At 48.3% G+C, this 111899-nt stretch overlaps 1 protein-coding gene across 1 annotated transcript; it reads right to left on the bottom strand.

Moving 5' to 3' along the window:
• Positions 1 to 5150: 5150 nt before the first annotated feature.
• LOC144933327 (tektin-like protein 1) lies at positions 5151 to 89778 on the bottom strand. Its single transcript, XM_078858011.1, has 9 exons — positions 89755 to 89778; positions 86771 to 86890; positions 83833 to 84048; positions 80822 to 80926; positions 68001 to 68151; positions 25611 to 25777; positions 24638 to 24732; positions 5550 to 5734; positions 5151 to 5254 (listed from the first exon to the last, which is right to left on the bottom strand). The coding sequence occupies exons 1-9, from the start codon at positions 89776 to 89778 to the stop codon at positions 5151 to 5153; spliced, it is 1167 nt and encodes a 388-aa protein (XP_078714137.1).
• Positions 89779 to 111899: the final 22121 nt, after the last annotated feature.

Raw genomic sequence — 111899 nt, 5'->3', positions numbered from 1 at the left:
TGGCAAGACTAAAGGCTTATGAAAAATAGGGGGTGAGGTTCCGGGGTCGCGGTTAACACTAATAGAAGCCTAACTACGCATCTTATGCATTCAGTAAACATGAGAAATATGTACAGTACTCTAAAACATGAACAAAAATTACTTAAATATTAATAGTGAACAAAAATACTTGGAATTGCCGTTAATATTGATACCTCCTTTGGAAATATAGCTGCCAATGGGGTCCAGCTCCTGCTGGGTTCCGGGTCTTGAGGACCCGGGGCGCTTCGGACCGACGTTTCTTCCTCCAAGGGAGCTCCTCTGGGGGTCTTTCCGGATACCTTAGAGCGTAGACTGTATCCCACCACTGCCACCAGTGTAAAGAAACTCCTTTGAGACATCCATTTTCGTAGATGTAGCGCTTTATTTCCCTTAATGTATTTACAGTTCTGAGTGTAACAACTGCCACATTCGTAATTGCTATGGTTATCTTCAGTCCCCATGGTTTCCACTAAGTTGGTTCTCAAACAATCAGCCCCAAAGTCCACCTTGGTCATCGATTCGTCCCCAAGCAAACGCCCCGATCCCGGGCCTTGCTCCCCCCTATATCCTCTCTCGGCCCCACCCCTATCAGACGTTGCCCCCCCCCCAACTTTACGATAACGTGTCCTTTATTTAATATTGATTACAGCTACCTGTTTCCAATTATCTCAACGTGTGCCTTCTAGCACTTTCTCTGTACAGTCCCCTACATCAGTATTACTACAAAATTACTACACATTATATTAAAATTCAGTGAGTACATGTGTAATAAAGGACTCCTTCACACTCCGTTGTTCTCCGTGTCCTTTATTGGGTTCTTCCACGCACCCGCTGTTCCTCGCTCCAGCCTCGCCTTCCGCGCGTCCGTGCGCCCTGCGCACCCTCCCCTGTGGCTCTCGCCCACGCCGTCACCTGGCTCCCTTCCGTGTGCTCTCCCTCACCCGGCCCGGCCACACCGCCCTTCGGGTACTCCGCACACGCTCCCTTCTGTGTCTCTCTCCGTGCGATTCCGCACGCTCCCCTGTCTGGCTGCCCCCACGCTCGCTGCCTTCCTGTGGGCGCCTATCCCTTCTCGAGCACGTGGCAATGGCGCCACGGCTCCTTCCACCCTCCTGCGTGGATCCCTCTTTGGTTCTGTCTCTCCTCCCCCCTTCTCCTTCCGGCCCTCCTCTTATATTCACCTCTCCCACGTGACCCAACTCCACCTTCCATCCTGCCTCCGCCCCCCCGTTCACCCCGCTCCCATTGGAGCGAGGTGAGCAGTGGCCCCTCCCACACGCTCTCACTACACCGGCGCGTGTGAGCGGCGCGGAGGCCGGCAACCACCCTGTCCTTGCTCGCATTACACATGTGTAGTGTGAGTTTTCACGAGGGTGGAGACGAACGTTTGGAGGCAACACGTTTATTAACAATGGCGACGATACAGTGCGTAGCGAACCCTTACAACTTGAAGGGGTTACGGCCCCTTCACCCGCTGCCTAAGGAGGTACCGCCTCCGGACTGACGTGCCCTACTACTGGGGCTACGGTCTCTGGGCCCTCTGGCGAGGGGTGACCTAGAGGGGAGGCTGTTCTGACCTGACCCAGCCAAGGTACGGGTCCCGACCACTGGCCTGCATGGTCCCAGCCCTTACAAGGAAGGATGTCGGGTCAGGTGAGTTCGAGAGTCCTAGCTAGCTGAGCTTGTCTTCAACTGGCTAGCTGGTCTTGAGTCTTCCACTCGCTCCCGAGCCTTCCAGAGGTCCGGCTTTTATACAGCTCTGGAGACGTGCCCGCCCTCGGCCACGCCTTCCAGAGAGTTCTAAGGGAGGTCCCGGGGGATCCCAGCACATCCCACAGCCCCCCTTTGTCTCAGAGCTGGGGAATCTAGCGGCCCCTATGGCGGTCCACTCGCTCACTCACTCAACCATTTGCTCACACACTAACCACTCACTCAACCACTCACTCAGCCACTCACGCAACCTCTCACTCTCTCAACCACTAACTCACTCAACCACTCACTCAGGCATTTAGTCACTCAGCCACTCATTCAACCACTCACTCCACCACTCACTCTGCCACTCACTCACTCAGCCACTCACTCAGCCACTCACTTAGCCACTCACTCATGCAACCTCTCACTCTCTCAATCACTTACTCAACCACTCACTCAGCCACTCATTCACTCAGCTACTCACTCAGCCACTCACTCAACTACTCACTCAATCAGTCACTCTTCCACTCACTCAGCCCCTCAAGCACTCACTCATTCAGCCACTCAATCACTTACTCAGCCACTCAATCAGCCACTCACTTAGCCACTAAATCAGCCATTCACTTGCTCAACTACTTATTCAGCCATTTAGTCACTCAGCCACTTACTCACTCAGCCACTCACTCAACCACTCACAAAATCAGCCACTCAGCCACTCAACCACTCACTCACTCGACCACTCACTCAGCCACTTAACCACTCAGCCACTCACTCAACCACTCACAAAATAAGCCACTCACTCAACCACTAGCTCACTCACTCAACGACTCGCTTACTCACTCAGCCAGTCATTCACTCAGCTGCTCACTCACTCAGCTACTCATTCAACCACTCACTCAACCACTCACTCACTCAACCACTCACAAAATCAGCCACTCACCCAACTACTCACTCAATCAGTCACTCACTCAGCCCCTCAAGCACTCATTCAGCCACTCACTTACTCAGCCACTCAATCAGCCACTCACTTAGCCACTAAATCAGCCATTCACTCAGCTACTCACTCAGCCATTTAGTCACTCAGCCACTCACTCGACCGTTCACTCACTCCACTCACTCAACGACTCGCTCGCTCACTCACTCAGCCACTCATTCACTCAGCTACTCACTCATTCAGCAACTCACTCAACCACTCACAAAATCAGCCACTCACTCAGCCACTCACTCAACTACTCAATCAGTCACTCACTCTGCCACTCACTCAGCCACTCAAGCACTCACTCATTCAGCCACTCACTCACTTACTCAGCCACTCAATCAGCCACTCACTCAGCCACTAAATCAGCCATTCTCTCACTCAACCATTCTCTCAGCCACTTACTCAGCCATTTAGTCACTTAGCCACTCACTCACTCAACAACTCGCTCACTCAGCCACTCGCTCACTCAAGCAGCCTTTCACTCAACCACTCATTCACTCAGCCACTCACTCAGCTACTCATTCACTCAACCATTCATTCACTCAACCACCCACTCCGCCACTCATTCAGCCACTCAACCACTCAATCAGCCACTCACTCACTCGACCACTCATTAAGCCACTCATTCACTCAACCGCTCACTCAGCAACTGTGATGCCACAGCGGCAAAGCCGCTCTGCCGGCGCCCCACCCGCGATCCCACCACAACAAAGCAACTTGGCCGACTCTGCACCGCATCAGCGAGGCAGGGGTGCGCACCGCTCTGGAGAAGGTACGCGCCGTAGTGGATTGGCCACGGCCAAGGAACCTGACGGAGATCAGGTCATTCTTGGGGCTCGCCACCTATTATTGTCGATTTGTAAAGGGATTCAGCGAGATCGCATGCCCCCTCACCCAACTCACTTCCCATAAGAATCCCTATCAGTGGACGGAGGCCTGCCAGACGGCCTTCGCCACCCTCAAAGACCACCTCACCCACACCCCCACACTGGCTTTCCCCAATTTCTCCACTAATTTGATTTTGGACACCGACACCTGCAGCAGTGGGCTGGGCGCGGTGTTGTCACAGGTGCAGGATGGGACGGAGCGGGTCATCGCGTACGCCAGCCGGACCCTGAGCGGGGCCAAACTGAACTATTGCGTGACCCATCAGGAACTGTACGCCGTGATTTTCGCGTGCAAGCTGTTCCGGCCGTATTTGTACGGCAGGAAGTGTCGCATGCGCACTGACCATTATGCCCTGCAGTTCCTCCTCACGTTCAAGGAACCGCGGGGGCAGATGGCTCGGTGGCTGGCGCAGCTGCAGGAATATAACCAGCAAATCAAGTACCGGGCGGGACGGACGCACGCAAACGCGGACGCGCCTTGTCGAGGCGACCCGCGGTGTGCGCCGAGACGGGGGCGGAGAAGGCCTGCCCGTGCTTCATGGGGGGACGCTGCCACAGAGACCCCTGCAGAGGGAGCCAGGGACCCAGTGGACCGCCCGGCGATCGCGGAACCCACGGCTCGGGACCCGACGGACCACCCCACCCGGGCCGGGTGGATCCAAGAGGACGTCGGCTGCGTCTTCCCGGGCCTGGATGATGAGCAGCTGAGACAGACCCAGCAGCGGGATCCGGACCTGGCGGCGGTGGAAGCGGCCCTGCGGGAGAAAAAGGGTGCCCTACCGGGACCCTGGAGTGGTTTGTATGCCTGGTTGTGTGTGCAGAACGGGGTGGTACGGGAACTAACCAAAGCCGGCCAGCCGGGGTGCATCTGTGTTCCCGCCCAGGTGCGACCCCAGCTGCTACGGCTGGTGTACGACCACCCGCTCGGGGGCCATGACGGGAAATGGCGCACTCGGGAGACCCTGCGTCGCCAGTATCTCTGGCTCAAATTAGCGCAAGACGTGGCCGGCTGGGTACAGGGCTGCCACACGTGTCAGCAGTGCGGGCCAAAACCTGCGCGATACCAGGTACCCCTCAGGCCGTTCCGCATCAGTTGGACCAACCAGCTGGTTGGGATCGACCTAAAGGGGCCCTTTCCGCGATCCCACCGGGCCAACCGGTATATCCTCGTAGCGGTGGAATATTTCACCCGCTATCTCGTGGCGGTGGCCATCCCCAATAAGATGGCCCTCGTGGTGGCCCGGGCATTCGTGGAGCACTACGTACTTAAGCACGGGATCCCCGAACGAGTCATCACCGACCAAGGTAGTGAGTTCGAGGCAGAGTTGTTTCAGGCGCTGTGCCGAGAGTTCGGAATCCAGAAGGACCGAACCATGGCGTACCACCCCCAGGCGAACGGTATGGTGGAGCGTATGAACCAGACCTTAGCCGGAAAGCTCAAATGCAGGGTGGCCGCAATTCAGCAGGACTGGGACGAACACCTCCCCTATGCTCTGTTCGCCTACGCCACCACAGTACACACGTCGACGGGACAGACCCCGTTCCTAATGATGTTTGGCCGTGAGTCTCGTCTACCCGCAGATCTGCTGTTTGGCGTTCCCCCACCACAACCGGAGGAAGGGAGCCGCCCCGTGGAGCACCTGATGGAGACTCTGCGAGGGGCCCGGGGCCGGGCCTACCCGCAAGGGGAGGCCGCGCATCGGCGGCAAGAGCAAGGCGCCCGACCCCGTATGGAGCCCCCCTTCTACTCGGCATGCTCTAAGGCGTGGCTGACACCCCTCGCGTCGGGGCTGGACAGGTGGGGAAACTGACGACCTACTGGCGGGGACCCTGGACCGTGGTGCGGCAGATCTCCCCCTGGACGGTACTGATCCAGGGTGGGGAGATGGGCCGAGAGATGGTGGTCAACGTTCGCCGATTAAAACCATGGAAGGCAGCCCCGGCGATGGAGAACCCCACCGGTCGGGTACCTCGAAATCCCGGGGTCCCCGCACCCCCGATGCTCGGGGGCCTCGCACGGTATATGGGCCCCACGGGGCCCCGAGCCCCAAGAGGTCCCGGCCCGGCCGGGGGACGGCGGGGGCGACGGCCCCTAAACCCTTCTGCTTCTGAGTTCGTTTCCGAGCCCACAGGTGCCGAGGGACAAAAGGAGCCGCTGGAGTGGAGAAGGAGACCACCACAGGAACCCCCGAGGATGGAGCCACCACCCCCTAGGCTGGCCACGAGGGCCGGGCGAGTCCCGCGGACCCCGCGGCACTACCTCGTGGGGGCAGCCCAGGCGAGGTGCTCCAGTCAACCCGGGACGGGGACAGGCACCTCTGGGGGCTTATGTGATGCCACAGCGGCGAAGCCGCTCTGCCGGCGCCCCACCCGCGATCCCACCACAACAAAGCAACTTGGCCGACGCTGCTCTTCCCTCGCCACCCCCCACATGAACACACACACACACTCCCCCCACATAGGGCCTCGTGGGGAAGTCGCCTGGCCTACAGGATTTCACCCAGGAGCCCTCCTCGTGGGGAACATTCTCCACGGTTTTCTGGGGCCAGGGAATTGGCCAAGGCTTCCCCGAGGTTAAATGGCACTGCGGCGCCGTTAATTAACGTGAAATTACACGGTCACGACGAGGCTACTCAGACACCGCGGTTAGGGCACACAGCACAACGGGTTAGCAGGCAGGTAGGGGGCGGGACCACAAACGGCGGGATGAGGGCAGGCACTCTGATTAGTTGAGGGATTAGCGGCGAACCCTGTGATGTAGGAAGCGGGAAGCGGACGTTGCTGAGAGCACCGGTACGAATGTGGTGACGTCACAAGCCAGCAATCTGATTGGCCGGGAAGGCCGGCGGATCAACCGATGTAGAGAACAATAAAAGGCGAGGAAAAGTGGGGGGGGGGAGTTAGTTCGTGTCCTTCACAAGTCAGCGATCGATCAACTCTCCAGCCACTCGAACGTCCGTGTGACGAGTCGCAGTGCAGCGAGGATGGGCCCGCAGGAGCTCCGTACAAATCGAACCATGAGTACGAGAGAGAAAGAGAGATAGTTAACAGAGTGAGAATCCCTCGAGAGAGTAATTTTAAATAGGCGGGGCGGATTGAGGTTAGACTGTCGAGAGACAGAGCAGTCTCCTCATTCCAGCTCTGAGTCACGTGGTAGTTAATCCAAGTCACACCGGGAATAAATTGTTAGTGATCAATAACCGTTTCGTGTGGTTTCTGCGAGTGTGGGGAGAGTGCGTGGTGGCGCGGGTACTCTCGTCGTAACATGGAGATTGGCGCGTGTGTCACTATATCGGGGCGGTCGCTGTGCAAGCGTCCTACGCACGGATCAGGTCTTGTACCGCGACCATAGCATAACTATATCTTCCCAACCAGTGTGCCCGAGTGTGGTGCGCGAATCCTGTCACAAGTTATTCATCATTGCGCAGGAGCCGGATGACGATTAAAGCATTTCTTTCATTCCCCAGGGCACCATAACACTGATCCTAAAACCAATCCCAAATACCCGCCCCACAGCGCTTTAAATCATGATTTCTCTAAGACGAAGGTACTTTGCAAACCCACTGGCTATCAACAAAGATTCGTTCATGAAGCCATTCATATTTATATAGACACAGACACAATTTCAACCGAGAAGATGGGTACAAACTTAGCAATCATTGGAAGGACGTCATCAATCAGTTTAAGTCATAACTGGCTGTGATGTTCCCTTCCTGCCACCTTCTGATATACTTTTTTTATTTTTTTTCCCCGTGGCTTCAGCTCTCCGATTTCACATTAGCTGGTTGAATTTCGCGCGCCAACATGGCCACTTACGGACGCCGACCTCTGCGTCGCGGTGGCTCTGCGATCTTACATTAACATGCTAATTTATCACATTAACATCACTAGCCCTGCCCACTTCGTTTATGATCCTTGGACTACACCCTATAAAACAGTCTGCATTCATCAGCTTTCCTCCTCTTTCCTCCTGATGACGATCGCTTGTGTTGTGATCGAAAAGTCGTAGTTTTTTGTTATTTTCTTTGAACCATCTACGTGACTTTACCGAAAGACCCAAAGAATATGAATTCCTGCAGTCATGAAAGCTTTAAGTTAAGATCTAATGAAAAGGTAATGCCGCCCGACTGATTTGGAGTAAGACCTTTGCTGGCAAATCGGAGCTGGTCATAAGCAGACTGCCAAGGTATGGAAACATCTCCACTCTCTCCATAACTCTTGCGGAGTTGAGGGTGCAGTGTTTGATTACACAGAATACCCAGGCAGGTTCTTGGTTTTGGTGGAGCTGATGGTGAAGCCCCACCTCTTAATAGCATGCTCCAGGTTCAGCAGCAGAGCCTCAAACTCCTCTAAGTGAGAAGCAATCACTATATCATCAGAATACAATACATGGCTGACCAATAGGGAGCCAACCCTCGACCGCACCCAGGTATTGATCAGCCTCCCATTGTCTCTGTACCAAATGGAAATTCCTATGGGACAGCCATGGAAAGCGTCTGGAACTATGGTGTCCAAAAATATGTTAAATAATGCTATAGGACATTCCTGTCGCACCCCAAGGTGATCAGGCAAGGTCTGACTCCCGGCCATATCGCTTTAACCGGGTCTGCCCACCGTCATAAAGGTAGTGAATGAATGTGAGGGACCCCATCATAGTCTTTGACCAAGTCAATAAAGCAGAGATGTAGGTCCTGTTGGAATTCCCTATACCTCTGCTGTAGCAGACGATCAGAGAATATGGCATCTGTGCAGGACAACTCCGACCTGACATGACATTGGGGCTCCGCAAGTCTCTCCTCAGCGTTCCTGGCAAGGGGGCAACATTAAATAGCCCTTGGCAGGACCTTTCCTGGCATCCTGAGGTTGAGAGATGCCTGGTAGTTGATACAATCAGTATGGTCCCCTTTCTTAAAGAGGGGGGCCACCAGGGCATCCTTCCAATCCTGCAAAACCCATCCTATGGTCCAGTCAGTTGTAATGATGTCATATAGGGTAGCCTACACATAAACGCCACTCTCCCTCAGCAGTTCGCTTGGGAGATCACGTCTGGACGGCGCTCTTACTGGTCTCAGACTTTGTATCACCTTCCGTACTTCCTCAACAGATGGCACCTCCAGCAGCCATTCAATTTTTGAGGCACACTGTGATGGAACTCCACTAAGGTCCATCCAGTATTCAGCAAGAGACCGCTCAATATGTACATTTATACTGTAGGCCAGTTTTATTGATGATCTTGCTGAGATTTTTTTAATACGTGTCTTACTCACGTTCATACAGCCACGTATTATAATTGTATGAGAGTCACATCAAACTTCTTTTACATCAACCATGTGTGATGGGGGTTGCCGTGTATTGTCACCAAGCCCTCCCCCAACCAAATGTAATCGCCCAATCGGAATTGAGCTTGAGGAAACGTCCACTGCTGCACGTAATCCCGGTTCGAGCGCCCCTCTATTCCACCTCCCCCCTGACCTGACCCAGGATGGCACCAAATGAGACACGACGAGCATGTCATGTTGATAGCATTCACGAGTCATCTCCTCGGGACCCAAGCAAAATAACTCTGTGACTGAAAAAAAAATCACTGTGTGTGTGCGTGCAACACTCGGGCTCAAATGAGTACTTGGTGTGGTGTGTAAACATCACCACTGGGAAGACAAAGGCGGCCGGGCGTGGTGCTGGCCATCCACCCCCTCGTGTGCTGTGCTGACCTTCATAGGTGCTACTCAGCACTTGCCCCAACAGTCCGTTAGGGCTATACGGAGGATCTTTGTCTTTGTGTAGCCGCCCCCGGACTCGGCACCTGGATCTTGTGTTTAATCAGGATTTTGGAGATCTTTATTGTGACCCCAGCAATGTAGGGTAAGGTGATGGTTTTGAAAGGCTCCTCAACAGGATTCTTCTTGATGGTTGGAGTGATGGCTTTGCGGATTGTGTAGTCGGAGTAACCATTAGCCTTAAGAGCTTGGCGTACGTGTTTGAGTTCACTGGCAAAGTGTTCCTGGTCGGAGATCCAGGTCCGATTCAACACAGTACATAAAATCCGTGATCTGGTCCCGTCTGTAAAATACGTGGTTCCAGACATTCAGTACCCTGGCGTCTACAAACTAAGTTGCCTCTGTGGTAGCAGTTACATTGGAGAAACCAAACGACATGTCTCGGACCGCGTCCGTGAACATAAAGCAGACCTGAAACACGGTAGGACAAACACCTCAGCCGTGGCAGATCACTGTTACAATTCAGTGGGCTCACATGATATTGACTTCTCCAAGACAGAGGTTCTCTGCAAGCCATCTGGCTACCATGAGAGATTCGTTCATGAGGCGATCCACATATACAAACACAGAGACAATTTCAACCGAGAAGATGGATTCTGGCTCAGCAATCATTGGAAGGACGTAATAAACCATTTCGGATCTTAACTGATTGTGTTCACGTTTACGGTGACTTTCAGACCGCAGTCCACTCACTGGCATGACTATATATCTTGTATTCTCCGCAGGGAATGGATTCTTTGCTCCGCTGCAAGTCTCCTACTACCACTCTTCCATTGACATATTTCGTTGCTTCCTCTTAGTATCTATCACTCGATGGTCAATGGTATAGTGTATAGCAGATTGTATAATAATAAATAGTATAAAATTGTAATGTTTAATACAATGTATAAGGCAATATATAGTATCGTAATTGTATAGTGAATATACAGCAGTGTGATATACAGTAGGGTGGATAGAATAATACATAGTGTAATATTACACTATGTATTATTCTAAGGTATAGGGTGGTGTATAGTAATACAGTATGTAATTTAATGTTGGGTTTGTCTATGGAAGCATATAGTACGGGATAGACCCTTGTGATGTAAGGGAAAAAAGTTTAGCTGGAAGCATATTATATTTTTTGCGACATAGAATTGTCATTTATTACTTACTGTTAGTAGCTCAGCTTATTGGAGAGTATATTTAGTATACTGATGATACTATGTAGTTTATACTTTTAGTTGTTTACGTGGTTGTTTAGTTACTGCAGCTACATACTATTAACATTCCTTCCCTTTTTCGATTTTAAGCTTTCGTGACTGCAGGGATTCATCTTCTTGGTTCTTTCGGTAAAGTCACGTAGAAGGGAAGTAATAAAATAATAAAAATAAAACATAATAAAACAATTCTCACGACGTTTCGGCTACAACGCAAGCAGCCGTCTTCAGGTGAAGAATGAGACACTGCCAAGCTAGGAGCTTATATATAAGCTGAGTTGGAGGTAAAAGAAGAAGAGAGCCTTAACAAAAGAATGTGCATATCAAGAGGAATTTAGCATATTCATGGTAAATGCGTAGGAGGTGGGCGGGGGGGGGTTTCAAAGTCATATTATGCCCATGCATTATGCAGGATCAGCAGCACCAAAGGGAGCATTAACAAAGGGAGGGCATGTTAATCGTATGTAGAAGCAATGAAACATGTGAATGGGAAAACGGTGGCAGGAGATCCGCAGCGGAGCAAATAATGCATTCCCTGTGGAGAACACAAGATACACAGTTAATGCCAGTGAGTGGACTGTGGTCTGAAAGTCACCATAAACGTGAACAACAATCAGTTAAGATCTGAAGTGGTTTATTACGTCCTTCCAATGATTGCTGAGCCAGAATCCATCTTCTCGGTTGAAATTGTCTCTGTGTTTGTATATGTGGATCGCCTCATGAACGAATCTCTCATGGTAGCCAGATGGCTTGCAGAGAACCCCTGTCTTGGAGAAGTCAATGTCATTAATTCTAGATTTGAAGCTTTCGTGACTGCAAGGAATCATCTTCTTAGGTTTTTTCGGTAAAGTCACGTAGAAAGTAAAATAAAATAAAAACAAAAATCACGACGTTTCGGAGGCAACACAAGTCTCTGTCATCAGGTGGGACCGTCACAGCCAGATTAGCTGTATCAAGTGAGGCAATGATTCAAGATGTAATCCCTTAAAAGCGAGTTGAGGGGGGAGGGAGAGGGAGGGGGGAGCTCATCAGACTATGGTAGCCAATGAAAGGAACGTATCGGGAGGGAGGGGGGGCGAGGCCAAAAGGGTGGGCGATGGACGTGGAAGCGCTTGTGCGCAAGCGGCCAATTACTGCACACGCCAACACAATGGAGCGATTGTGCGCAAGCGACCAGCCACTGCACCCGCCAACACAATGGGCAGAGAGGAGGAGGGGAGGTCTAATACACATGATAGACAAAAGAACGAAAATGATGATGGGTACAAACTTAGGGGGAGCTCATCAGACTATGGTAACCAATGAATGGAACGTATCGGGAGGGAGGGGGGGGGCGGGGGGGGGGGCGAGGCCAAAAGGGTGGGGGACGGACGTGGAAGCGCTTGTGCGCAAGCGGCCAATTACTGCACACGCCAACACAATGGAGAGAGAGGGGGAGGGGGGGTCTGATACACATGATAGACAAAAGAACGAAAATGCCCATGTTTATACCAATGCTGGCTGAACAATGAAGAGAGTACTGTTAAAATAACTGGGGATGTTAACACTCGGTAAAGTACAGTAAAATAGTGCCTGTCAGATAAGATGGTCCAAAAAATTTGTGATTAAGTCTTTTTTGCGTGGTTGATAACATCTTTCCAATGATTACTAAGTTTGTACCCATCATCACGGTTGAAATTATGTCTGTGTTTGTATATTTGTATGGCTTCGTGTACAAACCTTTGATGGTAGCCGGGAGGTTTGCAGAGAACCTTGGTCTCGGAAAAGACAATTTCATGAGAGCCCACCGAGTTGTAGCAATGATCGGCCACGGCAGAAGAATCAGTTCTGCCGTGTTTCAGATCTGACTTGTGCTCGCGGACACGATCAGAAACATGACGTTTCGTTTCTCCAATGTAGCAATCACCACAAATGCAACTCAATTTGTAGACTCCAGGATACTGTAAGGCAGGAACGACATCCTTCACGGATGGAATCAGATCACGGATTTTATGCACTGTACTGAATCGGACTTGGATCTTATGTTTGTTTAGAATTTTGGAGATCTTTTTGGTCACGCCAGCTATGTATGGTAACGTGATGGTTTTGGTCGGAGTTTCATGTGGCTGTTTCTGTGTGGTGGGAGAGACAGCTTGGCGGATAGTACGGTCAGAGTATCCGTTCATCCTGAGGGCCCGATGTACATGTCTTAATTCACCGGTCAGGTGGTGTTTGTCAGAAATGCCATGTGCTCTGTGGTATAGCGTTTTGATGAGAGAGTTCTTTTGAGATGGGTGGTGGTGGGAATCCGGTTTCAAGTAGGAGTCTGTGTGGGTGGCTTTTCTGTAGACAGAATGTCCCAAGGAACCGTCAGGACTCCTCTCAAACAGAATATCCAAGAATGGTAGTTTACCGTCTTTCTCCACTTCTATGGTGAATCTGATGGATGGGTGTCTAGAATTGATGTGGTCCAAGAAGTGGTTCAATGCTGGGAGGCCATGTGGCCAGATGACGAAAGTGTCATCCACATATCTCTTCCACAGGGAAGGACGCAGGGTGGATGTCTGGATGGCGTCTGATTCAAACTTTTCCATGAATATGTTGGCTATAACTGGTGACAAAGGGGAGCCCATAGGGGTACCCTCATTCTGTTTGTAGAAGGTGCCATTCCAGGTAAAATAGGTGTTGGTGAGGCAATGCCTAACCAGCGCAGGTGCATCAGAATTCAATCCATGTTGGACTAAGTCCTCAATTATTGTTAGGGTGTCCGGTACTGGGACTTTGGTAAACAAAGATACTACATCAAAGCTGACGAGGATGTCATCAGGAGATAGTACCATGTCCTTAACCATAGAGACTAATTGGGTTGAGTTGAGTACTGCTGAAGAGGTCTTGCCTGTGAAAGGGAGCAGAGTATCTGATAGAAAACGGGCTAGTTTGTATGTAGGAGAGTTTATCGTCGACACAATGGGTCGTAGCGGGGTGCCTTCCTTATGGATTTTGGGAAGACCATAGAGTCTGGGAGGTCTTGCCGCCGATGGTTTTAGAGAGGGACGTTTGCTTGGTTCGATTAGGGAAGTCGAACTCGTGATGATACTGTTGGTTTTCCTCGTTAGGCTTTTAGTGGGATCGTTTTTAATTTTGGAGTAACTCCCATCATTAAGAAGGTCCAGGATTTTGTTGTTGTATGAATCTTTATCCATGATGACCGTGGCATTGCCCTTGTCTGCCGAGAGGATGACTATATCATCTCTCTTTTTTAGGTCCGCGAGTTCAGAGCGTTCGTTTTTGCTGATGTTACTAGTGGGTTTCTTAGCATTCTTAAGAATAGTAGCTATTTAAGCTCTTGCTACATCCGCACGGATGTGTCCTATGCCTCTGAGGGCTACATCAATCTGGGAAATCATATCCTCTACTGGTATATATTTAGGGGTGACGGCGAAATTTAGTCCTTTGGCCAGTACCGTTTTTAGAGTGTCAGAAATTGGGATGTTACTCTGATTAATCACGGTCTTGTTAACATCCAGCTTTGCGATGTGTTGCTCTGGTTTCTTCTTAGATAGGAGGTTGAATTTAGAAATCAGGTTAGCTTTGCATTTGGCTGACAGTGAGTCAGCAGAAGCAGAAGTCATGTTATCAACGTGGTTCCAATCAGAAGGTGACATTTTTTGTGTTAACATTAAATGTGTTTGTAAGAGAGTCTTGTCTAAATTATCGAGTTCAGATCGGAGTAACCTTATTCTCTCCGAGATTAGTGATAGGCTGGCTTTAAATAAGATCTGTTTGGAGTTCGGTGAGGACACAGCAGCGGATGTGAGTGTGAAAGCGATGGGTATTACCTTGTTATCTCGGCATCTCTTGAGGAAGGCCAGCGTCTCGAGAAGCTGTGACTTCTTGTCTCTTTGTCTGTTAAAAACTCTCCAAACAGATCTTATTTAAAGCCAGCCTATCACTAATCTCGGAGAGAATAAGGTTACTCCGATCTGAACTCGATAATTTAGACAAGACTCTCTTACAAAGACATTTAATGTTAACACAAAAAATGTCACCTTCTGATTGGAACCACGTTGATAACATGACTTCTGCTTCTGCTGACTCACTGTCAGCCAAATGCAAAGCTAACCTGATTTCTAAATTCAACCTCCTATCTAAGAAGAAACCAGAGCCACACATCGCAAAGCTGGATGTTAACAAGACCGTGATTAATCAGAGTAACATCCCAATTTCTGACACTCTAAAAACGGTACTGGCCAAAGGACTAAATTTCGCCGTCACCCCTAAATATATACCAGTAGAGGATATGATTTCCCAGATTGATGTAGCCCTCAGAGGCATAGGACACATCCATGCGGATGTAGCAAGAGCTGAAATAGCTACTATTCTTAAGAATGCTAAGAAACCCACTAGTAACATCAGCAAAAACGAACGCTCTGAACTCGCGGACCTAAAAAAGAGAGATGATATAGTCATCCTCTCGGCAGACAAGGGCAATGCCACGGTCATCATGGATAAAGATTCATACAACAACAAAATCCTGGACCTTCTTAATGATGGGAGTTACTCCAAAATTAAAAACGATCCCACTAAAAGCCTAACGAGGAAAACCAACAGTATCATCACGAGTTCGACTTCCCTAATCGAACCAAGCAAACGTCCCTCTCTAAAACCATCGGCGGCAAGACCTCCCAGACTCTATGGTCTTCCCAAAATCCATAAGGAAGGCACCCCGCTACGACCCATTGTGTCGACGATAAACTCTCCTACGTACAAACTAGCCCGTTTTCTATCAGATACTCTGCTCCCTTTCACAGGCAAGACCTCTTCAGCAGTACTCAACTCAACCCAATTAGTCTCTATGGTTAAGGACATGGTACTATCTCCTGATGACATCCTCGTCAGCTTTGATGTAGTATCTTTGTTTACCAAAGTCCCAGTACCGGACACCCTAACAATAATTGAGGACTTAGTCCAACATGGATTGAATTCTGATGCACCTGCGCTGGTTAGGCATTGCCTCACCAACACCTATTTTACCTGGAATGGCACCTTCTACAAACAGAATGAGGGTACCCCTATGGGCTCCCCTTTGTCACCAGTTATAGCCAACATATTCATGGAAAAGTTTGAATCAGACGCCATCCAGACATCCACCCAGAGATATGTGGATGACACTTTCGTCATCTGGCCACATAGCCTCCCAGCATTGAACCACTTCTTGGACCACATCAATTCTAGACACCCATCCATCAGATTCACCATGGAAGTGGAGAAAGACGGTAAACTACCATTCTTGGATATTCTGTTTGAGAGGAGTCCTGACGCTTCCTTGGGACATTCTGTCTACAGAAAAGCCACCCACACAGACTCCTACTTGAAACCGGATTCCCACCACCACCCATCTCAAAAGAACTCTCTCATCAAAACGCTATACCACAGAGCACATGGCATTTCTGACAAACACCACCTGACCGGTGAATTAAGACATGTACATCGGGCCCTCAGGATGAACGGATACTCTGACCGTACTATCCGCCAAGCTGTCTCTCCCACCACACAGAAACAGCCACATGAAACTCCGACCAAAACCATCACGTTACCATACATAGCTGGCGTGACCAAAAAGATCTCCAAAATTCTAAACAAACATAAGATCCAAGTCCGATTCAGTACAGTGCATAAAATCCGTGATCTGATTCCATCCGTGAAGGATGTCGTTCCTGACTTACAGTATCCTGGAGTCTACAAATTGAGTTGCATTTGTGGTGATTGCTACATTGGAGAAACGAAACGTCATGTTTCTGATCGTGTCCGCGAGCACAAGTCAGATCTGAAACACGGCAGAACTGATTCTTCTGCCGTGGCCGATCATTGCTACAACTCGGTGGGCTCTCATGAAATTGTCTTTTCCGAGACCAAGGTTCTCTGCAAACCTCCCGGCTACCATCAAAGGTTTGTACACGAAGCCATACAAATATACAAACACAGACATAATTTCAACCGTGATGATGGGTACAAACTTAGTAATCATTGGAAAGATGTTATCAACCACGCAAAAAAGACTTAATCACAAATTTTTTGGACCATCTTATCTGACAGGCACTATTTTACTGTACTTTACCGAGTGTTAACATCCCCAGTTATTTTAACAGTACTCTCTTCATTGTTCAGCCAGCATTGGTATAAACATGGGCATTTTCGTTCTTTTGTCTATCATGTGTATCAGACCCCCCCTCCCCCTCTCTCTCCATTGTGTTGGCGTGTGCAGTAATTGGCCGCTTGCGCACAAGCGCTTCCACGTCCGTCCCCCACCCTTTTGGCCTCGCCCCCCCCCGCCCCCCCCTCCCTCCCGATACGTTCCATTCATTGGTTACCATAGTCTGATGAGCTCCCCCCTCCCTCTCCCTCCCCCCTCAACTCGCTTTTAAGGGATTACATCTTGAATCATTGCCTCACTTGATACAGCTAATCTGGCTGTGACGGTCCCACCTGATGACAGAGACTTGTGTTGCCTCCGAAACGTCGTGATTTTTGTTTTTATTTTATTTTACTTTCTACGTGACTTTACCGAAAAAACCTAAGAAGGAGAAGTCAATGTCACGTGAACCCACTGAATTGTAACAATGATCTGCCACGGCTGAGGTGTTTGTCCTACCGTGTTTCAGGTCAGCTTTATGTTCACGGATGCGGTCCGAGACATGTCATTTGGTTTCTCCAATGTAACTGCTACCACAGAGGCAACTTAGTTTGTAGACGCCAGGGTACTGTATGTCTGGAACCACGTCTTTTACAGACGGAACCAGATCACGGATTTTATGTACTGTGTTGAATCGTACCTGAATCTTGTGTTTAATCAGGATTTTGGAGATCTTTTTTGTGACCCCAGCAATGTAGGGTAAGGTGATGGTTTTGAAAGGCTCCTCAGCAGGATCCTTCTTGACGGTTGGAGTGATGGCCTTGCGGATTGTGTAGTCGGAGTAACCATTAACCTTAAGAGCTTGGCGTACGTGTTTGAGTTCACTGGCAATGTGTTCCTGGTCGGAGATGCATTGGGCTCTATGGTATAGAGTCTTGATGAGGGAGTTCTTCTGGGAGGGATGGTGGTGGGAATCCGGTTTTAGGTAGGCATCCGTATGGGTGGCTTTCCTGTAGACAGAATGGCTCATTGAACCATCAGGTCTCCTTTTAATTAGGACATCCAAAAAGGGTAGCTTGCCATCTTTTTCGACTTCCATGGTGAATCTGATGGCTGGGTGTATGGAATTGATGTGGTCGAGAAATTGGTCTAGAGCAGGCCGGCCATGTGGCCAGATGACAAAAGTGTCATCTACGTACCTCTTCCATAAGGTCGGGTGTAGAGTGGCAGTCTGGATGGCGTCAGTCTCAAATTTCTCCATGAAAATGTTGGCTACAACCGGAGATAGGGGGGAGCCCATTGGGGTGCCCTCAGTTTGCTTGTAGAAGGTTCCATTCCAGGTGAAGTATGTATTGGTTAAGCAGTGTCTCACCAGGGGGGGTACCCCAGCATTCAGTCCTTGATGAACCAAGCGTGGTGGTGTTTCATTCAGACACTGTCTCCCCGACAGACCTGGTCTTCACCTGAGGACGGCTGCTTGCGTTGTGGCCGAAACGTCGTGAGAATTATTTTATTGTTTTATTTTTATTATTTTATTACTTCCCTTTTTCGTGACTTTACCGAAAGAACCAAGAAGATGACACTAGCATTATTTATGTAAATCATTGTTTTTTCAGACATAAAAAAAAATTTACTATTTAAGGGAGCCGATTTAACAAAAATGTAAAATTTTTATTCGACCAGGTAAGGCCAACTGAGCTACATAGCTCTTTTTTAGAAGTGACCTGGCCACAAATTATAGCCCAATGAAGTAGCTTATTGAGTGTAAATTTATACCAGACAAATACTTTAAATGCATGTTTTTAAATGTGGAGGGAAAAACCGGAGGACCAGCAGTAAAATCCATGCGACCACGGCGAGAGAGACATGCAAACTCCAATATACAGGCATCAGGGTCTGGATCGAACCCACAGCCTCTTGTATACTAGGCGAGGTATTTAACATCTTGTCACCATCTCGATTATTGTAACCATCATCATACTCTTTAGATCTTTCGGTAAAGTCACGTAGGTATAAAATATAATAAATCACGATGTTTCGGGCGCAACACAAGCGTCCGTCATCAGGTGGGAAAGCATGGTCTGCTGCTGAGGCAGACTGTTGTAAAAGGTTTGCAATGGGTGTAGCCAAAGGGTCATAAAGAAGTGGTCGGGGCTAGTGATGTTAATGTGAAAAATTAGCATGTAACTGTAAGATAGGAGAGCGGCCTCCTCGACGAGGGCACGAAATTGATTTTTCCAAGACGGAGGTACTCTGCAAACCTACCGGCTACCTTCAGAGATTTGTTTATGAAGCCATCCAGATATATAAACACAGACACACTTCAACCGAGAGGATGGGTACAAACTGAGCAATCATTGGAAGGACGTTATTAACCAGGTAAAGTATTAACTGACTGTGATGTTTCCATATCAGCTGTTATTTTCAGCCCCCTCATACCGCCCCTGCCCACCCCCCGCTCCCCCCACCATCGTGACCCCCCGCCCCCCCCTCGCGACCACCCTTGCCCCCCATAATCCCCCATGCCCCCCTACCCCCCCCCCCTCGTGGCCCCCCTGCCCCTCCCCCTCACAACCCCCCATGTCCGTTTCTCACGACTCCCTCCCCACACCCCCCCAGCCCCCCCTCGTTTCTCCCACCATGCCCCCCCTCGCGACCCCCCCATTCCCCCTCCTGCCCCCCTCGTGACCCCCCATGACCCCCGCGCGCCCCCTCGCAACCCCCCCATGCCCCTCCTCACGACCCCCCTCATGCCCCCCCTGCCCCTTCCCTTCCTGACCCCCCATGCCCCCCCACCCTCCCCCTCGCGGTCCCCCTCATGCCCCTCCTGCCACTCCTGCGCCCTCCCTCGTGACCCCCCATGCCGCCCCGCCACCCCCTCGCGAACCCCCTTGCCCCCCCATGCTCCCCCTCAACCCGCAATGCCCCCCTACCCTCCTCCACGCGACCCCCCCTGCCCCCTGCCCCTGCCCCATCACAACTCCAACCATGCCTCCCTATGCCCCTCCCTCACGACTCCCTCCCCATGCCCCCCAGCCCCCCCCCTCGTGACTCCCACCATGCCCCCCCTCGCGACCCCCCCATGCACCCCCTGCCCCTCCCCTTCGTGACCCCCCTTTGCCCCCTACCATCCCCCTCGCGACCCCCTTGCCCCACCCCCAGCCCCCCCTGGTGACTAACACCATGCCCAGCCTTGTGACCCACCCCATGCCCGCTCCTGCCCCCCTCGTGACCCCCCCATGCCCCCCACTCGCGACTCCCCCCATGCCCCCGCCCTCCCCACCATCGTGACCCCCCTTTTGCCCCCCATGCCCCCGCTGCTACTTCCGCTTAGGCCTTGGCCGAGTGGAGGTGCCGCGCGCTGTGGATTGTGGGTGGCGAGCGGCTGATTTGAATTCCCGCTCACGGCCACCGTCAGTGGCTCGCGAAAACTTCTGAAGCAGCGGCTCGCTGGGCCTCCTCTACGTTGATTCAGCCTGAAGGTGAGAACCTCGCGCGGTGTGTCCACATCAGCAGTGGCGGCGGCGGTGGGGGGAGACAGAGGAGGCGCCTGGCCCACAGCCGTCACGTTCTGCTGAGTTCACGGCGCTGCTTCAAGCAGAACTCGGCCCTGCTGCTGCTGCTGCTGAGAGGCACTCCCAGACGGCCGTGTGGCTGATGGGGATTATAGTTGTGGTTACATTATAGTTGTGGTTAAATTATAGTTGTGGTTATAGTTGTTGGTCGTGGTTATTGTTGTGATTATAATTGTGGTTGTTATTGTGGTGGTTGTGCAGGTGGTGGCACACGAGTTAACCCATTGCACCAGGGTCTAGCCCTCCTCTTGCAGTCAACCCTGAGTCTGGCCCATGACCTCCTCCTGCACTTAGCCTGGCACAGCCGTCAAACCATGGCATCTGAGTTATTGTGACGTCACCACCACGTAATGGTGAATGGCGACTGTTGATGTGTGTGGGCTTGTGTGTGAGTATGATGGTGAATGTGTGAGTATGATGGTATCATGGTAAGTGTATCATGGTTAGTGAGTAATATTGAGTGTGAGTTTGACTAATTCTCCCCCCTCTCGCTGTCTCTGCTTTCCCCCCTAACTTCCTCGCCTGGTATACAGGAGTTTGGGTTCGATCCTGACCTTGATGCCTGCTGTATATTTGGAGTTTGCGTGTCTCTGTCTCTCCCCGTGGTCGCGTGGATTTTTCTCCGGGTCCTCCGGGTCCTCTTCCCTCCACATTTAGAAACATTCGTTTAAAGTGTTGACTTGACTGCAGGAATTCATATTCTTGGTTCTTTTGGTAAAGTCACGTAAATAGAAAAAAATATATTTGTTTTAAATATATTTTTTAATAAAAATACAAAATAAGATATATTGAAAATAATAAAAGCAATATATTATATGTATTTTATTAATATATATTTTTATGTTTTGGTTTTCTATTTACTTGACTTTACCGAAAGAACCAAGAATATGAATATTCGTTTAAAGTATTTGGCTGCTGTAATTTACACGTGATGATGAACCACTTCGTTGAACTATCATTGGTGCCAAGTCGCTTCTGAATAAGTAATATTTAAAAGTACTTTTTTTAAAAACTCGCTTTAATGAAATGTACCGTACGAGTAATGGCAGAACTCCAAGACTCCAGGAAGTTGCCCCGAGGCTTGCCATAACGTAAGGGACCGTGGTGATTTACAGCCAACGTCAGTTGAGCGTGGACAATTAGACCCAAGCCGAATCATAACATATAAAAATGAATGTTTAAAAATACTTTTTTTATATAGAATGTAGTTTTGTCATCAGTATGACATAAGTATACCAAGTTTGCAGTCGATACCACATTGGGAAGTGGGTTAAAATTGAGTTACAAGATTTGAGGATACAACAGAGTCAGTTAAATAAAAGCGTGTAATAAAATGAGATGTTTCGCTCAGTGGACCTTACCTGGTAAAATGAAAATCGTTGAGATTTTAGTCTAGTTTTGTCTCTCCTTCCCGAGCACAACAACAAGCAGGAGCAGGGGGAGGAGCATTCTCCACTAAGTGGTGGTGACGACACCACGGCACTTGTGCCAGGATATGTGCACCACATATATCCATCACATAGAGACCCATAGAGTCATCACACATAGACCTATACACTCACCACGCACAGACCCTCAGACTTGCACAGAGAACCATAGACTCACCATAAAAACCCATATACTCATCAGACAGAGAACCACAGACTCAAACAGATCCACAGACTCGCACAGAGCCCTATAGACTTACCAAACAGAGACATAGACTCACCACAGAGAGACACATAGACTCACCAGACAGATACCCATAGACTCAATCGTACCCATACTCACATAGAGACCCACAGACTCGCCACACAGAGACCCATATAATCACCACACAGAGACCCATAGACTTACACAAAGGCGCATAGACTCATCACACAGAACCACAGACTCAAACACACCCACGGACTCGCAGAGTAAGACTCGCAGAGGTCTATGGGCTCATCACACAAACACATAGACTCACCACAGAGACCCGTAGACTCACCACATAGATTCTAGATTTGAAGCTTTCGTGACTGCAAGGATTCATATTCTTAGGTTTTTTTCGGTAAAGTCACGTAGGTAAAAAATTTAAATTAATAAAAGTTAAATAAAAATAGAAATCACGACGTTTCGGAGGCAACACAAGCTTCCGTCTTCACGTGGAACCGTCACAGCACGATAGCTGTATCAAGTGAGAGAAATTCCAAGAACACAGTATTTGTATATATACTGGTTGAGGGTGGGAGGAGCCAAGGTAGGCCCTGAATATTATTTTTGTGAGGTTCGGTGCGGCTGAAGCACGCTGTTAGGAATGGGCCTTTGTTGTGTAAACTAGGTGCGGATGATGTAAAGGTGCGTGTAAAAGGGAGTGAGCCTTTTTGTTATGTAGAGATGATGCGGCTGAAATCGCTGCCAGGAAATTAGTCTTTGTTGTGTAGAATGATTGACTGAGCCTATTATTATGTAGAGGTGGTGCGGCTTACATCGCTGTCAGGAAATGAGACTTTGTTGTGTAGAATGGCTGACTGAGCCTATTATTATGTACGGTGATGCGGCTTAACTCGCTGTCAGGAATAGAGTCTTTGTTGTGTAGAATGGTTGACAGCCTATTATTATGTAGAGGTGGTGCGGCTTAACTCGCTGCCAAGAAATGAGTCTTTGTTGTTTAGAATGGTTGACTGAGCCTATTATTATGTAGGGGTGGTGCAGCTGAAATCGCTGCCAGGAATGCTCCAGATATGGGAAGTTAAATATTTTTTGCATGATTAATAACATCTTTCCAATGATTACTAAGTTTGTACCCATCATCACGGTTGACATTATGTCTGTGTTTGTATATTTGGATGGCCTCGTGTACAAACCTTTGATGGTAGCCAGGAGGCTTGCAGAGCAGCTTAGTCTCGGAAAAGACAATTTCATGAGAGCCCACAGCATTGTAGCAATGACTCTATGGTCTTCCCAAGATCCATAAAGAAGGCACCCCGCTACGACCCATCGTGTCGACGATCAACTCTCCTACCTACAAACTGGCCCGGTTTCTATCAGATACTCTGCTTCCCTTCACAGGCAAGACCTCTTCGGCAGTACTCAATTCAACCCAATTAGTCTCTATGGTCAAGGACATGGTACTATCTCCTGATGATATCGTCAGTTTTGATGTAGTATCTCTGTTTACCAAGGTCCCAGTACCTGACACCCTAACAATAATTGAGGACTTGGTCCAACATGGATTGAATTCGGATGTACCTGCGCTGGTTAGGCATTGCCTCACCAACACTTATTTTACTTGGAATGGCACCTTCTACAAACAGAATGAGGGTACCCATATGGGCTCCCCCTTGTCACCAGTGATAGCCAACATGTTCATGGAAAAGTTTGAATCAGACGCCATCCAGACATCCACCCTGCGTCCTTCCCTGTGGAAAAGGTATGTGGATGACACTTTCGTCATTTGGCCACATGGCCTCCCAGCATTGAACCACTTCTTGGACCACATCAATTCCAGACACCCATCCATCAGATTCACCATGGAAGTGGAGAAAGATGGTAAACTACCATTCTTAGATATTCTGTTTGAGAGAAGACCTGACGAATCCTTGGGACATTCTGTCTACAGGAAAGCCACCCACACAGATTCCTACTTGAAACCCGATTCCCACCACCACCCATCTCAAAAGAATTCTCTCATCAAAACGCTATACCACAGAGCTCAGGGCATTTCTGACCAACACCACCTGGCCAGTGAATTAAGACATGTACATCGGGCCCTCAGGATGAACGGATACTCTGACCGCACCATCCGCCAAGCTGTTTCTCCCACCATACAGAAACAGCCACAAGAAACTCCGATCAAAACTATCACGTTACCATACATATAAGGCGTGACCAAAAACATCTCTAAATTTCTAAACAAACATAAGATTCAAGTCCGATTCAGTAGAGTACATAAAATCCGTGACCTAATTCCATCTGTGAAAGATGTAATTCCTGACTTACAATACCCTGGAGTCTACAAACTGAGTTGCAGTTGTGGTGATTGCTACATTGGATAAACGAAACGTCATATCTCTGATCGTGTCCGCGAGCACAAGTCAGATCTGAAACACGGCAAAACTGATTCTTCCGCCATTGCCGATCATTGCTACAACGCTGTGGGCTCTCATGAAATTGTCTTTTCCGAGACTAAGGTGCTCTGCAAGCCTCCTGGCTACCATCAAAGGTTTGTACACGAGGCCGTCCAAATATGCAAATACAGACATAATTTCAACCGTGATGATGGGTACAAACTTAGTAATCATTGGAAAGATGTTATTAATCATGCAAAAAATATTTAACTACACTTATTTGGAGCATTCCTGGAAGCGATTTCAGCCGCACCACACCCCTACATAATAATAGGCTCCGTCAACCATTCTACACAACAAAGACTCTATGTACCCCTGTGCTGTTGAGATCGCCGCATGCCACCTCTGTGCTTGGTGGATTGCCATGCGTGTGTGGCCTGCGCTCACTTGCAGCGCTCGCTGGAAAAAACAAGACATCCATCATTGTTTCATGATTTCTACTTTTTTGCAATGTTTTTAATGCACAACTGGATTCAAGCTACTAACAGAGTGTAAGTCACCATCCACTTGAGAGGTGTGCGTTCCGTGTGGTCAACGAATCCTGGTTATTTCTTTGGTGTGAATTATTCATACTATGCAGTTTGTTTCACAACGAACGTTAAAGATCTCATGACGTAATTTGAAAAGAGGCCATTGTGTGCCAGCGTCAAGGTCCGATTTTGTCCAATTCGAAAAATGATCCAAAAATTATTCAACTGGGATAAGGTATAGCAATATCACTCCCACTAGCGCAAGAATATCTTACAACAGGGCCAGATTCTGAGTCACCTTGTGCCTCAGGGACAGCTGCCACTGGGGGAGCTCTTTCAATATTTGAGACCAGATGAGATGCAATTTGCTTATTTTGTGTGTAAAGAACTATGAGATGCTAACACTAAACTATTTTTCTTTTACCAGGTAAGGCACACTGAGCTATATAGCTCTTTTCCAGAAGCGACCTGGCCACAAATTATAGCTTAACGAAGTGGCTTATCATGCAGAAATTAATAGCAGTGAAATACTCTAAACGCGTGATGTTAATTCTAAATGTGGAAGAAAAAACAGGAGGACTCAGAGAAAATCCATGCGACCACAGGGAGAGAGAACATGCAAACTCCAAATATACAGGCGGCAGGGTCGGGATCGAACCCACGACCTCCTGCATACCAGGCGAGGGAAATAACATCTCCGAGTCACTGTGGCAACCCCAAAAAGGGCAAAGACATATCATTGTCATTATGACTATCTGTGTGAGAGCTGTGCACGTTTCTGTGTGTGGTATGTGCTGCGCTGATTACCGCGAGGCAGTTAGTCTCCACTAGCTTCTGGCCCAAACCTTGTGTCACACGCTGGCGTGCTCTGCTCTGCAGGTGAGCCACCTTCTTGATCACGTGACTAATCTCAGAGCGGATTGCCATCACCTCCTTCTGACCTTGTGCAGCTTCTTCCAGCACGCGGGTGCACTCTGACATACGTGGGCACAGGGATTTTATCCACAGGTGCATTTCGGAGATTATGCAGAGAACATAATTTATATTGTGGTATTGTATTATTATTGTTTGCTTACCCAGCGTAGCCTCAGTCAGTCTCAAGATACTTTGTCTGGATGGTCCGACCAAGACTGTGGAGTCGGGGGTAATGTTGCTATGTATAATCCCAATTGACTAATTTTCAGGTAATAATTCAGCATTGGGATGTTTAGTTAACACCCCTTCTTACATTGCTTTGTTAGCTTATGGGATGAAACCAGATAACCTGGAGAAACCCCACACAGGACAGGGGTTGATCATAACTTCACACATAAAGGCATCAAAGTTGGAAATCAAACCCAGGTCCTTGCTGGATTTACACAGCATACCCATAGTGCCTTTGTGTATAATACAAAATGTCACAATAACCAAATGTACTAACAGGGAAACCTCACTAGTGCGACCCCGTAGAATGCTGATTCTTTATAGCACTCCTTGTCCTGGAGAAAATGTTTACGAAAAAATGTAAGATCAAAACATCTATACTGTAAAGCACCTACAAATTTTTGTGAGAATACGCAGCAGTGCTGGCCGAGGAAATGTACCCACCCCCATCATTCTCTGATGCATGGCTCTCAGCCAACCAGACCCCACCCCCAGAGATTCGATTGGCTGCTACAAAATTCCACGTGATAAGCCACTTTATTAGGCTACAATTTGTGGCTAGGTCGCTTCTGAAAAAGAGATATATAGCTCAGTGGGCCTTGCCTGGTAAAATAAAAAATAGTTGAGCTTAGTTTTATCACGATTTGTAGTCACAATTACATTTTTTAAAATCTATTTTTATTTTTTAAATGTCAATGTTAGTGAGATGAGAACTCACAAAAACAGGATAAAGTCTCTCAGGCTCCACCTAAAATAAACCTCACTGAGAATGACCGCGATTGGGAGTGCAGCAGCAGCTCCAACAACCTCGCCTCTCACCGCTGCCTTGTAGGGGTGCAGTAGAATGCAATCATGAGTACAGTACATCATACTTACTGATGTTATAATAAATTATTCTTATATTACTCATACAAAAGAAATAACGCTGTCGGGAACGCATCTGCATATATAGAATGGTATTATGACCCCATTTACCGCTTATTCGATGAGTGCTCACTTCTTCAGGAACGCATGTTCAGCGACAAGCGAGGTCTGCCTGTATGTATTTAATATGTACTAGCACTTTGTGCAGGATATTACTTAAGTGACTGCAAATTATATGGATTCCTTGATGACACTCACTAGTCAATTCTAAATCAACAACAATATCATAACAACATCAACAATGTTGTGACATTATCAACAGTAATAATGTTCATATCAACATCAACAACAATAATATATCAACATCAACAACATATTAAAACAAATATTGTTAATAGTAACAGTTGTACAACTATTTTACAACCACAAATAAAGCCACACTATAACTACAACCATCAACCACAACTACAGAGACATAACCACAATAGCTGCAATATAACCACAACTATATCCACAGCCTGCATCTTAAAAACTATAACCACATTGCAACCACAAGCATAACCACCACAGAATCACAACCACAGCAGCCAAAATATAACCACAACCACAATTTAAGCACAACCACACCAGGCACATTATAACCACAACACATTATAACCCCATTGAGACCACAACATAACCACAACTTTCTAAGCACAACCACATAACTTCAACATTACAACAACAGTTACATTACCAAAATCAAAATATAACCACCACATAAGTATAACTATAACTACCACATTACCACCAGAACTACAATATATCCAGAACAAAATATCCACAACATAACCACAACCCAAATAACCATAACCACAACCACATTATAACCACAACCATGATAACCTAACCAAAACCATAACCATATTCTAACAACAATAGGAGCATATAATCCCAACCAAAACTACATTTTAACCACAACCATAATAACCACATTATAATCACTAACAAATTATAAACACAACCATCACATTATAACCATCACCACGTTAAATAATCACAACCAGACACATGCTATACACAACCATAAGCTTATTCAAAACACAACCATAACTAAATTATAACCACAAACACATAACCAAAAACGTAAACATATTTTAAGCACAACCATAACCACAACTACCACATTATAACCACAATAATGAGCACATTATAATCACGACCATAACCATATTCTAACCACAACCATAACTATATTATAATCACAGCCATAACCAGAATCATGGCGTGTGTGGTGGAAGAAGCGCTGACGAATTTCCATGCCAAATCTGGACAATCCCAACTCAACCTAAGCGCAAATGGAGAGGACACAGGCATTGACTAATAAATGTTTTACCTGTTTCAGCACATTCGTTAACAATAATAAAGGAATGTCACATTCATTTATAATGCATCTTCACAGACCTTTTATACAATTTCCTGGGAATGTCCTCGGCAAGGGAAATTGTTTATATTTTATTGATTTTGTTCTCCCACACAGCGTTTGGGAGTTCAAGAGCATGATAGATAAATGAACGGATATACAAATGTAAATTATATATATGTAGAAGTAATTGGCCCTTATTCGTCATATTGTGCTGTATTATATGGCTCCGGTCTCGCTCAACTCTTTGGACTCACAGGACTGTGTACTCCCTTGAATTACTGTGCGATGTTGTAAGTACTCTTGACGTATGACATTATGACATGGCATGTGTATCCTGTAACATTATTACTCCCAATACATGGTACTGTACTATTTGGTAGTGACATGGCCCAGCAGGACGTTTGGTGCTTGTTGCAGAGGTTCATGGTTTGAACCTAGCAGGCCACCCTGGTTGATACTGCGGTGTGCCTTCATGGTATATTACCACACACCATCTGCTTAATTTACAGTGGACGTTAAAAATCCTCTAATGTAACTCGAAATGAGTAGTGTTGTATACTAACCCTTCTTCCAAAATTGATATATAATGAATGAAAACACACCAAAGCGCAGCAAACTGCAAAACACCAGGTGTTGTTAAGTAATGAACTGGAGGAGGGCTAGGATGGCAGAATTTGCAACCTTGCTTCAAGGAAAGATAAGGCCTGATAAACGGGCACATGTCACCCGTGCAGGCGGCAGAGACAGTGGGAGAGTCAGCCAGACATAGTTAAGGCAAAAAGCCCAACGATCCTGCATGGTTTTAAAGTAACGTCAAAATTCGAAATTCAACAACAGAGTAGGCTAAATTATCGATCCTCGCGCTCGCTCAAATTGGAGACCAGGCTGCGAGCTACATCAATGAACCATTGCCCATTTGCTAATCCAATACTGAATGTTAATATTACTGAAGTCAAAACAAATTCTATGACCTCAGCACATGGGCGAATAATAGGGCAGTGTCAACTCAAAGGCAATGGAAGGGAACAGAGGCGCCTTTGTCTAAATCACAACCACAGAAAGCCAGGAATCATCACTGATTGTGTGTTTAGGGATTCCGAGCTAGTTGGAACACGTGCACACAGGGAGGAGGTAGAAATACGCCTTATCCTCCTGCAGCTGAGGGAGCAAAGATAAACCGAAAAAGGCCAAGGAATTAAATTATTAAATCCAGGGTGAGTGGTCAAATGAAGTGGGTCAGCTCAAGGCTGTGTGCACAGGGGAGGGGGCTGATTTAAACAACCCTGCACGTCTGAACGTGAGGGGGCCTTTGACCTGAAATTAAGAATAACACTCCCAGAGCAGAAGGTTGGAGGGCCACAGTGAGACGAATAAGAGTGTTGTATATCTCAAGGATGCAGACTCAGCTGAACAACAAGGCTGCGGGGGTCACCAGAAGTTCGCGTTCGCCTAGTTAAGACAAAAAGCTCAATTATTCTGTATTGCTATTAAAGTAACGTTAAAGTCGGAATTTAACAACAGGGTAGGCTAAAGTTATTGATATTCACACCCACTCCAATTAAACCAGGCCACAAGTTACGCCTACTGAACCATCACCATCATTAAGTCAATATGAAATGTTATTTCCATCTATACAACTCGACCCGAAGCATATGACAATCAGAACCTTCCTAAGTCAAAATTGAATCGCACCCAGACAGGAGCGAATAGTCGATATAAGGTTGAAGAGGGAAGGAAATTAAGAGCACGGCGAACTGCAAACGTAAGCAAAAAGCCGGGAACGACACCAACCCAGCGACCCACCAGCCCAGCAACAGCGAGTCGGGCTTCGACAGGCCATAAAAGTAGAAATAATAACTCCCGGGGTCAGGGGACACAAGAAGAAGCAGGCAGACAAAAACCAGAACTGACTCCAAGGTTCAACCGCCCTCACCTACAAGGAGTGACGGAAATTAATGAGGCCTTGAGTTAACGGCGTCAGCTGGACAGCAACAACAACGGCGAGCAGAGATAGGGTGGGGCAAAGACTGCGGGGCTATGAAATGCAACTTCATGTCAGTAAAGCCCTGACAAACACGTTAAGTTAAAGACATCACAATACATAATATCGTACATAACATCAATGTTAACGCTATTCACCGTAAACTATATTCCGCTTATATAACCATGCAGACACCAAGGAATACGAATTCCTAGGATCAAGAAACTTACCCCTTAACCTAAGATATCGGAAATAAATTAATAATAATAAGCATATGCATGAAAAGACAAAAGTAAAACTTATGGAAAAGCCAGGATAACGGGATGAATCACCACCAGGTCGAATATAAAATACATAATAAAAGAGCGATGTTAAACCCAGGGTCGGAGAGAAAGGGAGATCCCGGCCGTCTTTGTATCCCCGCAGCGCGGGATAGGAGTGTGTATACGCTCGGGGAAACACCTCCACTTGAGTCAAGCACCACGATGGGAAACGACAGACCTTAGGTTACATACAGAATCATAACTGTGAAATGGTAAGGGACAAATGTTAACTTAAAACTTTTAACCATTTCTTTGTGCGTCGGTGAGGGTCGGAGGGAGTGTTGCCCCTCCCTCCAGGTCGTGCAACACGGACAAAGACGCCTATGAGACGATTTGTAACGTCTGTGTTTTGGTTCATGAAGAAGGCCAGACAAGAGATAATATCGCACCCAGACAGAGAGACGACTTCGAGGCAATTCGTAACATCTGATTGTTTGCTCGTGGATTTTATGGAGGGAGTATGACAACGGAATATACCGTGGGTGATGCACACAAGGACATACGGACGTACGGACACACACATGGACACACCTACCTACGGACAGATCCTGACACAGCAAAAATCAAAAGAAACCCCGCCTTGTGGGCAGGATCCAAGGGATTTTTCGGCATAAAAGAAAGGACCCTGAGCATTGGAAACCAGCTCGACCGGGAGGGTCGACTCAGGAGCGAGCTGCGACCAGCGGATCGGCTCGACTCTTCAGCTCGTCTGGGACTCAGCCGAGTTCGATCGGCTCACCGGAGCCGGCTCTCAGGGCTCGACTCAAGCGGCTCCCCATCTCCTCTGCAGGCGGGCAAGACCCGCTTGACAGCTCAACTCGGCCTGCGTGGGTCAACCTCTGCCGAGTCGGAGGTCTCTGCTGCCGCCGGAGTGGTGAGAATCGCGGTTTGGCGACGAGGCTCCGTGCTCACCCTGGTCGACGACCCAACACTGCACGCTGCGAGCGAGCTGTGGGCGCCACCTACCGACCGGGTTCCGAACTGCGACAGCGTATCAACGAGCATCCGAACCAGTTCACCACGGTGACAGGGGAGCGACTGATACGTATGACGCGCACCGCCCCCTCACCACACGACCACCAGGCGTCTGTTTGACATAAAGAACCGACTCCGAACACTGACTATTCAAGACAACTCTTACCACTCAAACACACTCGAACCCATAAGCCATCCGTGGCTGTGAAGGCATCACAACGAGACCGAGTGATGGCCATCCGTCGTTTATAAGTGTATTCGTAATTTTTATCTTTAATATTTAGTGGGCTGTACTCTTAATCGCATAAATTCCCAACAGATCCATCAACACGAATTGATTCTTGGCACCTCCTTCCGCCGAGCCACGCTCACGTGGGGAGTGGTGGCCCACCAGATCCTTATCAGGTGATCTGGTCCCCAATTAGTAAACTTGGTATAAGATAACGATCTTCGGAAAAGGAGCACCGTCGCAGGCCCTTACTCCGAGCCATTCTGTTGTCAGATAACCTGCCGATGTATCTGTTGAGATTGGTGCCTTTGTAGTGGTGATACGCGCTGGGTGTATATGTCGTGTGCCAGCGCGTATGTACGGGTGTGTGTGTGGTGACGCGCGCTGACGGGGAGGAGCAGGCGTCAGTGCGCGGGTGGGGGTAGTGCTGCTGATTGGCTGTGTGCCGGTGACGCGCCCAGAGGGAGTGATCGGGTAGCAGCGCGGTGTGATTGGTCGGGGAGTGGAAACACGCGCTGAGCGGAACCGGATCGTAGGGATAGCGCGTGGGGATTGGGTAACTGAGGAGCGGTGCCGACGTTGAGGTCCGCATCCGCTCCGTCTCCCGGGAAGAAGGGGTATATAAGGTGATGCACAGAGGAGCAGGGGGCAGAAGTGGAACCATCTAAGAATGAAGACGAAGGTGCAGAGATAGAGCCCGGAGAGGAGAGTAATGGAGAGTAGAGGAGAGTAAGGTATAAGTGTGTAGCCAGCGAGAGAGAAAGGTCTACACGAGCTGAGTAATGTATAGTGTGTAGCCAGCGAGAGAGAAAGGTCTACACGAGCTGAGTAATGTATAGTGTGTAGCCAGCGAGAGAGAAAGGTCTACACGAGCCGAGTATGCATACGGTGTAGCCAGCGAGAGAGAAAGGTCTACACGAGCCGAGTATGCATACGGTGTAGCCAGAGAGAGATGCAAAGTCTACACGAGGCGAGTGGAGAGTGTAGCAGAGGCGCAGAGTCTACACGAGGCGAGAGAGGAGTGTAGCCGAGGCGCGGAGTCTACACGAGGCACAGAGAGCCGGCAGCACAGAATCCAGAGTCAAGAGAAGCGCATTGTGAAGAAGAGAGGCCACGCGTTGTATTGTTACAAGTCAAGATTTAATAAAAGAAGTGTGTTCCCGTCAAGGAGTTTCCTGCCGTCATTTTCCAATACTTCATCTGGCGTCAGAAGTGAAACGGGCTTCCAAGTATGGAGACGAGGAAGACCCGTAGGACCCACGGGATTGACCGCGAGGAAGACCTGGACGACTCGGGGCCGCTGGTGGCGGGGGGTGAGGAAGAGGACTTGCCCACGCTGCAGGGTCCGTCGACGGCGCCGGCCGAGCGACCGGGGACAGACGCCGGGCTTCGTGAGGCGCACTCCCGACTGGCGGAGCTGCTGCTCGCCGCCGCGTCCATCTTGGCGGAGATCAGCTCGTCGGGAGGAGCGGGGACGGTGGGGGACATTTTACAAGGTCGCCCCGCAGATTCCCGCCAAAACGAATGGGGGATTCCCGCCATTGCGCCTGGGCCTACTTTTGGCGGGAACGGCGAGCGCCACGTGGTGGTGGGTTCCCAAGCGCGCGCATCGACGTCATCAGCGCGCGAGGGGGTCCGCCATCTTACGTCTGCTGCTGGAGCCGCCATCTTAGACACCGACGGACAGGCGGAGAGGAACCACGAGGCGGATGACTTCATTTTTCAGCAGCGCCTGCCCACGTTGTCAGCCTTCAAGGCGGAAGGCGGAGACTGGGGCCAATTTCAGCGAAGGTTTTTGGCCCATCAAGAGATGTCAGCGTGGTCCGATGCTACGGCGCTGCGGGCATTGCCCGCCATGCTGGACGACGATGCGCTCGCGGCCTTCAGGGCTGCACGGAAGTCGGACCGCTCCACGCTGAAGGATGCGCTGGGGTTGTTGGCCAGGGTCTACGGGCCTCCCTCTACGTGCCGCCATCAGTTCTACGCAAGACGGAAAGCGGCCACGGAGACCGCGCTGGCCTATCGCACGGCGTTGCTGGCTCTTGCTGATGCTGCGTTCCCTCGGATGGACGAGGAGGGCCAAGACGCGATGGTTTTGGAGCAGCTGCTCAAGTTGGCGCAGGACCTGGGGGTCCCTATCAACACAGCTGACGAGATTGATATTTCTTCTTTGAGAGTCGCCACGAGTATTCAAGCGCACGAGGCCCTACAACGGAAGCAAGGCGTTGGTTGCAACGCTGCTGTCGTCGCAGCCCCGGGTTTGGTGGTCGCCGAACCCCAAGTCGTCAGCCCACGAGAGGAGGCGTTCGCCACGGGACGACCAGGGGACTGGAGGCCGGGGGCCCGGTCGCCTCTGCGATCGGGCCGAAAGTCGGAGCAACCAAGATCTACTCCGACCCTCGTCACGTGCTATAACTGCGGCCTCCGGGGCCACGTGGCGTCCGGGTGCCGCGCTCCGCGGCAGCGCGCCATGGGAGCTCGGCTGGACGACGACCGAGAGCCCAAGTCATCTCTACAATCCCCGGCAAGTCGCGGCACCTCACACGCTCGGCCTGTTTATTCGGCACACATGGGACGCCGCGTTGCGGCGGAGGAGGGCCGGTTAAGGTTCGGGGATTCGGTTCGGCGAGGGGGGTTCGGCCGGGACCAGGGAGACATTGAATGGGCGGAATTGGGGCATAGAATTGTGGCTGCTTCGGCGGGTTCGTCCGTTGTTACGGGATCTATTGATGGGGTTGAGATTAGGGTGTTAGTGGACACGGGGGCATCGGCAACTATTATATCGGACCTCATTTATAATATTCTTCCGGTCCAATGTCGTCCGCTGCTTCCAGTGGATGTGCCATTTTACGCCGCTAATGGGGGATCGTTGGGCATTATCGGTCAGGTTAGGGCGTCCATTTGCATTGGAGATATCAAATTGTCGGGACCCGTTTTCGTTTCGTCTTCTTTGGCAGTTCCGTGTCTTTTGGGCACTGACTTTTTGGCTAAAATGCCCATTAAAATTCTTATCGATCAACGATGCATTGAACTGCCATCGGGTCGCCGGATTTCATTTTTGACGGGCCCTACTGACATTCGGACGGCGTGCGCTACGATACAAGCGGTGGCGACGCAGACAGTGCAAGTGCCCCCGGGTTCACAGATGTTGATTCCCCTCCGGTTGCGGAAACCATGGGTGAGGGAGGCTTCGGGACAGAGTATGCTTTTGGGTCCTTCTAACAAGGCTGTCGGGGGTCTTGATTTATCGGTGGCTCACACTTTGGTGCGGGCTGACAGGGATCCGTTTGTGATGGTTTTGAACGCGGGGTCGCGACCAGCTGTCATTCCGCAGGGCACCGTGCTGGCTCACGCGGCGCAGGTCCCTGGGGATGATGGGTTGGTTGCGCAGGTGGGCTCGAGCCCCGCGCGGAACGTTGAGCCAAGGGAAGACCTTGAGTGGGTCCATTCGTTATGTGCCGCCTCGGACGATTTGTCGGCGGCGCAGTTGGGTGCGCTGCGCGAGTTGCTCATTGAATTCTCTGATGTATTCAGTAAACATAAGTATGACATTGGGTGCACGGATTTGTTGCACCATCACATTGAAACGGGCGATGCGGCGCCGGTCAGGCTAAATCCCTTCCGACTGAGTCCCGTGGAGAAGGAACATGTTCAGTCGGCTGTTAACGATATGCTAGAAGCCGATATTATTTCGCCCTCCTCTAGCCCGTGGGGAGCGCCTATTGTGCTGGTTAAGAAGCAGGACGGGTCCCTGCGATTCTGCGTTGATTTCCGTCGCCTGAATAAGATCTCTGTGGCTGACGCGTATCCGCTCCCCAGGATGGATGAGTCCCTCGATGCATTGTCTGGTGCGCGATATTTTTCGACTCTTGATTTGTTATCGGGGTTTTGGCAGTTGCCGCTCGACGAAGAGTCGAAACCTAAGACAGCATTTCGGACTCCAGGGGGGCTGTTCCAGTTTAACCGGTTACCCATGGGACTTCACTCCTCTCCAGCGACGTTTCAGCGACTTATGGAGCTGGTTTTGTCGGGCTTGCAGTGGGATACATGCTTGATTTATATGGACGATGTCATTGTTTTCAGTAAAACGTTTGAGGAACACCTCCGGCGATTGAGAGGGGTGTTCTTGCGAATGCGATCGGCTAAGTTGAAATTTAAACCGGCCAAATGTCACCTCCTTCGTAGGTCCGTTAGATACTTGGGTCACATTGTCGATTCTTCGGGGATCTCCACCGATCCCGCGAAGACGGATTGTGTCGGTTCGTGGCCGACACCTACGTCCGTTTCCGACGTGCGTAGTTTCATCGGGTTTGCTTCTTATTATCGGCGGTTCGTTGAGCACTTCGCCACTATTGCAAAACCCTTGCACGCTCTAACGGCGAAGGGAGTGAAGTTCAAATGGGGACCGGAGGAGGAGGCCGCGTTTCGCTCCCTCCGGGACGCCTTGGTGGGTGCCCCACCCTTGTGTTATCCCGATTTTGCCAGTCCCTTTTTGCTGGACACGGATGCTAGCAACACGGGCATTGGGGGGGTGCTATCCCAAGTCGTTGGGGGTGTCGAAAGAGTTGTCGCCTACGGTAGTAGGGTGTTGTCTCCGGCGGAGCAGCGCTACTGTGTCACCCGTCGCGAGCTGCTTGCCATTGTTTTTTTTGTGCAGCAGTTTAGGCCATATCTTTATGGTCGTCACTTTACAGTCCGAACGGACCACGCGGCGCTACAGTATTCATTGAGGGTCGCCCAGCCCTCGGGCCAGTTGTCGCGTTGGTTGGAAGTCCTCCAGGACTATCAGTTTACGACTACGTACCGTAAGGGGTTGCGACACACGAATGCCGATTGCTTGTCGCGGTTGTTGCCTTGTGATGAATGCGCGTGTTTGTCGGGATCGGCGCGCTGTAAACCGACGCTTGCGGGGGAGATGGGGGCACTGGCTGCGACAGCGGGCGCACCGATCGGGGATGATTCCACTGCCTCTCAGGGTCGGGACTCGCTGCTCTCGCTGTCGCTCAGCGAATGGGGCCGCCTCCAGATGGCGGACAGCTCGCTGCTAGCATTGCGCCGCAAGGTTGGGGGTCCCGAGGGGGACCAGGAGCGTACCGGCTCCTATGTACTTGAGCGGGGCGTGTTATTGAAATGGGACAGTTTGTCCCGGCGGAACGCACTCGTGGTGCCTTCCGCTGTGAGGGGGAGGGTTGTCTTGGCGGCACACGAACGCCTCTTGCACTTGGGAGTTAACAAGACGCTTGCCCTGCTTCAGCGTGACTATTACTGGCCGGGAATGGGAAGTGATGTGGTGCATATTCTGAAGGGGTGCGTTGAGTGCGCCAGGCGTAAACCACCGGCCGTGGCAGCTAATCCACCGCTGCAATCTATTCAGGTCTCGCGTACCAACGAGCTCGTTGCACTCGATATTTTGGGGCCCTTCCCAGTCACGCCGAGAGGGAATAAATATTTGTTAGTGGGGGTCGAATACTTTACCCGATGGCCTATGGCGTGGCCTCTCGCTAACCAGTCGGCAGCGGCTGTGACGGATGCCTTCGTCCAGGGCTATGTCCTGGACAAGGGGGCTCCCGAACGCCTGCTGACCGACCAAGGTAAAAATTTTTCGAGTAAATTGTTGCAAGAGGTGTGCGATCTGTTGGGTACCAAGAAGGTGCGTACCTCCCCGTACCACCCGCAGACTGACGGGATGGTGGAGAGACTCCACAAAACCTTGACTTCCATGCTGTGCCAGCAGGTGTGCGAGGCACATGTAGATTGGGACCTGCAGGTCCCGGGAGTCCTTGCCGCGTATAGAATGGCCCCCCATGCAGCTACGGGGTTTTCCCCATTCTATTTGATGTACGGTCGGGAAGCTGACCCGCCAATAGAAACGCAACTTGGCCTGTCCGCTCCACGAACTAATTCTAATTTGGCAGAACATATTAAGTTTAATATTCACAAGCTGACAGAGGCGAGGGAGGCCGCGCGGCTTAATTCGCGGGCTCGCCAAATTGCTAATGAACGGTTGCGGGCACGGAAGGTGTCCATGCACGAATGGAAACCAGGTGACAGGGCCTGGCTGCATTGCCCTCAGGCACCCTTGGCTACGTCGCCTAAATTGTTGAGACCGTGGAGGGGACCCGTGGAGGTCGTGCGCGTTGCACGGCCCCAGTGCGTTCAGATAAAGTGGGGAAAGCGCCGGTGGTACGTTCACCCCTCCCGACTGAAACCGTTCTCGCCTCCATATGGCCTCCCCTTGTGTCGTGATGGCCGGGCGTGTGACGTGACCGGCGACCCAGAGGGGGAAATGTCTCTGCCTGATCCACACGTATTTTCGCCTGATCTGCTCCCAGGTGTCTCGGAACTGACAGCTGCCGATCACCGGCGGCCGGATCTCCGCGGCGGGGCCGGCCCTTTCAGGCCCGTTCCGCGCCGTCTGGAGCAGCCGGAACCGCCGGACGGTCGTCAGTGTCCCGCCCCATACGATGGACCAGCCAGACGGACTCGCGCCAGGTCGTGCTACTTTGCATGACCTGCCTCGTGAGGAGTCGGGGCAGTTGGAGCGCCTCGTCACTGCGTGTAGTCGCAGGGACGTGGGGCGCGTTCGTTTCGAATTTGCTCGTATCGTGTTATTGTTGACTTTTCGGGTTCATTGTCAATCTGTACATAGTTATTCTTGTTGTTGTTGTTGTTGTGTTAGGTTACGGGGCACACTCGGGGGGTTACGGGGTTTTTTTTTGTTGGTTGTCGTTTTATCGTCGCGGTTGGTTGCTGTTAGCAGCCGGGCCGGCTGCGAGCTATGTGGGAGGGGGTGATGTAGTGGTGATACGCGCTGGGTGTATATGTCGTGTGCCAGCGCGTATGTACGGGTGTGTGTGTGGTGACGCGCGCTGACGGGGAGGAGCAGGCGTCAGTGCGCGGGTGGGGGTAGTGCTGCTGATTGGCTGTGTGCCGGTGACGCGCCCAGAGGGAGTGATCGGGTAGCAGCGCGGTGTGATTGGTCGGGGAGTGGAAACACGCGCTGAGCGGAACCGGATCGTAGGGATAGCGCGTGGGGATTGGGTAACTGAGGAGCGGTGCCGACGTTGAGGTCCGCATCCGCTCCGTCTCCCGGGAAGAAGGGGTATATAAGGTGATGCACAGAGGAGCAGGGGGCAGAAGTGGAACCATCTAAGAATGAAGACGAAGGTGCAGAGATAGAGCCCGGAGAGGAGAGTAATGGAGAGTAGAGGAGAGTAAGGTATAAGTGTGTAGCCAGCGAGAGAGAAAGGTCTACACGAGCTGAGTAATGTATAGTGTGTAGCCAGCGAGAGAGAAAGGTCTACACGAGCTGAGTAATGTATAGTGTGTAGCCAGCGAGAGAGAAAGGTCTACACGAGCCGAGTATGCATACGGTGTAGCCAGCGAGAGAGAAAGGTCTACACGAGCCGAGTATGCATACGGTGTAGCCAGAGAGAGATGCAAAGTCTACACGAGGCGAGTGGAGAGTGTAGCAGAGGCGCAGAGTCTACACGAGGCGAGAGAGGAGTGTAGCCGAGGCGCGGAGTCTACACGAGGCACAGAGAGCCGGCAGCACAGAATCCAGAGTCAAGAGAAGCGCATTGTGAAGAAGAGAGGCCACGCGTTGTATTGTTACAAGTCAAGATTTAATAAAAGAAGTGTGTTCCCGTCAAGGAGTTTCCTGCCGTCATTTTCCAATACTTCACCTTTAAGAATAATAACTGTTTTTGATTGTGTTTTTTTTATCGCCGTATAATCTTTCAAGTATCTTTCAGTCATAATCGCCGCACGTACTCGCATCCTCTACAGAATATTCAACTGTCCCGTAACCCAAGGTGCTAACAACGTGATAAGGGTTGCGTATGATCAATAAGGAGTGCGGTACTGCGTGAACAATATTGAGTATAATCATTCATTAACGTTAAGGTTTTTCTTAGCATAGTATTTGCATATTTTAACGACTCTCTCTCTCACTAACAACCATCGCGTTATGCGGGATCCATGTGCCGTTGTCAAAGTGAAATCAGACAATCGTTGATGATACTGTATTGATGCCGTGTTGACGTTCCGGGATGGAGAGTTCGCATACTATATCATAGTTGAGGTTGAATTAGTAATAAATTGATTAATACAGAAGTGGTTGTGTGATTCTTTCCTGAAATCTATGCATAAGATCTGCTTCTGCGTTGAGATCTGAACTTGGTGACCTTAATAAACACACTAATACATACTCAGTAAATGTTAAAGCGATAACGGGGTGAACCGGGGACCTAAAATATAAGCGAGAATGAGACGAACCTAGACAACGATGCCAAGTTAATCTAAGTTAATCTTGCATACTTACACCACACCTGCATAACTGCATACGATTAATTGCCTTATTCCGATCGATAACCCACCCTCGTCACCGAGGCGGGGTCTGGTTATCATAACGACTTGCATTATCATAATTACACCCACTCGCATAATTACTACGATTACCTCTCGAATTGGCATAATTAAATGTGCATAATTACATAAATTAACATATTTCCGGATAATTACACATTTGGCCAAATTTCATTTGATTATTATTATTTTCACTGAATATTCATAACCCACATATACAACATAATAATTTCACCCACGCACGCATACAACATAACAAATTTTGATAACCAACATATACAACATAATGGGGGCTCGTCCGGGATTTCTCGCAGACAGTTTATGCATGAATTCAGGAACGAATCACTGTTGTGTTAATCAAAGTGTTGTGAACTAACGTTGCCTTGTGATTGTAAACGGGGGTATACAAACAAAACGTGCTCTGAAGGGAAATACCAGAGTAGCAGAGTATAACAAAGACAGCTGGGCTGAGATTATTTGCTCGAGTTGAACTGACGCATCCTGTGATACAATTGTTTATATGTGCTCTGAAGGGGAATTCTAGAGTAACTCACGCCACACATGAGATGTTAGAATTAAGATACACTCTTAAGTCTATTAACCACACTACGTAATAGAGATGGCACAGGATCCACAACATTCTGAGTTTGACACACCAACGCATAACACTGATACAGAGTGGACCTCTGAGGAGGAGATGGAATCTATGGAAAAACAATATCGGGAATTTGTGTTAAAACGTACTGGACGGACTGCTAGCCAGCAGACGGAGCAGAGAGATATATGGGAGGGGTGCCATACAGAAGATGTTAAGGCCCATAGAAGGAAACTACTTAAGGACGTGATGAAATGTGGCAAAGCCAAACGTGACGTAAAAATTGCAGAAATAGCGAGGGTAGACTCGTATCTCCTCGCACAGACAGACAGAGAAAGATTATGGAATGAGGAAAAATTTGAAAGGGAAAGACAAGAGAAACTGTCCTTAATGGAGCAGGTAGAGCGTCTGCACGCCCTCGTGAGAGAGAAAGAATCCGCACTAAATGCACCAGTGAAACACCCAGACGTTGATACACAGAACACATACGGGAGTAACAATTTACCACACTCCGAGCCACGTGGACGTAGCCCAGGGCCAGATCCCACAATGAGTATGGCTACTGTGCAAAGCAATTTTGATAAAGTAACACCCTCGCAAGTTGAGGAGAGAGAAGAGGAAATAATAATACAAACGGGAAAACATGAGGCCGACCACCCCAACGTTAGAGAGAGACAAATAAGTAACCCTAAGTCATCAGGATACACTGTAATGATAGGGCGGAAAAGGGCGGAGCTGGTGCAAGACGGGAAACATGACATAAACAGCACACCAGGCAGACGCACGCTACGCAAGTATGACCGACATGATGCAGATGACAGAGACAGCTCACCAGAGAAACGCACCTCGCACAAACACGACCAACACGACACGGGTAACAGGAGCTCACCAGAGAGACGCACATCACACAAGCATGAGCCATGGGATAAGCAGAAATCACCGAGCCAAGTTGACCCACGTTACAGGTGCAAAAGGCACTACAAAAGTTATGTTAAGCAGAGCCACCGTGATGGTGACGGCTCATCTGACACTGACTCCTCTGACGATGACCAACACGACACGGGTAACAGAGAGAGCTCACCAGAGGAACACACCTCACGCAAACATGACCGACATGATGCAGATGACAGAAACAGCTCACCAGAGAGACGCACCTCACGTAAACATTATCAACACGACATGGGTAACAGAGAGAGCTCACCAGAGGGACGCATGACCCGTAAAAATCACCCACGCAAAACCACCCGCACCACAGATGACAGAGACAGGAATCCCGATAACCATGAAGCACGAGACAAACATAAATACAACACCTCACCTAGCAGGCACCACACACGTAGTAGGCAGCATGAAGGTCAAGGACAAAAACACTCACCACATAGACACCGCTCAAGGAGATCACGCACACCAACCCACAAGCACGAATCACAAGACCCACGTAAGGAAAACAAGAGACACAAGCAACGGGACAGATACGAATCCTCGGACAGAGGGAGATCACGACACAGACACGGGAAACATGACAACAGTGATAGTGGAGACAAGGGTAGCTCAAGTGAGCACTCCTCAGGAACCGACACCACTGATGACGAACAACACACTTTTAACAGTAAGACACTAAAACTAATGGACAAAGCACTCGTGAGAATTCCCTATTTCGATCCACATAACAAGAACAGGGATATACACACTCACATAGCTACAGTGGAACAGGAGGCTAAGATCCGGGGTCTGGGTAAATTAGCAGAAAAGGCATGTTTATTATCAAGGAGCCTACATGAACCAGCCAGACCATGGGTAGCCTCCCTGCCAAATAGGGTGAAGAGTGACTTTAAACAATTGAGCCGAGCAGTAGTTAAGAGATTTGGGGAATACTCCACACTATCCGAAGGATTGAACGCGGCAAAGTTGATGACCCAGCGTGTAGACGAAGACCCACGAGATTATCTCCTACGCCTTAAGAAAGCATATTACGCAGGGGACGTGGACAATGCCCAGGGAGATAAGACAGTCTTAAAAGTGATGTTCTTCCAATCATTGAGACCTGAAATAGTGAGAATAGTAGGAATGATGTTGGACCCCGAGACTGCCTCCCTACGCCAGATTTAAAGCAAGGCCCACACGGCCTGGGTGAACGGACGGAAAACCACTAGCATAGCCAAAACCCACATCGTCACCAGAGATAAAGAATGCCTCGATCTGGAGGGAAGCGAATCTCCAAGGAATAATATTAGAGCCACACGGGGTGGACATGAATTCCCCCAGGAGAGGGCGCCTAACCCAATAGAATCAACACCCGTCCGCAACACGCTGAATAACGTTCCACGTGGGGGGAGGAACGAGGCCAGAGGAACCTGGCACCCACAGCCGCCACCACCATGGAATGCAGAAGAGGGCGGAGGCTGGAATTATGGAGGAGGAAAAGCGAGTGACGGGCCATACCTACCCCGCGGAGGCCGACGCCCACCAAACCAGTCACCATATCGTCCCCCACTGCCGCCTCCACTAACAATAGAGCATAGACCACCGTTAGCTAACAGGAATCGATATGCTCACCACATTAGGATGGAAAAAGAGCTCCTAGGGAGTATGAAGACTCCCATGCAAATAGCGAAGGGAAGAATACCAACTATACCCACACAGGAGGAGGACACACCCAGCGCAAAGGTAGCCCAAGTGAACGTAGGGAAGACAAGAAGCCCCGAAGCAATCACCGAAGTGGTACCAGAGGGAAAAGGGTACCATCTGGGGGAATTGATTCCCGTAGGACCAGTCGGACGAGTCCACGTGGAAGTAATACTGCAAGACACCCTGACCAGCCAGGGCCTTTGTGATACTGGAGCAGAAATATCCATGATATCCAGAGAATTATTTGACGAACTCCAGACTGCCCTCCAGAGGAAGAATGAAACACTACAGATGATGCCAAGTAAACTTACCTACTCAGGATGTGAAGGGACCCACATGCGACCATTGGGCAAAGTTATGACGAAGTTGACGTTCAACAAAATCAACATGAACCATCCCCTATATGTCGTACGGAACCCCGGAAAAGAGCTGATCATTGGGATAGAACTACTCAATCGCCTGAAACCCATTATGAACCTTGAATCCCGACAAATTTGGGCACAGTCAATGCCGGAGCAACAAAGGGACTCAGAAGATGAAGACGTTATGAGAGACTCCACGGGAATCCAAGTGATAACACAAGAGCTCAACGACCTATCAACGACAATCAGGAACGAAGACGAGCTCCCAGCAGGAATTCGAATCACTCAGCTAATGACTAACAGACTGAGAGAAGACCGAAAGGAAGCCGACTTAGAGTCAGTATCACCAAATGACCGTCCCCTCATGGAGTATATACCGCCCCCTGGAGGCCAAACCGACGAACTGCAAACCGATGAAGGAGAACACAAGGGCAAGAGCGTATTACCCTCGGATGAAGCCAAGGCAACTCAACCGATAGTAACGCAAAAGGAACTTTCAACCGAGCCGCCCGAAACCACGAAGGCCTTGGACCCAGACCCAGGACAAGGAGTCTCCATAATAGAAGAACAAATCGAACAACAAATTGAAGCAGCAGACGCCCTCGAGAACGACACTCAACGAAATGAGCTTCGTCAACTGCTCCACAAATACCACTTCCTGTTCTCAGAAGACCCCTATGATTGCGGCAAAACCGACCTACACGTGGTATCTATTCCCACACTGGAAGGAGCGCCAGCGGTATATGTGAAACAATACAAGATTCCACTGGCTGCCTACGAATCAATCCAAGAAACCTTGGAGAACCTACTCAAGAAGAATATAATTCGAGAATGCAACTCAACCTACAACTCACCGATTTGGCCTGTATTGAAACCCACAGGCAAGTGGCGGCTCACCATCGACTATAGGCAACTCAACAAAACGGTTCCCCTATCTCGATGGCCAATGGCAGAGATCGACCAGAATCTCAACCAAATAAAAGGCGCAAAAATTCTCACCACCATGGATCTATCAAATGGCTTCTGGACCATGCCCGTGAAAGAAGCGGATCAATACAAGTTGGCATTTACATTCAATGGAATACAGTATACTTGGAACCGATGTCCATTTGGATACTCAAATTCACCTGCGGACTTTAACATATTCCTACACAAGGCAATGGACGACGCAAAAGAGCGAGGTACCATCGTCTATGTCGACGATATACTGGTCAAGGACTCCTCATGGGAAGAACACCTCGAGAGCCTCCAGCATACCCTCGAGCAGTTAAAGGAAGCAGGCGCAAAGATTTCAATACAAAAAGGACAGTGGGCACGCAAAAGGGTGGACTACCTCGGGCTCCAGGTCGGCACTGAGGGAATGTTACACCAAACCAAAAGACTTGGAGCCCTCCTCGCACTCAAATCGCCCACCACAGTCACGACCCTTCGGAGCTTCTTAGGGATTTGCAACTACCTTCGACAGTTCGTGGACGACTACGCAGGAATCGTTCGACCCTTAGTCAAACTATTGCAAAAAGACGAACCATGGGAGTGGGGACAGGAACAGGAAGCCGCAGAAAAATAATTAAAACGACAGATCACAGAGGCATCCTGCCTAGCATACCCAGAGAAAGGGAAAGAATACTAACTGGAGACCGCATACTCAGATCATAGTATCAGCTCGGTACTGTACCAGAGACAGGAAGCAGAGAAACGAGTTATTGCCTATGCCAGCAAAGCCCTCCGGGGAGTGGAGATGAAGTTCTCCGAGTGTGAGAAGGCGATATTTGTAAACATCTGGGCCATACAACATTTTCGGAACTTGTTGAACGGAGAGAAGATCATCCTGGAAACGAATCATGAATCCTTGGCATACCTCAACAGTAAGAAGATTCGAGAGGGCCGCGTAACCAGCAGCCGAATAGCCAGCTGGGCACTGACACTCCAAGGCCTACCAATCACAGTGAAATACGCAAAAAACAAGAAAAGTCCAATGGCCCAAGGTCTTGCCGATTTACATGATTGTACCTTTGACAGCGTAGAAGCAGAGGACGAAAAGATACCTCCGGAGGACAACAGGTACCTGCCCTTCAGGAAGGAGACATGTGCCGACCTACCAGTGGTATACATCGATGGATGCTCCCAGATGAGGGAAAACAAGCTTCACGCTGGGTCAGGAGTCATTTGGGAAACTGGCCCACTCACAGGGATTCAAGAGGGATTTCAGCTGGGACCAAAGTCAAACCAGTATGCAGAGTTGGTCGGGGTACACATCGCTGTCCAAATGGCATCCGATAACCAAATACGGACCATGGTGGTGTGCACTGATTCCAACTACGTACAGCACAGCTTCCTGCACCACCTACCCATATGGAAAAAAAACGAGATGAAGAACCATAGGAATAAACCAATTCACCATCGAGAACTATTCGAGGCCATAGATAAGATGGTTCAGAACAAGGATATGAAGATATTTTGGAAGAAAGTTAAAGGGCACTCCAAGATACCTGGTCAAGAGAAAACTGGGAACGACCAAGCAGATGCCATAGCAAAAGTGGGAAGCCTGGAAGGCACCCCGTGGAAGCTAGAAGACCAAACCGACAGAGACGGACAACAAGAGTCGACGAACCAAGACATCGCCGTGATAAGACTGGTCACAAGAAGTGGGAAGAACCCGGCAGAAGCTGGAACCAGAGCCCAATTGAACAGTGCCCAGCCTTCCGAAGACCTGATCAGAATGCAACAAGAGGACGAAACACTAAAGACACTCGCCGATCATATCCAAGATCCAGCAGGAAAACCAATCACTACTGACAACTTGAATGACAACAAAGAGCTCGAGATCATGCATAGCCAAATCAAAAGGTTCTCAATGCGGAAAGGGCTACTGGTATACACAAACGAAAAAGACGGTCGACCTAGATGGGTAGTCCCCTCTCAATATCGGGAAATAATGTTACAACACGCCCACAATGAACCGTGCAGCGGCCACCGATGCGAGGTGAATACGGGACAGATGCTGCGACAGGTGGCCTACTGGCCAAAAATGGGGGAAGACATACACAAACATGTGTCCAACTGTCTCGTGTGTTGTAAGTACCAGCCAACGACCTCACAGCATAGGGCACCCCTACAGAGGAGGGGAACAGATTATCCTTGGTCCAACCTACAAATCGACTGGATAGGACCTGTCAACCGATCAACCAAAGGGAACAAGTACATGCTAACTGTGACCTGTGCATTCTCTAAATGGACAGAGTGTTTACCAGCACCCAACAACACCGCGGAAACGACCGCTATCCTACTGATCAACCAAATATTCAGTAGATGGGGCCTACCGTCAACGATCGATTCAGACAAAGGAAGCCACTTCACAGCCGAGGTCATCACAGAAGTGTGGAAGATGTTGGGAGTAAAAAGACAATTACATGTCGCATACCATCCACAATCCTCAGGACAGGTGGAAAAAGCCAACAGGACCATCGTGAGCCTCCTAAAGAAATATGTGTCTACCACGGGCCGCGACTGGGATACGAAACTACCCCTAGTCTTGATGGCCATGCGAGCCACACCCAACCGAGCTACAGGCAGGACACCCTTCGAGATCATGACAGGGAGGCTAATGACCCTCCCAGTACACCTGTTATATGTCCCAGCGGAGGACGAGACCCCGACGGCAATGACGCCAACTGAATACCTGACGGGACTCAATAGTCACCTACAGAGCACATTCGCTATGGTCAGGGACCAGTTGCAAGTAGAGGCTCAGGGGAGCAAAGCATACTATGACCAAAAAGCCAGCCACGCAGAATACCAGCTAGGAGACCAGGTGTGGTACCTCAATTACGAGAAAAGAAAACAGAAGTGCAGGAAATTCCTGCCTTCCTGGACAGGACCACACGAGGTTGTTGACAAAATGTCCCCAGTCGTATATCAGCTAAAAATCACAAAGACAGGAAGAGAGCAGCAATACAAGTGGGTGCACATCAACCAAATCAAACCGTACCCTGTGCTGGTGGAGCAAGATGAGGAATAAAGGTGGAAAAAAGGGGGGGGGGAACTAAACTAATGGGCATATCACACTACAATAATATGTAACATGTTTTCCAGGAAATGGCAGCCCTCCTGCTCACGCTCCTGCTAACGTACCTTGCCAAGCTAGAAGGGAGCCAAGAGCTGATCAAGCCAGGACCAGAATCCGGGGTGATGCTTAGAGACTCCTCCAGCTTCCTAGTAACCGAAACGAAAATAGTAACCCAACAAGTCTGTGTCTCCTTGGAACCTGCCTTGGTGGTAAAGAAGCACTTCGGGAAGTTACCACCCCAAGCTACCCAAGCAACCCGAATATGGTATCATGACTTCCTAAGATACAGTGAACAGAATGTCGGAACGATCCTGAAGCAATTACAAAGAACCATGATACTTCCCCCCACCACTGTCAACCTAACACGTTCCAAGAGGTCTATCGGCCTGGGAGGGGTCTTTGGAATACTATCCGGTTTTAGCTCCTTAATCACACTAGGAGTATCCATATCCAACGCCGTAAAGATTGGACACCTCACGCAAGGTATCGAGAATTTACAGCTCGATATGCATCAGATCCATCAGCAAATACAACACCAACAAAAGAATCTGGTCGAAATGGGATCCACCCTCCGAGACACCGTGGTTCTCGTAAACCTACATTCTATCATGATTAACTTAACATTCCAAGAATTGAGTTCTGCAATCCGAGATCTATACGAAGAAGAGAGTATTCGAGAGCCAATTCAGTGGGTGATCCAAGACTTGTTGCGTAGCACCAGCGGCAGCATCAGTGATCTTATACAAGGACAAATTCCGTCATATCTGGTAACTCCAACACTGATAAAAGATGTGCTCCAAGCAGCATCCCCGGAAACAATCAGTCCAACTCAAGTACAAATTGCCTTCAACATGGGTACAGCCACACCCATACATGTGGACCCCCAAACTAGACAGCTGGCATTTTTGCTAAATTTACCCCTGGTCAAACCCGGAAATGTATTTCGATTGCGGACAGTATTGAACGTGGGTACATGGAATAACGACATTTACTCCAAGATGGAAACTCCCTTAGTGGTGGCCTACCAGGAAGAAGGCCCCCTTAAGTACCTGGTGCCTGACCTAAACCTGTGTCAAATAATGAAAGAGGTTCATTGGCTCTGCCCAGGGGAACCATTTCTGACCAATACAGCAGAAATAATGTGTGGTCTGTCAAACCTAAGCTCTAAGGAAACTTGCAAGTTTAAGCTAAGTAAACCCAAAGAAAGAACCGGAACAGTGGCCATGATAGCTAATGCCCAGTGGTTGATTAGCACCCCTCTAGATACGGCAATTGTTTCCACCGATCAACACTCCATAACCATGGAAGTTACGATTCCAAGCCACGTCGCACTGGTCACAATACCAAGAGGAACATTCGTACGCATAGGGGACAAGGTATTATATAACCTAGACAAAAGCCTACACCAAGCGGAGGTAGAAATAGTAGACACATTCCGAGGCCACAAGTTTGAGATAAGCAGCACTCTGTCCAACTTGTTGAACAGTAAAGAATTCCATATGGTGAAATTATCCCTCAGCGAATCAGAGATTAACATAACAGATCTTACTTGGGCGACCGAAGAGGCTGGATATCAGCGAAATCAACAGATGGGGATGGGAATCACAGGGGCAACAGGGATGATCATACTAGTCCTGGCTATTCTAACCTTAACATACCATGTGGCCAAAATGAATACCGAACTTAAAAGACTAATCGCAGGCACAAGCCACCTACCATTCAAGCCCAGGAACAGGGATAGAGCCAAGGCCTGATGATGCCACCCAAGAATAACCGTAGAAACTATCTTTTTAACGATATCTCCTATAACACGTAGTCAATAGAATAATTTCTCCCTCCCTTATCGTTTTACCTTCCTTTAGAATATATATTTTTTTCCTCTCTCTTGTCACATATAACCATGTTAAGTTGTGACACTTACGCGCGCGTTGTAAGGAAATAGCAGCAAAACTTGAGGACAATCGATGGTTCATGATGGAAGAAGGGTATACATATTTTTTTTAAAAATAACCCGTGGCCATTTGACCACTGGTCATTTTTAAAAGGGCGGAATGTTGTATACTAACCCTTCTTCCAAAATTGATATATAATGAATGAAAACACACCAAAGCGCAGCAAACTGCAAAACACCAGGTGTTGTTAAGTAATGAACTGGAGGAGGGCTAGGATGGCAGAATTTGCAACCTTGCTTCAAGGAAAGATAAGGCCTGATAAACGGGCACATGTCACCCGTGCAGGCGGCAGAGACAGTGGGAGAGTCAGCCAGACATAGTTAAGGCAAAAAGCCCAACCATCCTGCATGGTTTTAAAGTAACGTCAAAATTCGAAATTCAACAACAGAGTAGGCTAAATTATCGATCCTCGCGCTCGCTCAAATTGGAGACCAGGCTGCGAGCTACATCAATGAACCATTGCCCATTTGCTAATCCAATACTGAATGTTAATATTACTGAAGTCAAAACAAATTCTATGACCTCAGCACATGGGCGAATAATAGGGCAGTGTCAACTCAAAGGCAATGGAAGGGAACAGAGGCGCCTTTGTCTAAATCACAACCACAGAAAGCCAGGAATCATCACTGATTGTGTGTTTAGGGATTCCGAGCTAGTTGGAACACGTGCACACAGGGAGGAGGTAGAAATACACCTTGTCCTCCTGCAGCTGAGGGAGCAAAGATAAACCGAAAAAGGCCAAGGAATTAAATTATTAAATCCAGGGTGAGTGGTCAAATGAAGTGGGTCAGCTCAAGGCTGTGTGCACAGGGGAGGGGGCTGATTTAAACAACCCTGCACGTCTGAACGTGAGGGGGCCTTTGACCTGAAATTAAGAATAACACTCCCAGAGCAGAAGGTTGGAGGGCCACAGTGAGACGAATAAGAGTGTTGTATATCTCAAGGATGCAGACTCAGCTGAACAACAAGGCTGCGGGGGTCACCAGAAGTTCGCGTTCGCCTAGTTAAGACAAAAAGCTCAATTATTCTGTATTGCTATTAAAGTAACGTTAAAGTCGGAATTTAACAACAGGGTAGGCTAAAGTTATTGATATTCACACCCACTCCAATTAAACCAGGCCACAAGTTACGCCTACTGAACCATCACCATCATTAAGTCAATATGAAATGTTATTTCCATCTATACAACTCGACCCGAAGCATATGACAATAAGAACCTTCCTAAGTCAAAATTGAATCGCACCCAGACAGGAGCGAATAGTCGATATAAGGTTGAAGAGGGAAGGAAATTAAGAGCACGGCGAACTGCAAACGTAAGCAAAAAGCCGGGAACGACACCAACCCAGCGACCCACCAGCCCAGCAACAGCGAGTCGGGCTTCGACAGGCCATAAAAGTAGAAATAATAACTCCCGGGGTCAGGGGACACAAGAAAAAGCAGGCAGACAAAAACCAGAACTGACTCCAAGGTTCAACCGCCCTCACCTACAAGGAGTGACGGAAATTAATGAGGCCTTGAGTTAACGGCGTCAGCTGGACAGCAACAACAACGGCGAGCAGAGATAGGGTGGGGCAAAGACTGCGGGGCTATGAAATGCAACTTCATGTCAGTAAAGCCCTGACAAACACGTTAAGTTAAAGACATCACAATACATAATATCGTACATAACATCAATGTTAACGCTATTCACCGTAAACTATATTCCGCTTATATAACCATGCAGACACCAAGGAATACGAATTCCTAGGATCAAGAAACTTACCCCTTAACCTAAGATATCGGAAATAAATTAATAATAATAAGCATATGCATGAAAAGACAAAAGTAAAACTTATGGAAAAGCCAGGATAACGGGATGAATCACCACCAGGTCGAATATAAAATACATAATAAAAGAGCGATGTTAAACCCAGGGTCGGAGAGAAAGGGAGATCCCGGCCGTCTTTGTATCCCCGCAGCGCGGGATAGGAGTGTGTATACGCTCGGGGAAACACCTCCACTTGAGTCAAGCACCACGATGGGAAACGACAGACCTTAGGTTACATACAGAATCATAACTGTGAAATGGTAAGGGACAAATGTTAACTTAAAACTTTTAACCATTTTTTTGTGCGTCGGTGAGGGTCGGAGGGAGTGTTGCCCCTCCCTCCAGGTCGTGCAACACGGACAAAGACGCCTATGAGACGATTTGTAACGTCTGTGTTTTGGTTCATGAAGAAGGCCAGACAAGAGATAATATCGCACCCAGACAGAGAGACGACTTCGAGGCAATTTGTAACATCTGATTGTTTGCTCGTGGATTTTATGGAGGGAGTATGACAACGGAATATACCGTGGGTGATGCACACAAGGACATACGGACGTACGGACACACACATGGACACACCTACCTACGGACAGATCCTGACACAGCAAAAATCAAAAGAAACCCCGCCTTGTGGGCAGGATCCAAGGGATTTTTCGGCAAAAAAGAAAGGACCCTGAGCATTGGAAACCAGCTCGACCGGAAGGGTCGACTCAGGAGCGAGCTGCGACCAGCGGGTCGGCTCGACTCTTCAGCTCGTCTGGGACTCAGCCGAGTTCGATCGGCTCACCGGAGCCGGCTCTCGGGGCTCGACTCAAGCGGCTCCCCATCTCCTCTGCAGGCGGGCAAGACCCGCTTGACAGCTCAACTCGGCCTGCGTGGGTCAACCTCTGCCGAGTCGGAGGTCTCTGCTGCCGCCGGAGTGGTGAGAATCGCGGTTTGGCGACGAGGCTCCGTGCTCACCCTGGTCGACGACCCAACACTGCACGCTGCGAGCGAGCTGTGGGCGCCACCTACCGACCGGGTTCCGAACTGCGACAGCGTATCAACGAGCATCCGAACCAGTTCACCACGGTGACAGGGGAGCGACTGATACGTATGACGCGCACCGCCCCCTCACCACACGACCACCAGGCGTCTGTTTGACATAAAGAACCGACTCCGAACACTGACTATTCAAGACAACTCTTACCACTCAAACACACTCGAACCCATAAGCCATCCGTGGCTGTGAAGGCATCACAACGAGACCGAGTGATGGCCATCCGTCGTTTATAAGTGTATTCGTAATTTTTATCTTTAATATTTAGTGGGCTCTACTCTTAATCGCATAAATTCCCAACAGATCCATCAACACGAATTGATTCTTGGCACCTCCTTCCGCCGAGCCATGCTCACGTGGGGAGTGGTGGCCCACCAGATCCTTATCAGGTGATCTGGTCCCCAATTAGTAAACTTGGTATAAGATAACGATCTTCGGAAAAGGAGCACCGTCGCAGGCCCTTACTCCGAGCCATTCTGTTGTCAGATAACCTGCCGATGTATCTGTTGAGATTGGTGCCTTTAAGAATAATAACTGTTTTTGATTGTGTTTTTTTTATCGCCGTATAATCTTTCAAGTATCTTTCAGTCATAATCGCCGCACGTACTCGCATCCTCTACAGAATATTCAACTGTCCCGTGACCCAAGGTGCTAACAACGTGATAAGGGTTGCGTATGATCAATAAGGAGTGCGGTACTGCGTGAACAATATTGAGTATAATCATTCATTAACGTTAAGGTTTTTCTTAGCATAGTATTTGCATATTTTAACGACTCTCTCTCTCACTAACAACCATCGCGTTATGCGGGATCCATGTGCCGTTGTCAAAGTGAAATCAGACAATCATTGATGATACTGTATTGATGCCGTGTTGACGTTCCGGGATGGAGAGTTCGCATACTATATCATAGTTGAGGTTGAATTAGTAATAAATTGATTAATACAGAAGTGGTTGTGTGATTCTTTCCTAAAATCTATGCATAAGATCTGCTTCTGCGTTGAGATCTGAACTTGGTGACCTTAATAAACACACTAATACATACTCAGTAAATGTTAAAGCGATAACGGGGTGAACCGGGGACCTAAAATATAAGCGAGAATGAGACGAACCTAGACAACGATGCCGAGTTAATCTAAGTTAATCTTGCATACTTACACCACACCTGCATAACTGCATACGATTAATTGCCTTATTCCGATCGATAACCCACCCTCGTCACCGAGGCGGGGTCTGGTTATCATAACGACTTGCATTATCATAATTACACCCACTCGCATAATTACTACGATTACCTCTCGAATTGGCATAATTAAATGTGCATAATTACATAAATTAACATATTTCCGGATAATTACACATTTGGCCAAATTTCATTTGATTATTATTATTTTCACTGAATATTCATAACCCACATATACAACATAATAATTTCACCCACGCACGCATACAACATAACAAATTTTGATAACCAACATATACAACATAATGGGGGCTCGTCCGGGATTTCTCGCAGACAGTTTATGCATGAATTCAGGAACGAATCACTGTTGTGTTAATCAAAGTGTTGTGAACTAACGTTGCCTTGTGATTGTAAACGGGGGTATACAAACAAAACGCGCTCTGAAGGGAAATACCAGAGTAGCAGAGTATAACAAAGACAGCTGGGCTGAGATTATTTGCTCGAGTTGAACTGACGCATCCTGTGATACAATTGTTTATATGTGCTCTGAAGGGGAATTCTAGAGTAACTCACGCCGCACATGAGATGTTAGAATTAAGATACACTCTTAAGTCTATTAACCACACTACGTAATAGAGATGGCACAGGATTCACAACATTCTGAGTTTGACACACCAACGCATAACACTGATACAGAGTGGACCTCTGAGGAGGAGATGGAATCTATGGAAAAACAATATCGGGAATTTGTGTTAAAACGTACTGGACGGACTGCTAGCCAGCAGACGGAGCAGAGAGATATATGGGAGGGGTGCCATACAGAAGATGTTAAGGCCCATAGAAGGAAACTACTTAAGGACGTGATGAAATGTGGCAAAGCCAAACGTGACGTAAAAATTGCAGAAATAGCGAGGGTAGACTCGTATCTCCTCGCACAGACAGACAGAGAAAGATTATGGAATGAGGAAAAATTTGAAAGGGAAAGACAAGAGAAACTGTTCTTAATGGAGCAGGTAGAGCGTCTGCACGCCCTCGTGAGAGAGAAAGAATCCGCACTAAATGCACCAGTGAAACACCCAGACGTTGATACACAGAACACATACGGGAGTAACAATTTACCACACTCCGAGCCACGTGGACGTAGCCCAGGGCCAGATCCCACAATGAGTATGGCTACTGTGCAAAGCAATTTTGATAAAGTAACACCCTCGCAAGTCGAGGAGAGAGAAGAGGAAATAATAATACAAACGGGAAAACATGAGGCCGACCACCCCAACGTTAGAGAGAGACAAATAAGTAACCCTAAGTCATCAGGATACACTGTAATGATAGGGCGGAAAAGGGCGGAGCTGGTGCAAGACGGGAAACATGACATAAACAGCACACCAGGCAGACGCACGCTACGCAAGTATGACCGACATGATGCAGATGACAGAGACAGCTCACCAGAGAAACGCACCTCGCACAAACACGACCAACACGACACGGGTAACAGGAGCTCACCAGAGAGACGCACATCACACAAGCATGAGCCATGGGATAAGCAGAAATCACCGAGCCAAGTTGACCCACGTTACAGGTGCAAAAGGCACTACAAAAGTTATGTTAAGCAGAGCCACCGTGATGGTGACGGCTCATCTGACACTGACTCCTCTGACGATGACCAACACGACACGGGTAACAGAGAGAGCTCACCAGAGGAACACACCTCACGCAAACATGACCGACATGATGCAGATGACAGACACAGCTCACCAGAGAGACGCACCTCACGTAAACATTATCAACACGACATGGGTAACAGAGAGAGCTCACCAGAGGGACGCATGACCCGTAAAAATCACCCACGCAAAACCACCCGCACCACAGATGACAGAGACAGGAATCCCGATAACCATGAAGCACGAGACAAACATAAATACAACACCTCACCTAGCAGGCACCACACACGTAGTAGGCAGCATGAAGGTCAAGGACAAAAACACTCACCACATAGACACCGCTCAAGGAGATCACGCACACCAACCCACAAGCACGAATCACAAGACCCACGTAAGGAAAACAAGAGACACAAGCAACGGGACAGATACGAATCCTCGGACAGAGGGAGATCACGACACAGACACGGGAAACATGACAACAGTGATAGTGGAGACAAGGGTAGCTCAAGTGAGCACTCCTCAGGAACCGACACCACTGATGACGAACAACACACTTTTAACAGTAAGACACTAAAACTAATGGACAAAGCACTGGTGAGAATTCCCTATTTCGATCCACATAACAAGAACAGGGATATACACACTCACATAGCTACAGTGGAACAGGAGGCTAAGATCCGGGGTCTGGGTAAATCAGCAGAAAAGGCATGTTTATTATCAAGGAGCCTACATGAACCCGCCAGACCATGGGTAGCCTCCCTGCCAAATAGGGTGAAGAGTGACTTTAAACAATTGAGCCGAGCAGTAGTTAAGAGATTTGGGGAATACTCCACACTATCCGAAGGATTGAACGCGGCAAAGTTGATGACCCAGCGTGTAGACGAAGACCCACGAGATTATCTCCTACGCCTTAAGAAAGCATATTACGCAGGGGACGTGGACAATGCCCAGGGAGATAAGACAGTCTTAAAAGTGATGTTCTTCCAATCATTGAGACCTGAAATAGTGAGAATAGTAGGAATGATGTTGGACCCCGAGACTGCCTCCCTACGCCAGATTTAAAGCAAGGCCCACACGGCCTGGGTGAACGGACGGAAAACCACTAGCATAGCCAAAACCCACATCGTCACCAGAGATAAAGAATGCCTCGATCTGGAGGGAAGCGAATCTCCAAGGAATAATATTAGAGCCACACGGGGTGGACATGAATTCCCCCAGGAGAGGGCGCCTAACCCAATAGAATCAACACCCGTCCGCAACACGCTGAATAACGTTCCACGTGGGGGGAGGAACGAGGCCAGAGGAACCTGGCACCCACAGCCGCCACCACCATGGAATGCAGAAGAGGGCGGAGGCTGGAATTATGGAGGAGGAAAAGCGAGTGACGGGCCATACCTACCCCGCGGAGGCCGACGCCCACCAAACCAGTCACCATATCGTCCCCCACTGCCGCCTCCACTAACAATAGAGCATAGACCACCGTTAGCTAACAGGAATCGATATGCTCACCACATTAGGATGGAAAAAGAGCTCCTAGGGAGTATGAAGACTCCCATGCAAATAGCGAAGGGAAGAATACCAACTATACCCACACAGGAGGAGGACACACCCAGCGCAAAGGTAGCCCAAGTGAACGTAGGGAAGACAAGAAGCCCCGAAGCAATCACCGAAGTGGTACCAGAGGGAAAAGGGTACCATCTGGGGGAATTGATTCCCGTAGGACCAGTCGGACGAGTCCACGTGGAAGTAATACTGCAAGACACCCTGACCAGCCAGGGCCTTTGTGATACTGGAGCAGAAATATCCATGATATCCAGAGAATTATTTGACGAACTCCAGACTGCCCTCCAGAGGAAGAATGAAACACTACAGATGATGCCAAGTAAACTTACCTACTCAGGATGTGAAGGGACCCACATGCGACCATTGGGCAAAGTTATGACGAAGTTGACGTTCAACAAAATCAACATGAACCATCCCCTATATGTCGTACGGAACCCCGGAAAAGAGCTGATCATTGGGATAGAACTACTCAATCGCCTGAAACCCATTATGAACCTTGAATCCCGACAAATTTGGGCACAGTCAATGCCGGAGCAACAAAGGGACTCAGAAGATGAAGACGTTATGAGAGACTCCACGGGAATCCAAGTGATAACACAAGAGCTCAACGACCTATCAACGACAATCAGGAACGAAGACGAGCTCCCAGCAGGAATTCGAATCACTCAGCTAATGACTAACAGACTGAGAGAAGACCGAAAGGAAGCCGACTTAGAGTCAGTATCACCAAATGACCGTCCCCTCATGGAGTATATACCGCCCCCTGGAGGCCAAACCGACGAACTGCAAACCGATGAAGGAGAACACAAGGGCAAGAGCGTATTACCCTCGGATGAAGCCAAGGCAACTCAACCGATAGTAACGCAAAAGGAACTTTCAACCGAGCCGCCCGAAACCACGAAGGCCTTGGACCCAGACCCAGGACAAGGAGTCTCCATAATAGAAGAACAAATCGAACAACAAATTGAAGCAGCAGACGCCCTCGAGAACGACACTCAACGAAATGAGCTTCGTCAACTGCTCCACAAATACCACTTCCTGTTCTCAGAAGACCCCTATGATTGCGGCAAAACCGACCTACACGTGGTATCTATTCCCACACTGGAAGGAGCGCCAGCGGTATATGTGAAACAATACAAGATTCCACTGGCTGCCTACGAATCAATCCAAGAAACCTTGGAGAACCTACTCAAGAAGAATATAATTCGAGAATGCAACTCAACCTACAACTCACCGATTTGGCCTGTATTGAAACCCACAGGCAAGTGGCGGCTCACCATCGACTATAGGCAACTCAACAAAACGGTTCCCCTATCTCGATGGCCAATGGCAGAGATCGACCAGAATCTCAACCAAATAAAAGGCGCAAAAATTCTCACCACCATGGATCTATCAAATGGCTTCTGGACCATGCCCGTGAAAGAAGCGGATCAATACAAGTTGGCATTTACATTCAATGGAATACAGTATACTTGGAACCGATGTCCATTTGGATACTCAAATTCACCTGCGGACTTTAACATATTCCTACACAAGGCAATGGACGACGCAAAAGAGCGAGGTACCATCGTCTATGTCGACGATATACTGGTCAAGGACTCCTCATGGGAAGAACACCTCGAGAGCCTCCAGCATACCCTCGAGCAGTTAAAGGAAGCAGGCGCAAAGATTTCAATACAAAAAGGACAGTGGGCACGCAAAAGGGTGGACTACCTCGGGCTCCAGGTCGGCACTGAGGGAATGTTACACCAAACCAAAAGACTTGGAGCCCTCCTCGCACTCAAATCGCCCACCACAGTCACGACCCTTCGGAGCTTCTTAGGGATTTGCAACTACCTTCGACAGTTCGTGGACGACTACGCAGGAATCGTTCGACCCTTAGTCAAACTACTGCAAAAAGACGAACCATGGGAGTGGGGACAGGAACAGGAAGCCGCAGAAAAATAATTAAAACGACAGATCACAGAGGCATCCTGCCTAGCATACCCAGAGAAAGGGAAAGAATACTAACTGGAGACCGCATACTCAGATCATAGTATCAGCTCGGTACTGTACCAGAGACAGGAAGCAGAGAAACGAGTTATTGCCTATGCCAGCAAAGCCCTCCGGGGAGTGGAGATGAAGTTCTCCGAGTGTGAGAAGGCGATATTTGTAAACATCTGGGCCATACAACATTTTCGGAACTTGTTGAACGGAGAGAAGATCATCCTGGAAACGAATCATGAATCCTTGGCATACCTCAACAGTAAGAAGATTCGAGAGGGCCGCGTAACCAGCAGCCGAATAGCCAGCTGGGCACTGACACTCCAAGGCCTACCAATCACAGTGAAATACGCAAAAAACAAGAAAAGTCCAATGGCCCAAGGTCTTGCCGATTTACATGATTGTACCTTTGACAGCGTAGAAGCAGAGGACGAAAAGATACCTCCGGAGGACAACAGGTACCTGCCCTTCAGGAAGGAGACATGTGCCGACCTACCAGTGGTATACATCGATGGATGCTCCCAGATGAGGGAGAACAAGCTTCACGCTGGGTCAGGAGTCATTTGGGAAACTGGCCCACTCACAGGGATTCAAGAGGGATTTCAGCTGGGACCAAAGTCAAACCAGTATGCAGAGTTGGTCGGGGTACACATCGCTGTCCAAATGGCATCCGATAACCAAATACGGACCATGGTGGTGTGCACTGATTCCAACTACGTACAGCACAGCTTCCTGCACCACCTACCCATATGGAAAAAAACGAGATGAAGAACCATAGGAATAAACCAATTCACCATCGAGAACTATTCGAGGCCATAGATAAGATGGTTCAGAACAAGGATATGAAGATATTTTGGAAGAAAGTTAAAGGGCACTCCAAGATACCTGGTCAAGAGAAAACTGGGAACGACCAAGCAGATGCCATAGCAAAAGTGGGAAGCCTGGAAGGCACCCCGTGGAAGCTAGAAGACCAAACCGACAGAGACGGACAACAAGAGTCGACGAACCAAGACATCGCCGTGATAAGACTGGTCACAAGAAGTGGGAAGAACCCGGCAGAAGCTGGAACCAGAGCCCAATTGAACAGTGCCCAGCCTTCCGAAGACCTGATCAGAATGCAACAAGAGGACGAAACACTAAAGACACTCGCCGATCATATCCAAGATCCAGCAGGAAAACCAATCACTACTGACAACTTGAATGACAACAAAGAGCTCGAGATCATGCATAGCCAAATCAAAAGGTTCTCAATGCGGAAAGGGCTACTGGTATACACAAACGAAAAAGACGGTCGACCTAGATGGGTAGTCCCCTCTCAATATCGGGAAATAATGTTACAACACGCCCACAATGAACCGTGCAGCGGCCACCGATGCGAGGTGAATACGGGACAGATGCTGCGACAGGTGGCCTACTGGCCAAAAATGGGGGAAGACATACACAAACATGTGTCCAACTGTCTCGTGTGTTGTAAGTACCAGCCAACGACCTCACAGCATAGGGCACCCCTACAGAGGAGGGGAACAGATTATCCTTGGTCCAACCTACAAATCGACTGGATAGGACCTGTCAACCGATCAACCAAAGGGAACAAGTACATGCTAACTGTGACCTGTGCATTCTCTAAATGGACAGAGTGTTTACCAGCACCCAACAACACCGCGGAAACGACCGCTATCCTACTGATCAACCAAATATTCAGTAGATGGGGCCTACCGTCAACGATCGATTCAGACAAAGGAAGCCACTTCACAGCCGAGGTCATCACAGAAGTGTGGAAGATGTTGGGAGTAAAAAGACAATTACATGTCGCATACCATCCACAATCCTCAGGACAGGTGGAAAAAGCCAACAGGACCATCGTGAGCCTCCTAAAGAAATATGTGTCTACCACGGGCCGCGACTGGGATACGAAACTACCCCTAGTCTTGATGGCCATGCGAGCCACACCCAACCGAGCTACAGGCAGGACACCCTTCGAGATCATGACAGGGAGGCTAATGACCCTCCCAGTACACCTGTTATATGTCCCAGCGGAGGACGAGACCCCGACGGCAATGACGCCAACTGAATACCTGACGGGACTCAATAGTCACCTACAGAGCACATTCGCTATGGTCAGGGACCAGTTGCAAGTAGAGGCTCAGGGGAACAAAGCATACTATGACCAAAAAGCCAGCCACGCAGAATACCAGCTAGGAGACCAGGTGTGGTACCTCAATTACGAGAAAAGAAAACAGAAGTGCAGGAAATTCCTGCCTTCCTGGACAGGACCACACGAGGTTGTTGACAAAATGTCCCCAGTCGTATATCAGCTAAAAATCACAAAGACAGGAAGAGAGCAGCAATACAAGTGGGTGCACATCAACCAAATCAAACCGTACCCTGTGCTGGTGGAGCAAGATGAGGAATAAAGGTGGAAAAAAGGGGGGGGGGAACTAAACTAATGGGCATATCACACTACAATAATATGTAACATGTTTTCCAGGAAATGGCAGCCCTCCTGCTCACGCTCCTGCTAACGTACCTTGCCAAGCTAGAAGGGAGCCAAGAGCTGATCAAGCCAGGACCAGAATCCGGGGTGATGCTTAGAGACTCCTCCAGCTTCCTAGTAACCGAAACGAAAATAGTAACCCAACAAGTCTGTGTCTCCTTGGAACCTGCCTTGGTGGTAAAGAAGCACTTCGGGAAGTTACCACCCCAAGCTACCCAAGCAACCCGAATATGGTATCATGACTTCCTAAGATACAGTGAACAGAATGTCGGAACGATCCTGAAGCAATTACAAAGAACCATGATACTTCCCCCCACCACTGTCAACCTAACACGTTCCAAGAGGTCTATCGGCCTGGGAGGGGTCTTTGGAATACTATCCGGTTTTAGCTCCTTAATCACACTAGGAGTATCCATATCCAACGCCGTAAAGATTGGACACCTCACGCAAGGTATCGAGAATTTACAGCTCGATATGCATCAGATCCATCAGCAAATACAACACCAACAAAAGAATCTGGTCGAAATGGGATCCACCCTCCGAGACACCGTGGTTCTCGTAAACCTACATTCTATCATGATTAACTTAACATTCCAAGAATTGAGTTCTGCAATCCGAGATCTATACGAAGAAGAGAGTATTCGAGAGCCAATTCAGTGGGTGATCCAAGACTTGTTGCGTAGCACCAGCGGCAGCATCAGTGATCTTATACAAGGACAAATTCCGTCATATCTGGTAACTCCAACACTGATAAAAGATGTGCTCCAAGCAGCATCCCCGGAAACAATCAGTCCAACTCAAGTACAAATTGCCTTCAACATGGGTACAGCCACACCCATACATGTGGACCCCCAAACTAGACAGCTGGCATTTTTGCTAAATTTACCCCTGGTCAAACCCGGAAATGTATTTCGATTGCGGACAGTATTGAACGTGGGTACATGGAATAACGACATTTACTCCAAGATGGAAACTCCCTTAGTGGTGGCCTACCAGGAAGAAGGCCCCCTTAAGTACCTGGTGCCTGACCTAAACCTGTGTCAAATAATGAAAGAGGTTCATTGGCTCTGCCCAGGGGAACCATTTCTGACCAATACAGCAGAAATAATGTGTGGTCTGTCAAACCTAAGCTCTAAGGAAACTTGCAAGTTTAAGCTAAGTAAACCCAAAGAAAGAACCGGAACAGTGGCCATGATAGCTAATGCCCAGTGGTTGATTAGCACCCCTCTAGATACGGCAATTGTTTCCACCGATCAACACTCCATAACCATGGAAGTTCCGATTCCAAGCCACGTCGCACTGGTCACAATACCAAGAGGAACATTCGTACGCATAGGGGACAAGGTATTATATAACCTAGACAAAAGCCTACACCAAGCGGAGGTAGAAATAGTAGACACATTCCGAGGCCACAAGTTTGAGATAAGCAGCACTCTGTCCAACTTGTTGAACAGTAAAGAATTCCATATGGTGAAATTATCCCTCAGCGAATCAGAGATTAACATAACAGATCTTACTTGGGCGACCGAAGAGGCTGGATATCAGCGAAATCAACAGATGGGGATGGGAATCACAGGGGCAACAGGGATGATCATACTAGTCCTGGCTATTCTAACCTTAACATACCATGTGGCCAAAATGAATACCGAACTTAAAAGACTAATCGCAGGCACAAGCCACCTACCATTCAAGCCCAGGAACAGGGATAGAGCCAAGGCCTGATGATGCCACCCAAGAATAACCGTAGAAACTATCTTTTTAACGATATCTCCTATAACACGTAGTCAATAGAATAATTTCTCCCTCCCTTATCGTTTTACCTTCCTTTAGAATATATATTTTTTTCCTCTCTCTTGTCACATATAACCATGTTAAGTTGTGACACGTACGCGCGCGTTGTAAGGAAATAGCAGCAAAACTTGAGGACAATCGATGGTTCATGATGGAAGAAGGGTATACATATTTTTTTTAAAAATAACCCGTGGCCATTTGACCACTGGTCATTTTTAAAAGGGCGGAATGTTGTATACTAACCCTTCTTCCAAAATTGATATATAATGAATGAAAACACACCAAAGCGCAGCAAACTGCAAAACACCAGGTGTTGTTAAGTAATGAACTGGAGGAGGGCTAGGATGGCAGAATTTGCAACCTTGCTTCAAGGAAAGATAAGGCCTGATAAACGGGCACATGTCACCCGTGCAGGCGGCAGAGACAGTGGGAGAGTCAGCCAGACATAGTTAAGGCAAAAAGCCCAACCATCCTGCATGGTTTTAAAGTAACGTCAAAATTCGAAATTCAACAACAGAGTAGGCTAAATTATCGATCCTCGCGCTCGCTCAAATTGGAGACCAGGCTGCGAGCTACATCAATGAACCATTGCCCATTTGCTAATCCAATACTGAATGTTAATATTACTGAAGTCAAAACAAATTCTATGACCTCAGCACATGGGCGAATAATAGGGCAGTGTCAACTCAAAGGCAATGGAAGGGAACAGAGGCGCCTTTGTCTAAATCACAACCACAGAAAGCCAGGAATCATCACTGATTGTGTGTTTAGGGATTCCGAGCTAGTTGGAACACGTGCACACAGGGAGGAGGTAGAAATACGCCTTGTCCTCCTGCAGCTGAGGGAGCAAAGATAAACCGAAAAAGGCCAAGGAATTAAATTATTAAATCCAGGGTGAGTGGTCAAATGAAGTGGGTCAGCTCAAGGCTGTGTGCACAGGGGAGGGGGCTGATTTAAACAACCCTGCACGTCTGAACGTGAGGGGGCCTTTGACCTGAAATTAAGAATAACACTCCCAGAGCAGAAGGTTGGAGGGCCACAGTGAGACGAATAAGAGTGTTGTATATCTCAAGGATGCAGACTCAGCTGAACAACAAGGCTGCGGGGGTCACCAGAAGTTCGCGTTCGCCTAGTTAAGACAAAAAGCTCAATTATTCTGTATTGCTATTAAAGTAACGTTAAAGTCGGAATTTAACAACAGGGTAGGCTAAAGTTATTGATATTCACACCCACTCCAATTAAACCAGGCCACAAGTTACGCCTACTGAACCATCACCATCATTAAGTCAATATGAAATGTTATTTCCATCTATACAACTCGACCCGAAGCATATGACAATCAGAACCTTCCTAAGTCAAAATTGAATCGCACCCAGACAGGAGCGAATAGTCGATATAAGGTTGAAGAGGGAAGGAAATTAAGAGCACGGCGAACTGCAAACGTAAGCAAAAAGCCGGGAACGACACCAACCCAGCGACCCACCAGCCCAGCAACAGCGAGTCGGGCTTCGACAGGCCATAAAAGTAGAAATAATAACTCCCGGGGTCAGGGGACACAAGAAGAAGCAGGCAGACAAAAACCAGAACTGACTCCAAGGTTCAACCGCCCTCACCTACAAGGAGTGACGGAAATTAATGAGGCCTTGAGTTAACGGCGTCAGCTGGACAGCAACAACAACGGCGAGCAGAGATAGGGTGGGGCAAAGACTGCGGGGCTATGAAATGCAACTTCATGTCAGTAAAGCCCTGACAAACACGTTAAGTTAAAGACATCACAATACATAATATCGTACATAACATCAATGTTAACGCTATTCACCGTAAACTATATTCCGCTTATATAACCATGCAGACACCAAGGAATACGAATTCCTAGGATCAAGAAACTTACCCCTTAACCTAAGATATCGGAAATAAATTAATAATAATAAGCATATGCATGAAAAGACAAAAGTAAAACTTATGGAAAAGCCAGGATAACGGGATGAATCACCACCAGGTCGAATATAAAATACATAATAAAAGAGCGATGTTAAACCCAGGGTCGGAGAGAAAGGGAGATCCCGGCCGTCTTTGTATCCCCGCAGCGCGGGATAGGAGTGTGTATACGCTCGGGGAAACACCTCCACTTGAGTCAAGCACCACGATGGGAAACGACAGACCTTAGGTTACATACAGAATCATAACTGTGAAATGGTAAGGGACAAATGTTAACTTAAAACTTTTAACCATTTCTTTGTGCGTCGGTGAGGGTCGGAGGGAGTGTTGCCCCTCCCTCCAGGTCGTGCAACACGGACAAAGACGCCTATGAGACGATTTGTAACGTCTGTGTTTTGGTTCATGAAGAAGGCCAGACAAGAGATAATATCGCACCCAGACAGAGAGACGACTTCGAGGCAATTTGTAACATCTGATTGTTTGCTCGTGGATTTTATGGAGGGAGTATGACAACGGAATATACCGTGGGTGATGCACACAAGGACATACGGACGTACGGACACACACATGGACACACCTACCTACGGACAGATCCTGACACAGCAAAAATCAAAAGAAACCCCGCCTTGTGGGCAGGATCCAAGGGATTTTTCGGCATAAAAGAAAGGACCCTGAGCATTGGAAACCAGCTCGACCGGGAGGGTCGACTCAGGAGCGAGCTGCGACCAGCGGGTCGGCTCGACTCTTCAGCTCGTCTGGGACTCAGCCGAGTTCGATCGGCTCACCGGAGCCGGCTCTCGGGGCTCGACTCAAGCGGCTCCCCATCTCCTCTGCAGGCGGGCAAGACCCGCTTGACAGCTCAACTCGGCCTGCGTGGTTCAAACCTCTGCCGAGTCGGAGGTCTCTGCTGCCGCCGGAGTGGTGAGAATCGCGGTTTGGCGACGAGGCTCCGTGCTCACCCTGGTCGACGACCCAACACTGCACGCTGCGAGCGAGCTGTGGGCGCCACCTACCGACCGGGTTCCGAACTGCGACAGCGTATCAACGAGCATCCGAACCAGTTCACCACGGTGACAGGGGAGCGACTGATACGTATGACACTCACCGCCCCCTCACCACACGACCACCAGGCGTCTGTTTGACATAAAGAACCGACTCCGAACACTGACTATTCAAGACAACTCTTACCACTCAAACACACTCGAACCCATAAGCCATCCGTGGCTGTGAAGGCATCACAACGAGACCGAGTGATGGCCATCCGTCGTTTATAAGTGTATTCGTAATTTTTATCTTTAATATTTAGTGGGCTGTACTCTTAATCGCATAAATTCCCAACAGATCCATCAACACGAATTGATTCTTGGCACCTCCTTCCGCCGAGCCACGCTCACGTGGGGAGTGGTGGCCCACCAGATCCTTATCAGGTGATCTGGTCCCCAATTAGTAAACTTGGTATAAGATAACGATCTTCGGAAAAGGAGCACCGTCGCAGGCCCTTACTCCGAGCCATTCTGTTGTCAGATAACCTGCCGATGTATCTGTTGAGATTGGTGCCTTTAAGAATAATAACTGTTTTTGATTGTGTTTTTTTTTATCGCCGTATAATCTTTCAAGTATCTTTCAGTCATAATCGCCGCACGTACTCGCATCCTCTACAGAATATTCAACTGTCCCGTGACCCAAGGTGCTAACAACGTGATAAGGGTTGCGTATGATCAATAAGGAGTGCGGTACTGCGTGAACAATATTGAGTATAATCATTCATTAACGTTAAGGTTTTTCTTAGCATAGTATTTGCATATTTTAACGACTCTCTCTCTCACTAACAACCATCGCGTTATGCGGGATCCATGTGCCGTTGTCAAAGTGAAATCAGACAATCGTTGATGATACTGTATTGATGCCGTGTTGACGTTCCGGGATGGAGAGTTCGCATACTATATCATAGTTGAGGTTGAATTAGTAATAAATTGATTAATACAGAAGTGGTTGTGTGATTCTTTCCTGAAATCTATGCATAAGATCTGCTTCTGCGTTGAGAACTGAACTTGGTGACCTTAATAAACACACTAATACATACTCAGTAAATGTTAAAGCGATAACGGGGTGAACCGGGGACCTAAAATATAAGCGAGAATGAGACGAACCTAGACAACGATGCCGAGTTAATCTAAGTTAATCTTGCATACTTACACCACACCTGCATAACTGCATACGATTAATTGCCTTATTCCGATCGATAACCCACCCTCGTCACCGAGGCAGGGTCTGGTTATCATAACGACTTGCATTATCATAATTACACCCACTCGCATAATTACTACGATTACCTCTCGAATTGGCATAATTAAATGTGCATAATTACATAAATTAACATATTTCCGGATAATTACACATTTGGCCAAATTTCATTTGATTATTATTATTTTCACTGAATATTCATAACCCACATATACAACATAATAATTTCACCCACGCACGCATACAACATAACAAATTTTCATAACCAACATATACAACAGTAGGCCATGTGCGCTGGCATCATAGTAAAACATATATTTATAAATTCCGAAAATTACGGAGTGAATTACTCCATTGGAAAACACATATCAAGAATCTCCCCGACTGACAATACGAATGCCTTCTTGCAGGCGAGGTGCTGAGTCACCTTGTGCTCCAGAGACTGCTGTCACTGGGGGTACCCTTAAAGTATTTGAGATGAGATGTAAGGTGCTTCTCACGTATTAAAAGCTGTGAGACACCCCGGCATAAAGAAAGCTACTCTAAAGCAAATTATTATTACAACTTGTGCATAAACATCTGCATGTTCCATACCACGTGTATACCTGGGGACAGTGGGCCAATAGGATCTGGGCTCCATTTGGCAGAAGGAGTTGTATGACTTAGACGACTGGGTGTTGCGTGACCGATCAAGTCTAGCACACAAGACCTCTCAGAGATGCACGCCAGCAACCGCTTACGGCAAAGGGCCAAGTTCTGCATGGAGAGAAAAACAAGTTCAAAGATTAACACTGTAGTTATAAATGCAATGTCCATATGTATGTCTAACTTCTTTCGCACCGTACGTAGCCAACCGTGCTAATTGGAGGTGCAAACATGCAATATATACATTTACAAATAATGTAGTGCCCTCAAGTCGAATAGGTACTATCTTAGTAAACCTGCTCATCACCATTATCAGCCATGCCCAATCCACTGCCAGATGAATACCTCCCCATGCCACTGCCACCTCTCAGGATCCTGCGATGCAGGAATCCATCCAGCACCAGCACGCGAACTGATTATATCACTCCATCTCCTTGATCGCATTCCATTCCTTCAGTGCAACTCCATTGTGATTCTTAATCATCGCTCACTACCCCTTCTCGTCAGGATTATATCCTGCCCGAACCCAATTACTTTTTAAAATAACACTTTTCTTACTAGTTTTGATGTTAGTTAAAACTGTTAAACGAATTTTAAAAAATGATGACTGGAAGGAATGCAAAGTTCTGTGCTCAATTGCAAAAAAACACCATGGAATATCTGGCAATCCATTCAGGCAGCAGTAACTAGGCTTTTCCTCAACAAGAGCAGTGCATGTATAAGACGAGTGAGTTGTGTGCATGAACACAACGGGGTGGTGACATGGCCCAACAGGAGCGTGCCCGCTGCTTGTTTCAAAAGGTTTGCGGTTTGAATCTGGCAGGCCGCCCTGGTTACTCATTTGAGTTTATTAATCATATAAATAGTCTGATCTCCGATAACGCATAGTTTTCATAACGCGAATTTTATGTAATGCAATGAATATGTAATGTAGTAACTCGGCGGGAGACGACTTCACGGGTAACACACTCTTTATTTTACCAAACTCGTTCACAGGTGACTAACACCTACTTAGTATCTCGGGTGACAAACACCCACTTAGTATCTCGGGTGACAAACACCCACTTAGCTACTCGGCGACTAACGCCACTGAGCTACTCGGGTGACCAACACCCACTTAGCTACTCGGCGACTAACGCCACTGAGCTACTCGGGTGACCAACACCCACTTAGCTACTCGGCGACTAACGCCACTGAGCTACTCGGGACACTCCCTGCCCGGGGTATCCGTCTTGACTGTGGGTCCCCAGCCCGACCCACGTGGGCGTCGGACCCCGGGTCCCACAGCCTCGCCTCCGAGCCACACAGGGCCCCGGTCCCCACAAGGACGGCGGGACTAGGGGTCTCGGGGCACTAGGTCTTCAGCTCCGTCTTCGGGTCTTCAACTGGGTAACTCTCCCCGAGTGCTCTCGCGCGTCCCCCTTTATACCCCACCTGCGGACGTCGCTGCGAGCACCCATCTTATTCGACCAATCACTCGGCGCTGGCTACGATCCTGTTTTCCCACATCTCATCGTGCCTCACCACCCACGCCGCGCCGCCCCGTCATCTGTCACTCCCGGCGCACGCGTCCACACCACGCCCACAACGCGTGCCCAACCCCGCACCCCGCGCCGCCCCGTGATCCATCACTGTCACAGTCGGCGCACGTCAACACCACCACTACATCACCCCCTACCACATAGCTCGCAGCCGACCCGGCTGCTATAAAAATATACAAACCGCCCTGTGTGCCCCGTAACACAACACAACAACAAGAACAACAACTAACGTAACAACACAACACGACGCGAACACTACCATCCGCAACCATCAACCAATGCCACCGCGACAATAGAACAATATATACAAACCGGCGAGTGACAATAGCAATGTGTATGCAGAAAGGAAAATAAATGGAAAATTTTTTTCTTCTTTCGACTCGTGCAGTGTCCCATTCTTTCCGAGCGTCCCTACAACGGGACATTACCCCGGCAGAGGGGAACACCGGGCGAGCTCGGTGTTGAGAAAAAAACGTCTTCATGAAAATTGTTGTGCCCTAGCCCGAGTCCGCCTTGCCGGTCCGTCGTACGGCACCAGACGCGGTTGAACGTCCGGTGGTGCCGGCGGTTCAGGGAGACATCGGCCAGGCATCGAGGACCCGTGCGTGCCCCGGGGTTCAGGCTCCCGACGGTCAGCAGCCGTCAAGCCCGAGGCACCTGGGGGTGGGTCAGGTGGAGACACGTGAGGATCAGCCTGCGACACCTCCCTCCCCGAGTCGACGGTCACATCACACGCCCGGTCGTTACGGCACAGAACGGGGTCACACGGTGCCGCATAGGGCTTCAGTCGGGAGGGGTGCACGTACCAACGGCGTTTTTCCCATTTAATCTGTATACTCTGGGGTCGTGCAACCCGCACAATTTCCACCGGTCCCCTCCAAGGTCTCAACAACTTGGGGGACGTAGCCAACGGTGCATGTGGACAATGCAGCCAGGCCTTATCGCCTGGTTTCCAATCATGCGTATGCACCCTCCGCCCATGCAATCTCTCGTTCGCAATTTGCCGCGACCGCGAATTCAACCTTGCCGCCTCCCGCGCTTCAGTCAATTTGGCGATATTAAATTTGATGTGGTCTGCCAATTTAGATTTTGCACGTGGCTGGGAAATCCCCAGTTGGACGTCCATGGCCGGATCGGCCTCCCGCCCATACATAAGAAAAAATGGGGAAAACCCCGTCGCCGCATGAGGGGCCATTCGATAGGCCGCGAGTACCCCCGGCACCTGTAAGTCCCAATCAACCTGATCGTCGCAGACCTGTTGGCACAACATAGACGTAATCGTCCTGTTCAGACGCTCAACCATCCCGTCAGTCTGCGGGTGGTAGGGGGAAGTACGCACTTTCTTTGTACCCAACAGGTCGCACACCTCGCGCAACAAAACGCTCGAAAAATTCTTTCCTTGATCCGTCAGCAAGCGTTCGGGGGCGCCCTTGTCCAAAACATAACCCTGGACAAAGGCGTCCGCCACCGCCGCAGCCGACTGGTTGGCGAGCGGCCATGCCATAGGCCATCGGGTGAAGTATTCCACGCCAACCAGCAGGAACCTATTTCCCCTTGGTGTAGCAGGAAAGGGCCCCAAGATGTCCAACGCAACCAATTCGTTTATACGCGAAACTTGAATGGATTGCAGCGGTGGATTAGCTGCCAATGGTGGCGGTTTCCTTTTGGCGCACCCTACGCATCCCTTAAGAATATTCGCCACGTCGTTACCCATCCCCGGCCAATAATAGTCTCGCTGGATTAGGGCGAGCGTTTTGTGAAAACCCAGATGCATGAGCCGTTCATGAGCTGCCAGAACGACCCTACCCCGCATAGCAACAGGCACAACGAGCACGTGACGCCGGGACATGTTGTCCCACTTCATCAAAAGGCCCTGTCTGCACACCCAGGAACCGACCCGCGCCTCTCCTACCTCGGGAGCGCCAACTTTCCGACGTAGCGTAAGTAGGGAGCTGTCGGACATTTGGAGACGGCCCCACTCAATGAGGGGCAACGACAACAGCGAATCCCTCCCCGTGGGGGCGTCGACTCCCGGGGTGTCAGTGGCGGCGAGCGCAACTCCCGGGGTGCCGGCGACCGGGGGTTTGCACCGCGCCGATCCCAACAAACATGTGCAGTCCGTGCACGGAGGCAACCGCGACAAGGCGTCCGCATTTGAGTGTCGCAATCCCTTGCGGTAAATCGTCGTGAATTGGTAGTCTTGAAGGACCTCCAACCATCGGGACAATTGGCCCGATGGCTGTGCCATGCGCATAGCGTATTGTAGAGCCGCATGGTCCGTACGGACCGTAAAATGACGGCCGTAAAGATACGGCCTGAATTGCTGTGTAAAAACCACAATCGCTAACAATTCACGACGAGTTACGCAATAGCGTTGTTCGGCGGGGGAAAGAACTCTACTACCGTAGGCGACCACCCGTTCAACCCCCCCGACCACCTGTGAGAGCACCCCCCCGATACCCGTGTTGCTGGCATCTGTGTCAAGCAAAAACGGTTGTGTGAAATTGGGGTAACACAAGGGGGGAGCCTGCACCAAGGCGTCACGAAGGGAGCAGAACGCAGCCTCCTCTTCCGCCCCCCAGTGAAACCGCACACCCTTAGCCGTCAAAGCGTGCAGGGGCCTGGCTATGGTGGCAAATTGCTTGACAAAACGACGGTAATAGGAGGCGAAACCAATGAAACTGCGAACCTCCGTGACCGAGGTTGGCGTTGGCCATGAGCTGACGCAATGCGTCTTAGCAGGGTCCGTCGAGATCCCTGAACGACTCACGATATGGCCCAAATACCTGACCGATTCCCGAAGCAGAAAACATTTAGCCGGTTTAAATTTAAGCTTAGCGGAACGCATCCTGAGGAACACCGCTCTCAGTCGCTGGAGGTGCTCCTCAAAAGTCCGACTAAAGACGATGATATCGTCGAGACAAATCAAACAGGTATCCCATTGGAGGCCCGACAAAACCAATTCCATGAGTCTCTGGAACGTGGCGGGAGCGGAATGTAAGCCCATGGGCAAACGGTTGAATTCAAATAGGCCACCAGGTGTCCGGAAAGCAGTTTTAGGTTTAGACTCGTTATCGAGTGGCAATTGCCAAAATCCAGAAAGCAGATCGAGTGTGGAAAAAAACTGTGCTCCCGCCAAGGCATCCAGCGACTCATCCATCCTGGGGAGCGGATACGCATCCGCCATCGAGATTTTGTTTAAGCGGCGGAAATCGACACAAAACCGCAAGGACCCGTCCTGTTTTTTTACTAGGACAATAGGAGCACCCCACGGATTAGAAGAGGGCGAAATGATATCGGCCGCCAACATATCATTAACCGCCGATTGCACATGCTCCTTCTCGGCTGGGCTGAGCCGGAAGGGATTCTGACGAATAGGGACCGCGTCCCCTGTAGCTATGTGGTGGCGCAACAGGTCAGTGCAGCCGATATCGTACTTATGTTTGCTGAACACGTCAGCAAACTCGAGTAGCAAACCCCTCAATGCTCCCAATTGCACCTCGGACAAGTTAGCAGAACCGGCACACAACGAGTCCAACCACTCAGTCCCCTCATCACTTGGAGGATGCGACTTGACAGTGAAATCTGCTTGAGCCACGAGCCGTTCCTCAACGGGTAGCGGCGCGGCGTGAGCCAGCACCGTTCCCTGCGCAATTACGGCCGGCCGCGACCCCGTATTCAGGACCATTACGAACGGCTCACTGTCCCCTCTCACCATGGTTTGAGCAACCGCTAAGTCGAGGCCCCTTCTGGCCCTGTTAGACGGCCCCAACCGCACCCCCTGTGCCTCCGCACCCACCTCGAGTGGCTTCCTCAACCGAAGGGGTACTAACATTTGCGATCCCGGGGGCACCCGTACAGTGTGAGTTGCCAGCGCCTGCACCGTCGCACAAACCGTGCGCATTTTGGTAGGGCTCGTCAAGAACGCAACCCGCCGACCTGACGGAAGCTCTATGCAGGCCTGATCTATAAGAATTTTGATGGGCATTTTGGACAAAAAGTCCGTACCTAGCAAACAGGGAACGGCCAGCGATGATGATACAAAAATAGGGCCCGCCAATTTGATGTCACCAATGCAAATAGTCGCCCGAATCTGGCCGATGATCCCCAGGGATCCCCCATTCGCCGCATAAAATGGCACGTCTACTGGCAGAAGGGGTCTACTTTGGACGGGAAGAATGTTATAAATAAGGTCCGAGATGATGGTGGCCGACGCACCCGTGTCCACCAGCACCCGGACCTCAACCCCGTCAATAAACCCCGTTACCACGGACGACCCGGCCGACGCAGCCACGATCCTGTGGGCCAATTCGGACCACTCGACTGCTTGCGGGCCGCGTACGGACCCCCCTCGCCGAAGTGAACCCCCGGCACCCAGCCGCGAACCCCCCACCGCCAAGCGGCGACCCGAATGTGCCGTGTTTGTGGACCGAACGTGTGAGGTGCCGCGACTTGCCGGGTTTTGTTGGGATGACTTGTGGCCCTGGTCGTCGTCCCGACGTGGTCCTGTGGCGCGCTGACGCGGGGCCCGGCACCCGGCTGCGACGTGACCCCGAAGGCCGCAGTTGTAGCAGACGACGGACGTCGTAGGTTTCGGTTGCTCCAGCTTGCGGGGTGAACGTGTGGGCGAACGACCTCCCGTTCTCCACTCCCCCGGACGCGATGCAGCGAAGGCCTGCTCCTGATCCGCAGCTGGCTGAGGTTCGGCGATCGTGGCGGCCAGTGCCGCGTTCCCCGCCCATTTGCAGACGACCCCCGGCTTGCGTTTGAGGACCTCGTACGCGTGAATGCTCGTGGCGATCGCCAGGGAGCAGATATCCATCTCGTCCGCCACATTGATGGGGACCCCCAACTCGTGGGCCAACGCCAGCAGCTGCTCCGTCACCATGGCGTCCTTCCCCTCCTTATCCATGCGGGGAAAAGCTGCGTCCGCCAAGGCGAGCAGTGCCGTGCGATAGGCGAGCGTCGTTTCTCCAGCCACCTTCCGCCGATCGTAGAACTGGTGGCGACACGTGGAGGGCGGTCCGAACACCTTCGCCATCAGGTGTAGTGCGTCCTGGAGCGTAGAGCGGGACGACCTTGCAGCAGATGTGAAGGCTGCAAGCGCGTCGTCGTCAAGCATCGCTGGCAACGCACGCAGGGCAGTGGTGTCGGACCACCCCGACATCTCCTGATGAGCGAGGAACCTTCGTTGGAAGGCTCCCCAGTCGCCCCCATCCGCCTTGAACGCCGACAGCGCGGGCAATCTTTGCTGGAGGACCCGATCGTCGTCGACGTCGGAGAGATTTTCCCGCGCTCCGCTGTAGTTGTGTAAAATGTCGGCTCGGTTGTCAGGCGCAAAATGGAGAGCTCCGGCGCGCGCTGATGACGTGGGCTGCGCTGAGCGGAGGTGTCCGGCCACGTGGCGTCCGTGTTTCCCGCCAATCGATGGCGGCCCCCCAAAAACGGCGGCAACTTCCAGACTTTTGGCGCGAAGCGCCTTTTGGCGGGATTCCTCCAACGTCGCTTCCTCCACCAACCCCGCAGCCGTTTTCCCGCTCGCCGGAACGGAGATGTCAGCCAAGACAGCGGCGGCGGCGAGTAGCAACTCCGCCAACCGGGAGTGCGCGTCTTGGAGGCTGGTGTCGGAGGCAAGCGGAGCGTCGGCCATCACCGCGAAGTGCTGCATCGGCGGCAACTCCTCGTCCTCTCCTCCCGAGGTTGGTGTCCCCGGTACGCCGTCGTCGTCCCGACCTCGCTCGTGGGTACGGGTAGTCTTCCTCGTGTCCATACTTCTTGAAGACAGGTTTACTTCTGACGCCAGTTGTAATGTAGTAACTCGGCGGGAGACGACTTCACGGGTAACACACTCTTTATTTTACCAAACTCGTTCACAGGTGACTAACACCTACTTAGTATCTCGGGTGACAAACACCCACTTAGTATCTCGGGTGACAAACACCCACTTAGCTACTCGGCGACTAACGCCACTGAGCTACTCGGGTGACCAACACCCACTTAGCTACTCGGCGACTAACGCCACTGAGCTACTCGGGTGACCAACACCCACTTAGCTACTCGGCGACTCACGCCACTGAGCTACTCGGGACACTCCCTGCCCGGGGTATCCGTCTTGACTGTGGGTCCCCAGCCCGACCCACGTGGGCGTCGGACCCCGGGTCCCACAGCCTCGCCTCCGAGCCACACAGGGCCCCGGTCCCCACAAGGACGGCGGGACTAGGGGTCTCGGGGCACTAGGTCTTCAGCTCCGTCTTCGGGTCTTCAACTGGGTAACTCTCCCCGTGTGCTCTCGCGCGTCCCCCTTTATACCCCACCTGCGGACGTCGCTGCGAGCACCCATCTTATTCGACCAATCACTCGGCGCTGGCTACGATCCTGTTTTCCCACATCTCATCGTGCCTCACCACCCACGCCGCGCCGCCCCGTCATCTGTCACTCCCGGCGCACGCGTCCACACCACGCCCACAACGCGTGCCCAACCCCGCACCCCGCGCCGCCCCGTGATCCATCACTGTCACAGTCGGCGCACGTCAACACCACCACTACAAATATATTAGGGAACACATTTTTACAATGCGGAAGCGAATTGGAGATAACGCTGTTGTATCCTAGCCTTCTTCCATCATTGATATATAATGAATGAAAACACACCAAAGCGCAGCAAACTGCAAAACACCAGGTGTTGTTAAGTAATGAACTGAAGGAGGGCTAGGATGGCAGAATTTGCAACCTTGCTTCAAGGAAAGATAAGGCCTGATAAACGGGCACATGTCACCCGTGCAGGCGGCAGAGACAGTGGGAGAGTCAGCCAGACATAGTTAAGGCAAAAAGCCCAACCATCCTGCATGGTTTTAAAGTAACGTCAAAATTAAATTATCGATCCTCGCGCTCGCTCAAATTGGAGACCAGGCTGCGAGCTACATCAATGAACCATTGCCATTTGCTGATCCAATACTGAATGATAATATTACTGAAGTCAAAACGAATTCTATGACCTCAACACATGGGCGAATAATAGGGCAGTGTCAACTCGAAGGCAATGGAAGGAAGCAGAGGCGCCTTTGTCTAAATCACAACCACAGAAAGCCAGGAATCATCACTGATTGTGTGTTTAGGGATTCCGAGCTAATTGGAACACGTGCACACAGGGAGGAGAAATACGCCTTGTTGTCCTGCAGCTGAGGGAGCAAGGATAAACCCAAAAAGGCCAAGGAATTAAATTATTAAATAAGTGGGTCAGCTCAAGGCTGGGTGCACAGGGGAGGGAGCTGATTTAAACAACCCTGCACGTCTGAACGTGAGGGGGCCTTTGTCCTGAAATTAATAACGCTCCCAGAGCAGAAGGTTGGATGACCACAGTGAGACGAGAATAAGGGTATTGTGCATCTCTCAAGGATGCAGGCTCAGCTGAACAGCGAGGCTGCGGGGGTCACCAGAAGTTCGTGTTCGCCTAGTTAAGACAAAAAGCTCAATTATTCTGTATTGCTATTAAAGTCACGTTAAAGTCGGAATTTAACAACAGGGTAGGCTAAAGTTATTGATATGAAATGTTATTTCCATACTTTAATACTTTATATACAACTCGACCCGAAGCATAACGGGATGAATCACCACCAGGTCGAATATAAATACATAATAAAAGAGCGATGTTAAACCCAGGGTCGGAGAGAAAGGGAGATCCCGGCCGTCTTTGTATCCCCGCAGCGCGGGATAGGAGTGTGTATACGCTCGGGGAAACACCTCCACTTGAGTCAAGCACCACGATGGGAAATGACAGACCTTAGGTTACATACAGAATCATAACTGTGAAATGGTAAGGGACAAATGTTAAAACTTTTACCCATTTCTTTGTGCGTCAGTGAGGGTCGGAGGGAGTGTGCCCCTCCCTCCAGGTGGTGCAACACGGACACAGATGCCTATGAGACGATTTGTAACGTCTGTGTTTTGGTTCATGAAGAAGGCCAACAAGAGATAATATCGCACCCAGACAGAGAGACGACCTCGAGGCAATTTGTAACACCTGATTGTTTGCTCGTGGATTTTATGGAGGGAATATGACAACGGAATATACCGTGGGTGATGCACACAAGGACATACGGATGTACGGACACACACATGGACACACCTACCTACGGACAGATCCTGACACAGTAAATCAAAAGAAACCCCGCCTTGTGGGCAGGGTCCAAAGGGATTTTTCGGCATAAAAGAAAGGACCCTGAGCATTGGAAACCAGTTCGACCGGGAGGGTCGGCTCAGGAGTTCGACCGGGAGGGTCGACTCAGGAGCGAGCTGCGACCAGCGGGTCGGCTCGACTCATCTTCAGCTCGACCGGGAGGGTCGACTCAGGAGCGAGCTGCGACCAGCGGGTCGGCTCGACTCTTCAGCTCGTCTGGGACTCAGCCGAGTTCGATCGGCTCACCGGAGCCGGCTCTCGGGGCTCGACTCAAGCGGCTCCCCATCTCCTCTGCAGGCGGGCAAGACCCGCTTGACAGCTCAACTCGGCCTGCGTGGGTCAACCTCTGCCGCGTCGGAGGTCTCTGCAGCTGACGGTCGCGGTTTGTCGACGAGGCTTCGTGCTCACCCTTGGTCGACGACCCAACACTGCACGCTGCGAGCGAGCTGTGGGCGCCACCTACCGACCAGGTTCCGAACTACGACAGCGTATCAACAGGCATCCACCAGTTCACCACGGTGACAGGGGAGCGACTGATACGTATGACGCGCACCGCCCCCTCACCACACGACCACCAGGCGTCTGTTTGACATAAAGAACCGACTCCGAACACTGACTATTCAAGACAACTCTTACCACTCAAACACACTCGAACCCATAAGCCATCCGTGGCTGTGAAGGCATCACAACGAGACCGAGTGATGGCCATCCGTCGTTTATAAGAGTATTCGTAATTTTTATCTTTAATATTTAGTGGGCTGTACTCTTAATCGCATAAATTCCCAACAGATCCATCAATACGAATTGATTCTTGGCACCTCCTTCCGCCGAGCCACGCTCACGTGGGAGTGGTGGCCCACCAGATCCTTATCAGGTGATCTGGTCCCCAATTAGTAAACTTGGTATAAGATAACGATCTTCGGAAAAAGAGCACCGTCGCAGGCCCTTACTCCGAGCCATTCTGTTGTCAGATAACCTGCCGATGTATCTGTTGAGATTGGTGCCTTTAAGAATAATAACTGTTTTGATTGTGTTTTTTTATCGCCGTATAATCTTTCAAGTATCTTTCAGTCATAATCGCTGCACGTACTCGCATCCTCTACAGAATATTAAACTGTCCCGTGACCCAAGGTGCTAACAACGTGATAAGGGTTGCATATGATCAATAAGGAGTGCGGTACTGCGTGAACAATATTGAGTAATCATTCATTAACGTTAAGGTTTTTCTTAGCATAGTATTTGCATATTTTAACGACTCTCTCTCTCACTAACAACCATCGCGTTATGCGGGATCCATGTGCCGTTGTCAAAGTGAAATCAGACAATCGTTGATGATACTGTATTGATGCCGTGTTGACGTTCCGGGATTGAGAGTTCGCATACTATATCATAGTTGAGGTTGAATTAGTAATAAATTGATTAATACAGAAGTGGTTGTGTGATTCTTTCCTGAAATCTATGCATAAGATCTGCTTCTGCGTTGAGATCTGAACTTGGTGACCTTAATAAACACACTAATACATACTCAGTAAATGTTAAAGCGATAACGGGGTGAACCGGGGACCTAAAATATAAGCGAGAATGAGACGAACCTAGACAACGATGCCGAGTTAATCTAAGTTAATCTTGCATACTTACACCACACCTGCATAACTGCATACGATTAATTGCCTTATTCCGATCGATAACCCACCCTCGTCACCGAGGCGGGGTCTGGTTATCATAACGACTTGCATTATCATAATTACACCCACTCGCATAATTACTACGATTACCTCTCGAATTGGCATAATTAAATGTGCATAATTACATAAATTAACATATTTCCGGATAATTACACATTTGGCCAAATTTCATTTGATTATTATTATTTTCACTGAATATTCATAACCCACATATACAACATAATAATTTCACCCACGCACGCATACAACATAACAAATTTTCATAACCAACATATACAACAACGCGATTGAGTGAATGGAACTACTTTGCACGAGTAGGAATAAGTGGTTGTACAGCTACCTCGGCGAAGCATTATCGCACAAGGCGGAATGCTGCTGGATGCTTCTAGATGCTATCCACGCACCTCAGTGTTTGTTCGGCCTGCGTACGCATCTCACGTGTTATCGCTGACTGTGCTTTATCCTATGTTATATTATCTATTATAATGCCATTTTTCCATAACACGGTGTTCTGCAGGAACGCAACTACCACGTTATAGGAAAATAGACTGTATACGCTATCTGCTTCACAGTGGACGTTAAATATCCCCTGAAACAATTTGAAATGAGGTCATTGTGTGCTGGCAAGTCATGGTTAAAATTTGGGATATGACCCACAAATTACTCAATTGAGATACCCATAGGAACATCGCCCTCTACCGGCAGACTAATATCTTCTTGCTGGTCGGTGCGGAGTCCTCTTGTGCCACACGGGGACAGCTGCTGCTGGTGATGCCTTTTTCAATTTGCTGAGATGTGATGCAAATTGATAAAAAAGGACGTGTGCCTTCCAAAAGGTATCTATTTGATGTTTGAATATCTTAACATCTGTTTTATTGCCAGAAAGGGTAAAACCTATTCTTATGTTTCATCATTGTTGATCCTGGCAAAAATGTCCTGTAGATATTAATGCTCGACCAGAGATATACGTGTTCTGATATTTGCATTGTCCTTGTAATGTGTACCTTTTGGTGTTCTCTGGTCTAAAACTGCTCAGACAAGGCCAATCAGTTTCAAGGACAAAGAATATATTATCAGAGCATGTTTGTTTGCATGTTTTGCCACAAGTATTTGTGGTTAATATAGACTTGATCCCTTGCAAAAGGTATCTATTTGGTGTTGGAATATATAAAAACCTCCTGGTGTATTGCCAGAAAGGGCAAAACCTATGATTATTTTTCATTATTTTTGATACTGGGCAAAAAGGTCCCATAGATATGATGCAAGTTGCTTACTGCTTGTAAAGCGCTCTGAGTCACCCCGGTGTGAAGGGGGCACTCTATTAATAATAAACCAGTGTTGCAGTGTGCTACGCTGTACTGCTTGATGCACTGACATACTTGCTGTAAGGCTTCAGCACGCAGCAGCGTTTCTGCTAGGACACTCTCCAACTCTGCCAGCTGCTTCCGCTCAACACCAAGCAGCACGTCCACTTCATCTGGACCCTACAGTCCCAGCCAGACCAAGAGAAGAGTTCATACAGTACATGCATTCAGTGAGCTCCCAGCACTCTGAGTACCAGTGTACATGGTAGGGTTGTTAAACAGTAACCAATAAGCCTGCAACCATTTTCAGAATCAAGTACCACTATGGGAACCTCATTTGCCAGTAAAAATATGATAATTGGTTTTTTACCCTTCTATCTGGCAACAAAAAAGGTGTCAGTTTTGTTGCCAGATAGAAGGGTAAAAAACCAATTATCAATCAAGTATCAGTTCTGAAAGTCAGGGAGTGGTTATCGTTTCCAGTCGGGTTTGGTATCAAGAGATGGGCGCACCCAAACTTTACCCACCACACGCAGTCTGCCCTTGGACTGTGCTGTACAACATTTACATTACTGGCTGGGCAGAGGCAGTAGGGGGGGGGAATTCGAGAGACTTGCACCGTTGTTTCAACTGCCATAGAAACAAACTGGTGACCTTAGGATCATCGCAAATCCAGTGTGCTAACCATTACACTGTGGCAAATCACCCACACGCTCACTCACCGAGCTACACGCTCACCTGTACACACATTCACTCAGGACCGCAGCTCACAACACTTCTCTTTCTGCTTCTTCTCTTTTACTGACCCCATGCATAAAACATCAAGGTGCCTTACAATGGGGGGGGGGGGGGTAAGAAGTGGCTAAGTTAAAATTGGAGATGCTTTCTTAAAAGATAAATATTTTTAGGGCGGACCTGAAGGCCCAAACTGAACTAGACTCCCTGACCAACTTTGACAGAGAGTTCCAAAGTCCAATGGCCACCGAAGCAAAATCCCGGTCGCCCATGGACCACTTTGAGCTTTCTTCTCGCGACACAGAGATCTAAATCAGCGATTCTGATGATGCAATTTACATGAAAGTGACGCTTCACAGTGGACGTTACAATTCCCGCTGATAGCATTACTACTATAATAGCCCAGAAATGTGTGTAATGCACGTGACGTCACTCCACATACCCCCTCCCCCGTCATTAATAATAAAATAATCATGAGCGGGTGGATTTTTACACTCACGCGGAAGGCCGAGTGGAAAGACAGTTTTTTCGCAAAGTTGCTTCAAATATGACCTTTCTTTACAGAAAGTAAAAAATAAATATACGCAGCAGTGCTAAATCCGTACGTGACGTCACTGAAAAAGAGACACCCCCCCCCTCATTCATAATCATGAGCGGGTGGATTTTTACATTCCCGCAGGTTGATTGGAAATAATTTGTTTTACGCAAATTAACTTTAAATTTGACGTTTCTTTATTGAAATGTAATCAAATCAATATTTCTACGCAGCAACAAAGTGTATTTGGTGTCTTTATTTATTTCTTCAGCACTTGAAACAAAAGGTAAGTCTAATTTTTGCTTCTAAATTATTATAAAAGTAGCCTATAGCCCGTCCAAGGACGGGTGTATTGCAGTTAATCTGAAATATTCAATCGAAAATAAAGACCCGCTCATGATTATTAATGAGGGGGTGGGGCCAGGGTCCACATGAGTGACGTCATCATTCCATGATTATTGATGAAGGGGGGGAGCTCCATGTGGAGTGACGGAATCCGCTCATGATTATTGATCAGGGGGGGAACTCCATGTGGAATGACATCATCTACTCTTGATTATTAATGAGGGGGTGGGTGGCGTGGTCCACATCAGTGACGTCATCCGCTCAGGATTATTAATTAGGGAGTTTGTGTCCCGCGCGTGACGTCACTCCACATGCCGCACCCCCGTCATTAAGGTAGAGCAGAATTATTATTTGTTGCAAATTCGCTTTAAGTTTCACGTTTTTTTATTTAAAATGAATCTAATAAATAATTCTACGCGGCAACAAATTGGATTTGGGGTCTATATTTTTTCCTTAGATAAGTCTAATTTATGCTTCTACATTTTGGTTAAATAGACATTTCTCGGTGATTTTCCAGATATTGTATTGCAATCCAATTTATTTGCACCCCAGCGACCGAAAGCAGAAAATAATAAAGTATCAGAGCAGTGAATTAGAACAAATTGAAGGTCAGTTATATACAGTGCTACAGTGAAATGCAGTGAAGTGTTTTATGACATAATTTCGTGCAAGATTCACTGCCATTCAATTAACACAAGATACAATTATACTCTGCTATTTTTTTTCGTAAATATTACAGCTTCCGTCCTAGGATGGGCAAAGAAGCTAGTTTGATAAGAGTAGGCCAATGTGTGTTGCTGTCACGGTTCAAATTTTCCAAAATCACAAATGACCGACAAATTCCTCAATTGGCATTCCACAAAGCAACATCACAACATGGAGCTACTGCAGACTACTGTATGTGCTGTACTGCGCCTTCGTGATAGCCTTGCGCTGTAAGCCTTGCGATTTTACACCTCCCCCTTTTATATCGTTTAGAAAATACGTTGTCACTTCATTATCAACACCACCGCTACCCGACTAGCGTTGCCTCAACCCACACTCATGTCGCTGACAGCATCGTCTGCCCTTTCTCGTAACCGTCGCCTCTCAACCTTCACCTCCACCTAACCCTGTAAACAAACTACTTTGCATCGCGCATAAAGAAATGTTCTGTACTGTGGAGTACAATATAGTAATTACGCATGATATTTTAGTGATTTTATTTTCATAATGTACTGCTAATAATGTTTTAACGTTTACTGCCGAAACTAGTATTGAGTGTAGTATTTTTAGTAATTGAATGTAATGTTGCGGATACGTCTAGGATGAAGATGCACGCATTAACACGGCTTCAGCATTGTTTAGTCCTCGTGGCAAAATTGCGTTGATTTACGTTGTTTCGGTATTCGTTGTCGCACATTTAAGGAAAGCATCCCCGACATAAACCGGGGTATTACTGTCAACTAAATTATTATTATTCAAGACTTACCACCTCACGTGTAGGTCGTCGCGATCGCATGCTAGAAGCTTGCACATTTGCCTGTTTCTCATTACGAACGTGTCCCAAGGCCTTGTTCAGATCACCTTGAGTGTGGGCCAAGGCAACTGCGTGCACGGACAGTGACCCACACTCGGCGCGGAGACGTGCCACCACCCCACGCACCTCGCGGCTGTACAGGTGGCGCACACTCACATTCACCTCCACCTGTCAGGAGGACAGAAACAAGAGTTAGGGACAAGGACATTTTTATTATTGTTACACTTCCTGACCCAGAAAATCCTAAGTCTCAAGAATATTTTTAACGAGGGTCATGCCATTTTTTTGGCAGCAGGAGGGGATGATGATTGCATCTGTCATCCGAATTCAGTAATTTTGCAAGTAATTTCCAGCATTGGGATAGATGAGCAATACATGTTCAATTGGAAGGGGTTTTTTATTTTATGGGAGGAAATCCATGTGTAGTGAGTCCAACTGAGTTGCAGAAGTTCTTCTTCAGAGGCAACACAGTGCATCGCACGCCGTGCTCTGCTAGAGCCGGCATCACTCTGCAACACACACGATGCTGTCCGGCACCATACAGTGACATCCCCAATGTCACTCACTACACATGTGTAGAGTAGTATGACGACATGACATCATGAGCGCTGTGAGGCGCAATGACGTCATGTCACGGGAAATACTTAAGGGGGACCCCGTGGCGAAAGCGGGGTCGTTGTGGGAGCCCGGGATGGTGAGCGTCTTAAGAAGGTCTCTCCTGCTCGTGACCGGACGGTGTTGGCTGATCCCCCGTCCGGGTTCTACGAGTAGGAGAGCCGAAGATACAGCCAGGGGTAGGGCTCAGAGAAGTCTGCAAGAGCCGGTTAAGATTACGTGGGGTGCTGCTCTCCTCGGTCGGGTGGTGTTGGATAAGCCCCCATCCCAACTCGAGTGAGAGGCCAAGAGATAGCCCAGGCTAGGAATAGATAGAGCCTAACGTCCGCGTCAAGGACTGAGTGTAGGGACACCTACCTCTGGTGTGTTTTGTTACCTCTGTGTTAATAAACTGGCGCAAGCCCTTACTAAGAGTTCAGTCTACGAGACGTCCATGTACAGCAGGTGGAGAACATACACACTCCTCAATTAAGCCCACAAATCAACTATGCATCATAACGCTGGCCGTGGAAACCTAAGTTTATGAATAAAATAATTGACGTGGCTCAGCGGTAGTGCATTTGCCACTTGTTGCAGAGGTTTGCGGTTCTATTCCGACAGGCCGTCCTGGTTAATACTAAGATGTACGAGCCGTAAAATAAACGCCATCGGCTTCACAGGGGACATCGAATATCCCGTTTAACACGTAGGCTTTCACGACGAATATCATCCATAAGAGGTTTGTTTTGTTAGATCGTGTAAATATATGTGTCGTTAAAATCCACCACCACCCGACACAGCCAACTAGTAAGGGTTGTAATGTAAACAGAACATGCCAATTTGTCACTAGTACAGCACACTTGTGTGTTGGAGAGCCAAGCCACAACATTTACAATCTGAGTACGATGTTTTGCCAGTATTACAACTAGCTTCATCAGGCGACAGACAGATTTGTGGAGAAGCCCACCTGTTTTGTTCCTTATATAGAGGCGTAGATGTGGTGACCACACTTCACGCTCTTGTGCAAAGTGGAGGGGGGGCGATTAATGAGTCAACGTACATTATGCATGTGCATTATACGAGCCCTTTAATCTTGTCCTTCCAGTCCATTGTGTGTATTAAAATAGCCGTATCAATGACAATACTATATTCTATCAAAAAAAAATTAAAATATATTTTGAAACAATCTTTTTTATATGTTATGTTTCGGCTTGGGTCTAGTTGTCAACGCTCAACTTACGTAGGCTGTAATTGACCACGGTCCCTTACATTATGGCAAGCCTCGGGGCCACTTCCTGGAGTTGTGGAGTTCTGCCATTACTCATACGGTACATTTCATTAAAGCGTGTTTAAAAAAAAGTATTTAAAAATATTACTTATTCAAAAGAAGTTTTAGCATCTGTATTATTAGTGCTGTTACCAATACCTCAATGAAGCCCTCATATATTGCTCATACATGTGCAATAATACAGGTCGACGACAAGCGACTGTGTTCATTCAGACGCTGTCTTTCCGACAGACCTGTTCTTCACCTGAGGACGGCTGCTTGCGTTGTGGCCGAAACGTCGTGAAAATTGTATTTTATTATGTTTTATTTTTATTATTTTATTATTTCCCTTCTACGTGACTTTACCGAAAGAACCAAGAAGAAGCGACTGTGTCTCCGTCTGTTTATTTCTTCGTTATATGGACAGCTCGCGTTCCGCTCTCTCGGACGTTCCGCGGCGCGTCGCGTGAGCTGGCGTCCCGCTCTCACGCCATTCTCTCGCTCTCGGCGCGTCGCGTGAGCTGGCGTCCCGCTTCCCCGCTCCCGCGCACCGCTGGCAGACGGCGCGCTGGGAGCCGTCTCCGCGTCGCCACGTGGCCGATGGCTCACGGAGACCCGCGACGTGGTCCAGCTTCCAGCTCTCACCAACTGACCTCGAGCCCCTTCCGGCTCTCCATTATATCCCCTTCCCGCGTCACCCAGACTCTGCCCTTCACCACACCCCTTAAGAACTTTCCAGATAATACCACCCCCTAGCGCCCGCAGGCTCCACCCTTGAACCCTTTACCCGATGGCTCGTGTCGCCTTGATGGCTTAGGGGCTGGGGCGGCAGAGCCCCAGCCTACGCTCGCATTACACATGTAAGAATTAAAGCTGTTGGGAATGCATCCCCATATATACAATTGTCTAATGAACTCCTTTATGCGCCGATTTGATTAGTGGCCACTTCTCCAGCATACACATTTTGAGCGCTAAGCGAGGTCTGCCTGTACAATAATTTTCACTATTATTATTCAAGCATACAAATACCTCTCTAGACGTGGGCAGCATGGCTCGACCTCTGGTCTTGCTCCGTGAATTGCCGGCATTCTCGCAGTCGCCCCATGCCTCACTGCATGCAGCTAAAGACATGGCTGTACTCTCCAATTGCTGTCAAATGAGAAGAGAGTTTAAGACACCATGAAGCACTTTTCTTGACACTGCAACATCACCACACCATCTTGACTAGTTTTACCGTGTCAATGACCACATATGCCAATGCAATTTATATACAGTGAGGGAACAAAGTATTTGATCCCCTGCTGATTTTGTATGTTTGCCCACTGACAAAGAAATGATCAGTCTATAATTTTAATGGTAGGTTTATTTGAACAGTGAGAGACAGAATAACAACAACAAAATCCAGAAAAAACGCATGTCAAAAATGTTATAAATTGATTTGCATTTCAATGAGGGAAATAAGTATTTGACCCCCTCTCAATCAGAAAGATTTCTGGATCCCAGGTGTCTTTTATATAGGTAACAAGCTGAGATTAGGAGCACACTCTTAAAGGGAGTGCTCCTAATCTGAGCTTGTTACCTGTATAAAAGACACCTGTTCACAGAACCAATCAATCAATCAGATTCCAAACTCTCCACCATGGCCAAGACCAAAGAGCTCTCCAAGAATGTCAGGGACAAGATTGTAGACCTACACAAGGCTGGAATGGGCTACAAGTCCATCGCCAAGCAGCTTGGTGAGAAGGTGACAACAGTTGGTGCGATTATTCGCAAATGTAAGAAACACAAAAGAACTGTCAATCTCCCTCGGCCTGGGGCTCCATGCAAGATCTCACCTCGTGGAGTTGCAATGATCATGAGAACGGTGAGGAATCCGCCCAGAAATACACGGGAAAATCTTGTCAATGATCTCAAGGCAACTGGGACCATAGACACCAAGAAAACAGTTGGTAACACAGTACGCCGTAAAGGACTGAAATCCTGCAGCGCCCGCAAGATCCCTCTGCTCAAGAAAGCACATATACATGCCCGTCTGAAGTTTGTCAATGATTCAGAGGACAACTGGGTGAAAGTGTTGTGGTCAGATAAGACCAAAATGGAGCTCTTTGGCATCAACTCAACTCCCGTGTTTGGAGGAGGAGGAATGCTGCCTATGACCCCAAGAACACCATCCCCACCGTCAAACATGGAGGTGGAAACATTATGCTTTGGGGGTGTTTTTCTGCTAATGGGACAGGACAACTTCACCGCATCAAAGGGACGATGGACGGGGCCATGTACCGTCAAATCTTGGGTGAGAACCTCCTTCCCTCAGCCAGGGCATTGAAAATGGGTCGTGGATGGGTATTCCAGCATGACAATGACCCAAAACACACGGCCAAGGTAACAAAGGAGTGGCTCAAGAAGAAGCACATTCAGGTCCTGGAGTGGCCTAGTCAGTCTCCAGACCTTAATCCAATAGAAAATCTGTGGAGGGAGCTGAAGGTTCGAGTTGCCAAACGTCAGCCTCGAAACCTTAATGACTTGGAGAAGATCTGCAAAGAGGAGTGGGACAAATCCCTCTTGAGATGTGTGCAAACCTGGTGGTCAACTACAAGAAATGTCTGACCACTGTGATTGCCACCAAGTACTAAGTCATGTTTTTCAGAGGGGTCAAATACTTATTTCCCTCATTGAAATGCAAATCAATTTATAACATTTTTGACATGCGTTTTTTCTGGATTTTGTTGTTGTTATTCTGTCTCTCACTGTTCAAATAAACCTACCATAAAAATTATAGACTGATCATTTCTTTGTCAGTGGGCAAACGTACAAAATCAGCAGGGGATCAAATACTTTTTTCCCTCACTGTATGTAAAACTGCTCAATTATTTACAACTAGCCTTTAGCCCGTCCAAGGACGGGTGTATTGCAGTTAATCTGAAACTTGCAAGTGAAAAGCAGACCGCGACGTGATATTCATTGCATCAATGCGTGTGCAATCTGTAAGGGCGCAGTGACACAGACCTATTTCATTTTAAGGTTATAATCCCTTGTTCATCATGACGTCCTTTTTACTTTGATGTCTCAATAGCATTACGGAGATTGCTTGACTTGAGGGTTTTGCCTTTGTAGTGAGGTTTGTAAGTTAACGCTGAGGAGGGGGGAGGAGGCACCTCGGCCCCCCATGTGGAATGACGTCAGCCGCTAATTATTATGAATGGGGGGAGGTGTCCATTTGGAGGACGTCACCTTATGATTATTAATTAGGGGGGCTGTTCGATGTGGAGTGACGTCACCTGCTCATGATTATGAATTAGGGGGGTGCGTGCTCCATGTGGAGTGATGTCATCTGCTCATGATTATTAATGAGGGGGGCTGTTCGATGTGGAGTGACATCACTTACGCATGACTACACTATGTGTAACACAATTTTTGTTCCTGGGTAGTAAGTGTTATTTTTTAATTGCTTCTGCCTAAAAAGTATAGAAAATGGCTATTATTCCCCACAAACTTTGGTTTTGTGACCAGGACAGTGATATTTAGAAATGTACCTATTTTCAATGAGAAAACGGGCGAATTTGTGTATTTTCGTTCACATAAAGTCAGAAAAAAAACATATGAATCGAAATTAACATGTATTTATACTAAAGTAATACAAAAATTATTACAAAAGATTTAGAAGTGAGTAGTTTTTGAAGATTTACAATTATACTGTAAATTACTTTCATGAATCAGCCCCCAAATGTAGCCTCCCATCATGTTCTCATTATACTGTCCTTGGTAGCGGCGTTCAAAGTCCAGTATATCCTGGTGGAAGCGCTCGCCCATTTCCTCCGAGTGCGCTGCCATATTCTCCTTGAATTTATCAAGATGAGCATAAAGGAAATGGACTTTGACTGACATCCTACAGCCCATTGTGCCATCGTTCTTCACCAGAGTCTCAACCAGCTCCACATAGTTTTCGGCCTTGTGATTTCCCAGGAAGCCCCGAACGACTGCGACAAAGCTGTTCCAAGCCGCTTTCTCCTTACTTGTGAGCTTCTTGGGGAATTCATTGCACTCCAGGATCTTCTTTATCTGTGATTCGACGAAAACACCAGCTTTCACCTTTGCCTCAGACAGCTTCGGGAAGTACAGTGGAACCTCGGTATACAACCGCTTTGGAATACGTCGAATTTGGTATACGTCGTATACGTATAAAAAATATATCTTGGGATACGACGTCTTGCTTGGGATACGACGCCTTTGCTAAAACTTGTGTGGGTCAGGATGAGTCACCGCGTACTGTACCCGCGTATGCCCCGTTCACGACTGAAACAAAGCGAGAGTGGTGGGGTAGCGGGGGGAGGCGGGGGACGTGGGGGGGAGGGGCGGGGTGGCGTGGCGTGGGGGAGAGGGGCGGGGGATGTGGGGAAAAGGGGCAGGGTAGCGTGGTGGAGAGGGGCGGGGGACGTAGAGGAGAGGGGCGGGGGACGTGGAGGGCTGCCCCCATGGAGGGCCCCAGGTCGAGGCGCGTGCTACTTGCGGGGTTGAGACACGCCACGTGGCCAGCGCAGCTGTCAGCAGCGCGGTCACATGGCTTCTGTAAGCATTTTCGTAATTAGTGTCTAAATTATTTTATACAACCCCATTAATGTATAATATGCCATATAAAATATAATTTATTTTCCTCTGGAACGGATTATTTCCTTTCCCTTTATTTCTTATGGGAAAAAATCGTTTGGTATACATCATTTTCGGTATAAGTCCTACCTTCTGGAACGAATTAACGACGTATACCGAGGTTCCACTGTAGTCTTGAAGGTACTTGAAGGCTGCCGACTCCTTATCTACAGCTCTGACAAATTGTTCCATAAGGCCCACTTTGATGTGCCGTGGTGGCATCAGCACCTTCCGGGGGTCCACCAGTGGCTCCCACTTGACGTTGTTCCTCCCCACAGAGAACTCGGTCCGCTGTGGTCAGTCCCACCTGTGGTAGTGCGCCTTGGTGTCCCTGTTGTCCCAAAGGCAAAAATAGCAGGGAAACTTGGTAAAACCGCCTTGGAGACCTTTCAGGAATGCCATCATTTTTAAGTTTACGATGACCTCCCTGCCATACTCATCATACTTCAAGGCATCCAGCAAGGTCTTGATGCTGTTGTAATCCTCTTTGAGGTGCACCGAGCGAGCCAGGGGAAGAGACGGGTACTTATTACCATTACGGAGCAGCACGGCTTTGAGGCTCCTGGATGAGCTGTCAATGAAGAGGCGCCACTCATTCTGGTTACAGGCGATTCCGATTGCCTCGAACAGACTGGTCACATTGTGGCAGAAGCAGAGCCCATCTTGACGGGTGAAGAAGCTGCAAAAAGGTTGGTGACGCTTCCTCTGATCTGCGACTTGCACATTTGCATTCAACCAGTTTCACTGCTTGAGCCGAGACATCAAAAGCTCAGCATTGGACTTGGTGAGACCAAGATCTCTGATCAAGTCGTTGAGGTCTTTTTGGTTTCTCTCCTCGGCTCCACCTCTGAAAATGTCATCTGGATCTACATCTTCCTCGCTCTCTGACTTGCATTGAAAATTGTAAAACATTTTAAAATAAAAAAGTTTTACAATTTTTTATATTTTATAATATAAAATTCCGAGCAACAATTGTCCATCTTACATTCCATAGTTTTTTTGCATTGCTGGCAGGTGAAATGAGGTGCCCAGGGTTTGTCTTGATCCCCGACAGGCATGCCGAAATATCGTAAATATGCCTTGTGGGCCTCTTGTATTGATAAATTGGCCGCAGACATAGCAAAATGCGTCTGCCGGATGCTTGCAGCCGCTTAATGCCATCTCAGAAAAATGCAGATATATATCCACTTCGGCAGCTGGAACTAAACTGAACTGGTGGGTTTAAGGCCCCTGTATTTATACTAGTATTTATATTACTGGAAAGTTCTAGAATGTTCTCGAAGTTACTCCAAGTTTACTCCGCACTGAATCTATCTGGAATGCTCAATGAAAATAGGTACATTTAAAAATATCACTGTCCTGGTCACAAAAGCGAAGTTTTTGGGGGGAATAGCCATTTTCTGTACTTTTGAGGCATACGCAATTAGAAAATAACACTTACGACCCAGGGACAATGTTTCTTACAGTGTTATTAGTAAGGGGCAGGGGGAGTACTCCATATTGAGTGAAGTTACCCGTTTTGGATTATTAATGAGGGGAAATGGCGGAGCCAGGATTTTCAGGTAGGGGTGGCAACTCCTCCAGCAATGAAAAATGATAGTTGTTAGTAAGTAAGGACTTGTCCCTTGCTTTTTATTCGACGCGTGTGCGGCGATGTGTGCAGCCATCAATCGAGGGTCGAATTCGAACTGTGTGTGATCGGCATCGCGCTCACTTAAGATATGCCTTCAGGGAAGTCGTGTACTGTATACGCAACTACGCACAATTCTGTGAGTCACTTATAACTGCTTTGACGTTACTTATTGGCAATTATGGACTCAGACTATTGTCCTATCATCTCATAGAGTCCCTGGCACATAATAGTATGCTATACAGTGGCAGTGGGGGTCGCAAAATGCCGATTTATTACTAATAAACCCCAATGATCCGATCGAAATTAGGGATTTAGATCGGATCATTGGGGGGGCACGTGCCACCCCACCCCCCACTAGCTCCGCCAGTGAGGAGGGGTGGGGGGTCCATTTGGAGGACGTCACCTGCTCATGAATATTAATGAGGCGGGCTGGTCGATGTGGAGTGAGGTCACGAGCGTTAAGGACAGACATTCCTGGGTGGTTATTTACAATAGTTATTTTGGTTCGACTGCATAACAAACTAGCCAAGATTATGTCATAAGACTCTCCAAAAAGGTGAATTGTCATGTCCACAAGCATTTAACGTGCTAATTATTGTTGTTTGAGCTCATTGGTACATCAGTACACTTGGTTAATATAACAAATAAAATTACGTAGAGGGACAGATATTTGAAGGAGACATTGCTTATTTATTATTACTGTACTTATATTCTGCACAACGATGCTACAAATAATTTTGTCTGGCATGCATAACATTCTCCACATGTAGAGCCACTTATAAAGTGCTATATAGTGCTATATTAGTAGTAATGTACATGTGGAGTATGATAATTAGCTGTACACATATACAATATTATATAGTATACTAAATAAAATAATTAATACTGTATCGTCATTGTGAAAAATGTAAGTCCAATAATAATCCAATAATCCGCGTTCCTGTGGGGGATCAAATCGTGGGTCCTGTAAACTGCGGTACACCGTGGAGAGTCGTTAAACAATCCCCGTGAAAACATGTTTACGCTGACGTATGCTATGGATTATGGGATGAATTAACTGTACAGTTGCATTCATTACATGAAATAAAATCACTGATTTTTTTATTACGCGTTTTCTAACACCCAAATGGTGCAACATCTTCCATGTGCATAATAAAGGTTTTTTGGGTTAGATCACGTAAATACAGAAATGTGTCGTTAAACCCGCCACCACCCGACACAGCAAAGTAGTAAGGGTTGTCACGTAAACAGAACATGCCAATACGTCACGAGTACATCACACCAGTTTGTTGGAGAGCCAAGCCACAACGTTGACAATCTGAGTACGACGTTTCCCAAAAACCTCTATTATGAATTTTATTGGTCGCGAAAGCCTACGTGTTAAATGTTTCATGTGGGTCTATATTAGAAGATGTCCTTGCATTACACCGTATTGGCGGTACACCGCTGGTGCGCGGTACAGTATCATAACAACAAATTTGGAATACATTTTAATTTTCCCGCAATTCACAACCGCGGTCAGAAAATATTGCGTCTGTGCGTCAAAATCAATCGGAAGACCAATGTTATGAGCAGCTGAACACAAAGCTTCACAGTCTGTTGCCGTATAGCAGCACCCAGTCTGATTGCGATTGACTGGCTCCGTGTTCCAAAGGCAAAATTTGACTCCTCGTGCCCTAGACTTGGTCGGACGGTTCTTCGAATAATTTACGGAATCATTGCTCGTCGGACGGTGGTATTAAAATATTATAGGACTCAGGGTGTCATCACATGTTCGAATGGGGAAAGTAGCCACTGAATCTAAGTGCACCTTGTGATGGAGAGTTCTGCAGCTCACTCAAGGGGCAACAGCGACATCGTCAGACTGCTTCATGAGGACCACCGTTATCTTAATTTGGAGCTTTCGTGACTGCAGGAATTACTCTTTGGTTCTTTCGGTAAAGTCACGTATAAAGATAAAATAATAAATTAAATACTAGTGTAATAATTCTCCGGAGACGGATTCGGAATCGGTCTTCTTTATTTTCACTTCACGGTACACTTGTTCCCACACGCTCCGTTGCTGGCAGACAATGGAGAGCGGCAGACTCCCACAACTCCCACCGCGCACGTGGCACCCGGAGCCCCGTTCGCGCGTGGCTCTCACCCCGTTCAGTTCCCCGTCTCCTCTTGATCATCCCTCTCTCCTCCCTCTTAATCCCTTCGTCACGTGGTCCCCCCAGCCAATCCTCCATGGGCAATCTCGACCGTTCTCGATGGTTCCCTGTCACTCCCGGGACCACGCCTCTTATCCGGATCCCCATTAGCTGGGGCCCCAATGGCTGGGCCAATCACCCCTGATGACATGCCGTGATCACGCCGGCCCCACGCTCCCTATCTCGACCCTTATTGGCTACAAGCAGGACCGGCAAGCCAATCCCCCACGTGAGCCCACTATAGCTGTTATTACATCACCCCCCCCCCCGGTGAAAAAAAGTAGCCGTCTCGGCTGGGAAAGGGTGATAAACCAATTCCGAACACATTATTAGGGCACCAAGGTGCAACGAGGGTGAACCGGCGTCCCTGCGCCCAACAACATTTAAAAAAGTCACCCATACAACAAGAATCACCACATACATTAGGGCGCCCCTGCAGCGCAGTAACAACAGGGAAATAAACAAACGATCAAACGTTAACGAAACGGAAGATATTTCGACCGCGTACGCGACGCGGGACCCCCTCCGCTTCCAGCGCATGATCCCCTTGCTTCCGGATGGACAGGAGGTGGTAGGCTCGAAGAAGAAGTAGGTTGTTGATGCTCGGTCACGTCCAGGGCAGGTCTCATTGGAGGGGGGGCGGCTGGGGCCCCCTCAGCCCTCAGAACCTGTTCATCTGTAGGAGGCACAACACAGTCCCCCTTGGGATCAATGGATGTGACAATCGGCGTGGTCGGCTCGACGGAACCCGGCAGGTGAACTAGTGGGGATGAAGGGCCGACACGCGCGTCAACATAGGGTTTAAGCCGTGAGGAGTGGACATACCACCGCCGATTTTCGTACTGAACACGGATACTCTGCAAGTTCCGAACATCCACTAGTGTCACAGGCCCTCGCCACGGCCTGTGCAGCTTGGGGGATGTGCCCGCCGGTACCTGGGGGCAGTGGAGCCACGCCCGGTCCCCCACTGACCAATACATGTGAGTATGCGATTGACGCGCATAATGTTCGTTCCTTGCCTGAGCACGGGCCGTCGCACACCGGGCAGCCTCTCGCGCCTCCGTCACTCGTTCAAGCGAGTCACGCACGTGGTCAGGCAAGGAACGGGACGGTCGCTTACTCGGCTCACCCAATTGCACATCGATGGGTGGAACATTTTCACGGCCATACATCAAAAAGAATGGTGAGTATCCCGTGGACGTGTGTGGAACCATGCGGTAAGCCGCTAAGACGCCTGGTATGTGCAGGTCCCAATCGGTTTGCTTTTCACTGACCGTGTGACAAAGCATAGCCGAGAGGGTGCGGTTGAATCGTTCCACCATACCATCTGTTTGTGGGTGGTAAGGAGAAGTGCGAATTTTCTTCGTACCCAACGCGTCACAAACTTCCTTAAGCAATTTGGAAGAGAAATTCCGCCCTTGATCTGTGAGCAGCCTCTCAGGTGCCCCCTTGTCCATGACATACCCGTTCAAGAAAGCGTCGGTAATGGATGCTGCCGTCTGGTCGGGCAGAGGCCAGGCCATCGGCCATCGAGAAAAATATTCCACCCCGACGAGAAGGTATTTATTGCCCCTCGCCGACGGGGGAAACGGGCCCAGAATATCGAGAGCAACCAATTCGTTAATGCGGGACACCTCAATGGAACGTAACGGTGGTACATAGGGGTTCCGAGGCGGCTTCCTCTTTGCACAGTCCTGGCATGAGCGAATAAAGTCCTTGACGTCTGCCGTCATACCGGCCCAAAAGAAATCCTTCTGCAGCGCGGCCAAAGTCTTTTGGACACCGAGGTGCATCAACTTATCAGCGTGCAGAGCATGAAGCAGGTCGTAGCGAAGCGAAGTAGGCACCACCAAGCGTGGTCGGTCAGACAACCCGTCAGTACACATTAACAATCCCGACTTGCCTCGGAACATCTGCCATTTCCAACCCGCCAATTGAGATTTTTGTTTCCCTATCAATTTCCGTAGCGGAGACAGCGAGGCATCAGCCTCCTGCTCACGTAGCCAGACCGCGTGTGGTAGCCGTAAGATATCATCCGTGTCCACCGACCCTTGCTGGTCGTCCTCCTTTGCTTTCGCCCCTGCATCCTCATCCGCTATCGCCCCCATAACCGGACAAGGCGAGGTGGCTGGTGCCGCACAGCGGTGCGTGCCCGTCAGGCAAGTGCACTGAGGAAGGGGCGGCAGCCGTGAGAGCGCGTCAGCGTTCGTGTGACGGGTCCCCTTCCTGTATGTAATATCAAAGGAAAATTCCTGTAGCGATTCCAACCACCTAGCCAATTGGCCTGACGGTTGATCTAATTTCAAGGAGTATTGTAAAGCCGCATGATCTGAGCGGACTAGGAATTTCCGTCCATACAGGTACGGCCGGTACAATCGGACAAAGTGAACAATTGCCAAAAGTTCCCGTCTTGTCACACAATAGCGTGTTTCTGCAGGGGACAAAACCCGGCTGCCGTACGCCACTACTCGCTCTACCCCGTCCTTACGTTGCGACAAAACGGCCCCAATGCCGATATCACTAGCATCCGTATCGAGGATGAACAGCTGTGAGAAATCTGGGTAATCCAGCGTTGGCGCCGTGGCGAGGTGGTCCCGAAGTGCCATAAAAGATTTTTCCTCTTCCGCTCCCCATTTAAACCTTTGATTTTTGCCAGTCAGAACGTGTAATGGCTTTGCCAACGTCGCAAAATTTTTAACGAAGCGGCGATAATAGGAAGCGAACCCAATAAACCGCCGAACATCTCCCACCGAAGTGGGTGTGGGCCACTCTCGTACACATTTCGTTTTCAGAGGGTCAGTGGATACGCCGTCCGAACTGACAATATGACCCAAGTAACGGACAGAGTGTTGCAGAAGGTGGCATTTTTTAGGTTTAAATTTAAGGTCAGCCGTACGCATTCTTTGAAAAGCCGCCTCTAGACGTTGGAGGTGTTCTTCGAACGTGCGGCTGAAAACAATTATATCGTCAAGATATATGAGGCACGTTTCCCACTGCAGTCCCGTCAACACCAATTCCATGAGCCGCTGAAACGTCGCCGGTGCCGCATTCAAGCCCATAGGCAACCGATTAAATTCAAAGAGACCTTGCGGCGTGCGGAACGCCGTTTTCGCCTTCGACTCATCGTCGAGGGGAAGCTGCCAGAACCCCGAGGACAGGTCAAGGGTGGAAAAAAACTTAGCACCCGATAAAGCGTCCAACGAATCATCCATCCTCGGTAAGGGGTATGCATCTGCCACCGAAACTTTGTTTAACCGGCGGAAATCAACACAAAATCTTGTACCACCATCTTTCTTCTTTACCAGAACGACGGGCGCGGCCCAAGGGCTGTTGGACGGCAACAATTCATTTACCGCTCCGCGCACGTGATCCCTTTCCGCCGGGCTCATGCGATGAGGGTGCATACAGATGGGAGGCGTCGCACCGGTGTCAATATGGTGCGACAAAAACGACGTGCGGCCGAGGTCCAAATCATTATTACTGAAAACATCAGTGTACTGTATCAATAATGAACGCAGGGCGTTCCTTTGTTCGTTCGACAAGGAAGAATTTTCTCCGCACAAATCAGCGATCCAACGTTCTTGAGAGCAATCGTGTGGGGGCCTACCAGCGGGCATTCGTGCGCGCGGCGCTGCGTTGCAAGAGGCGAAGTCGGTAGTGGCGTGAGCCAACACCGACCCCTCCGGAACAATAACGCGGTCAGGTCCCCCATTTAACACCTGTATAAAAGGTGCTTGACCCGGTCGCACGATCGTTTGTGCCGCCGCTAAAGAAAAGGATTTAGATGCCGAATTCGATGGGGATAGCAGCACGCCTTCTGCACCCTTTCCCATTCGAAGGGGTTTACGATAACGCAACGGTATTAGCATCTGTGCTCCCGGTGGTACTTCTACCGTAGCAGCAACAACGGCAGTAACTGCGTTACTTGCAGGCGCGCTGGCCAGCAAGGAAGGCAGGAACGCCATTCGACGAGCCCCCGGCATTTCCAAACAGTCCTGGTCGACTCGTATTTTCAGCGGCATCCGACGCAGGAAATCAGTACCGAGTAAGCATGGAACAGCTAGCGAGCGAGAGATCAATACAGGTCCTGCGGCGGTAATATTCCCGATAGTGATGCTCACATCTGCCTGGCCACAGATACCCATGCTTCCCCCATTCGCGGCGACACACGCATCATTAACCTTACGTATCTGCGACGCAGGGATGGACAACAAATGAAAAATAACATCAGAAATGATGGTGTCCGACGCGCCCGTGTCCACCAAGATGCGCACATCAACGCCGTCGATGGTACCGCGTACCGTCGACGAGCCCGAAGCCGCAGCTACAACCCTGCGAGCCAATTTTTTCCACTGCGTAGCAGAGCGCGTAACTGTAGCGGGGGAAGTAAATTTTTCCTGAGGAGTGTGAGAATGAGTGCGAATGGATGGGTGATGTGACAGGACCTGCCGGGTGTCCGATGTGTGCCGACTCGCCCGAGGTTGTTGCGGCTCCGCAGTAGGTGGAGGAGATGGAGGTCCCCTCGTCGGAGGAGGCGACAGTAGAGGTCGACAGCGGCAGTCACGGGCGAAATGGCCCCGTCTGCCGCACTTGAAGCACGCCGCCGACGTCGGCCGGCGGTCGGACGACCCGGCCCTTGCACGCGGACGGCCCATGTAGTTGCCACGCTGGTCGCGCAGCCGCCGTCCCGGAATCCCGTGCGAAACAGCAGCAGCCAGCATGTCGTCGTCGCCCGAGTCGTCGGAGCAGTGGACCACCAGTCGTGGAGACCACCCCAAAGGTGGCCCGTCGATCTCTGGTTTCCCCGTCCACGCCGCCATCTGGTCCCAACGCCTGATATTAAATTTTGCGTCCAGGCAGCGCGCCACCCATCGCGATGTAAGTGGTTCGTGGCCGCAAACTGGCAGCGAAATCTTGAGTTCCTGAGCCAACTCCAGCATACGGGAGAGGATGAGAGGATCCAAATGGTCGGCCGTCGCGTCGGGGTAGGCAGCCATGGCCAGCGCCATCAACGCCCCCCGATAGGCCAACGGCGATTCCTCCGATGCTCGGCGACGTAACATAAATTTTCTGGTGGCCGACGTCGGTGGGTCATAGAATTCCGCCATCTCCGCGAACGCGTCCCGCAGTGTCTTCTTCTTGGCCGCCGGGATGGAACGGAAGACCCCCAGAGAAACATCGTCGAGCAGTGTAGGTAGCGCTCCCAGCGCTTCATCCTCCATCCAATTGACGGATCTAAAAGCCGATTCAAAGCGCCATGTGAAAGCACTCCAATCACCCCCGGCGATGAATTCTTTGATTTGTGGAAGGCGATGACCGCGGTGGCAAGCGCGCGCCGCGGGCGTCTCCGACTGACGTTCCCGCTCTCCACCCGTATCAGGCAAAATGGCGGCCGGCGGCCGCGTGGCGGTAGGCGCGCCCAAAATGGCGGCCGACGGCTCCGGCGCAGCTGCTCCACCCAGAATGACGGCGTCCTCCCGCGTAGCAGAAGGAATGGCGGACGCAGGTTCTTTCACCGGACTCCTTCCCGCGGCGTCCAGTTGATCGGCAATCTGGCGGCCTGCGGCTGGTGAGGATGCCACCGCGGTCACAAGACTAAGCAGAATGGCGCGTAATGACTCGATCTGCTCCGCCATCAGCCGCCACTCGCCTTTTGTTCCTGCAGCGGTCGCATCTTCCGTCGGTCGACGCTGAGAGACGTCGAGAAGTACATTTTCAGCAGGCGGCATAGGGGCTGTAGCTCCCAACAGCTCATCTTCATCCGTCTCGACCTCCTCCTCCGATAGAGGCACAGGTAGGTTATTTTTTCTGGGGTGCTTGGACATCTTGACGATCGTCCAAACAGTCGCAGAAGTACTTCTGACACCAATGTAATAATTCTCCGGAGACGGATTCGGAATCGGTCTTCTTTATTTTCACTTCACGGTACACTTGTTCCCACACGCTCCGTTGCTGGCAGACAACGGAGAGCGGCAGACTCCCACAACTCCCACCGCGCACGTGGCACCCGGAGCCCCGTTCGCGCGTGGCTCTCACCCCGTTCAGTTCCCCGTCTCCTCTCGATCATCCCTCTCTCCTCCCTCTTAATCCCTTCGTCACGTGGTCCCCCCAGCCAATCCTCCATGGGCAATCTCGACCGTTCTTGATGGTTCCCTGTCACTCCCGGGACCACGCCTCTTATCCGGATCCCCATTAGCTGGGGCCCCAATGGCTGGGCCAATCACCCCTGATGACATGCCGTGATCACGCCGGCCCCACGCTCCCTATCTCGACCCTTATTGGCTACAAGCAGGACCGGCAAGCCAATCCCCCACGTGAGCCCACTATAGCTGTTATTACACTAGCATACGACGTTTCTCTAACCCCTCCCTCTCTCCGCCCCCTCTGTCTATTTAAGGCCTCGCCACAGAGACGATCGTCAAATAGTCCCCATAATCTGTATGGTGTGGGAAAGCACTCATTCAGCTGTGGATTGATCAAAGGGCTGCACGTGTACACGTGGGAAAATCATCATGATCACCATAACAATGCAATACCAATACCAACAGCATGACTATTGTTGTCATTACAATGACATCATTATCATCTCCCCCATTGTCGGCATCCTCATAACCTCCTCCAACAATCAACATCATCATAGTCATCACCGCCATTATCATCGTGATCATGAACGTCATAATCATTATTGTGACTATCATAATCATGTAAATCATGAACGATTGTCACCATTACCAACACCATCATCATCATAACTACCCCAAACAACAACCACCATCATCAACATCATTACCCCTACCAAAATAAATACAATCATCACTCACAATGCTATCACTACCATCAACATCATCATTACTAACGTAACTTTATCTGTGAAACATCCTGTTGTATTTAAAACAGGTATTCCTAGAATATAAAAAAAATCACACAACCGGTTTCATTAAGCTATAATATTCTGACATTCATGTTGATTCCAATGACTGCTACGGTATATGGGCATTTCAGTCGGGCAGAATGTAACAAAGACAAAAGATCCCTGCATAGCCTCAACAGACCGCAGGGGCAAGTGCTGTTATTGAACACCTATGAACGCCAACACGGCATAAAATGGGGTGTTTTGGACACATTTATCTAGTGATATTACACACCACACCAGGAACTCATTTCACTTTGAGTATATATTGGGGGCGGAGGAGTTCAGCACCGGTGGAAATATTTGCCACCAATGTTGGCCGTGAGCGGGAATCAGGTCAACGGATTTGTCGCGCAGTGCAAAATCCGCCATACTTCTACACAGACGCCGCCCAGATCGTAGAAACAATCGCCAAGTCGCACGCTACCGCGTCCACCACCACAGCCAACAGTGGACACGCGCCCACCACGCGCACGATCGCCCATCGCCCTGTGCCATGACATCATCGGTAGTCGGTTGGTGTCTCTCCCCCCTGGCCTGGACTCGAACAACCCGTGTGTGCGCAGAGTCAGCGGAGCCATCCTTCACGCGAGACGTTTCAACCGATCTCGCGTCTACCCACGTGGACATTAAAGAAGACCCCGTGGCTCTTTGTGATAAAAGCGGCAGACAACCCCAGTGACCCGGTACAAAACAAACAAAAACATCCCACTACGGGTCAATAAGTGTTCGTGCCTTCGCCATATTCTCCCGCACGTGGCTGGTTCACGAAGCGACTTCACCGCACCATGCCGACCGGCCAGCCCGGCTCGGCGTGCCTGTAAATGAGAGCGATGGATCTCCGATGGTGGACCCAGCAGGGATAATGCTAAATCATAAAAGGGATAATAAGATCCACCTTTAAGCCATATAGCCTTCTGGCTGGTGGGGGGGGGTGGTATTCTAGGCGAGCAACCCTGAAGGCTGGCAGAATGTTTATTGGGTTGCTGTTGCAAAAACAATATGTCTTTCTAATGTTGACACACCCGACTGTATAAAGTATACATTTTTGGCCGAGTTTACCTAGGGCAGCTAAGTGAACGTAGATTCTGACGAGGCAGGGTGCAGAGCATGAGCCTGAGAAGCATTCACAGAGGATGGAAGCCTACTTTCTGTACTGCCTCCAACAATTACTTTCCTCTCTGTGCCTATGTGTTACTCTCTCTTTATGTATCTTGGTGATATCTGTCTGCTTATATGTCTGTCTATAGTTTTCTGGTTAGATTTTTGTTGCTATTTCATTTATACCTGAGAATTGTTTTTTTACCCTTCTTACTGGCAACAAAACTGACACCTTTTTACAAGGAGTCATGTTTGCATAGACCGCAATACCTGCAGTCATAATACAAACAAAAGACATAACTCTGATAATGTGCACTGTCCTTGAAGTTGATAAAAAGGTGTCAGTTTTGTTGCCAGATAGAAGGGTAAAAAACCAATTATCATATTTTTACTGGCAAATGAGGTTCTCATTTATACCTGTATGTTATTATTTAATTTATTCTTTTATCTTTATACGTGACTTTACCGAAAGAACCAAAGAGTGACCACCGTTATGTTATGCTGTACCGGTGTTGTATTTATGATACTTGATATCCAAGTAAATACATGCTAAATACTTCCTAACAGTTCGCGTGAGCACAGCTAGTCTATACTGATACAAACCCAAAAGACGACATTGCTGGATTACGGAAGCAAATCGCGAATCACAAATCCCCGAATTACAGGGATTTGTAGATTACCACATCGCGAATTATTGGATTTCTGCTGTAACAAAAGACATTACACGCCTCCTGCACATATATATGTCCCTCTACGTACAAAACAACTATGTATATCGGCCTTTTGGGAGCGCATCTCAGACAGGATGGGTTCAACGGAAGCAAACTCTGGACCAGTTTTGACATTCAGTGTCTCCATCAGCAGTCCGATTTGGAAGAAACCACAGCTGAAACTTTCTAAATGGTTAGTAGCAATTTCCACTGTCGACGAGTGCTCATTTGCGTGTCGCGTATTTACAGGTGTCGAGGTTGATCCGATTCGAACAGAGCGTCCATTCGCCAATCAACATCTGGTAGCACGCAAAAAAGATCCTCCATGTCGCCTTAACAGACTGTCGGGGCAAGTGCTGGTAGCGAGCAGCACCCACGAAGGCCACACGAGGGGGCGGCCAACACCACGCGCGACCGCGTTTGTCTCCCAGTGGCGATGTTTTTACACACCGTACCAGGTTCTTACATTGAAACCGAGTCGACCTAGGAGAGGCCCAGGACCGCTAACCACGACGCTACCCCTCCCCACGCACACACAATTCTGGCTCTGACTGATGCGGGACGCTCACTGCCCGTGGTGTTCTCGTGTCGCACCGCGTGTGTGGACGCGCTGGCGAGATGGTAGCTACGTCGCTTGGTATACAGGAGGTCGTCGGTTCTATCCCAACCCCGACTTCGGTTGTATATTTTGAGTTTGCGTGTCTCTCTCTCTCCCCGTGTTCACGTGGATTTTTTTCCGGGTTTTCCCCTCCACATTAAGAATCAACGCGCGTTTGGCTGCTATAAATTTACACGCGATGATACGCCACTTCCGTTGAGGTATAATGTGGTAGTCAGGTCGATTCTGAAAAAGAGCTATAATACAGCTCAGTGTGAAGCCTTAGCTGGTAAAATATAAAAAAACTGAATATAGTTTTGAATAGTTTTAGTTGACTGTTACCTGCGCCGCTGTCTCCACTCGCCCCGCGTCTCTCCGGCAACCAACCGCGCGGCGACGTCACGCACCGAGTCCCGATCAATGGGCGAGCGGCAACTCACACAGCGCCTTGCCACCCCCCCCACCCTAGCAGGTTGTGCGTACTGCTTTTGTAACATTGAATGCGACTTTGGAGTTAACGTAAATTGTAATTCGATATGACTCAACTGAATATTTTCAAACTCTGAGAACGTCCTTTAAAAACATTTGAGCGTATGACAAGATCACTTCATTTTTTGTCCCGGAGGCGGAAAACAACCGCTTGCACGCCATCTCGGCGTGATGACGCGAGTGGGGAGACATCGATTAACAACACTTGAATCGATTCGAAGCCGACGACAATTGATTTCCAAGAGAGCTGCTGTTCGCCACTCAGTGGTGGTGACGTCACCACAGCGCTTGTGCCAGGCTAGGTGCATCTTACGGCTACATGTACTCATCTTCTTGGTTCTTTCGGTAAAGTCACGTAGAATGGAAATAATAAAAATAAAACAATAATTCTCACGATTTGGGGCAAAAAACGTGATTTGGGGCCAAAAACGTGATTTTTGGGCAAAAACGTGATTTTTGGGCAAAAACGTGATTTTTGGGCAAAAACGTGATTTGGGGCCAAAAACGTGATTTTTGGGCAAAAATGTGATTTTTGGGCAAAAACGTGATTTGGGGCCAAAAACGTGATTTTTTGGGGCCAAAAACGTGATTTTTGGGCAAAAACGTGATTTTTGGGCAAAATCGTGATTTTTGGCCAAAAACGTGATTTGGGGCCAAAAACGTGATTTGGGGCGAAAAACGTGATTTTTGGGCAAAAACGTGATTTGGGGGCAAAAACGTGATTTTTGTGCAAAAACGTGATTTGGGGCGAAAAACGTGATTTTTGGGCAAAAACGTGATTTTTGGGCAAAAACGTGATTTGGGGCCAAAAACGTGATTTTTAGGCAAAATCGTGATTTTTGGGCAAAAAACGTGATTTGGGTCCAAAAACATGATTTTTGGGCAAAAACGTGATTTTTGGGCAAAAACGTGATTTTTGGGCAAAAACGTGATTTGGGGCGAAAAACGAGATTTTTGGGCAAAAACGTGATTTTTGGGCAAAAACGTGATTTGGGGCCAAAAACGTGATTTTTGGGCAAAAACGTGATATTTGGGCAAAAACTTGATTTGGGGCCGAAAACGTGATTTTTGGGCAAAAACGAGATTTTTGGGCAAAAACGTGATTTTTGGGCAAAAACGTGATTTGGGGCCAAAAACGTGATTTTTGGGCAAAAACGTGATATTTGGGCAAAAACTTGATTTGGGGCCGAAAACGTGATTTTTGGGCAAAAACGTGATTTTTGGGCAAAAACGAGATTTTTGGGCAAAAACGTGATTTGGGGCCAAAAACGTGATTTTTGGGCAAAAATGTGATTTGGGGCGAAAAACGTGATTTTTGGGCAAAAACGTGATTTTTGGGCAAAAACGTGATTTGGGGCCAAAAACGTGATTTTTGGGCAAAAACGTGATTTTTGGGCAAAAACGTGATTTGGGGCCAAAAACGTGATTTTTGGGCAAAAAACGTGATTTTTGGGCAAAAACGTGATTTTTGGGCAAAAACGTGATTTGGGGGCAAAAACGTGATTTTTGTGCAAAAACGTGATTTGGGGCAAAAAACGTGATTTTTGGGCAAAAACGTGATTTTTGGGCAAAAACGTGATTTTTGGGCAAAAACGTGATTTTTGGGCAAAAACGTGATTTTTGGGCAAAAAACGTGATTTGGGGCCAAAAACGTGATTTTTGGGCAAAAACGTGATTTTTGGGCAAAAACGTGATTTTTGGGCAAAAACGTGATTTATGGGCAAAAACGTGATTTTTGGGCAAAAACGTGATTTGGGGCCAAAAACGTGATTTTTGGGCAAAAACGTGATTTTTGGGCAAAAACGTGATTTGGGGCCAAAAACGTGATTTTTGGGCAAAAACGTGATTTTTGGGCAAAAACGTGATTTTTGGGCAAAACCGTGATTTTTGGGCAAAAACGTGATTTGGGGCCAAAAACGTGATTTTTGGGCAAAAACGTGATTTTTTGGGCAAAAACGTGATTTTTGGGCAAAAACGTGATTTTTTGGGCAAAAACGTGATTTGGGGGCAAAAACGTGATTTGGGGCCAAAAACGTGATTTTGTGCAAAAACGTGATTTGGGGCGAAAACGTGATTTTTGGGCAAAAACGTGATTTTTGGGCAAAAACGTGATTTGGGGCCAAAAACGTGATTTTTGGGCAAAAACGTGATTTTTGGGCAAAAACGTGATTTTTGGGCAAAAACGTGATTTGGGGCGAATAACGTGATTTTTGGGCAAAAACGTGATTTTTGGGCAAAAACGTGATTTTTGGGCAAAAACGTGATTTTTGGGCAAAAACGTGATTTTTGGGCAAAAACGTGATTTGGGGCCAAAAACGTGATTTTTGGGCAAAAAACGTGATTTTTGGGCAAAAACGTGATTTTTGGGCAAAAACGTGATTTTTGGCAAAAACGTGATTTGGGGCCAAAAACGTGATTTTTGGGCAAAAACGTGATTTTTGGGCAAAAACGTGATTTGGGGCCAAAAACGTGATTTTTGGGCAAAAACGTGATTTTTGGGCAAAAACGTGATTTGGTGGCAAAAACGTGATTTTTGGGCAAAAAACGTGATTTTTGGGCTAAAACGTGATTTTTGGGCAAAAAACGTGATTTTTGGGCAAAAACGTGATTTGGGGGCAAAAACGTGATTTGGGGGCAAAAACGTGATTTGGGGCCAAAAACGTGATTTTTGTGCAAAAACGTGATTTGGGGCGAAAACGTGATTTTTGGGGCAAAAAACGTGATTTGGGGCCAAAAACGTGATTTTTGGGCAAAAACGTGATTTTTGGGCAAAAACGTGATTTTTGGGCAAAAACGTGATTTGGGGGCAAAAACGTGATTTTGTGCAAAAACGTGATTTGGGGCAAAAAAACGTGATTTTTGGGCAAAAACGTGATTTTTGGGCAAAAACGTGATTTTTGGGCAAAAACGTGATTTTTGGGCAAAAACGTGATTTTTGGGCAAAAACGTGATTTGGGGCCAAAAACGTGATTTTTGGGCAAAAACGTGATTTTTGGGCAAAAACGTGATTTTTGGGCAAAAACGTGATTTATGGGCAAAAACGTGATTTTTGGGCAAAAACGTGATTTGGGGCCAAAAACGTGATTTTTGGGCAAAAACGTGATTTTTGGGCAAAAACGTGATTTTGGGCAAAACCGTGATTTTTGGGCAAAACGTGATTTGGGGCCAAAAACGTGATTTTTGGGCAAAAACGTGATTTTTGGGCAAAAACGTGATTTGGGGCCAAAAACGTGATTTTTGGGCAAAAACGTGATTTTTGGGCAAAAACGTGATTTTTGGGCAAAAACGTGATTTTTGGGCAAAAACGTGATTTGGGGGCAAAAACGTGATTTGGGGCCAAAAACGTGATTTTTGTGCAAAAACGTGATTTGGGGCGAAAACGTGATTTTTGGGCAAAAACGTGATTTTTGGGCAAAAACGTGATTTGGGGCCAAAAACGTGATTTTTGGGCAAAAACGTGATTTTTGGGCAAAAACGTGATTTTTGGGCAAAAACGTGATTTGGGGGCGAATAACGTGATTTTTGGGCAAAAACGTGATTTTTGGGCAAAAACGTGATTTTGGGCAAAAACGTGATTTTTGGGCAAAAACGTGATTTTTGGGCAAAAACGTGATTTGGGGCCAAAAACGTGATTTTTGGGCAAAAACGTGATTTTTGGGCAAAAACGTGATTTTTTGGGCAAAAACGTGATTTTTGGGCAAAAACGTGATTTGGGGCCAAAAACGTGATTTTTGGGCAAAAAACGTGATTTTTGGGCAAAACGTGATTTGGGGCCAAAAACGTGATTTTTGGGGCAAAAACGTGATTTTTGGGCAAAAACGTGATTTGGTGGCAAAAACGTGATTTTTGGGCAAAAACGTGATTTTTGGGCCTAAAACGTGATTTTTGGGCAAAAACGTGATTTTTGGGCAAAAACGTGATTTGGGGGCAAAAACGTGATTTGGGGGCAAAAACGTGATTTGGGGCCAAAAACGTGATTTTGTGCAAAAAACGTGATTTGGGGCGAAAACGTGATTTTTGGGCAAAAACGTGATTTGGGGCCAAAAACGTGATTTTTGGGCAAAAACGTGATTTTTGGGCAAAAACGTGATTTTTGGGCAAAAACGTGATTTTGGGCAAAAAGGTGATTTTTGGGCAAAAACGTGATTTGGGGCCAAAAACGTGATTTTTGGGCAAAAACGTGATTTGGGGCGAAAAACGTGATTTTTGGGCAAAAACGTGATTTTTGGGGCAAAAACGTGATTTGGGGCCAAAAACGTGATTTTTGGGCAAAAACGTGATTTTTGAGCAAAAACGTGATTTTTGGGCAAAAACGTGATTTTTGGGCAAAAACGTGATTTGGGGCCAAAAACGTGATTTGGGGCGAAAAACGTGATTTTTGGACAAAAACGTGATTTTTGGGCAAAAACGTGATTTGGGGCCAAAAACGTGATTTTTGGGCAAAAACGTGATTTTTGGGCAAAAACGTGATTTTTGGGCAAAAACGTGATTTGGGGCCAAAAACGTGATTTTTGGTCAAAAACGTGATTTTTGGGCAAAAACGTGATTTTTGGGCAAAAACGTGATTTGGGGCCAAAAACGTGATTTTTGGGCAAAAACGTGATTTTTGGGCAAAAACGTGATTTGGGGCCAAAAACGTGATTTTTGGGCAAAAACGTGATTTTGGGCAAAAACGTGATTGGGGCCAAAAACGTGATTTTTGGGCAAAAACGTGATTTTTGGCCAAAAACGTGATTTTTGGGCAAAAACGTGATTTTGGGCAAAAACGTGATTTTGTGCAAAAACGTGGATTTGGGGCGAAAAACGTGATTTTGGGATGTGGGCAAAAACGTGATTTGGGGCGAAAAACGTGATTTTTGGGCAAAAACGTGATTTTTGGGCAAAAACGTGATTTTTGGGCAAAAACGTGATTTTTGGGCAAAAACGTGATTTTTGGGCAAAAACGTGATTTTTGGCAAAAACGTGTGATTCTTTTGGGCATAAACGTGATTTTTGGGCAAAAACGTGATTTTTGGGCAAAAACGTGATTTTTGGGCAAAAACGTGATTTTTGGCCAAAAACGTGATTTGGGGCCAAAAACGTGATTTTTGGCAAAAACGTGATTTGGGTCCAAAAACGTGATTTTTGGGCAAAAACATGATTTTTGGGCAAAAACGTGATTTGGGGCCAAAAACGTGATTTTTGGGCAAAAAACGTGATTTGGGGCGAAAAACGTGATTTTTGGGCAAAAACGTGATTTTTGGCAAAAACGTGATTTTTGGGCAAAAACGTGATTTTTGGGCAAAAACGTGATTTTTGGGCAAAAACGTGATTTGGGGCCAAAAACGTGAATTTTGGGCAAAAACGTGAGTTTTTGGGCAAAAACGTGATTTTTGGGCAAAAAACGTGATTTTTGGGCAAAAACGTGATTTTTGGGCAAAAAAGTGATTTTTGGGCAAAAACGTGATTTGGGGCGAAAAACGTGATTTTTGGGGCAAAAACGTGATTTGGGGCCAAAAACGTAATTTTAGGGGCATAAACGTGATTTTTGGGCAAAAACGTGATTTTTGGGCGAAAAACGTGATTTTTTGGGCAAAAACGTGATTTGGGCCAAAAACGTGATTTTTGGGCAAAAACGTGATTTTTGGGCAAAAACGTGATTTGGGGGCAAAAACGTGATTTGGGGCCAAAAACGTGATTTTTGGGCAAAAACGTGATTTTGGGAAAAAACGTGATTTGGGGCCAAAAACGTGATTTTTGGGCAAAAACATGATTTTTGGGCAAAAAACGTGATTTGGGGCCAAAAACGTGATTTTTGGGCAAAAACATGATTTTTGGGCAAAAACGTGATTTTTGGGCAAAAACGTGATTTGGGGCCAAAAACGTGAATTTTGGGCAAAAACGTGATTTTTGGGCAAAAACGTGATTTTTGGGCAAAAACGTGATTTTTGGGCAAAAAAGTGATTTTTGGGCAAAAACGTGATTTTTGGGCAAAAACGTGATTTTTGGGCAAAAACGTGATTTTGGGCAAAAACGTGATTTTTGGGCAAAAAACGTGATTTTGGGCCAAAAACTTGATTTTTGGGCAAACACGTGATTTTTGAGCAAAAAACGTGATTTGGGGCCAAAAACGTGGTTTTTGGGCAAAAACGTGATTTGGGGCCAAAAACGTGATTTGGGGCCAAAAACGTGATTTTAGGGGCATAAACGTGATTTTTGTGCAAAAAACGTGATTTGGGGCGAAAAACGTGATTTTTGGGCAAAAACGTTGATTTTTGGGCAAAAACGTGATTTTTGGGCAAAAACGTGATTTTTGGGCAAAAACGTGATTTTTGGGCAAAAACGTGATTTTTGTGCAAAAACGTGATTTGGGGCGAAAAACGTGATTTTTGGGCAAAAACGTGATTTGGGGCCAAAAACGTGATTTTTGGGCAAAAACGTGATTTTTGGGCAAAAAACGTGATTTTTGGGCAAAAACGTGATTTTTGGGCAAAAACGTGATTTGGGGCCAAAAAGGTGATTTTTGGGCAAAAACGGGATTTTTGGGCAAAAACGTGATTTTTGGGCAAAAACGTGATTTGGGGCCAAAAATGTGATTTTTGGGCAAAAACGTGATTTTTGGGCAAAAACGTGATTTGGGGCCAAAAACGTGATTTGGGGGCAAAAACGTGATTTGGGGCCAAAAACGTGATTTTTGGGCAAAAACGTGATTTGGGGCCAAAAACGTGATTTTTGGGCAAAAACGTGATTTGTGGCCAAAAACGTGATTTGGGGGCAAAAACGTGATTTGGGGCCAAAAACGTGATTTTTGGGCAAAAACGTGATTTGGGGCCAAAAACGTGATTTTTGGACAAAAACGTGATTTTTGGGCAAAAACGTGATTTGGGGCCAAAAACGTGATTTTTTTGGGCAAAAACGTGATTTGGGGCCAAAACGTGATTTTTGGGCAAAAACGTGATTTTTGGGCAAAAACGTGATTTTTGGGCAAAAACGTGATTTGGGGCCAAAAATGTGATTTTTTGGGCAAAAACGGTGATTTTTGGGCAAAAACATGATTTTTGGCCAAAAAACGTGATTTTTGGGCAAAAACGTGATTTGGGGCCAAAAACGTGATTTTTGGGCAAAAACGTGATTTGGGGCCAAAAACGTGATTTTAGGCAAAAACGTGATTGGGGCCAAAAATGTGATTTTTGGGCAAAAACGTGATTTTTGGGCAAAAACGTGATTTGGGGCCAAAAACGTGAATTTTGGGCAAAAACGTGATTTTTGGGCAAAAACGTGATTTTTGGGCAAAAACGTGATTTTGGGCAAAAAAGTGATTTTTGGGCAAAAACGTGATTTTTGGGCAAAAACGTGATTTTGGGCAAAACGTGATTTTGGGCCAAAAACTTGATTTTTGGGCAAAAACGTGATTTTTGAGCAAAAACGTGATTTGGGGCCAAAAACGTAATTTTTGGGCAAAAACGTGATTTGGGGTGAAAAACGTGATTTTTGGGCAAAAACGTGATTTGGGGCCAAAAACGTGATTTTAGGGGCATAAACGTGATTTTTGGGCAAAAACGTGATTTTTGGGCAAAAACGTGATTTTTGGGCAAAAACGTGATTTTTGGGCAAAAAACCTGATTTTTGTGCAAAAACGTGATTTGGGGCGAAAAACGTGATTTTTGGGCAAAAACGTGATTTGGGGCGAAAAACGTGATTTTTGGGCAAAAACGTGATTTTTGGGCAAAAACGTGATTTGGGGCCAAAAACGTGATTTTAGGCAAAAACGTGATTTGGGGCCAAAGAAATGTGATTTTTGGGCAAAAACGTGATTTTTGGGACAAAAAACGTGATTTGGGGCCAAAAACGTGAATTTTGGGCAAAAACGTGATTTTTGGGGCAAAAACGTGATTTTTG

The sequence above is a fragment of the Lampetra fluviatilis genome, chromosome 7 (assembly GCF_964198595.1).
Source record: "Lampetra fluviatilis chromosome 7, kcLamFluv1.1, whole genome shotgun sequence".
Taxonomy (NCBI): domain Eukaryota; kingdom Metazoa; phylum Chordata; class Hyperoartia; order Petromyzontiformes; family Petromyzontidae; genus Lampetra; species Lampetra fluviatilis.
Note: the sequence above shows the minus strand (reverse complement) of the source record. Positions and strands in the feature narration are given on the sequence as shown.

Bases quoted from the DNA above. Each gene is read 5' to 3' on its own strand.
- LOC144933327 (XM_078858011.1), bottom strand. From the start codon at position 89,778: ATGAATTCCCCAAGAAGCTCACAA. The intron at 86,891-89,754 runs GTAAGGAGAAAG...CTCATTTGACAG, and splicing joins ATTCCCCAAGAAGCTCACAA to CAATTGGAGAGTACAGCCAT. The intron at 80,927-83,832 runs GTAAGTCTTGAA...CTGGGACTGTAG, and splicing joins GACGACCTACACGTGAGGTG to GGTCCAGATGAAGTGGACGT.